The following is a 129,136-nucleotide window of genomic DNA, read 5'->3' on the forward strand; positions in this document are numbered from 1 at the left end:
TAATGTAATTATAAAAATGATTATTATCACCTATTTTGTACTTTGTATTTTTACTTTTTTAACTGCAGAAACATTTCCACCCATGTTACTTAGCACATTTGTTCCTCACAAAAACCTCATAACAGTTGTAAAATGAGAAAAACAAGGTTCAAAGAGGTTGGACTTTCTCTGGAATCATTCTACAAATGGGAGAAGGGGACAGAACTCCTGGTCAGGGCTGAGCTATCACTTTTTGGAAGGGCAGTCCATCTGCCCTCCACTGGAAGTTTCAGCCCTTCAGCTCTACCCATGTGACTCATCACCCATGGATCTAGACACCACCCCAACTTCATCTTTCCAGCCAAAGTTAAGGTTCTCTGAGAAATACAGATTCAAACCTTAAATGCTTTACCGATTCCTCACTCGCCTCTTCATGTTTCTATTTCTGCCCCTCTGATCAAAAGAACCGCCCTCCTGAACTCTGCTCCTACCTTTCCTTTCTTCCCCTCCATTTCATCCCAACAAGATGCCCAGGTTAATCTCCCTAAATCCTAGCTGGGAGACCTTGCCCTGTTTAGAAATCTTTAAAAATGGAGATGTTTTTGCCCTGCCCAGTTTGGCTCAGTGGATGGAGCTTTGGCCTGAGGACTGAAGGGTCCCAGGTTAAATTCCGATCAAGGGCATATGCCTTGGTTGCAATCTCCATCACTGGCCCCCGACAGGGTTAGTGCAGGAGGCAATCAATGTATCATTGCTCTTTCTCTCTCCCCATCAGTTCCACTCTCTAAAAAAATAAAATAAAATCAATCGATGGGAAAATATCCTCAGGTGAGGATTACTAACAATAAATTAGGTATTTCTTTGGTGCTCTGCTTGCAATACCAGGTGGTCACAAAGTGTTATTTAACAAGCTCATTGCACTTAGGAGACTGTAAGAAGCATTTACAAACATGAACTAATTTAATAGCCTCATTCTTTTATTCCCCCCAATTTCATGAGGAGATTGAAGCAGAGGTTAAGTGGCTCGCCCAAGGTCACATGCACAGAAACTGGTGGTATCGGGATCCAAACCTAGGTGGCATGACTCCACGTTTGACAACAATCGGCATGATTGCCTACGTGAGGAAAAGCCTGTTTGGACAGATAGATTGCAAGATGAAGTTTAGCAGAAAGGGTGGGACCTAGAATACCTGCTGGCAGCTTTGCTTCAGCGCCACTTGGACATGGAAATGAATACAGGTATTTCCTGTCTAGCATTAGCTATCCAGCCGTCTATTGAGAAGTTGGTAGGAAACATTAAGATAATCTTTTTCTGATTGTGGGGGAAAAGCTAACACTATACTGAGCCCCTACATTCCCAAGACATTATGTGGTAATGATACCAAGATGAGAGGTCAACACTGGGCTGGTCCTGGGGATAAACAGGATCCTGCCTTACTTCTGGCTCACTTCCAGGAAGTCTACAGGGGGTTGATGCTTTTGTGCAGGGGTTCCACTTCCGGTTGGGAATTTGGGCAATGTGGCCTTTCTGTTCCCAAGTTTTCCCATCTGAAACTGGGCTAGGTTAATACCCATTTCAGAGTTGTGAGGATTAATATATGCCAATACAACTAAGTATTGCAAATGCTACTAGTTTAAGCATATTCCCAAAAGTTGCTTTATCAGTTCAAAAAGCCAACAAGCCGTGCTCTCCATAAGTATGGCTTTAGGAAATTGTTCCCATTCCCAAATCTATCATCCTCTGGCCCTGAACACATTGGTGAAACCCCATTTGGACATTCCACTTTGGCCAAACCCACCACCCAAACCCCAAATACACACACCTCCTTAAATCGGACCCCAAAGTCTCCTTCATGGTTATCTGAACTCCACACACCAGGTTCGCCTCTACCTTCTAGATGGTCTCCATCCTTCAGGGCCTATTACACCCATCCCTACAAGGCTAGCAGTCTGTACCAGACAAAGCTTCCATTGTGACGCAACCCCACATCACTCATGGCAGTGGTCTTCCAGGTTTAAGGCCTTGCTACTTGGACACCTGTTTAGGTTTAACTAGCCTAACAGCAGTGGCACTTTAACAAAAATCTTGTAGTTGCTAATTTGTTAGTACTTTATGGGAAACTGAAGGATTGGTCTCATTGACAACTTAGAACACCTCTGCCCTGTAGACTACATAGCACTGGATAGTTCATTACAGGTAGGTGAAGCATTACCCATATTTCAAAATTTAAGCAGTTATCCAACTGCACAATGAAGATGGGATCTAACCAGGGAACTATGCAACTGGGAATGCTTCTTCCAGATGCCAAGTGTCAACATAAAGTTAAACACAAAGAGCCCAAGACAAAAACTTAGGGTCCTTTTAAAAAATTTAATAAATCTTTATTGTTCAGCCGAAACCGGTTTGGCTCAGTGGATAGAGCGTCAGCCTGCGAACTGGGGGTCCCGGGTTTGATTCTGGTCAGGGGCATGTATCTTGGTTGCGGGCACATCCCTGGTGGGGAGTGTGCAAGAGGCAGTTGATCAATGATTCTCTCTCATCGATGTTTCTAACTCTCTATCCCTCTCTATAAAAAATCAATAAAATATATATTTAAAAAATCTTTATTGTTCAGATTATTACAATTATTTCTCATTTTCCCCCCCTATAGCTCCCCTCCACCCGGTCCCCACCCCACCCTCTGCCCTTACCTCCCCACTGTTGTCCTCATCCATAGATTAATTTTTGTCTAGTCTCTTCCCGTACCCCCCCCCAGACACCCCTTTCCTCCTGAGAATTATCAATCCTCTCCCATTCTATGCCCCTGATTCTATTATATTTACCAGTTTATTCTGTTCCTCAGATTTTTAATTCACTTGACTTTTTAAAAAATATATATTTTATTGATTTTTCACAGAGAGGAAGGGAGAGGAATAGAGAGCTAGAAACATTGATGAGAGAGATATATCGACCAGTTGCCTCCTGCACACCCCCTAACAGGGATGTGCCTGCAACCAATGTACATGCCCTTGACCGGAATTGAACCCGGGACTCTTCAGTCCGCAGACCAACGCTCTATCCACTGAGCAAACCGGTTTCGGCAATTCACTTGACCTTTAGATTCACTTGTTGATAGATATGTATTTGTTGTTCATATTTTTTATCTTTACTTTTTTCTTTTTCCTCCTTTTAAAGAATACCTTTCAACATTTCATATAATACTGGTTTGGTGGTGGTGAACTCTTTTAGCTTTTTCTTATCTGTAAAGCTCTTTATCTGCCCTTCAATTCTGAAAACTTTGCTGGGTAATCTTGGTTGTAGGTTCTTGCTATTCATCACTTTAAATATTTCTTGCCTCTCCTGTCTGGCCTGCATAGTTTCTGTTGAAAAATCAGCTAATCGTATGGGTGCTCCCTTGTAGGTAACTTTTTCTCTTGCTGCTTATAAGATTCTCTCTTTGTCTTTTGCTCTCAGCATTTTAATTATGTGTCTTGGTGAGGTCCTCTTTGGATTCCTTTTGTTTGGGGTTCTCTGAACTTCCTGAATTTGTAAGTCTATTTCTTTCACCAAGTGGGGGAAGTTTTCAGTCATTATTTTTTCAAATAGGTTTTCAGTATCTTGCTCTCTTCTTCTGGCACCACCATAATTCTGATGTTGGTAAGTTTGAAGTTGTCCCAGAGGCTTCTTACATTATCTTCAACTTTCTGGATTCTCTTCTCTTCTTGCTTCTCCGGAGGAGTGTCCTTTGCCTCTTTGTATCCCAAATCTTTGACTTGATTCTTGCGTTCTTCTAGTCTGCTGTTGGGTCTCTGTATAATATTTTTTATTTGTCAGTGTATGTTTAATTTCTAGTTGATCCTTTTTCATATCCTCGAGGGTCTAGTAAAATTTATTGGCCTTTTCTAGGAATTTCTTGAAAAACATTATAATTGCCAAAGCCGGTTTGGCTCAGTGGTAGAGTGTCGGTCGGTCTGCAGACTGAAAGGTCCCAGGTTCAATTCTGGGCAAGGGCATGTGCCTTGGTTTCGGGCACATCCCCAGTAGGGGGTGTGCAAGAGGCAGTTGGTCGATGTTTTTCTCTCATTGATGTTTCTACTTCTCTATCCCTCTCTCCTTCTCTCTGTAAAAAATCAATAAAATATATTTTAAAAAAAAAAGAAAAAAATTATAATCAGGGTCTTGAACTCTATGTCCAGTCGTTTGTTCTCCTTCATTTCTTTAGTTTGTGATCTGTTTCTTTGTCTCCTTATTTTCGCTGCTTCCCTGAGTTGGTAGGGTAGCTTTGTGTGCTGGGTGCCCTATGTGGTTCAATGGGTCAGCCTCCCAGTTACCTGATGTGGACAATCTTGGTGCACCCCTTTGTGGGCTGTGTGTACAGCCTTGTTGTAGTTAAGTATTGATTGTTGTTGGTGTCACTGGGAGAAATTGACTTCCAGGCCAATTGGCTGTGAGGACCTGATATGTCTATAATGGAAGAATTGCTGTGCTGGAGACACATTTATGGGGCAGGACTTTTTCCAGTAGGGCTTTGTTGCCGAGTCTGCCTCTTGAATGTGTCCCTTATGAGAGTAGTTGAAACCTGATGCTGTCTCACACTGACCACTAGATACACTAGTTTATGGATCTCCAATGAGGTGCAGGTCAGCTTCTGTCTGAGGCCACCCAGCAGGAGCTATAGCAAAGAACTACAGTTTTCTCCTCTTTACTTGGGATTTGGCGGTTTTGGAGTAGTCTGACTGGAGCTGCAATTTATTTCATTCAGATGCCATAGCCATAGGGCAGGCCATTTATATGCAAAAGCCGCTGTGTGGAGCCTGAGAGGGTTTATAGAATGTGTGGGGCGGGGTCTTTGGGCATCACTAGACTGGGGTGTGGCAAACAGCAATGGCTGCCACCTAGTCTTCTCTGCCTTTCTGAGATTCCAAGTCCCGCATCCTGTGCTCCAGTGCAGTAAACGACGATTGCTGCTTGCACCTCTGCAAAAAATCACCCTCACTTTCCGACCCGAGGGCAGACAGACCAGCTTCTCCCCATAGGTGATTGGGTTCCCAGAAACTGGATTTCAAAGTGACCGGGAGTTTGTTTATTTTCAGGTTGAAAAAAAGCCACACGCCCAGTCGGCCGCCACCAGCCGGATTTGTGTGCCTCAGTACCTCAGCTTTTCAGCATTTGTGCTCCTTTCTCCTTCTTTCTACCATGTTTCCCCAAAAATAAGACATCCTCCGAAAATAAGACCTACAGGTTTCCTTCTGAGTGAAATATAAGGCATCCCCCAGAAAATAAGGCCCCCCTTGGCTAAACATGAGAGATTTGGTCCACTGATTCTGAAAGAAATGGAGTCACAAGAAATTCAGGAATTGGATTGTTATGATGATGTTCCAGAAGATGATGACATGATTGTCATTGAATAAATGAGTAAATTCTTGATACTGTAGGATTCACAGTTTGTCTGGTTTGTGTTGACAACTACCATACTACCGTACCGTATACAGGTAATAAATTTCCTTTATTTTCATTTAACAATAAATGTGTACCGTACTTTTTTTTTAAAATATATTTTATTGATTTTTGTTCAGAGAGGAAGGGAGAGAGAGAGTTAGAAACATCCATGAGAGAGAGTCATCGATCAGCTGCCTCTTGCACACCCCCTACTGGGGATATGCCCGCAACCAAGGTGCATGCCGTTGACCGGAATTGAACCTGGGACCCTTCAGTCCCAAAGCTGACGCTTTATCCATTGAGCCAAACCGGTCCCGGCAATAAGTGTGTACCGTATTCTTCATGGAAAAATAAGACATCCCCTGAAAATAAGACCTAGAGCATCTTTGGGAGCAAAAAGCAGTATAAGACACTGTCTTATTTCGGGGAAACAGGGTAGTTGTGAGACTTCCATTCAGCCAGCTTTCCCAAGGTTCTGGTTGATAGACTTTTGTCTTTTAGTTGTAGTTTTGAAATTGTTGTGCAAGGCGGCAGTTTAGTTGTTTACCTTTGCCATCTTGGTTTCTCTATAAAAGCTTAAAAGTCTTCAAGGTGCAGCTAATGGCTGGGTGCCTCCCCCTCCCCCTGCTGTGGCTCTGCCACACTCCCGTCCATTATGGAATACTATCTTTGGCTGTCACCATACTCCCATATGAAAAATAAAGAAATCACACTAGTAAGTATATAGTCACCTTTATTTTAATTCACAAATACAAAAAGGATTTTAAAAACGACTTGCACTGAAACCGGTTTGGCTCCGTGGATAGAGCGTCAACCTGCAGACTGAAGGGTCCTGGGTTCGATTCCGGTCAAGGACATATACCTTGGTTGCGGGCACATCCCCAGTAGGGGGTGTGCAAGAGGCAGCTGATCGATGATTCTCTCTCATTGAAGTTCTAGCTCTTTATCCCTCTCTCTTCCTCTCTGTAAAAAATCAATTAAATATATTTAAAAAATAAATAAATAAAATAATAAAAGAAAATAAAAAAAATAAATAAAAAAGACTTGCATGGGCTTCTGCTTTCTGTTTATTCAGCTATGCAGTTAGAAAACCAACTTTGAGGATAAAAAAAGTATCATCTTAGTTTCAATTTTTGGCATCACACATTCTGAAAAGTTTTCTGGGCCTTTTAGGTCCAAGGACCAATACTGTCTTAATAAAGCCGCCCGGCCCTAGCCAGTGTGGCTGTGAGGAGAGCACAGGCATGCAAACTGAAGGGTCTCATGTTCCATTCTGGTCAATGGCATGTACCTCAGTTGGCAACCAATAGATGTGTTTCACATGGATGTTTGTCTTCCCCTCTCACACTCTCTCTAAAAACCAGTGGGAGCCGAAACCGGTTTGGCTCAGTGAATGGAGCATTGGCCTGCGGACTGAAAAGTCCCGGGTTCGATTCCAGTCAAGGGCATGTGCCTTGGTTGCGGGCACATCCCTGGTGGGGAGTGTGAAGGAGGCAGCTGATCGATGTTTCTCTCTCATCGATGTTTCTAACTCGCTATTCCTCTCTCTTCCTCCCTGTAGAAAATCAGTAATATATATAAAAGTGGGAAAATATCCTGGGGGGAGGATAAAAAAACAAACAAAAAAACTGCCCACACTCAGTGCTTCTGTAATTACTTATAAATTTCAATGGGCCATGTGGCCCATGGAACATTCTATTAGTCTACCAGTTAATACAGATCTGAGAATGACAGAATTTGCATTTCTTTTTCCTTTTTCTCCAAAGGGAAGCTACTTATCTTCCAAACACAGCCATCACTTTAGAGGAACCCAAAAAGCATTGTTAACTGCTAAAAAGGTGAAGTGCCTCTTCTTTCCTAAATGAAAACGGAAAAAATGATTAGAATCACAGATTCTTAAATTCAAATATTCCTCATTTTAGCGTACTAGGTGTTTCCTGCATGGTTTGCCTCCTCAGTCATCGTCCACAGGACTCTGAGAAGTTGTAGGAATATGCAGGCGCAGACTCAAGGCCCGGCTTTCTCTCCAACGTTGTGGAAAGGGACTGTACATCATGGGGCAGAGCCCTACGCTCCCCTAGGCCATCTGGACAGAGCCTGGGAGAGTGACCTCCCGGGTTATCCACGTTGGGAGTGTCTGATTAATCAATCACAACAGTACAGTTAAACAGCATTACCTCTCAAGACCTTAGAGATTTCTCTTTATTACATACCAGAGGCCTGACGCACAAAATTCGTGCAAGGGTAGGCCTTCCTCCCTCCTGGCTGCCCTCGCTTCAGCATATTACACTTTTATTATTACAGATCACACTACATGTAGTTGTTGATTTAGTAACTGTTTTTTAAAAAAATATATATTTTATTGATTTTTTACAGAGAAGAAGGGAGAGAGATAGAGAGCTAGAAACGTCACTGAGAGAGAAACATCGACCAGTTGCCTCTTGCACACCCCCTACAGGGGATGTGCCCACAACCAATGTACATGCCCTTGACCGGAATCGAACCTGGGACCTTTCAGTCCGCAGACCGACGCTCTACCACTAGCCAAACCGGTTTCGGCTAGTAACTGGTTTTAATCAATTTCAAACAAGTCATTACTATGCACTATTTCATGATTTACTTCATAAGTTACTTCTTGTTGAAGGCGAATGCAGACAAATATGCCCAGCTTCAACTCCAGTATCATGAAAAGGGATTGCACGAGACCAAACCCCATCTCCTATGGATGGCTTTAAAGGGCAAAACGGATAAGCCAAAAGCAATTCAGATTTACTTACCCAAATCAAGTTACTTAGAATCTTGACTGAAGGCTGGTAAAAACAAGGTGAAGAGCTTAACCCAGCAGTACAGTAAAACTGAGTAAAGCCAAAAATTCACTTCTGATCAACCTATATCCAGACAGGAAGCTCTAGACTAGCAATTGCCAACCTTTTCCACTTCATGCTGCACACAAATGAATTACTAAAACTGCAGCACACAAAAAAACGTATTTCCCTGACCTGCCAAAACAGGTAGAATTTTTCAATACAAGTTTTTATTGATTTCAGAGAAGAAATAGAAACATCAATTATATAATGACATAAATTTCATTGGCCACATGGCCCATTAAAACATCAAGATAGAATTATGGATGGGCTGCCTCCTGCACTCCCCCCAATCGGCCATGTGCCCTGACCTCCTGGTTCATAGGTCAATGCTCAACCACTGATCCAGGCCAGGCCAAAGGTAGAATTTTAATTGATTCACACCAGTTACTGTGTTGGCTGTCAATTTTAAATTTGACAATCCAAGGAAAAGAGGTCAGTGCCCAAGTAAATCAGCAGATACTGCAAGTTTTCAATTTCTTGCAGCACATCGGTTGAAAATCGCCGTTTCCTGCATGGTTTGTCTCCTTAGTCATTGTCCACAGGACTCTGAGAAGTTGTAGGAATATGCAGGCAGACTCAAGGTCCAGCTGTTATGCCCAGATTTCAAGATCCCAAAGATCACCAGGGAGCTGAGTCCGATGCAAAAACAAAGAGCCTTTATTCAAGCTTGAGCCCGGTCTCTCCGCCTCTACCGACGCAGCGGCAGGATGCAAAGAGCCCGAGATCCCGAAGGACAGAAATTTTATAGGGCTTGGCGTCGGGTGGTGGGGTGATGCTAGGGCCATGACTTGGCTGATTCCGATTGGTTGGGTGAGGGCTAGGGTCCAGTTACGCAGGTGACAGGACGCGGTTAGCATACTTTGGACTTTGGTTATTTCCCCTTGCATTCCTGTTGGCCGATTTAAGGGTGGGTTGGGTAACTGACACATTCTGTGGTTTTTCTTGGAAAGGGGTCATGTCGGGGACATAGTTACACAAGATGGAGAACACAATACAAAATGGAGTCAGTCCTGCTCTGCCCTTTCATTCCCCCCCTTGTCTTGAAACTTACGGGCCCAATCATGGGACGGACTGCATTTCTACCTCCCCTTCCGCTCCCAGAGGCCTATACTGGGAGTACAGAACCATCATCTGAACTGCCCCTATGCGCTCTTTGTCAAAATGGACTAGCCTGTCGATAATTCAAGGGCCAAAGGACAACAGCATTAGTAGGATTATGAGGGGTCCGGGAGGGCGGAAATAAGAGTGGTTAACCACGGGGACCAGTTAAATAAAGATTCATACCAACACTGAGGCTGCTCCCTCTCTTATGAGGGCCGTGGATTCCTTAACAACTCCGAATGGTCCACATGAAAACAGCACTCCTCCCTGGGGCTGTGCACAGGCCTCCTTGGTGCATGAACAGGAAGTCTGATCCTCGTCTGTTCTGGAGCACTACTTCGGAGAAGGAAGGAAGGGATTCTTGCAGATGGGTAATGGATTTCTCAATTCCTTCTATGTCTAGGTCAGTGGCTGCTCTTAGGATTCCATAGTTCTCGCCTTGTATGACAAGCGAGGATATCCTGTTCCTGCCCCTGCTAGTCCCAGCCCTAAGAGCGCAGCCAGAGTTAGGGCTGTAACAGGTTCTCTCCTACTTTGGGGGTTTAGCAGAACCTAATCTGCTAAGTATTTCCTCCCCCGAATGGTACTATACTATACTATCTTGGGGATTAGCTGGCCGAGTATGCAAAAGCCTTCTTTTGAGGAGTTGAGGATTTGGGAGTGGACGCGGGGAGTGAGGCCGCTGGAACAGGCCCACCATGCATTTTTCGGAGGAGAGGGAGAGCAGATAAGCGGTCCCACTAGGGATTGATAGAGTTTCATTACAGAGATGTGATTGCTCATAGGGATACGCTGCCTATGCAAGTACCTTGCCCTATTACCGCCGGGAGGTTAGTCGTGCAGTGGCCTGCTGCCATCGGCAGGAGCTGGAATTGGAGGCCGTTGTATAATTGCCCCTAAGAGCAATACCTTCGTAATATGGTGGCCGGACATCTAGACAGAGCCAACAGGACTCGGTCAGGTCGGGTCGGGAAGTGTTCAAATCATGGTATGCTCCCAGGACCATGCTCCCTAGGGGGTCCGTGTCAGATGTTGAGGTGCGGGGCAGGGAGGGCAGAGGGCAGTGAGGCCGGGGGCGGGGTGCTCCTGGGCGGGGACGCCCGGGTAGGGGCAGGTCGGGGGCCCAGCACTTGGTCAGGCCCTACCCCTGCCACCGGGTCTGAGAGGGAGGTTCTCAGTAGCCTGACAGTGAACAGCCCTCCGTGATCTCGGTACCCGAACCTGGTCTTATCATAGAAACGAATTCCCCAAGTTTTGCCAGTGTCCCATCCTGCAGCCTCCTTCCCCTGGGCCGTGAAAGATATGCTCACGGGGTTACAGGGACCCTCAAGGCCGCAAGGCGGGGCGGCCGGCCGCTCTACGGCGATCAGATCACCGGTTTTCGGGGGAGTCCACCAGATGTGCCCAGTCGAGACACACGACCAGGAGGCGCAGAAGTAGCTCTCCGCTCCTCCGCATGGGTCCTGGGCGCCTCCCCCCGGGGCCCGCGCGTGCCCGGGGCAAACGTAGAAGTGACGGCTCCGGGCGAACGCAGGGTCGTACTGGACGGGGATGAGGGCCAGCAGGTCCACCCGGAGCTCCGGGAACCAAGCGTCTCCAGGCTGCGACCGGGAGGTCTGACTGAGGACAGCTCCGGAGCTGGGCTCCACGATCTGCCAGGTAAGATTGTACGGGGCGTGGGGACTCCCGGCAGCGTGGGTGGCAGCGAACAGAGTCAACAGAGTTACCAACGCCAGGCGGGTTGGGCGCGCCGTAGCTTGGGCGAGTTGTGCGGATTGTAATCGAGGCTCCATGGTGTGGTGAGGTCCTCCCGGGCTGCAGAGGGGTCTGCTGGGCGGACGTGGGTGTGATGGACCCAGGTGGCGATGCCGTCTACCTTGCGAGCGGTGGGTGTAGTCAGCACCACGACGTAGGGACCCTTCCAACGCAGCTCGGAGGTCTCCTGGCGGTGCCTTTGACAAAACCAGTCTCCCGGTCTGTACTGATGAGGCGGCGGGGTTGGCAGCCTCGCAGATGGCACAGAGGTCCTCGTGTGCCCTCTGGAGCCCTCTTAAGAGAAAAGATAGGTCTTGGCTTTCAAATTCAGCAAGAAGCTCGGCCTGAAGGCTAGGAATGAGAGGGGGTGGCCTGCCAAACATGATCTCACAGCGGGGAAAGCCCAGGGTGTAAGGAGAGTTCCGTACCCGGGAAAGGGCATACGGTAGGAGAGCCACCCAGTCCCCGCCAGTCTCCATGGGTCATTTGGTAAGGGTCTCTTTTAGGGTTCTGTTCATCCTTCCTACCTGCCCTGAGCTTTGGGGCCTGTAGGCACAATGCAATTTCCAGTCTGCCCCGGTAGCCCTGGCTATGCCTGTGTCGCCTGTGAAATAAAAGCTGGCCCATCGTCTGATCCTATCATCGCGGGAAATCCACACCTGGGTAGGACGTCTTCTAGCAGTTTCTTGGCTACCATCTGAGCTGTTTCGTGCTTGGTTGGGTATGCCTCTACCCATCCAGAAAAGGTGTCTATGAATACTAAAAGATATTTATAACCGTACTTCCTGGCTTAACTTTGGTGAAGTCGACTTCCCATTGTGCTCCCAACTTGGTTCCTCGGAGTCTGGTCCCTTTTTCACTCGTCCCAACCCTCGCATTCACAAGTTTGTCTCCTCAGTCATCGTCCACAGGACTCTGAGAAGTTGTAGGAATATGCAGGCGCAGACTCAAGGCCTGGCTTTCTCTCCAACGTTGTGGAAAGGGAGCAGAGCCCTACGCTCCCCTAGGCCACCTGGTCAGAGGCCGGGAGCGTGACCTCCCGGGGTATCCACGTTGGTCACCACACTTAGATTCAGACGACTGTGCTAGCAATCCCAATCCAGCCCACAGCGATTTCCCAGGGATACCCACGTCGGGGTGGAGCCTAAATTCCCCCAAAGTCGTCAAAACTGGAGTTCAAGACTGGCCAGAAGTCTTGTCAGTAACCTAAATTCACTTTCAGCTGGGCACCACACACACATCTAGAAACTACAATCCATTAGCACGCCCCCCAAGAAATGGCAAATACAGAGCCTTGAGACAGCAGTTAATCTTCATATCTTTAAACCGATCATCTTCAAGTTACCCTAACTGTTAAAACAAATTGGCAGCACTAAGAGGCCTCGGTTTTGAAATCAGGACGCAAACGCGGGAGGGGCCCCAGGAATAAAATGTCCTAAGTGCAACCCCACCGACGGCAACGCGACTCCTGGGAGGGAGGGTACTAACTGGGCACCGGGGTGGGTGGCTGCGTTTTCAGCGCCTTGGGGCTCGGGGTGCAGCTGGCGAGAGCGCCTTGGTGACGCCATCACTCGCGGATCCCAGACCGCCCCAGCCCCTCCGCACGAATGAACAAGGGCAGTTCCCACGGGTGCCGCAGAAACCAATCCTTCTAAATAGAAGCATTTCTTTAATTTTTATTTTATTGATTTTTTTACAGAGAGGAAAGGAGAGAAATAGAGTTCCATCAGCTGCCTCCAGCACACTTCCCACTGCAACCGAAGTACATGCCCTTGACCGGAATCGAACTTGGGACCCTTCAGTCTGCAGGCCGACACTCTAACCATTGAGCCAAACCGGTTTCAGCCTAAATACCGTGTTTCCCCGAAAATAAGACATCCTCCGAAAATAAGACCTAGCGCAAGGAAAAAAAAGACATCCCCTGAAAATAAGATCTAGCGCATCTTTGGGAGCAAAAGTTAATATAAGACACTGTCTTATTTTCGGGGAAACGGGGTAGAATCCTTTCTACAGGGAAGCCTGGCTGGCAGGATGGAGCACCAGAGGTGAAGCTGATAAACCCGGAGGATAAAAGTACTTACCAGGCGCCTGCAAGGCTCAGCGACGGTCTCCCCGTAAGAAGCCTGCGGAACACAAGGCATCCAGGTTCATACCGTTTCAAGAGACCGGATATGCCTACTGCGCCTGCGCCACGCCAGGGGCTGTCAGCCTATCGGAAACTCACCAAGTTAAGCCCCACCCCCACCGGGACCAGAGGATTCTCGCGATAGGAGAGCCTTCACGTGCAACTTTGCCGGGGAATGTGAATTACAGAAACTAGGTATGAAGGCGGATACGTTTCTTTTTTTTTTTTTCTTTTCCGTTTTAATTTATTTATTTATTTTTAGAATTTTAAAAGATTATTATTTATTATTTTTTAAAAATTTATTGACTAAGGTATCACATATTTATACGGATGCATTTCTTTTTTTTAATTTTTTTTAAATTGATTTTTGTACAGAGAGGAAGGGAGAGAGATAGAGCTAGAAACATCGATGAGAGAGAGTCATCGATCAGCTGCCTCCTGCACACCCCCCACCGGGGATACCCCCGCAACCAAGGCACATGCCCCCGACCGGAATCGAACCCGGGACTCTTCAGTCCCCAAGCCTACGCTCCATCCATTGAGCCAAACCGATCTTGGCTATACGGATACATTTCTAATAGCAAACGTACAGTTCACGCCGTCTGGGGAATGTGCTGTTAAACTCGTCAAAAATAACTTTGGTGTAATAAACATGCAAAATAGAAAAAGACATCTAGAAATGGGAGGATGAGGACAATTATGTGATACCATAATCAATAAAGAAATTTAAAAAAAGACATCTAGAGAAACGCGGAAAGTCTAAAAAGTGGTTGAATCTGCCCCCTCACAAGTGAAATAGACGTTTGATAAATGCGTCGCTAAAGAAGGCCTGGTTAAAGTTAAAAGCCTCCTGTGCACAACTGCGGGAATATCCTGTTAAACTGTACACTTACAAATGGTTAAAATGGTAACTTTTACGTTAAGTACATTTTAACACATACACTCCCAATATAACGAATTAGGCAAGTAAAGAATTCTGAAGATACATGTTGCTGTATAATGTTACAAATGGGATAGAATTTCTAAGATGATGTTAGGTGAATAATGTTATAGAGCTATCACAGCTGGACTATAACGAATAGAAATATTTGTGGTGTTCCTTCTGTAAGATGTTTGTGCTGAGTGGTTTACATACATTTACTGTCACAGCAATTCTAAGTCATTGGAATTATTACCCAAAATTTAAGATGCAAAACAGGACCAGAGCAGTGGTTCTCAAAGTGTAGTTGGTAGACCCTGGGGTCTCTGAGATTCTTTTGGGGTTCCATGAGGTCAAAACTATTTCATAATAATACTTCCTTTGCCTTTTCATCGTGTTGATGCCGCACTGATGTAAAATGAAATAGTGGGTAAACTTGGCTGGTGTCTCAGCTTTTCAGGGCCTTGTTATCAAACTGTACTGGTTTTTCATCATCAAAGATATACAGTATTTTATTTTTTTTAAATATATATTTAAAATATGTTTTATTGATTTTTTTACAGAAAGGAAAGGAGAGGGATAGTCAGAAACATCGATGAGAGAGAAACATCCATCAGCTGCCTCCTGCACACTCCCACTGGGGATGTGCCTGCAACTAAGATACATGCCCTTGACTGGAATCGAACCTGGGATCATTCAGTTTGCAGGCTGACGCTATATCCACTGAGCCAAACCAGTTAGTGCTTTTTAATATATTTTTATTGATTTCAGGGAGGAAGGGAGAGGGAGACAGAGATAGAAACCTGAGTTGTAGGTAAAGATTTCGAAGTTATTGGAATAACAGTGCTGCCTGAAGTCACCTTGGGAAAGTAGGAAGAGTGATGAGAGGACATGGAAACTCATGATTTAAATGGTGGTCAGGGAAGAACAGGGAAACATGATTGGAGGAGAATCAGGAGACGTGGGTGTCTGAGAAGCCAAGGAAGAAGTTTTGAGGGCAAGAAACATGGTCTAAAATGTTCATGTTGCAGAATAAATACATTAAGAGATGTAAACAGGCTTTTGATGTAGCAATTAAGAAATCACTGGTGACCTCAGGGAAAGTCATTTTTAAAAAAAAATCCTCACCTGATCATATTTTTTTCCATTAATTTTTAGGGAGGGTGGAAGAGAGAGAGAAAGACAGAGATTGGTTGCCTCCTGCATGAGCCCCCACCAGGCCCAGGCCCCGGCCCTGGGAGGAGCCTGCAGCCAAGGTATGTATGTGCCCTTGATAGAAATCGAACCTGGGACCCTTTGGTCTATCCACTGAGCCAAACTGGCTAGGGCAGCCATTTTTATTTTAAATTTAAATTCAGATTTTAATGAGTTGAATGAACATGGCTTTAGAAAGGAAAACGTGCATTTAGATCACAGGTCACAACCAATGTCGAGAAGCCTGCTCAGTTTACTTCCTCCTCTACTTGTTACTCATTTAGCTCAACTGCTTGGACTGTACAGAAATTTCAGTTGTTTAACATTAAAATAGGTTATGTGAAGGAAGTGTAGGAAAAGCAATAGGCTGCATATGATCAAAGGAAGATTTTTTTAGGGTAGGAAGAAGATAAACTTTAAAAATATATATATCTTATTAATTTTTTACAGAGAGGAAAAGAGAGGGATAGAGAGTTAGAAACATCGATGAGAGAGAATCATTGATCAGCTGCCTCCTGCACACCCCCCACTGGGGATGTGCCCGCAACCAAGGTACATGCCCTTGACCGGAATCGAACCTGGGACCCTTCAGTCCGCAGGCCGACGCTCTATCCACTGAGCCAATCAGGTTTTGGCAGAAGATAAACTTTAAACAAATTAATGGATGAATAAAGTGTGGGTGTATCCTCAGTAACAGATGAAGGGAAATTGAGGGCATTTGTTCCTGTCAGATGTTTTTAAAAAATATATATTTTATTGATTTTTTACAGAGAGGAAAAGAGAGGGATAGAGAGCTACAAACAGCAATGAGAGAGAATCATTGATCAGCCTCCTCCTGCATATCCCCCACCGGGGATGCACCCTTAACCAATGCACATGCCCCTGACCGGAATCGAACCTGGGACCCTCAGTCCGCAGGCCAACGCCCTATCCACTGAGCCAAACCGGTTTCGGCCTGTCAGATGTTTTATGAAGGAGTGGTATCCACAAAAGAGACAGATGGAGCAAGTGGTGGATCCAGGTTGCTGGTGGTTCCTGTTTTGCCCTCAGGCCTCCTGGAGCTGGAATTGAAACAGTGGTTGTTGTTTTGGTATCAGGGCTTAGCTTTTTGTTGTTGTACATTCTCATCTTTTATAAGTACACTTTCTATCTCATCCACTTCCACTTAATATCCACTAGACTCCTCCCCTGCTCGCTTTTTAAAAATATATATTTTGATTCCAGAAAGGGAGAGAGAGGGAGGAAGATATAGAAACATCAGTGATGAGAGACAATCATGGATTGGCTGCCTCTTGCACACCCCTTACTGGGGATGGAGCCGGCAACCTGGGCATGTGCCCTTGACTGGAAGCGAACCTGGGACCCTGCAGTTTGCAGGCTTACACTCTATCCACTGAGCCAAACCAGATAGGGTATGGACTTACCCTTTTTGATAGTGGTTTTCCAAACCTCTCACTCTACTACAGTCCTCCCTCTCTGGGGATATAGTAACCTAAATCCATAAGGACCCTAAATTCATTGTTTCAGCCAACACTGGGCAATGTGCACAGGCAACAATGCTTACCCTCAAAAGGGTAATGGCAACGGAGGCCTCTTTGGAGGACTAGAAGGAAAATCTGGGAGCAGGTGGAACCCAATGACATGAGTTCTGACTCATGGTTTCTTTAAATCCTGGGTAAAGGGTGGTGAACTAGCCAAGGCCAGGCTCTGAAGTGACAAGTAGAAGGTGAGTCACTGCTGAGGCCACCATGAATGAAACTGGGCTGCTAGCCAGAGAGAAGTATATGAGGTATGAACTGTCTTACTGTGGTGTCTGCCTGTGGTCTGATATGTGGTCCAAACAGAGTAATCCTTATAGGGATGATCGGGATGCAATTGCTTGTCCTTGAATATATGCAGAGTGGTCACACAACGTGCTTTGACCTTGGGGAAGTAACTTCATCTCTTAGGTTCTTTGATGGTAAAATGAGTCTATTTCTACTTACTTCCCAAACTATAGATGGGATAAATAGGATAAAGGACCAAGAGCAATACCTGGTACATACTATGGGGTTCACAGTTGGTTTTTATCTCTGCAGCCTATTCTTTTTCTATATGTGTGCAGTCATTCACAAACATGATTGAGTATCTCTGGCTACATTTAATGTTCTTTTTTAAAAAAATAAATCTTTATTGATTTCAAGAGAGGAAGGGGGGAGGATAGATAGAAACATCAATGATGAGAATCATTGATTGGCTGCCTCCTGCACGCCCCCTACTGGGGATTGAGCCCACAACCCAGGCATGTGCCCTTGGCTGGAATCAAACCTGGGACCCTTCAGTCTGCAGGCTGACATTCTACCCACTGCGCCAAACCGGCTAGGGCTACACTCAATGTTCTTACTATTATCTTTCCCTATTCATCTACTTCTCATTAAGGCTGTCTAGCAGTATTTTAGATATATTTTTTAAACAGACTTAAATCTTTTGGAATAAGGTAAATATAAAATAAATACTTCACACCAGAATAGTATAGTTTTTTTAAAATTCTAAAATACTTTAATAATTAATGTTGGTAGGAAGACTGATATACAATGCAATTATTTATTTTACAAGGAGATTCTGTACATCAGGGAAGCATTTTAAAGTACAATACATCAGACTTTTATTTATTCTATACACTATGACTGTGAATTTTTACTTACAAGGAAAGGACACAAAATCCTTTATATTTATATGTATATATATAAAAATCACCTGAAAAGACTTGACCCCCAAAGTATCTTGTTTCAAAAGAACAGGAATGAGATGAAAGATGAATTAGATTTCTTGGTGGCACATAGAAAGCAAAGAAGCAGCTCAGGAAGTCACATCCTATTTCAAGCTTGGCACATTAAGGGAAAGAAAGGCAGTAAAGGGTTTGACCATGTCATGTTAAGCCACAGAGAATTCTGACATAAGCCAGGTAATCTCCAAACCAACAAGACTGAAAAGTTAGAAGTCAAGTTAGCAGGTAATGTGCTCCCGCCTTATATACAGACCTCTGACAACATTGTGGAGTTGTCTCTTATCCTTTCCCCATGTTAACCAGTTTCAAGGAGATGTATATTTTCATAGCCCTAAAGCATTTGACAGTCACTGAGGAATCCAATACCTCCTATTACCCATACAGGGAGAGAACACTACTTCTAAGGTCACTTGAGCGTTATAATGATATTCTGACTCTTCACCAAATCTTACATGGACATAAAGGAGAAAAAAAGGAAAAACCTATTGAAAAATTACACATAGAACAATGGGGACTGCAGAAGAAATCTATAAAACAGCCATAATTTTAAGAACATTAGGAAGAAAAAGCTACATTCATTAGTTAACTAGAAACTATTTTTTTCTTCCATTAAGTGTGCATAGGAATTAGAGGGAAACAGTGAGGCTGTAAGGTTTTCAATAAAAATTCAGAGAAAGCAACTGAATCTTGTTCCAGGAAATCATATTAATATATATTACAACGAAGGGGGTGGAGGCAGAGCCAATGCCAGGCACCACTGCACTGGCTCCAGCGTGGAAGAGGAGGAGGAATGAGGTGGAAGCTGCCTGAGGGGCAGTGGGAGGACAGACATCTGTGGTGAGGAGGAGAGGTGCAGGTCATGATGGTGCCCCTCGTCATCGCTTTTCCAAAGACCTGATTTAGCACCCGACATCCCTAGGACTTGGCTGTGATTCTGGCTGCAAGTGTGGGGGCCAATTGCACACACTCCCACAGAGCTGCCCCAACTCTGCTTTACGGAGGAGGATGTACCTATTGGGCAAAATGATTTACAGTATCGTTTGGTGCAACAAACGTACAACAGCTTTTAACATTGAAGCCATGAGTCACTTTTCTGCCAAGTTAGCATTAACATAAAGGCTTTTTTTGGTTTTGTATACAGAAGACACATGCTTTTTTGCCTTTTCCCAACTTGGGAAAAGTGCAGGTCAGAGTGAACATACGTTTCCATGACTTCGAGACTAAAATAATAATAATTAAAAAAAGGAAGCACTCGATAGATCCTGAGCTGCTTTCAGGCTGGACTGCCTGCAGAGGACGGTATTGCTGTTCCAAGAGGTATAGTGCAAGGTGACATGCCAGCGTGGCAGAAAGCTTCCCCTGGAAGTGGGGGCCCCTTTGCTAGAAGGTGGGGCCCTCTCAGTTATCCCCACCACCAACTGGATTCAATGACTGGAATTTAGCGCCTACACAAGTGGGTCCCACAACCAGGACAGAGCAGGTAAGGCTGATGGTGCGAACTGTGCCTCAGCACAGGCAGTCACATTGGCGTGGTGCAGCCAATAAAACACGGAACCTGCAAGTGGCTCAGAACGTTTGTGGCTGGTGAGGGAATGCCCCCCAAGTAGGCTGCAATAGGAAAAGGTTCAAAGCACTGACAGAGTTCAGTTTTACTCAAGGCAGCACATGAGAATCCATTCCAGTGAAACGCTACATTCATACAAGCGCTGTTCACCCCAGAAGACTCAATTCCGGCTGTGCTGGTAAGCGCTGAAGTTCCCGCCATGTCATTCTGGAGACCAAAGCAGCAAAGCAGCCCTGTTGTGGGGGGCTGTTTAGTTCCTCTCAAACTTCAGCATCATGGACGATGGTAGCTAAAAAGGGTGATCAAAAAAGCTGAGTTACCAGATATTATAGATTTAAGTAAATAAATAAATAATAAATAAATAAATAAATAAACACATATATATTGTTATTCATATCAGAGAGGAAGGGAGAGGGAGAAATAGAAACGTCAGTGATGAGAGAGAATCACAGATTGGCTGCCTCCTGCATGCCCTTTACTGGAGATTGAGCCCGCAACCCAGGCATGTGCCCTTGATTGGAATTGAACCCAGGACTCTTCAGTCTGCAGGCCAACGCTCTATCCATTGAGCCAAATCAGCTAGGGCAGTGTGCTATCTTTAGACCTTGTTTCTCCTTGCACTCTAGGCTGAATATTCAACTATCTTCTAGGCATCTCCTCTGTCATGTGATAAAGGCTCATCAATCGTTTATTACCTGCCTTTCTCTTAGAAGCTTGTTAAGAGCAAGGACTTGATCTTGTTTCCTGCTATGTCCCGAGTGTAGAGCATTGTATCTATCATGTAGTAGCTGCTCAATAAATATTTTTATTTATTTATTTAAAAAATATATTATTGATTTTCCACAGAGAGGGAGAGGGATAGAGAGCTAGAAACATTGATGAGAGAGAAACATCGATCAGCTGCCTCCTGCACACCCCCTACTGGAGAATGTGCCCGCAACCAAGGTACATGCCCTTGATCAGAATCGAACCTGGGACCCTTCAGTCTGCAGGCCGACGCTCCATCCACCGAGCCAAACCGGTTTCAGCTCAATAAATATTTTACTGAAGAAATGTCCTAAACTGTTCAACTGTATTCCTTATTGATATTAGGGACCTCAGAAATCACAAGTTACAAGTCTGAGTCATTTTGACTACTTCCTTTGATTCATACCTGGAATCAACAGATTGCCAAGTGTCTTTCAGATCTCTCTCCCTTCCATTCTCACCATCACTTCCCTGCTTTGAGCACTAGTATGCTCACTACGGCTATTACAGTTACTTCCTAACTGCTTTCCTGCTGCTAGTCTCTCCACCCTCCCATTTCACCTTCCACACTTCCACCAGAGCTGGTTCTGAAATAAACAGAACACCAATGTTTCCGACATCCCAGCCTAACAGTCAAAGTTCTTCAAAGTACCTCATCTTGCTGGCCTCAACTTCACCACACTGTCCCCATACATCCTCTTCTCCAACTACACTTCCTGTTACCCACAAATACCTTTGTACTTGCCTACCTCCCACAGCCTTGCTAAAGCTGGTTACAATGTTCCTTTCTTTCTTCTTGTCCAAATAAATTATTTTACATACCGTATTTTCCGGCATATAAGACGACCCCCTAATTTTAGAGTTAAAACATAGGTTTAGGCCTATATTCGCCGTATAAGACTGCCCCCCACTTCCGAGGCAACACCAGTTCTTTTTTTAATAGACCGCCTCTCTGACTCTGGCCAATCTGAGCAGGCTTTTTATAGAACACAGTAATTGTCTTATATGCCGGAAAATACGGTACTTCAAGATCCAACCTAAATGTCACCTTCTCTATGACTCTTTCCTTTATTGTTGTCTACTATAGTACTTTCTTTAAAAAAAACACACACATGTTGTTATTGATTTCAGAGAGAAAAAGAGGGAGAGAGAGACAGAAACGTCAATGATGAGGGAGAACCACTGATTGGTTGCCTCCTGCAAGCCCCCTACTGGGGATTGAGCCTGAAAACCAGGCATATGCCCTGATCAGGAATTGAACTGTGACCTCCTGGTCATGGGTCAACACTCAACCACTGAATCACACCAGTTGGATGAGTATCCTTTTTTCTTTTTTTTAAAATATATTTTATTGATTTTTTACAGAGAGGAAGAGAGAGAAAGAGGGACAGAGAGCTAAAACATCTGTGAGAGAGAAACATTGACCAGCTGCCTCCTGCACACCCCCCACTGGGGATGTGCCTGCAACCAATGTACATGCCCTTGACCGGAATCGAACCTGGGACCTTCAGTCTGCAGACCGACGCTCTATCCACTGAGCCAAACCGGTTTCGGCAAGTATTCTTCTTTTAAACAATGTCATTTGAGTCTTTCCTATCTGAACAACTCTGGTGGTGTGTTTGCCTTTTTCAGAAATGGTTAGCTCACAGTATTTGGGTCTTTTGGCTCTTACCGTGTAAAATGTTTGCTCTCTTCATGAACTTCCATCTCCGAACTTTTAAATTCATTTAATTCTTTTCTTATGGCAGCCTGTGGAGTGAAAGTGAAATGTTTCAGCATTTTTTGTCTGCTACAGTATTTACCACTGGTCTCCATTGTACTTCACTCTGTGAGTCACTGTAACCCACAGCAGGCAATCCGAGGGAAGAAAGAAGCCCGGGCAACACATAGGGTGAAACACTGAGCCAATACCCACTGCCTTCCCTGACACCAGCATCTCATAATAAACTTACAATTTCCAGTGAAATCAAAACACTTGAAGAGCTTAAGAGATATTATAACTTTTATAGTTTCCACGCATGAAAAATGCTTTTCCTGTTTAAACGTGAAATATGTTAATTACTAACATATGATACCCAGACTCTCTCCAACCAACATAATCACCATTAAAAATATGTCTTTTTTCCTTCCAGATTTCTGTACTGGGATGTAACTTCTTCCAGTTTTGTTGTTGTTGGTGGCAACATTAATATCAAGTTTTGTATTTCGTATCTTCAATTAATGTGTATCTTAAATTTATTAATTAAAGATACAAATTTAACATTATTATTAAAAACAGAAATTTTGTTTATGTTTTCCTTTCCATTAGTGTTTTGCATAAAGAGAGAGACAGACCTTGTCGGCAGGGGTCAGTTTGGTCCAAGGTTTGTCAGCTCGCCGGTCATAATCTTGAGCGTCAGTTACCTCCACATATTCATTAAACCTCAGAATCTTCCTGGCAAGGAGTTCAGCCACAGTTGGCCTTTGACTTAGCTGGAAGAAATGGAGCCTGTTAGTTGACTATGCTGAGAATCAGGCATCAATCATGCATTCAAACCGCCTCTAATCCAGTGGTTTACCCTTCGCTGTATATTGGAGTCACATAGGGACCTTCAAACACTTCTGATGCCTGGGTCCATCCCTAGAGATTCTGGGTATTGATCGTGTTGTTGTTTTTAAATCCTCACCTGAGGATATTTTTCACTGATTTTTAGAGAGTGAAAGGGAAGGTATGAAACATCGATTGAGCGAAACACTGATGTGAGAGAGACGCATTGATTGATTGCCTCCCAAATGAACCCTGACCAGGGCCCGGATCGACCTGCAACTTAGGTACATGCCCTTGACTGGAACTGAACCCGGGACCCTTCAGTCTATGGGCTGATGCTCTATATCACATGTGTCAAACACAAGGCCCGCAGGCCAAATCCGTCCCGCCAGGCCTTGCAATGTGGCCCGTACCGCGCTGTCATCACTGCACTCCGCTGCGTTTCCATCACAATGACAGTTTATGACTGTTCAGTAAACCATTCGGCCCGCGATTTAGGCTGGATTTTAGATTTTGGCCCCTTCTCTGATTGAGTTCGACACCCCTACTCTATACACTGAGCCAAACAGGATAAGATGAGAGGTTTAAAAAAAAAAAAAAAATACTTTTTAGAACAGATTTTTGTGGATGACCTGTTGCTCTCCCACACTGCTGGCAGTCTTGGAATAAATGCTTATATATGATTCAAACCTGTCTTGGAATAAATGCTCATATATGATTCAAACCTGTCTCTGCTTAATTGGCTCAAGTAGTGACAGGCAGCATAGACCCATTGATTGTTCAGTTACAATACTGCTAATAAATAATTCAACCAAAATAAATAAAAAAATAAAAAATGGGAGAGATAGAGAATCACTGATCAGCTGTCTCCTGGGGATGAGGCTGAAACCTGGGCATGCCCCGATTGGGAATGGAACTGTGACCTTCTGGTTCATAGGTCAATGCTCAACCACTGAGCCATGCTGGCTGGGGGAGAGAGGTCAGCATGGCTCAATGGTTGAGAGGTGTTTTTTTTTAAAAGCTCCTGAATGCACAGCTAAGTTTGAAAACCATTGCTATAAACAAGTGTAAAGTATTACCAGTGCTTCTCAAACTTTAAATGCATACAAAACACCTGGGGGTCTGGTTAAAATGTAAATAAGCTAGTCTGGTAGATGCAATTCTGCATCTCTTACAAGGTCCTGGGTAAAGCCAATGCTGTTGGTCCATGGGCCAGGTTTGAGAAGCAAAAGGGTCAGGGCTATAAACTTACATATAATACATTAGAAAGCGAATACATTTAATATGAAAATAATATCTTGCCGAAGCCGGTTTGGCTTAGTGGCAGAGTGTTGGTCTGCGGACTGAAGGGTCCCGGGTTCAATTCCGGTCAAGGGCATGTACATTGGTTGCGGGTGCATCCCCGGTAGGGGGTGTGCAGGAGGCGGCTGGTCGATGTTTCTCTCTCATTGACGTTTCTAGCTCTCTATCCCTCTCCCTTTCTCTCTGTTAAAAATCAATAAAATATATTAAAAAAAAAAAAAGAAAAAAAAAGAAAATAATATCTAGTGGGTAACATTAAGGGTGAATTTATTTTCAACACGAACCATGTCCAGGACAGCAGATTCTGCAATACTTTATGATTTAAAATTGCACCATCAGTAACCTGCACAATCTGAAGGCAGCGAGTCCTGGCCTCTAGCTGTTCTTATTCTAGCAAAGATACTTCCTCTGATTCTGGGGGAGGGGAGAAATGAGGAAGAAAATGTCTAGATCCCCTCATTCTCTTGTGGATTATTATGTTTAAGAAATATCTAGAGCACTCAGACCAAAATAAATCTACAGGAAGCAATTACAAACCATTATGGTGAGAAGAAAAGGAAACAGGTACCGTATTTTCCGGCGTATAAGACGACTTTTGAAACGAAAAAGTCAACCGAGAATCGAAGGCAAAAGACCAAAATTGCACAAAAATTACCTGCAGATCTTGATGGCAAAGTAAGTCTTCTTTGAAGTGGGGGGTAGTCTTATACAGCGAATATAGGCCTAAACCTATGTTTTAATTGTAAAATTAGGGGGTCGTCTTATACGCCGGAAAATACGGACAGGTATTAATACTAGAGCTTTAGAGCTAATACACGTCTGGTACAGAAAAGATTCTACCCCAGCCGAAGCCGGTTTGGCTCAGTGGAAGAGGGTAGGCCTGGGGTCTGAAGGGTCCCGGGTTCGATTCCGGTCAAGGGCATGTACATTGGTTGCGGGCACATCCCCAGTGGGGGGTGTGCAGGAGGCAGCTGGTCAATGTTTCTCTCTCATCGACGTTTCTAACTCTCCATCCCTCTCAATTCCTCTCTGTGTAAAATCAATAAAATAGTGGTAGAGCGTCGGTCTGCGGACAGAAAGGTCCCAGGTTCGATTCCGGTCAAGGGCATATACACTGGTTGCGGGCACATCCCCGGTAGGGGGTGTGCAGGAGGCAGCTGGTCAATGTTTCTCTCTCATTGACGTTTCTGGCTCTCTATCTCTCTCCCTTCCTGTCTGTAAAAAATCAATAATAAATAAATAAATAAATAAATAAATAAATGGGAAAAAAAGAAAAAAAAGATTCTACCCTAACAGATCTGGGACCAAGGAAAGAAATCCTAGTTGGTTTTTCATGCTTTTCAGATATTAATAAGGGTCAGTTTATTCTTCCCCAGATTAGAAAATAACCAGTTTGCCTTACAGAATCGAATGTTTCACACTCCCATTACCATCTCTATATTTCAATAGGTTTTAATTTAGAGCCTGCATCAAAATCCCAGGTCTATCAAATAAAAGGTAAAATTTAATGTATTTACTGAGCACCTTCTTATGCCAGGCTTTCTTTAAATAGTAAAAGTGAAGGAAAAAAAAAGCTCTTGATAACATTGTGTTATTTTCTATATTTGCATCATGTATTCTATTTTCATAGCAACCTATGGCAATTCAAGTCAAGCGATTTTTTCCCCAATCAGTAAGGTCATTCAAATATAAGACATGCACTCGGGAGACAGACAGAAACCGACACTGGGCGATGTACCTTTCTAGTGAGCCGACGTTTAATCTCCCGCTTTTCTGCCTGACGATCAGCTTCATTTTTAGCTACAGTTGAGAGTCAGAAACAAAAAATGTTAATTCACAATGGCAATCTGCATATCAAGCTTTTCACTAATTACAGTGCAGGTGTTTCTTACAGATTTCAAGTCAGAATAAAACATGAATTTTGGGGATGGCTAACCAAAATGGCTAGTCAACTGGTAGTCTAATACTCAAGAGCAAGGGTAGCAAACTATGGTACAGAGTCCGGAATGTAGGCTACACACACACACGCACACACGCACACACACACACACACACACACACACACACACATTTATGTTGCAGTTAGATTTTATTATTTATTTATTTAATTAATTATTAAACTATTATCTGTGTACGTATCTTACCATCGACCCCCCCCAATACATACCCTCCCCCCCCAGAGTTTTGTGTCCATTGGTTGTACTTATATGTATGTATACAAGTCCTTCGGTTGATCTCTTATCTCCCCCAGATCTCCCTACATTCCCCGCTGTAATTTGACAGTCTGCTTGTTGCTTTACTGTCTCTATATCTATCTTTTGGTTCATCAGTTTATAATGTTCTTTATTATCCATAAATGAGTGAGGTCATGTGGTGTTTCTCTTTCATTGACTGGCTTATTTCACTCAGCATGATGTTCTCCAATTCCATCCAGGTTGCTGCAAATGATGAGAATTCCTTCTTTTTTATGACAGCATAGTATTCCATTGTATGTAGGCTATATTTTTTATTGCCCATGAGCTGAGACTAATTTTTACATATTTTTAAAAATATCTCCCCCCCCCACTGTGCTTTATTTTATTTTAAGGTTAACTTCTACCTCTGTGTTAAATATGTTTTTACTTGTTTTGAGAAAGAGAGGTGGAAAGAGGGAGAGACAGATACACTAATGAGAGAGAAACATCAATCAGTTGTCTCCTGCACACCCCCCCTACCGAGGATTAAGCCCACAACCCTGGCCTGTGCTGTGAGAATCAAACCCGTGACCTCTGGTGCATGGGTCGACGCTCAGCCATGGAGCCACACTGGCCGAGTTGGTTTTTTCGTTTTTAAATGATTACATTTGAATGGTTTGAAAGGTACCTAAATAATAGCTTCCTTTTATTTTGACCCTACAAAACTGAAAATATTTACTCTGTGTCCTTTAAAAAAACCCTTTGCAGCCCTGGTCAGTGTGGCTCTTTTGGTTGAGCCAATGAAAGGTTGCCTGTTTGAGTCCTGGTCGGGACACATGCCAGGCTTGTGGGCTCGATCACTGATAGGTGGCCACCAATGTTTTGCTCTCACAGTGATGTTTCTCTCTCTCTTTCCCCCACCCCTCTCCTTTCCTCTCTCTCTAAATATTGACAAAAAAAAACCCTTTTTTAAAAAATATATATATTTTATTGATTTTTTACAGAGAGGAAGGAAGAGAGATAGAGAGCTAGAAACGTCAATGAGAGAGAAACATCGACCAGTTGCCTCTTGCACATCCCCTACTGGGGACGTGCCCACAACCAAGGTACATGCCCCTGACCGGAATCGAACCCGGGACCTTTCAGTCCACAGACCGACGCTCTACCACTGAGCCAAACCGGCTTCGGCACAAAAAACCTTTTTTAAAAAAAATCTTAATAAACAACAAAAACCCCTTTTCAGGTTCATGCTCAAAGGTAACCACTTAGAAGGGAGATCACACTAAGTTTTGTGTGATAGGTTTGTAAAGACTCCCACACTTTAACATTTACTAAGTGATTAAGTTGCATATATCCAATCAACAATGAGAGAACAAGGCCAAACTGAGCATGCCCACAGTAACCCTATGAAGCCTAACCCTCTTCGGTGTGTGGAGGTTTTCAGGACCAAATTTTTTCACCCTGTAACATGGAAGAATAGATCTGACCTCGATTAGAATGCTATTTCAGGAAGTTAATTATGTACGGGGGGAGGGGGGGAGGAGAGGGGAATAAATACATGGTCCTTTTTTGTGACTAGAGATATGAAAGTCTTAAGAGATGAAAAAGGCAGCAAGTCGGCTGCACCAGCCCTAAGATTCCACCTGGATCAGGAGGGCCCTCCAACTGCACAGCCACTCTGCTTCCTTGAAGAAAGGGAAATGGGAGGCGTCTACCACACACTGTGAGATCCTCCCCCAGGCTCAGGGCAGGCTCAGGAGACTGTGAGAACAGGAAAACGTCCTGTCGCATCCCAGGACACTAAACAATACTGCAGTGTTATCTTGTAAATAAAGTTTGGGGAACTCTGTTCCTTCAGGGGAAAAGCTGTGAAAGTCCTTCCTTGGCTGGAATACCCTCTCCTCGGCCCTTGCAGAAAATCCTTCTCTTTTATATTACAGTGAGAAATGTATAAAGAAAATCTGTACAACTTTATAACCAGACTCACGTTGTAGTATATTTCGTTGTTCAAGTTCTTCTGGTGTTGGTCTTTGACTCAGTCGTCTAAAAAGAGAAATAAAAATATTATCTATGTTAAACCTCTCAATCCTGTTTATAAAGACCTGTTTTGTTCTTTGTTTTATATTAGTCCCAAACTGTTTTGATATTTCTTTTCTTTTTCTTTAATATATTTTATTGATTTTGTACAGAGAAGAAAAGAGAGAGATAGAGAGTTGGAAACATCAATGAGAGAGAGTCATCGATCAGCTGCCTCTTGCACACCCCATACTGGGGATGTGCCCGCAACCAAGGTACATGCCCTTGACCGGAATCGAACCTGGGACCTTTCAGTCCCCAAGCCGACGCTCTATCCATTGACCCAAACTGGTTTCGGCTGTTTTGATATTTCATTTGTTTACCTGATTCAGCAAACAAGTTTCACATTGAAAGTGTTCATACAGGTATTACAACATAAAAAAAGAATCCTATATAATAAAAACCTACTATGCTAAGTGTCTGGTTGACCAGTCAGCTGTTCAATAAATCAAAGCATAATATGTTAATGATATGCTAAGGTCTCTCAACTGCTTGCTATGACATGCACTGACCACTAGGGGGGCAGATGCTCCTATTGATAGGTTAGTTTGCTGCTGGGGTCTGGTACATCGGGACTGAGCAAGATGGGCCAGATACACCCTGGAGCCCTGCTGCAGTCCGTACCCGGCTGGCCAACCTCCTGCGTCTCTCCCTGGCCCCAATCGTGCACCGGTGCGGGTCCCTCAGGCTGGCCTGTGCCCTCTTGCAATCTGGGACCTCTCAGGGGATGTTGGAGAGCTGGTTTTGGCTTGATCCCACAGGCCAGGCCAAGGAACCCCACTGGTGCACAAATTTGTGCACTGGGCCTCTAGTTGTATGTCTGAACAGGAGGTCAGAATTCTAGTTCTAGCTCTGACATCAACAAGCCCTAACACTACAAAAAACTCAGTCAGACTCTGAATGTACTCATCTGTAAAAGGAATGTTTGGATTGGACTGGTGGCTCCTGAACATATTTGCTTCTTCAGCAAGTCTGTTAGTAACACAGATCCTTCAGGCATACTAAGAAAAATTTCTGACCGGAATCAAACTTGGGCCCTTTCAGTTCGCAGACTGACACTCAATCCACTGAGCCAAACCAGTTTCTGCTAAGGACTGAGATTTTAAAATAAGGTCCTCTCTATCAAATATTTGATGAAGTGAGGGGCAATGATATATATACAAAGATAATAATTTAATTAAAAATTAAAAAAAAATAAAAATAAAATAAAATAAAATGCAAAAAAATATATATATTTGATGAAGTTTCTCATCATCCACAGTTCTGAGATGTTACCAATGATGTGTCATTTTTGGAATCAGAAAATTACTCATTTCTTATATATATGTATATATATATGTATATATATATATATGTAATTTTCTAATTTTATATCTATTAGATATATATCTATATATCTATATATCTATATATCTATATATCCCTAATATGCAAATAGACCAAACGGCAGAACCACCGAAAAACTGAATAACCGGTTGCTATGATGTACGCAGACAGTTTTTGAAACACATGGTAATAACTATTTTTTTTTAAGTTTTTAAAAAAAATTTAATTAATTAATTTATTTTTTATTTCAGAGAGAGGAAGGGAGAGGAAGAGAGATAGAAACATCATTGGTGAGAGAGAATCATTGATTGGATGCCTCCTGCATATTGGGGATCAAGCATGCAACCCAGGCATATACCTGACCGGGAATTGAACCATGACCTCCTGGTTCCAAAGTCAACACTCACTACTGAGCCATGCAGCAGGGCAAAGATTCCCATCTTAAAAGAATTCCTAATTTTGATGGTCTTTTGCTGACAAACAGAGGGCCACAGTTTTGCATTAAGAGTGCCATCCTGGCCAACAGCACAACCAGGTAAGGAGAGGAGAATATATTTTAGTTAATGAACATTCTTAATTACTCTGTAAGTAATGTGTCACCAGTTCCATCTCCTCTTCCTCATTCTGTCAAGAGATACATCTGAGTTGGAAAAAACACCTGTCTGTATACCTGGGCTCAATGTGTAATATATTGTGCAGGTAATTGGCCTGCATTCAGTTTCTCTGTGCTTTGGGTTCCAGTTCACTTGAAAAATATAGTAACATAATGAAAAAATATGTATAGTAACATTTTGAAAGGAGGCAGTTACATGGAACATGTGTAAAGATATAATAAAAAGTGTGGGTGTGCTCTTTAAATGGGCTGGCATCTCATGCTTGAGCAACTGGATAAATGACAGAGGAGTCTGGGAACCACCTGGATTCTCTAAAACTTAAAACAACAACAAAACGTATCTTATGGTTTAATTTCCAAGTTTTTAGAGAATACTCAACTGGGTACAATAGGTTGTCTGTGTTTTTTAGAATATATTTTTATTGATTTCAGAGAGAGGAAAGGAGAGAGAGAGAAACATCAATGATGAGAGAGAATCATTGATCAGCTGCTTCCTGCACACCCCACCCTGGGGACTGAGCCCAAATCCAGGCATGTGCTCTGACTGGGAATCTATCCCTGACCTCTTGGTTCATAGGTTGACACTCAACCACTGAGCCATGCCGGCCAGGCCACAATAGGTATTTTTAAAATATTATACTATTTCTAAAATTAAAAAAAGTAACAAAATGATAAATGAATGTTTCACCACCAAATAAGTCTCCAACATACATACTATCCTAATCAAATCAATGCATTCTAACGAACGGCCTACCGGATCAGCGTGTTCCCAATCTGGTGCCGTATTTCGTTCCACTCCTCTTTGCTTTTGCGAGGCCAAGAATTCAAGTTCATCTCTGGTTCACTGGGTCTGTGATTCAACTTCATTGCCAGTGTGTCTTTCCTCTTCACTTTGTTGGCCAGAGCACCTTTGCACAAGAAAAGAAAAATGATGTTGAAGCTTAAGGCCCAACCTCACCTGCTTGAGCTTCAGGCAAGAGTCTGAACAAATAATATCCTATCTCCCAGCTTCCTACGTGGCCTCCATCGCCCAGCTAACACAGAGGTGGAGGTAAAGCTAAAAAGCATCCAAAAATCTCAGCCAGATAGCCTCAGATGGGCTAAAGATATTTTCTCCCTTCTACCAGCCCTCTCTACTGTCATACTTAGTAAGAATTGCTGTAGGAGAGAACCTAAGCATGGGAAAGCCCTCTGAGTTACCACAAAAAGTATTCACGCTAACACACCTCATAAAATTCCTATCTCAAGACTGATCTCTCACTTTCAGGATTCCACTATTAAAAACAGATAAAAAACTGAATGATGCAATCTCCTTAGCTCCCGCTCACTGGCTTGCTGTAACAAGGGCAATGTCAGAGACAAGAGTTCCTCATAGGCCAACATCAGGCAGTCAGATGACTGGATGGGAGAAAGTGCCTGTTTCCATTCATTTTTCACTTGCTAAGACCAGCCAGTAACTTTATCTATAAAACAATTTTCTCTTTTGCTTTCCCCATCCCTTTCTTACTGTTCTGGCTTTCATCGTCATCCTCTTCGTCTCGGTACTGAATGGGACCTTCTGAGTCTGAGTCGCTCTCCTTCTCCTCCTCTTCCTCCTGCAGACACTGCGGTAGTTTAGGAGAGACTGAGGTTGGAGGCAGGTCTTCACTGAATGCAGATGGGTGGGTTTGCTCCTCCTCTTCATCGTCTGAACTAAAAAATTAAAATAATTACGTAACCTTTCAGAAAGGTGAAGGGTCATACACTACTACAAACTAGTAAATAAGAGTAGAGCTGGCATTTGAACCCAGAGCTAGCTTATGCCAACATCCCTGCTCTTATGCATCAAAAAATATACAGGGGTTTCCATTTTAAAGAGTAAAAGTTGATTTTTTGTATCGTCATGAAACTGTCTGCTATGGAAACCATGTTACAGAAATCAGCAGAGTAAACAAAATTCAAATTCTAGAACATGTCTTATTTGTTGAGTTTGTTTTTTTTTTTACTTTAAATTTATTCATATTTTCTTTTTATAAGTAGAATTTTTTCCCCAAGAAGGACTAACTAGAAAAGGAAAGCAAAGGAGAGGAGACAAGAGGTAAGCTTTGAAGGCACTCACACTTTCAGCATTTCAATGGTGATGGGAAGTGACCTGGTACGGCCCAGAGTGTTGCTGTCCTCAGAGAAGTTGTCACTGTTCTCGAAGAGCAACGAGTGAGCTCTGTGAGAGCCCTCCAAGGAGGAAGAGATGGGAAGCGGGCTGGTCAGGGCCTGTTGGATTCGGATATGCAGTGGGAGGGGGGGCAGCCTAGAGGGTACATGGGGCTCCCCGAAGCTGTGGTCCAACATCCTCTTGGGCACTTCCTTCTTCTGGTCTTCCTGCTGGGGAACCTCCTGGGGTGGATCTAAAGAAGGTGCAAACTCAATCTCTGGCACAGCGTGAGAAGTCTTAGCAGGGAGTGCAGGGGACCACGGGGGGTCTGGGGGGGTGTGAGTGGGCAGAGGGGGGGATGGGGAGCGAGGCGGGAGAGGCTGTTCGGAGCCCACAGGGCACGTGCTCTTCTCTCTGTGATCACTTGGTGCTTTCGTGCTGGTGGCGGCGGCGGGCTCCGCGGTGGGTACCGAGGTTGATGGAATGCCTCTCTTCGGTGGTAAGGGTGGGGACGGTTTAGATAACAATGTTCCACTGTTTATTGCTGGAAAAAAAGAGAGCAACATCTCACTATAAGATGGCTTTACAATGCTCTGAAGGGCCAGCCCAGGGCATGGGATTAGAGCTGAGCGGTCTTAACCATTCAGGCAAAAAATTACATTTCATGGCTTTACCATTCTCTGGATAACTCATTTAAAACAAAATTACCCTTCAATATCTATAGACCTAATAAATGTTCCACTATCCTAATACTCTGATAAGAAAGTTTTAACAAAAATGTTTTACTTTTTTTAAAAGAAAACTTGGCAGCTTTTTAAAAAAGAAATGTATGAGAGAGAGAGAGACAGAGAGAGAGAGACAGAGAGAGAGAAACAGAGAGAGAGAGATCAACTTGTGATCAAACCCTGCAATCTGGGTATGTGTCCTAACTGGAAACTAAACCCACCACCACTTGGTGTATGAAATGAAGCCACACAGGCCAGAGCGGTAATCTGATGTTTTAGTGCCATTTATCGTAAGTGTGTGTGTATGTGTCTGGTGGCGGCGGCGACGGCAGACTCCGTGTGTGTGTGTGTGTGTGTGTGTGTGTGTGTGTGTGTGTAATGTATTTTTACAGATTTCAGAGAAAAAGGGAGAGGGAGAGACAGAAACATCAACGATGAGAATCACTGGTCAGCAGCCTCCCGCACAGCCCCCACCAGGGATTGAGTCTACAACCTGGGCATGTACCTGATCAGGAATCAAACCATGATCAGATTAATACTCAACTACTGAGCTATCTCGGCTGGGCTTATCAAAGTATATTTTTAAAAGGACTTTCTAGAAAAAGAGCGCATACACATTAAAAAAAGGATTCAGCCCTAGCCAGTTTGGCTCAGTGGTCAAAGTGTCAGCCCTCAGCCGAGACCGGTTTGGCTCAATGCATAGAGTGTCGGCTTGGGGACTGAAAGGTCCCGGGTTCAATTCCGGTCAAGGGCATGTACATGGGTTGCGGGCACATCCCCGGTAGGGGGTGTGCAGGAGGCAGCTGATCGATGATTCTAACTCTGTATCCCTCTCTCTTCCTCTCTGTAAAAAATCAATAAAATATATTAAAAAAAAAAAAAAAGTGTCAGCCCTCAAACTGAAGGGTTAAGGGTTCGATTTTAGTCAAGGGGATGTACCTTGGTTGTAGGCTCCATCCTGGGCCCTGGTTAAGGTGCATGCAGGAGGCAACCAATTGATGTGTCTCTCTCACATTGATGTTTCTCTCTGTCTCTCCCCCTCCCTTCCATTCCCTCTTAAAAAAAAAAAAAAAATCAATGGAAAAAGTATCCTCAGGTGAGGATTAACAAAAATAAAAATTAAAAAAAAGGATTCAGCCATGGCCTGTTTGGCTCAGTAGATAGAGCATGGGCTTATGGACTGAAGGGTCCCGGGTTTGATTCCCGTCAAGGGCACTTGCCTGAGTTGCGGGCTCGGTCCCCAGTAGGGGGCGTGCAAGAAGCAGCCTGTCAATGATTCTCTCGCATCTTTGATGTTTCTATCTCTCCCCCTCCCTTCCTCTCTGAACTCAATAAAAATGTATTTTTTAAAAAGGATTTAAAAAATGTAAACCTTAGGATCAATGAAAGAGATACTACTTTTGGGTAGACTGGGCTACTGCTGCCTCTCTGAAGACAGCAGCTGCTTGCCCTGAAGAGAGTATACTATGGTTTAGAGCAGTGGTTCTGGTCTCTGTATATGCAGCATCAGCGTCACCGGGAACTTTACAGAAATGCAAATTCTCAGGCCCTATTCCAGACTTACTGAACCAGGAACTTTAAGTGCAGGGCCCAGCAATCTGTATTTTAACAACCCCTCCAGGCGACTGTGATGAGAACACCTGTCTAGACAACCATTTGCAAACACAGGGGTATAGAACAGGTCTGTACTCAAGTGTTGAAAAACCTATGTTTGATTTCTATCTTTCACTAACTGCAACCTTGAATGAGTCACAATTTCTTCTTGTTCTGCTTGCCCTAATTATATAATAGATAAAATCAATTTCCTACTTCACAAGGAGCTTTGGAAAATGGGTATATGAATGCTTCTCAAGTTCCTCAGAGATAAGTCAATCTGAGGTGGTGATAATATGATAATAATAATAACCTTCATCCTGTTTTTATCAAGCCACTCCAACTTGTCATACAATAAATTCTAAGCCTGTTTTTCAAGGTTCTAGTCACTCCACACAACTTGATGGTTATTAGCCATTTAACAAGCATATATATATTTTAAATTCTCACCTGAGGACATACTTGGAGAGAGGAAGGGAGGGAAGGAGGGAGGAAATGAGGGAGAGAGGGAAAGGAAAAGAGAGAAAGAGAGGGAGGTAGGGAGGGAGAGAGAAAAGGAAAGAGGAAGAGAGGGAGGAAGGGAGAAACACCTTCTGCATGTGTCTCAACCGGGGATCAAACCCACCTCCCAGGTATAATATGTGCCCTGACCGGGAATCGAACCTGCAATCGTTCTGTGCACAGTACGGTACACTCTAGCGGGCCAACAAGCATATTTTTTATTCTTCCAATCATTAACAAAAATTTTAAGCAGTACTAAGCCTAGTATCATTTTCCTGAAAAACTATTTTCCTTCTCTCCTCCCTTTATTGAAAATTCCTCTAAGAAGGTATGCATTTATATAAAGAAAATAGACCTAAAAAGGACTTCAGGTAAATATAAAAAATTTACTAAAACCAATTATCCTCCCTTTCTCTCTTCCACCACTAATTTTACTAAAAGTAGCGTTTTAAAAAAAAAATACATTTTATTGATTTTTTTTTTTTAGAGAGGAAGAGAGAGGGATAGAGAGTTAGAAATATCAATGAGAGAATCATCGATCAGCTGCCTCTTGCACACCCCTTATTGGGGATGTGCCCATAACCAAGGTACATGCCCTTGACCGGAACTGAATCCGGGACCTTTCAGTCCGCAGGCCGATGCTCCATCCACTGAGCCAAACCGGTTTCGGCTAAAAGTAGCATTTTTAACTCTCAAGATAAAACGTGATTTTATCAGAACAATTTAAATAATTTCTTTTGCAGTTCCCCTTGAAGACGTTATGCCAGATTCTGAACCACAAATTACACTGGCATCTATACAAATCACCGATTCACCCACTGGGCTTACGCTGAAGGAGTGTACTGGCAGTTTAAAGTAGGTTAAAATAAATACTTTCTTTGTGCTGGTCAAACCTGTTGTGATCTTCCCACGCCCAGTAACCCAGCTATAGATAGTGTTTCAGAAACAGTTTTAGGGAAATAGATATGAATCCCCGCACCTGAGCCAAATTTTAGTGGTTTCTGACTTCCTGTTTCCACTCATAGTCATCTGCCTCATTTCCAAGACCTTTCTACAGCGTGCAAACGGACAAGATATGGAAACTCTCTCAAAGACCAAATCAATATTGGATAAGCTATCCTATAAAAAATCATCTAAAACCCAACCCAACCCAAAATGGCAACCTAAAGACTTACTTACCAACGACAGGGTTGCTGTTTCTGTGAGCTGGTTTGGGGGGAGGGACGGGGGGCTGCTTGGCAGAGACGGGATGAGGGAGGCTCGGGGTAGCAGTAGTGTTAGTGCTGGCGGCAGCAGCGGGAAGAGTCCTGGGCGCTGGGGTGGGGGGCACAGAGGCATTAACCACAGTGTTTGGTAGGTTTGTGGTGGCGGCAGTGGCGGCAGGTGCTGTGGTGGGGGCAGCGGTAGAGGTGGCGGACAGGGACCTTGCTGAGCTGCCAGAACAGATGGCATCCTTTGCTTGCCCTTCATTTGCTTCATGGGAAGAGGACACTGGTCTTTTGGGGGGAAGTAAAGGTTGTTTGGGTGCGTTCTCAGGAACCAACTCTGCTTCAGAATTAGGCCGGCTTCCGGTGGAGCCTGTGTGGTAACAGATACAATTTAAAAGGTAAGAGAGTAACAAGACAGACTAAAAGAGCTAACAATTTATAATCAACTTTACCCATTATTAATTTATAGATTAACTAGGGGCTTGGTGCATGAAATTCGTACACAAGGGGTGGGGGTGTTCCTCAGCCCAGCCTGCACCCTCTCCAATCTGGGAAATCCCTCTCACAATCTACGACTGCTGGCTCCCAACCACTCTCCTGCCTGGCTACCTGATTGCCCTTAACCACTTCTGCCTGCCAACCTGAACACCCCCTAACCACTCCCTTGCCAGGCTGACAGACACCTAACTGCTTCCATGCTGGCTTGATTGCCCCTAACAGCCCTTCCCTGCTGGGCCGACTGCCCCTAACTACCCTCCCTTGCAGGCCTGGTTCCTCCTAATTGTGCTCCCCTGTTGGCCATCTTGTGGTGGCCATCTTGTGTCCACATGGAAGCGGCCATCTTTGACCACATCTTATGTGTTCGAGTGATGGTCAATTTGCATATTACCTCTTTATTATATAGGAAGGATTGACAGGCAAGTTTCCCAACTGCAAAATACTTACGGTATATAATAACACTTTTTAAATTAATAAGTGATACTTATTATCTTAGTGATTTGTTATACAAGAGCCAGGAGGAGGGACATTAAATAGAATACCTTGGGTGGAGGAAGAAAAATGTGTATCTTAAAAATGTCCTACAGTTATCTGACATTTAACATCTTCCATCCTTGAGAATCACAAATATAGATACTTTGTGAATTAAAGAATAAGAGGGGGGAAATTTTACTTAAAGTTACAACTGGTTGGGGAATTGCTAGAGAGCAGAATTCCCTCTGGGTTTTGTTTCTCCCCTTGTTCTTGCAAATCCCTGAGGTAAATGAGAATGACTGACCCATGGGTCTTTTTAAAATTTTTACAGAGACAGGAAGGGAGAAGGAGAGATAAAGAGAAACATCGATGTACTGCTTCTACTGGAAATTGAATTCGCAACCTGGGCGTGTGTACTGACCAAGAATTGAACCAGTGACCTTTTGGTTCATGGATTGACACTCAACCACTGGCACAACAGCCAGCCTCTTTTTTTTATTTTAAATCCATGGTTCTTAAACTAAAAAATCCAGTTTCTTACCTAGTTGCTTCTTTGGATCCTCTTCTGGAACAGGTTTCCCAAGGCTTGTTATTCTTTCTGGTTCTTCTTCTATTGGGACTGGACTAGAAGATCTGGCATCCCCAATGGGGGTGGTGTGGCCATTCTTTAACACGGCATGGTTCAACTTCCCTGGATCCTCACCATCTGCAAGGTCCAAACGGAAAGGGCAAACTGATGAAACTGGCATGGTCATCTTATCCCATTTCCTCCTCTTCCTTTTTAGCTTATCATTTAGATCTTGGGGTGGGAATGGGGTTAGGAAAGCTTTACAGAAAGTGATAGCTAAACGTGGTCTTAAAGGAAGGATAGGAACATATTAGACTGATAATGAGATAGATTCTTTTTTTTTTTTAATATATTTTATTGATTTTTATAGAAGGGAAGAGAGAGGGATAGAGAGCTAGAAACATCGATGAGAGAGAACCATCAATCAGCTGCCTCTTGCACACCCCCTACTGGGGATGTGCCCGCAACCGAGGTACATGCCCCTGACCGGAATCGAACCTGGGACCCTTGAGTCCGCAGGCCGACACTCTATCCACTGAGCCAAACCGGTTTCGGCATGAGATAGATTCTTAAAGATGTGAAATTATTTGACATTTTTGGGAACTGGCAACTAGTAAGTCTGGTAGAAGAATAGGTACATATAAAGGAAAAGTTATGGATAGGACTGGAGAGGCAAGCAAGAGCCAGGCTATGAAAGATAACACACATCATGTAAAAGAGCCCGGACCGAATCCTGTAGGTAACAGGAAGCTAATGAATTAAAGTAGGAGAGAGATCTGATCTGACCTGCCTGTTAGAAGGTTAACTCAGAGCTGTGAGGATGGATTGCACAGTGATTGAACAGGAAAACCAATAATGAGCTACTGTTAGAATACATAGGTGAGAAGCAGCAGAGGGTGCCTGTCTGTATGGTGGGTCGAGAGTAAAGGGTAGAACTGATAGATGCATCAGAGATAAATATGAAATACAAACTAAACTGCAGGAATCATCACTAGGCTGAAGGCTTTGGGATAACTACTCATCACTATGAAAATTATAGGTAAGTTTCCTTCATGGAGCAATGAGACAAACATTCCCAGCTACTGCTGAGGTTTTACTATACTCCTTTGGAGAGAAAACTAAAATAAAAAACAAACCACACTTGAGGCTGGAGACTAAAAACTCCGTCTCAGCTCCTAGGGTGGGAATGGAACTGGATGCTCTTTAGATGGTGCCCTTTATTCAGACAGTGTCCTTCTTCACGCAGGCTAAATAAGAGGCGGAGCTGGGGCTAAGAGTAGGGAGCACTAAGGCAAATGAGCACTAAATAAAAATGTACTTCCAAAGCTGAGATTCTGACAACTACGTTATTTTTTTTTTAATGGGGAGGGGCAAGAGTACAACAATTATGCAAATGTAGTAAGTTACTACTTATGTTAATTCAGACCAGCATTAACAAAAACAGGTCTTTCTGGAATATAGAGCAATGAATCATCTCATTCAGTGCCAACAAAGAATGCTACTTTTTTTTTTTTTTTAATATATATTATTGATTTTTTTTTTTTACAGCGAGGAAGGGAGTGGGATAGAGAGCTAGAAACATCGATGAGAGAGAATCATCGACCAGCTGCCTCTTGCACACCCCCTACTGGGGATGTGCCCACAACCAATGCACATGCCCTTGACCGGAATCGAACCTGGGACCTTTCAGTCCACAGACTGATGCTCTATACACTGAGCCAAACCCGTCTCGGCTAGACTGCTACTTTTTTTTTTTTTTTTTTTTTAATATATTTTATTGATTTTTTTACAGAGAGGAAGGGAGAGGGATAGAGAGCTAGAAACGTCGATGAGAGAGAAACATCGACCAGCTGCCTCCTGCACACCCCCTACTGGGGACGTGCCCACAACCAATGTACATGCCCTTGACCGGAATCGAACCTGGGACCTTTCAGTCCGCAGACCAACGCTCTACCACTGAGCCAAACCGGTTTTGGCTAGACTGCTACTTTTGAAAACAATATAGTGAAAGGTTAAGATACATCATTCATTGGTTTCTACTCAGCACATATTAGTAAAATATATGTAAAAGCGATCAGTTCTCTCCCAAGTTACTTAATTGGGATTGCCTACTTTGAAGAAAAATTTCTTACATATATTTCTTAATACTCTGCAATGCTAGCAGAGTGGAGCAGAAGTATCTGGCTTTAATGCCTCTGAATGGCCTCCCTCTCAGAAAATCTAATAAGTATTTTAAAATATAGTAAAGTTAAAACCATAATCAAGTAAAAGTCATCTTCAAATATGAAAAGATCTTTAAGGTTCAAACACTGCTTTTGGCCTAAACTGGAAATATATGTCAGGCCCTGAGGGCCATCTCCGAGTTTGTTCTTACAGAATACAGCTTAGGTCCGTTTTTTGATTGGCATATTGGCATCTTGTCCAATGGCTGCAACTCATTTATCAATTGGGCCTTTGAGCTCCTAGGCAATAACAACCTTAAGCCAGAGCCAATAGGAAGCAGAGGGCAAAGAGACTGAATGAAGGTGAAAGCCTGGCTGGTGTAGATCAGCGGTTAGTGTCGCCACACACCGAAGGGTCTCGGGTTCGAGTCCTGATTCCAAGGGAGGCAACCAATTAATGTGTCTCTCTTATATCAATGTTTCGATGTTTCTCTCTCTCTTTCCTCTCCCTCTACTTCTCCCTTTCCCAAAACATGATCTTTATGATAGACAAACAGAAGATTAGGACAGCAATATGGGCATGAGACAAATTTGGTAAAAAAATGTAGGGGGGAGAGAGAGAGAGAGAGAGAGATATCTCAATGATTCTCTTTCATCATTGATGTTTCTGTCTCCATATAATATGCCATCAGTTTGGCTCCTTTCTCCTATTATCCAAAGGATATGGTATATTTTAAAAACTTGGAAGAAAGGAAGGAAGGAACAAAAGAAAGGAAGGAAGGAACAAAAGAAAGGAAAAAAGAAGTGACTAAGTACTGCAGCTGGCACAGAGAATGTGTGTTCCAACGATCCTTCACTCAATTTCAGAAGTCAAGATCAAAGCCAGATAATTCAGACATGGACTGAAAGGTAAACAATTGTCCTCTAACCCCCACCAGAAAATGAACTTTAATGAAAGAAATTAGGAGGTAATTATTAGAATAAAATAATTTTATACTTATACCCCTAATTTGACTTTTTGTCAAAACAAAAACATCACTTTGTTATTCTCACTAGTATGTTTTAATCTTTATTTATTAGATATTTTCATTCCCACAAAAATAAATGCCCTCCTTAAATAAATCAAAAATAGGTAAAATGGCATTAAATTCTATAAAAATATCTTATTAATATTTAATTTTTTATCACTAAGTATAACATCAGTAGAGAAAAATGCATAGGACATACATGTAAATTTCAATGACATACTATGAGGAGAAGTCTTGTATAATCATCATGGACATTAAGAAATGTTTCCAGACCCCAGAAAACTCCTTTTCTGCTTGGTAACATTCTTTTCCTTCTCCCACAAAGCAATCTCTCTCCTACCTCTGTGACAATACTTTCCTTCCTTTTTTTTTTTTTTTTTTTTTTTTTTAAATAAATTATAGTTTAACCAGTTAAGCGCACATCTCCAAAATCTGTATTTTTTTAAAAAAATATATTTTATTGACTTTGTTCAGAGAGGAAGTGAGAGAGATAGAGAGTTAGAAACATCGATGAGAGAGAGTCATCAATCAGCTGCCTCTTGCACACCCCCCACTGGGGATGTGCCCGCAACCAAGGCACATGCCCCTGACCGGAATCAAACCCGGGTCCCTTCAATCCCCAAGCCAACACTCTATCCATTGAGCCAAACCGGTCTCGGCAAAATCTGTATTTTTAATGTTGCCTATTTTTCCTTTACATTTACAGAGGTAATACAACATATTTTTTCATAACTGACTTAATTGCTCAGTATTACTTATGAGCTTGGTATTATAGCATGTAGATGTAGTTTATTTTCACTGCTGTGTAAGTATTTTATTTTATAAATGTATCACGTTATATTTTACTATTATAGGGTTGTTTCCAATTTTGCTCTATTGTTAGTAAATACTGCTGCTATAAGGATATTTGTACATATCTCGATACACATGCATACACATTTTTGTTGGATATATGCAAAGTTCTGGACATGTCTCACATAGGTTTATATATATCCAGCTTTCACAGATTCTTTAGTGAATTCAATGCTTTTGTAGACTTTCCTGTTGAGTTTTTTTATTTTTTAATAGACATTAAAAAAAATTCTAGATGTATAAATAGTTTTTGTTTTGTTTTTAAAGTTGATCTCCCACCACCATTAATGGCAAACGAATGAAAGAAAATTAAAATACCTAGTCAGAACCAAAAACCAAGTGTACAGACAGGCATATACCATCTGTGTGCAAACTCACCCTGTTCAGAGTCTTCCAACAGAACCCCTCGTTTAACCAGTTCTTCTCTTGGTTTGCGCATAGATATTTTTCGCTCTAAAACTGACATTAAATTGGAAAATAGCACTTAGAAATGTGGTAAATTTAACTTTAAGCATTCTTTCTAAATCCACAGGTAAAAGTATAAAGTGGTTCAATTTTCTAGTCTCTGGAAAGAAAAGAACAGGAAAACTCCCTTTAAATTAAAAAACTTAATTTCTTTCATATGCTGTGTTATTATGAAAATAGTTCTCCCAAAAAGGAACTATTCTTATATAATTTTATCTTTTTCAATTAAAATTTCAATAAGTTATTTATGAATATACTTTCTCTGGGAGGAAATGGCCAAAGTAGGAAAAAAGAAGCATCTAAGATTTGCTATAGTTTAGAAACTCTATTTACCACTTGATAAACTTTATTTTATTTTTTAAAAATATTTTATTGATTTTTACAGAGAGAAAGGGAAAGGGATAGAGAGTTAGAAACATCGATGGGAGAGAGACATCAATCAGCTGCCTCCTGCACACTCCTTACTGGGGATGTGCCCACAACCAAGGTATATGCTCTTTTCTTTTTAAATATATTTTATTGATTTTGTACAGAGAGGAAGAGAGAGAGATAGAGAGTTAGAAACATCGATGAGAGTCATCATCGATCAGCTGCCTCTTGCACACCACCTACTGGGGATATGCCCGCAACCAAGGTACATGCCCTTGACCGGAATCGAACCCGGGACCCTTCAGTCCCCAAGCCGATGCTCTATCCATTGAGCCAAACTGGTCTCAGCAAGGTATATGCTCTTGACTGGAATCGAACCTGGGACCCTTCAGTCCGTAGTCCGACACTCTATCCACTGAGCCAAACCGGGTAGGGTCCACTTAATAAACTTTAGCCCCATCAATATATCAACTTGGGGATGAGGCTTTATAGTAAATAAGGCTTAGTGAGTAACCATTGGTTTTTTAATTCTAAAAGATTCAATTCCCTCTTCAAAAGAGGGTTATCAAAGCCTGAGAGAGGAATGAAAGTTAGGTAACTTCCAAAATAAGGACTTCTTTAACTCAGAATATATATCTAAATCTTTATTTTTTCACTACACACACACACACACACACACACACACACATTTTTTATTTTTACAGAGAGGAAGGGAGAGGGATAGAGAGTTAGAAACATAGATGAGAGAGAAGCATCGACCAGCTGCCTCCTGCAAACCCCCTACTGGGGATGTGCCGCAACCAATGTGCATGCCCTTGACCAGAACTGAACCTGGGACCTTTCAGTCCACAGACCGACGCTCTACCCACTGAGCCAAACCGGTTTCGGCCACAATACATATTTTTATTGTTGATAGTATTACAGATGTCTCCCATTTCCCTCTTCCCTTTATCCCCTGTCCCTCATTCCCTCCCTCTTCCCCTGCAGGTCATCACTCCCCTATTGCCCATGTCCATGGGCTATACATATAAGTATGTAAATTTTAATATCTCACCTTCTGATGTCTCTTTGAATTTATCGCTACTTTTTTTTTTGCGCCATTTCCAGGGCTTGAAGATCTTGCCGAAGCCTGAGAACTTGCTCTTCCTTTTGGTGGGAGGCGTCAGGTCTCCACCTGCTTCCACGCTGTCCATGACCATGCCGGGGCCGGCGGTGGGCTGGCCTGCTGCTTCTGTCGCTGGTGAGGGGAGAGAAGAGCCAATTCGTTATTCCGGCACAACCTCAAAACGGCCCTGCCCCTCTCTTCCTGTTGTAGTTGGAAAGGATCACAGCAATGATAAACAATCATGCAGAGACATCATACAGACACCAAACATCAGAATCCATGACAGATAAGCTACTGAGGAGGAAAACAAACCCAACCAAGTTGACATCATTTTAGGATAAAAATTCAATGAGATGATTATAACCAGCTCAAAATCTCTTAAAGGCACACCAACAAATGAGGATGTCTTCCCACCATGCATGAGATCTTGGCCATGAAGCCTACTGTTGTCGCCCTTCTCATTCTGTGGCATGGGAAGGTCTTCCCCAGCTCACACTACTATCCCTGGCACTGAAGCAGGGAATCCCACCATTTGTGAGTGAACACTGCCCTCTCCCCATCCTCCTCTTATATCCTGAAAGAGGGTATAAGTAGTTCAGAGAGGGGGTAACACATTAAGTGTTAACACCTTACTTAATCTGTTTTTCAGATTATTTTCTGCCTTCACAAGACCCTAAGGAATTCTGGAGCGCTGTGAGGGGACTGAGTCGGGGAGCGGGGCACAGAAGGGTAGTGGTTTAAAAGCAGAGTTGAGATGAGATTCCAGTTTGCTTATCACAATATTGTTTTAGGGACAACTCTGATTTTAAGGATTTCGCAAGAAACATAACTGCCATGATAAATGTACAGGATTGAAATGTAAGGCCAGAAGTAAGTCCTTCGTAATGACTATACATGCAGGGTTTAGTTAGGTAGCTTTAGTGGCAGAGAAAGGAGCAGCCAAGACTGGGCCAAGAATAATACTTTAAAAAAGCAGGAAGGCAACAAAAAAAAGCAGGAAGGCAACACAATATAGTTTTGCACTCCACCTACTGTCCCAGGGTTCTCTGGAGAAGTCTAGAGGAGAAGAAAAAAAGAGAGTCACGTGGAATAACAGTCCTGAAATGAAAGTGGGACCTTTACTTTATACAATAGAAATACATCAAGGACCACCTACTGTATTATCACATGTTAACATGTTTATTGTAAAAAAAAGTTTCCACTGGAGTAAATAGCACTTTTTGGGGGGATAGAAAAGGACATAATAACATCACTAAAAATCATTTTTAATACTGTAGATATATTTTCATAAGAGAAAATATACAATCAAGATGCATTAACTTTTTTTTTTTAAAATATATTTTATTGATTTTGTACAGAGAGGAAGGGAGAGAGATAGAGAGCCAGAAACATCGATGAGAGAGAGTCATCAATCAGCTGCCTCCTGCACACCCCCTACTGGGGATATGCCCGCAACCAAGGTACATGCCCTTGACCGGAATCGAACCCGGGACCCTTCAGTCCCCAAGCCCACGCTCTATTCATTGAGCCAAACCGGTCTCGGCTGCATTAACTTTTTTAAAAACAATTTAAAAATCAATATTTATCTAATTAAAAATGTGAGTCTAGGGAAGTCCACTGATGAAGGTCAGATGTCCATAACGATAATTACAAGGTAATTATGACTGTAGCAATGGCTGCTGATGCTTTATTTTGGTGTATCCAGATGACAGGGCCAAAGGGTCCTGGTGACTGAAGTACAGCAGATCCAGAGGCCGGAGGACAGGGACTCTTTCCTTCCCAGTTGCAGGATTTAGTTACGGGAATCCTGGGTCTCAACTACTTTAACTCCCATATGAAATGCAATGGGATCTGATGGTGAAAGTGGACCATACTTTAAAAAGTGTAGCTGCCAGAGACATTAGAAGAACTCCTGTCATAACAATCCCCCCTCAATGGGACCCTGAGTGAACCCCCAAGAGCAAACACACGGTATTGCTTTTCAGTTAGTGCTTTAACTAAGACAATATTCCCCCAATTGTGGAATGTCCATCAGACATCAACCTATTGTAACATTTAACATATGTTAATGTGACCCTTTCAGAATGGAGCTAAGTAACATAAACTTATTCTCAAATTGTAACCTTACTTGCAGAGGGAAGGAGGGACTAAAATTTTAAATATCCTGCTAACTGAGTGAACTTCTAAAAGACACATAGGACAATGCTTGTTTACTTACGAGTAATGGGGTAGATTTAAAAAAAGACAACCCAACCACAAAACAAAACAAATAAAACCCAGACTAATAATACTTAAAAAAAAAAAAAAAGGTTATTAGTAGTATTTGATGCTTTTACAAAGAAAAAAAAAGGCTTTAGAAATGTTAGATGCTAATATTTTCACAGGAAAGGCCATCTGCAAAGTCCTTAACTGACATAGAGCCAATCTAGCCTGCTCCCACCGCCTTCTCAGACATCTAATCATTTCTAAAGTAGAACTTAGTTCAATCCCATTTAATAATTCATTATATTGAATACATTTATCTCTCCCCTTTCTCTTAAATATTAAAAACAATAAAATCATAATATCCTTTTAAATATATGCCTGCTAGCATATGAACTAAAAACAAGTGCTGTTTATATAAAAAAGTAAAGCATGTGTGGAAAATACCAACAGCTTATGATTTAAAAAATGCATGTGTCCACTATTACATCTATTGATAAGAAGAGCCCTCTTCTTCTTTATGAAAAGAAAGTTACTGAGCCCTAGCTGGTTTTGCTCAGTGGTAAGAACATCAGCCTGAGGACTGAAGGGTACCTGAAGGGTGCCGGGTTCAATTCTGGCCAAGGGCAAATACCCAGATTGCAGGCTCAATCCCCAGTGGGGGGCGTGTAGGTGACAACCAATCTATGATTCTCTCTCATCATTGATGTTTCTCTTTCTCTCCTCTCCCTTCCTCTCTGAAATCAATAAAAAATACATTTTTTAAAAAGTCACTGAATATAGTCAGTAAAAAGAGTATTTTTTCCTTTAATGCTTCATGCAAATGTACTTAATTTTAATGTTTATATAACTTTTAGAAGTGGATATGCCTCTTGCCTCATGTAGTGGGGTTCAGCTCGTACCCAACCCTGAACTAGTTATTAATCCAAATGTATTCATTCATATTCTTATATTCTCATATTCTTTCCATTCCACCTCCCTCTTCTCCCTATGAAAAACAGAACATTATTTCAGTGACTCCCAAATCTGTTCAAATACTTTGGAATCAGCCCAGTTGCCCTTTCAAAATACAGAATCTCCGGAAGGTGGGACTTAGAAATCTGTTTTCTTTTCTTTTAAATATATTTTTATTGCTTTCAGAGAGGAAGGGAGAGAGAGAGAGAGAGAGAAATATCAATGCTGAGAGAGAATCATTAACTGGCTGCCTCCTGCATGGCCCCTACTGGGGATCTAGCCCACAACCTGGGCATGTATTCTTGATGGGAATTGAACCCGGAGTCCTTCAGTCAGCAGGTTGATGCTCTATCTATCCACTGAGCCAAACCGGCCAGGACTAGAAATCTGTTTTTAAACATCTTCAAGGTGCCCCACGGGTGTGGCTCCTGTGCACCAAAAGGTAACCTGTTCCAGCCTGAGCTGCGGGTCTGATCCCCAGTAGGGGAGGGGATGCAGGAGGCAGCTGATTGATGTTTCTCTCTCACATAGATGTTTCTACCTCTCCCTCCCTCTTGCTAAAATCAATAAAACTTATTTTTAAAAATCTTCCCAAGTGAATCTTATGATCACACAGGTTTGTTAAACCCAATCCCAGATTGTTATCTAGAAACCCGATACATGTTAAAAGAGACAGAGACAAATATTCTCTGCATGCCTGTAACCTAATACATTGTTGAAGAAAAATGAACTAGAAAATCATGGCATAATTCTGGTGTTTCTTACTCATATACATTTACAATCCCTACAGAACTGTGAGGATCTCCCTGAGTTTCTTAGTTTCAGATGTATTTTAAGTTAAAATAAACAATACAGTCCTGGCTGGTGTGGCTCGGTTGGTTGGGTGTTGTCCCGTGTACCAAAGGTTTCTGACTGGATTCCTGGTGAGGGTACATGCCCAGATTTCCGGCTTGATCCCAGGTACAAGACAAGCAGGTTTCACTCTCACAACAATGTCTCTTTCTCTTCTCTCTCTCTTTCTCTCTCCCTTCCTTTCTCTCTAAATATCAATAAACACATGTTTAAAAAATCAACATAAAAGTTTGCAGTTATTTTAATATAGTATGTTCCATGTGCACTTAGAAAGAAAGTGTACTGTGCAATTACTGAGTGAGTGTTCTATCCATGCCAATTAGGTCAAGTTGGGTAATCATAGTGCATAAATCAATAACATCCTTCTGATGTGTTGTCAGTTACTGAGAGAAGTATGTTAACATCTCTACCAATGAAAGTGGATTTGTCTCTTCTTTATAGTTCTATTATTTTTTTTAATTTTTAATTTAATTTAATTTAATTTTTTTTAGGGCTAGTTGATTCGGCAGGTGAGTTGTTACACACTCCTTAGCGGATTCCGACTTCCATGGCCACCGTCCTGATAGTTCTCTTAATTTTTGCTTGATATACTTTAAAGCTATGTTATTAGGTATATACAAATTTATAGTTATATCTTCCTGTTGAATAGATCCATTTATCATGAAATGCCTCATATCACTCTAATAACACTTTTGCCTTGACTTTGTTTTTCTATTTAGTTTGATAATTGTTGTCTTTTAGAGAGTTTAATCCATTTATAGTTAATGAATTTACTGACACAGTTGGGCTTAAGTCTACCATTTTGCTCTATTTTCTATTTGTCTTGCTCTGTGCATTCATTGTTTTAAAAGTAATTTTAGAGAGAGGAAGGGGAGAGAAAGGAGTGGAGAGGGAAAGAGAGAACACTGATTTGTTGTTCCACTTATTTATAAATTCATTGGTTGCTTCTTTGAATATTGCTTCTTTGGACATTTTTTAAAAAAATATATTTTTATTGATTTCAGAAAGAAAGGGAGAGGGAGAGAGAGATAGAAATATCAATAACGAGAAAGAATCATTGATTGGCTGCCTCCTGCATGCCCCCTACTGGGGATCGAGCCTGCAATCCGGCCGGGCATGTGCCCTTGACAGGAATTGAGCCTGGGACCTTTCAGTCTGCAAACCAAACCAGCTAGAGTTAGACACTTATTTTTGTCAGTCCTCACCTGAGGGTACGTTTCCATTAATCTTTAGAGAGAGTGGAAGAGAGGAGGAGAGACACAAAGAGAACAACTATGTGAGAGTCCAGGGCCAAGGACTGAGTCTACAATTAGGAGAATGAAACCTGCTTGACCAGAATTGAACCCAGGACCCTTCAGTTTGAAGGCTGATACTCTATCAACTGAGCCAAACTAGCCAGGGCAACCTTGGCATATTGGGATGATGCTCTAATAAACTGATTTATTTGGCCAGGGACTCTTCATTCTTGACTTGTTACAATCTACTTTAAGAAAGTGTTTACTACTTATTGCAAGAATTTTACAACATTTCAACTCTATTTGCTCTTTGTGTAAATAGTCATGTTTTACTACATATACATAATATAACAGAAAACATTGTTGTTTTAACGAACAATATTATTTAATATTTGCTTTTTCAGATACTCTATTTCTTTCTGCAATTCTATATTTCCAACTAGGATAATTTCAGTTAACCATTTTGGAAGGATATTTGCACTGGGTATAGTGTTTTCAGTTGGGAGTTACGGTTTTTTTTAATTTAACTTTAGCACTTTATACTGTCATCTGGTTGCCCCCCCCCCCACCATTGGACTGCTTTTCTTTGTATGCTTCATTTTTTAGATGCTTTCTATTTGCACATAGCATAAGTGACATAAATGGGATGCAGATCTTTTTTAAAATAATATTTAAATGATTTTTTTTTTTACAGAGAGGAAGGGAGAGGGAGAGAGAGTTAGAAATATCAATGAGAAACATCAATCAGTTGCCTCCTGCACACCTCCTACTTAATGAAATGGGAAAGAAGTAAATAATCTTTTCTTTTCACCCTCAATTCATTATGCTGACACCAAAGGGAAATCACAAAAACTTGATTCTATCAAATGTCTTACATAGTAAGGTAGGACCTTCTAATAATTAAATGACAGTGGGGAGGCAGCCAGTCAAGCCTTACCTACTTAAATCCAAGAGTCTTTTCTTTTCTTTTCTTTTCTTTTCTCCTTCCTTCCTTCCTTCCTTCCTTCCTTCCTTCCTTCCTTCCTTCCTTCCTTCCTTCCTTCCTTCCTTCCTTCTTTCTTTTTTTAAAATATACTTTTATTGATTTTTTACAGAGAGGAAGGGAGAGATAGAGAGCCAGAAATGTCAATGAGAGAGAAACATCGACCAGCTGCCTCTTGCAAACCCCCTACCGGGGATGTGCCCGCAACCAATATACATGCCCTTGACCGGAATCGAACCTGGGACCTTTCAGTCCGCAGACCGACGCTCTGCCACTGAGCCAAACCGGTTTTGGCACCAAGAGTATTTTCAAGAAAGAATGGTAGCAGACTGAAAGTAGACTAATGGTAAAATTCATAGGAAAGATCTACTCAGCAGTCTGCTTAGATCCAACTTTGAAGAGTCTATGAAACAGGTATTGATCTCTCACTATCAAATTCCATTTGGGCATATATTGATTGTTATCTAACTAGGTATTATTTGTAACTTAGAATAGTGGCTAGGGTCATGTACATTCCCCCCCCCCCAAATTTTAATTTCAACTCAGTATAAATTATATGACTATTTTTTTTTTCTAATAAAAGCTTCTCAAAGATGTTATTCTGATAGTGCTACTTAGGGTGGCAAATCATTGGAAATGAGTTGAATGTACAATAGGTATATGAATAAACCGAACAATTTATATAAAACAGTCCTATATGGTGTGTCTCAGCGGTTAGATTGTTGACCTGAGCACTAGAGGGTCTTGGGTTTGATTCCCAGTCAAAGGCACATAGCTGAGTTACAGGTTCACTCCCTGGCTCTAGTTGGGGTGAGTTTGGGAGACAGCCAATTGAGTTTGGGAGACAGCCTATCTATGTTTCTCTCTCTCTCTCTCTCTCTTTTTTCCTCCTTCCTTCCCTCCCTATCACTCCCTTTAAAAGTCAATGGAAAAAATATTCTTGGTTAAGGAATAACCAAAAACAAAAAAAAGAGAAAAATTAATATAAAACAATCCTATATAATAAAAAGCTAATATGCTAATTAGACTGGACAGTGGAATGACCTTGCGGAACAACCTTCCACAACAATCTTATAAGCCGGAGCCGCAAGGCAGCTGGGGCTGTGAGGGCTGAGCCCCTTGCACGAATTTCGTGCATCAGGCTTCTAATACATAATCATTAAAATGATTTCTAGAGTAATAATCCTAGATTAAAAGTAAAATATAAATATATATGTAAATTATATATCACATTATTTAAACTATGATGCTAATTTTTGTTAAGAAGAAGACTGAAGTAACTAAACCAAAATGTAAATATATTATAATAGTAGGATTATGAGAGACTTGTATTTCTTCTTGCTAGCTTTCTATATATTTTTTTAAAACAATAAACATGTATGGCTTTTATAATTGGGAAAAAAAATTTACTTTTTACAATGGGAAGTGAGAGCTTTCAAACCCTCACAATGAAGTCCAACATACACATAAATACACAAAATAAAACAATCCTTTCTACATGTTAGGTTTCCAAAAAAAGAATTATTTACCACATAAAAATAAGTCTGGCCCTAACTGGGTTGGCTCAGTGGCTAGAGCATCAGCCTGAGGACTGAAAGGTCTCAAGTTCAATTCCGGTCAAGGGCATGTACCTTTGTTGCGGGCACATCCCGAGTAGAAGGTGTGCAGGAGGCAGCTGATGGATGTTTCTCTCTCATCAATGTTTCTAACTCTGTATCGTTCTCCCTTCCTCTCTGTAAAAAATCAATAAAATATATTTTTAAAAATCATAGTCTGAAACAGTAAGCAAATTAAACCACTCAAGGATATATTCTTTTGGTATTTAATGTAATGACAAGCAATGTTAAAGTGAGCAGATTTGGGGTACTCAAACGATACCTTCTAGTCCTGTATTCTTTAAGTATACCACTCTTGTTGTTGTTTTTAAAATATATTTTATTGACTTTTTACAGGAAGGAGGAGGGATAGGAAGTTAGAAACATGGGTGAGAGAGAAACATCGATCAGCTGCCTCCTGCACACTCCCCACTGGGGATGTAACCACAACGAAGGTACATGCCCTTGACCAGAATAAAATCTGGGATCCTTCAGTCCCTTGGTCGACAGGCCAGGACTATACTACCCTTGTTTGCCATGAGTAAAATCTTGTGCTAAAGGAGTTAGAAACCAAATTTAAAGGTGATCTAAATTCACCAGCTGTAAAACTTTCCAGCTGTAGCCGGGACTGGTTTGGCTCAGTGGATAGAGCGTCGGTCGGCCTGCGGACTGAAGGGTCCCGGGTTCGATTCCAGTCAAGGGCATGTATCTTGGTTGCGGGCACATCCCCATTGGGGGGTGTGCAAGAGGCAGCTGATCGATGATTCTCTCGCATCAATGTTTCTAACTCTCTATCCCTCTCTCTTCCTCTCTGTGAAAAATCAATAAAATATATATATATAAAAAAACAAAAAACTTTCCAGCTGTAGAATGAAGGGTTTGAGAGTACACATAAATCCTTGAGGGCAGGGGCTGGCTGACTATATCTAACTGAAGTCACTAATCTCTGGAGCATTCTTGGATCCATTAAAACTGGTACACTAGTTAGGTTTCTGACTATAAATTTTTGTCTGACAGGAAGAAAATTCAATTCCATCACTTAGAAAACTGCAATAGAAAGAGAAACTAACAAATAAATAAATTATACATCAAAAAATATATTCATATACCTAAAAATCATCCCTCTTTCTTATTTATTTATTTATTTTTTAATTTAAAAAATATATATTTTATTGATTTTTTACAGAAAGGAAGAGAGAGAGACAGAGAGCCAGAAACGTCGATGAGAGAGAAACATCGACCAGCCACCTCCTGCACATCCCCTACCGGGGATGTGCCCGCAGCCAACGTACTTGCCCTTGACCGGAATCGAACCCGGGACCTTTCAGTCCGCAGACCGACGCTCTACCACTGAGCCAAAACAGTTTCAGCCCTCTTTTTTATTTTTGATACAATTATACCTCAGATTTGTTATCCTATATAATAAAAGCCTAATATGCGAAGTGTCTGGTGGTCAGTTCAACCAATCAAAGCATAATATGCTAATGATATGCTAAGGCTGCTCAACCACTTGCTATGACATGCACTGATCACCAGGGGGCAGATACTCTGACCGGTAGGTTAGCTTGCTGCTGGGATTTGGCTTATCTGGACTGAGTGAGATGGGCTGGACATGCCCTGGAGCCCTCATGGGGCCCCTGCTCCTGGCTGGCCCCCACCTGTGTATGAATTAGTGCACTGGGCCTCTAGTATACTCATAAGAAGAGAGAAGTGAATTTGAAACTGTTCTTAAGCAAATTTGTACATCAAACACTTGTTCTCAATACTTCTGATTTTATGACCATCTCCCTCTCATTTCCAATTTGACAAGAAATACAGGCTTGGAGTCACATTTGGATATTCCATTATTTCTGTTTAAACTAATTATGAAGTTTAAAAATGGCTTTATGACCCCACTCTTTCCGTGAGAGCCAACGCAAGGTAGTTCCCCTCCAAGTTTCCTTTTGCTTGACAGAAAACAGGGTGTAGGATGCTGGCTTTAGTTTTATGATTGTGTGTTCCAAAGAAAACACCTTTTTCATTGAGTCATGCAGCTGCAGGCAACTAGGAAAGCAAGTTAGAGTTGGAGGTCTTGACTTTTCTGGAGGGGGCGGTGTTGGGAGAGGAAGATAACTAATCAAATCGGAGCTTGGAGTTTCCAGTTTTGAGTAATACCCTGAAACCATGCCCTGGTATTTAAAATATTTTACTCCCTCATTCAAGTTATAGCATCTCACATTTCATAGGCTTGTTTCTATATTATATTATGCAGAGTTTTAGTAGTTTCTTTTTTCAACTTCCAAGTTTTTATGGCAAACATTTAATTCAATTTTTTTAGTTTTAGTTGTTTCAGGTGAATTTCTAGAGTGATTTTAAAATAAATGTGAAGTCTTATTAAAATTTACTTAGCATTTTCCATCAATAAAGTTATCATTAATTATTTGCTATAGATACATTATTATACTGACTTTACCTTTTAGAGATAAGGGATAAAACAGAGTTCAACAATAAACCCTACATCAAAGATAGTACTCATTTTAGAATCCATATTACAACCAATTCTTTTTTTTTAATATATATTTTATTGATTTTTTACAGAGAGGAAGAGAGAGGGATAGACAGGTAGAAACATCGATGAGAGAGAAACATTGATCAGCTGCCTCTTGCACACCCCCACTGGGATGTGCCCGCAACCAAGGCACATGCCCTTGCCCGGAATCGAACCTGGGACCCTTCAGTCCACAGGCCGACGCTCTATCCACTGAGCCAAACCCGTTTCGGCTACAACCAATTCTTAATCAACCATGTTGGAAGGCAAGGTAAGGTACAGGCAATTGGAATCAATAGAAAACTTACTTTTTAACATAGCCTTCACTACCTTCTCCCTGTCACTAGGTTTGGTGATAAGCAACAAAATTACTGAGTCTTAGTTCTACCTCTATTTCTTATACCTTATTGGGTTTTTAAAAAAATCTAGATTTAAAGTGTATAAAGTCCCATTTTACCCATGAAACTTTTTAAAAAATATATATTTTATTGATTTTTTACAGAGAGGAAGGGAGAGGGATAGTTAGAAACATCCATCAGCTGCCTCCTGCACACCGCGCCCCCCGCGGACGTGCCTGCAATCAAGTACATGCCCTTGACCGGAATCAAACCTGGGACCCTACAGTCCACTGCTCTATCCACTGAGCCAAACCGGTTTCGACATCCATGAAACTTTTATTATAATCAGTTATTTGCCTAAAATTTAAAAATCTATAGTTTTTTTGTTTGTTTTTTGCAATAAGATACTTATTACATTGTCAAGAGGTGCCAATTTCTTTTTTTTTTCCTTTCAGTTTAAGGTGTACAGCATAATGATTTCACTTACATATATTGTGTTTCCTTCTATTTATAATCTAATATTCGATAGTTTGTCTGTTTATCTTTTATGCCCATCAAGCTTGTAACAAATCTTGCTTTTACACAAGCTTTTTAACAGCATCAGAACTTTGTAAATGGAGAAAATTTACAGTACTTACATTATTGTACTTATACCTTCTAAAAAAAGATTATTACTGAATTTAAATAACTGTTTTAGAAAAAGAATTAAAGCAAAAGCTGTCACTGATGAACAAAGCAGCTCTGTCCAGCGCAGGCCCATAGCTTTCCTTGGAAGTCCCGCACAGCTCTGACCTTTGGGAAACAGAACTGATAGTTAGGGAGCAGGGCTTTCTATGCAATGTTCTTGCAGGTACTATTAGTCCTGAGATTCAAACCCTGGGAAAACAGTTTTCTAACCATAATTGCATCAAGAAGTGATGCTGCTTTACCCTTGGCAACTTGACATATACACTTAAAAAAATTTTTTTTTATTGATTCTAGAGAGAAAGGGAGAGGGAAAAAGTGACAGAAACATCAATGATGAGAATCACTGATTGGCTGCCTCCTACACACACCCTACTAGGGATTGAGCCTGCAACCAGAGCATGTACCCAGAAACGAAATCAAACCTGGGACCCTTTAGTCTGCAGGCCAACGCTCTATCCCAGGGGTCTTCAAACTTCTCTCATTATGAGAATCACCTGGTGGAGTTGTTAAAACACAGATTCCCGGATCCCAACTCTAAGAAGTGCTATCAGGAATCTGTGTTTTAACACCTCCACCAGGTGATTCTCATAATGAGAGAAGTTTGAAGACCCCTGCGACTGAGCAGCAAATCCAGCTAAGGCGAGATATATACTTTTTTGACAAAAATTCCAAGTTAATAGTAAGGTGGTTTTGTTTTTTTTTCTTCTTCTCTTTTTAAATTGATTTTAGAGGCAGAGGAAGGAAAAGAGAGGGAGAGAGAAACATCAATGGGTTGCCTCCAGCTCGAGCCCCCACTTTGTAGGAAATTCACCTGGCAAGTTCTCAGGAGAAAACGCACCTGTAGAATCTAAGTCGCATTCAATCATGAGACCTTTGGGAGTGTTAACCTGTGTTCCCACTCTTTTATACTTTTCTTTAAGGTCACCCACAGTTTTCATTTTTGGTGGACAGGATGACAACCAACTGGCCACATTGGCCAGGGCGGGAATGAGTTTTTGTAGTGAGGTGCTAGAATATAATATACTTTCTCATTAAAAACAAAACAAAATAAAACAAAAAAACCCTTAAACTTTCCAAAGTTTTACCGGCAAGAAGAAAGGAGGATACATTCTTGTGACAATAGACTATTCAGAAAACCCAATGGGCAGAAAGAGCGGACAATAATTTTTATTGGTATTCCACATTCGAAAAGCAGAAAATTCTATTGTATAAGGAGTCCATGACAGACTCCTATACTGTCGCTGCCTCCTCATTCCTGGATTTTATACCATGACCTCCTGGTTCATAGGTCAACGCTCAACCACTGAGCCTACTGGCTGGGCTGAAAGTTTATCTGAGTAAATTTACAGACATTCTCCTATGAACATGTTTCACTGAAGGATAATTTTTAAAATATGAACTTCTGAGGATGACTACTTATTTCCTGAATAAACACTACAGCATAAATTCCTACTAGGCAGTCAAATACTCAATTAGTTCATCAGTTGTTAAAAAGATTCTATGGTAAAAAATTTAGTTGGGTATTGACATAACAGCTCATAAATTTGCATATGAGTCTCAGACAAAGGTTATTTGTTTGAAAGCAGACTCCTCTTGGTTAATATCTCTGGATATCCATCCTAAGTCAAGGGAGTCAACTAACTTAGAAAAAAAAAATGTTTATCTTAAACAAATTTATTAATATTTTGAATTTAATTTTTTAAATTCTCAACTAGATATGAGTTATACCTATACATGGTTTACTATTACATTCACAGTGCCTTAAAAATAATAAATCAATTCAATATATTCAGTAATTTATTTTACATCATTTGGTTTGCCCAAAACTAGTACTATCAATTTTAAAGTTCAAAACTTATTACCATATTACAGGCCTAGAAACATAAACAAATCATTTATGTCTTAATTTACTTTGGATGTGCATCCTTTTAAAGAATCTGATAAGATCTTTCAGACTCTTTTTTTTTTTTTTCAGACTCTTTACCCATTGAAATGCTTTTTGAATTTCATTAGCCTTTAAAACTGGTATAAGTCCCCAAAGTTGTCAATGTTAAACCTTCATGACCCAATCCTGATTTGCTCGAATAGAATACTAGTACATCCTAAATTTAAATAATATAAACAGAGTCTGTCCATGAAAATAGCTTATAGTCACCTAGAAATTATCTAGGGAATAGGAAATAAAATCCCCCAATTAAATCTAGAGAGAATATAAAAATTTTTGTTAGATATTTGAGTGATTTCTATTTCTTCTTTAGAAGTCTCTTATTAGGGATACTTGTAGTTAGAAAAATTTATGAATTTGATTCTCATTTTTCTTTAGAAGCATAAGAAATATCAAACTATCTACTCAAATGATTTTTTGTGTGTAGTATATACAAAATATAAGGTATAACTAAATGATAGGTGGTCATATATATGACCACCTATCATTAAGTTATACCTGCTTACCTATTTCTTGCTTTTCAAAGACTCTCATTTCCATCTCATAAATAAATGCCTAGCATTATTTAGGTCCTTATTATATTTGTTAATAAAGAACTAATCTTTGAAACCACAAGAGAATTTAGTGGCCCAAAACTATTCTCACCAAATTCCTTTTTAAAAAAAAATATATTTTAATAGATTTCAGAGAGGAAGGGAGAGGGAGAAATAGAAACATCAATGATGAGAGACAATCATTGATTGGTTGCCTCCTGTACATCCCACACTGGGGATTGAGCCCATAACCAGGGCATATGCCCTGACCAGGAATCAGACCATGACCTCCTGGTTCACAGATTGATGCTCAATAACTGAGCCACAACGGCTGGGCCTAATATCACCAAATTCTGGAGCGTGGTTACCTCTGAGAGCGAAGGCTCAAAATGTCATCATAAGCGGATGTGGACACAGAGCAAGGGGTAAGGCAGAATAGGACATGTCTCTGCTTTAGATTTCATTTATAGAGGACCAGAGGGTCCTGTATATTCTTTTCTACAACTTTCTCTATTTATGAAACTTTTTTGTGAGTTACTGCATTGATATGGACCTGGCCTGGTGATCAAGGAAGGTAAAGTGAGTCAAGCCCTGACATCAGTGTTAAAAATCTATTGCTAAATGACTCACTTTGCAATCCATGTGCCTCAGATTTAGTAAAACATGAAAAATACTTTGACGGAATTTCATCTGGCAAGTTCTCAGGAGAAAACTTACCTTTAGAAACTAAATCACATTAAATCATGAGACATTTGGGAGTGTTAACCTGTGTTCCCACTCTTTTATACTTTTTTTAAAGTCACCCACATTTTTCATTTTTGAAGGGGGGGAAAAAAAGGCAGCCTAGGACTGAACATGTTTTCTGTTACTTCCTAAGTGAGGGAAAAATAAAATAGTATACATCTTTTTAAAAAATAGATTAATGTTAACAACTGTTTAATGAACATCCATTTAAAATTATTTTTCCCTCCTTTCTATCTTCATCGTATACAAAACCACAGAAGTTTGGAAAAATAAGTCTTCAGTAACAATGGACTTCCACTTCACTTAAAAGCTTTGAAACTCTGAGCTACACTCACAATTATCAGACTGATCTCTAGCTACTTCTGAGATAATAACACTTCAAATGTGAAGTACTGACTTCAGAAATATTTATACAAAGTATTGTCTCATGAGAAATGGAAACACCAGCACAATGGAAAAAGCCTGAGACATATTTGGAAATTGTATAAATCAGTCTAAAAAATGAAATCAACTCTTTAAAATGGTCCTGTTTATAGAAGTCAACAGGTCTAGTTTTACACCGTGTCTATCTATCAATTGCCCAAGCCCTCAAAGTACTAGTAAAACACCACTGAATTCTAAAGGAGTTTCTGTAGCACTTATCTTTTGCAAAGTCAAAAAATTAATAGATGGTTTCCTAGCAATATTATATATAAAAAACAACAACTCCAAAGGGACCAAGTAAAACAAAACTACATGTGGTTGATTAATACAACTAAGTGAAAAATAATTGACATGTTTTCATTTATTCTTCACAAAGTTATAAATGTCCCAAGTTATAAGCATCAAATTCCTTACATGCAAATCCCTTTAAAATATTCAACTTCACCTGTAGATCTGCCTCGTCTGTCAAGATTTTATTTCTTTGCCTTTTATTACTCACCAATTGCATCTGGATTTACCGGTCTGGAGACATCAGCTTGCCCCATGATTATATTGTCTGATGTATCTCACGACAACAAACTGTCCCGGACCAACGCGAACTCTCCTTACAAGATAAATCCACATGGGAAGGGGCGCGCGCTCCTCTCAGTGTCACGGCCAGGCATCAGGAAAAGGCATGAGGTCAATGTGCCGGAGTCTCTCTGGCCCTGTGTCCCGCCCGGGCACTGGAGGCGCTTACAAAAACGTCTTCACGCCGGCTCTCTTCACACAGGAATGCCTGTCATTCCAGGGCGCACACTGTGAAGAGCAGAAGTGCAGGAAGAGGAGGAGACTGCCAACCACATTCTAGCTGCTGAGCGGCAAGCCCTACCGTCCACACCTACTTTTCCTGATCCTGAGCGTGGCTCCTGCCTCCAGACTTGAGACACAGAAGAAAGGGAGCTGACGCAAGAGCCTCCAAAGAACTTACACATTTAATCGCACAGAAAACATCAGGTTAAAGGGGGCAGGCATCCATTCAAAGGCATGTTTTAGACACAGGCTCGACCAAAAAGTGTAAGACTGTTCTCACATTCCCCTGCTTGCTCTAACATTGTATTTCTACCTCTGAGTGGCATATCCAAATCAGAGAGAGATCTACATACTGGGAATTAAAAACATTAGGAATGTTATTTTAGGATGGAATATACTTTTTCTAAAAATAAAAAGAAATGTCTCTGAAGACTTTACTTACTAAGATGGTAAACCAGATATAAATATTTGGAAGGTATTATACAATATTTTCTTTTTTTTTTTGCCACAGCTCAATAACCATATTTGATCTTGGGGAATACAAAGGAATAGTCCCACATTTTGGGTATAATACATGGAAAAATCAGCTAACCACATGCAGCAACCAAAAGTCCAGTTTACATACTGATATTTCATTTTCACAGATATAATTTATATATAGGCAGCATTAAGAATACAGCATGATGAATTTTTATTTACATACATGCCTGTGTATGCTAACACTACATTTTCTAAATTTATAAAAGCCACACATAACACAAACTTACCAGCGTTTGACCACAGCTCTGTATTATTTCACTAACACTTCAGGATAAAATGGGGACCTAACAATTTGAGCATTATATTAAGGGGTTTTACATAGGTTATTTCATTTCATCATCATCACAACTAACATGTGTTGTGAAGAATACATGATTTGTTCTATTATCAGATAAGAAACCTAAAGCTAGTAAGGTCAAATCCTGTGTCTTGTGTCACCAACTTTTTAAGTGCTGAAGCCCTAATATTCCTTCAACAAATAACAGCTACCTCAAACACGAAGCTTTGAGTTTAAATCCTTGTTCTCCAAACTGAGGTCACAGGAAGATTTCTATACCTGGGCTTCCTTGTGCCTTTTCTTAGGTAGCTTCTCCCCCGACCCCCATTGTCTTAACCCCATTATCTGCTTTGATACAGAAAAAAAAACAAAACAAAAAACAAAGGTAGCAAATAAGAAAATGACAATGCTAAGGCATCAGTAAGGAAACATAGTGAAGAAATACTCAGGCAACATTTAATTGTGAATACTGATAATAGTCAGAAAAACATGATATTGACCATTAAAATAGGAAAGAGAGTAAAAGGACAAATAAATTGAAAGAATGCTGCAATGTAAGAATTTCTAATATCTTCTAACACTGGCACTTATATTTATTAGCCTAAAAGTGTAACATATGCAATAGCAGTTTCTACTACTGTAAAATGGGGGAGGCAGAAGGGGCAAATAAATTGCCAGTACCCAGTAGGTACTTAAAATATTATAGCTATCACCACATCACCACCATCATCATGAAGATAATCCAGCATATTGCTTAAGAGGATGCACTCTGGAGGCAAATGAATTTTTAATTTCAAATATATTACTTGGTGGTAACACTAGGCAAATTACTTCACACCTCTCTGGAGCCTGTTTCTAATTTGTAAAATGGGCAATACAACACTAAACAGTACACGGCAGTTATAGGAATGAAATGATATGACCATTTTTAAAAAGCCCTTTGAGCCCTGGCTGGTTTGGCTCAGTGGGTAGAGTGTTGGCCTACAGACTGGAGGGTCCCAGGTTCGATTCCAGTCAAGGGCACATGCCTGGGTTGTGGGCTGGATCCCTGGTGGGGGGCATGCAGGAGGCAGCCGATCAATGATTCTCTCTCATCATTGATGTTTCTCTCTCTCCCTCCCTCTCCCTTCCTCTCTGAAATCAATAAAAATATATTTTTTAAAAAGCCTTTTGTAATGTTCCTGGCACATGAAAAGCTCCCAATAAATGCAAGCAATAATTATCACAGTTCTTATAGGAAAAAAAAAAAAAAAGTCAAGAAAGGAGAGGCCAGGTCAAGAGCAGCCAGATAATAGTACATGACAAAAAACTTAGTCATTACCAAGAGGTTAGTCAGAAACGGAAGATGACATTTCTGCATCATGAATCCAAAGAGCAAACTGGAAGACACAGGCCAAGGGGGAAGTGTGAACACAATGAGGGTTGGTGTACAGAAACATCAAGCAGATGAACAGTCTAGACAAAAATATTACCGTTAGTAAGTTGAAATCAGGTAAATTACACACACACACACACACACACACACACACACACCAGAAACAGCATTGGAAGATGTATGTTGACAGGCCACACAAGAGTAGAACAGATAGATCTATGGATCTTGATATAGCTGCTGTTTACCACCCACCAAATTTAACTGTCCATCTTGGCTTGGCTCGAGGTTGACTTTTAAGTTATTGTGAAGGTGGCAATAAAACTTAAAAAAAAAAAAAAGACAAGATGCTTAGTGGTCATTTGGCTCAATCTCCCACTCCTTACGAAAAAGAAAATTAATGGCCAAAGAGGCTAAATGCCTTGCTTACAGCCAGGGCTAAACACAAGTCTTTTGATTCTAACTTCTGGACTCACTCCAGCTCTTGTATAATTGGTCAAGGAAATATTTACTTCCTAAAGATATATTCATTTCCCAAGGAAGTCCATGTTTTACAACAAGATTTCTCTCAATACTGCTAATTCTGTTGCTTATGTAACCAAGCCAATAAATATTCCTTGACCAACAATATTTACTTTGTGCCAACTGGAAAAACAGACAAGCAGAGAGAGGGGAACATACTGGTCCATTGATGGCTTTAAAATTTAGCAAAGCTTTGAATTCATTCTAGTTTCCCATGCGTTACATACTATTCTTAATTGTCATCCAATAAAAGATACTCCTTTTAGAGTACTTTTCCTCCACAGCTCATGGCTTTAAGGAATGGAAGAGAGAGATAAAAACATTATGAATCTCTTCCTATTTTATAATATTTAGGGAAAGAGCAAGCAGGCCTTATACAAATAAAGGTTAACAGGTAAAGAAATTTAAGTATAGCTTAGATTAAGGCAGCACATGAAGCCCTCTAACCAGAGCCTCATTTTATTAAAAACTATTTGTAAACACTGCACGCAGACCATTCAGTGACATTCAGGACTTCAAACTTTCTGTTGGCAAGCCTATCATAACATCATCTAACATAAAAACATGCTTTATATTTTCAGTAAACAATTTACAAGATCAATCAGGGGAGTATTTTCATTTAAATGTGCTTTATGCTAAAGCCAACATAAATTGGATTACCTAGAAGAGTGAGCTTTTAGCTATTTTAATCACATCTCTCGTTTAATTCAGCATACTATTTCCTTATGACACGAGATGTCTCCAGGGGGGGAGCTCCAGTGGGAGGTTTGTGAAAAGTGACTTTCCTCTAGGAAAGGTTGACAAACAGAAATTATTAAAAGGTCACACAGGTTCATATTCAATAAGAGACTAATTTTCAACTTTTGCATTTATAATTGGAGGGAGGGGCAGTTTCCTATTCTGTACCCCATGATCTAACTCTAACTAAGCTAGTTGGCTCTGGATAGGTTAGGAGATATCTTACGACGAGTAACCTGTGTCTAAAAGTTCATGTGGAAAGCAGAAAGCCTTGCTAGTCATTTGTAAACTCTTTAGGTCTCATCTTTTTGTAGAAATTGTTTCCTTGGCCTGAAATTTCTTTCCCACATCCATCTAGGAAACACCTAAGCCTTTAAGAACTGGCTCAAATTCTGCTTCCTTCCTGCCTGCCTTCCTTTATTTATTTTAACAAATAAAGAATATTTATTTGTTTTTCACTACGACTTTATCTTAGCACATAAACTGTCACTACCCCCCACTCCACCTTGAAGAAGGGTTAGTACAGTGAGTGTTATAAAGCAGATATAAAGGATTGAAATTAACATTAACAGACAAAAACTTCCTTCTAAGTCATCATAACAATGTTTAAGTAAAAAGAGAGAGAGAAAGACACACACACACACACACACACACACACACACACACGAGTTCAGATTGAACAAGATCCTCACATTTCCTCTAACACTGTCAATCCTGGCTAGACTGCACGGAAGTGGAAACAGGATTACTATAATATAAAACTTCACTACAGACAGCTGTACACACCTGCCTCCAGGCCTCCCCACCCCCCAAAAGCTTCCAACACAACTATTTCCGTTGGGCCTATTGACGAAGGAGCCTTACAATCTTTGTTGTAAGGCTGGTATGTCTGGGTATCAGCTCGGTAAACAAGACAGCTGAGGTCTGCCAGATCATCAATAAAATCAAACAACTGGCTGATATCATATGTGACAGAGGGGCTGGAAAATGTACATTCTTCATACATTTTACAAACGCTTTCCATGCATTCATTCACTGACCCATAGTCAGCACAAGTTCTGCCTTCTGGTCTCGTTAGGCTGTGCCAGCAAAATGGTGTGAGACATTGCACCAAACTCTTTCCCTGCAGCTGCCGCCGCCACACACAAACTTAACCACGACGCTACCAACAGCCAACCCCCACGAAAGGATGCTTCCATTATTATAAGCCTTTCCTTAGTCACTCAAGCAGAATCCCAATAAAGACTTACTGATCACTAGTTATGTGCTCAGCAATGTGTTGGTGATAAAAACAACAGTTTTTGTCCTTAGAATCCAAGTAAATAGGATCTACTATGGAGTCTGATGAGTACTCAGGCACCACGCAAACACATATTGGGATGTGGATGCCTCTAACTTTGTCATCTGAGAGATCAGAGAAAATATCTTGTTTTTAATATATTTTATTGATTTTTTTTTTTTTTTTTTTTTTTTTTTTTTTTTTTTTTTTTTTTTTTTTACAGAGAGGAAGAGAGAGGGATAGAGAGCTAGAAACATCGCTGAGAGAGGAACATCGACCAGCTGCCTCCTGCACACACCCCACTGGGGATGTGCCCGCAACCAAGGTACATGCCCTTGACCAGAATCGAACCTGGGACCTTTCAGTCCTTAGGCCGACGCTCTATCTACTGAGCCAAACCGGTTTCGGAGAGAGAGAGAAAATATCTTGAAAGGAGTAAGATCTAAACTGAAAGTCAGTCACAGAAGGGATGACAGAGATGAGAAAACGGAACAAGCAGGGAGAGATAAGACTGCAGAGGTACAGAACTGGTCATGGCTGATTGGACTGGTTGGACAATGTACCCTGAATTACAGTGACCTTCAGACTTTTTTAGTGGGCTACAAACATCTCCTGGGCAGGGACCGGGATGCATTTATCCTTAATCTCTCTTAGCAAAACTTAATGCACGCACAGTGGACATGCAGCAAGTATTTATTAACCTCGAGTAGAAGGGAAGAAACAGCATTCTTCGATTTTAAGCTTTACTCAGAGAATCTAGTAGTAACAAAAGACAATTAAGGTGAAAAGTGCTACAGATGGAAGGAGGCTGGAGGAAATGTAGAGACCATGGACTAATCCTATCACTCATTCCAAACAATTCTGAGATTGCTGTGAGAGCTCACTTTTGTGGGGGAAATGGCATGCTCATGATCGTTTTTTGAGAATTTGTTTTGCAAGTAGTAACTTTCAAAGGAGACAAATTTGTCAGGTGAATAGTCACATCAAGCATGTCAAACTCAAAGGCTAACACGGGCCAAATAAACAAGGTTTAAGTTTATGTGGGCCACAAAAAAACCCAAAAGCTTCAATTTTCATAGAAATGTGGGTTTATTTCAATAGCGACAGGCTGAATACAAAGGGCTGAAATAAATGAGTAATTGTTAACATAAAATAATAGAACATTTTAATACAAATTAGTGTCTTTTTCTTGGACATTAACTTACCAGACACTGAATAACAGCACAAATTAATAAGTGTAACACAAATAAACCTATTTTTCTTGTTCTCTGAAAGCAAAATATTTCCTGTTGCAAACGCCAAATAAGTCAGTACAAGACTAATGAAGTGGCAACAGGCTGCTAAAATATTCGCTGCGGGTGTTAGTGGAGAGAAGTGGTGCGCCTGCGCATAAAGCGCGTAAGGGAAATGAAAGCAACACAATGATAGTAAGCAGTCATTAGCAAACACTGTAGATCGTTATTAATAATTATGTATAACAGGATATTATAAAAATTAAGTTACAAAAATTTTATTAAAACATTTTTTATATATTATATGGGCTGGGCCGCAAAAATATTCGTTGTGGGCTGCGAGCTGCACATGCTTGATTTACATAAAACCTCATGTAATCACTACCCAGCAGAAAGCATTGTACTTCATGTGAACTAGCCTGAAAGAGACGGAGCAGGTTGAGGTTGATGCAGGGTCAGTGGTATCACCAGATATTCATTCACTTATTCCAAATAATACTGGTTTCTTTCTGTGGCTAGCTCATTGGTGCAGGAAACAAAAAATACACCAGCCTCCTATTCTATATCAAATACTGTAACTCTGGTTTTCTTTCTAGTATGTTAGATGGTGATAAGTGCTATAGAGAAAAATCATTCAGGAAAGGGAGGCAGGGTGGCCGAGAGAGAGAGTGCTGTGTTATAAACCGCGCAGAAGGCCTTAGTGGAAGATGACTGTAGGTAAAGCCCTGAGCCCTGGCCGGCTTGGCTCCGTGGCTGGAGTGTCAGGCCGAGGAGTGAAGGGTTCTGGGTTTGATTCTTGGTTGCAGCCTCAATCCCGGGCCGGTCAGGGCTCATGCAGGAGGCAGCCAATTGATGTGTCTCTCTGACATTGTTTCTCTTTCCCTGTCTCCCCCCACTCATACACTCTGTTTAAAAATCAATGGAAAAAAGATCACTGGGTGAAGATTTTTTTTAAAAAAGGGGGGGGAGACCTGAAGTAAACAAATTCCTCAATTAACTTTCTCTGTCATCTTCCCAATACTTTCAGTTGTTTTTTAAAAATATTTTTTATTGCCCTGCTGGTGTGGCTCAGTGGTTGCACCTCAATCCATGAACCAGGAGGTCACTGTTTGATTCCTGGTCAGGGCACATGCTCGGGTTGCGGGCTCACTGGGTCCCCACTAGGTGATGTGCAGGAGGCAGCCTATCAGTGATTCTTTCTCATCATTGATGTTTATATCCCTCTCTCCCTCTTCCTCCCTCTCTCTGAAAATAAATTTAAAAAACACACACACATATTAAGACAGAGGGTCCTGGGTTTGATTCCAGTCAAGGGCACTTGCCTGGATTATGGGCTCTATCCCCAGTAGGGGGCATGCAGGAGGCAGCCAATCAATGATTGTCTCTCATTGATGTTTCTCTCTCCTTTCCTCTCCGAAATCAATAAAAAATATAATATATTTAAAAGGACATATTAAAATATTTTTATTGATTTTGACAGAGAGAGCGAGAAAGAGAGAGAGAGAGAGAGAGAGAGAGAGAGAGAGAGAGAGAGAGAGAGAGACAGACACAGACACATCGGGTATCGGTAGGCTACTTCTTGCACATCCCCCACCTGGGATCAAGCCTTCAATCTGGGCACATGCACTGACTGGGAATCAAACCGGCAACTCCATGGTGCACAGGCTGACACCCAATCAACTGAGCCACCCAGCCAGGGCAGTTCCTTCAGTTTTAACCGATACAAAAAAAACAAAAACACAACATTTCCAAATGCACTAAAGATAAATATTAATTACACTATAATATATTTTAATGACATAGTTATCAGATGTGCTGCTCAGTTCTCAACTATTTAAAGATGTTTATACTATGGTCAATACTGCCCAATACTATGATCACTAGCTACATATGATTGTTTACATTTACATTAATATTTAATATGTTTATATTAAAGTCAATGTGCAATTCAGTTTCTCCATTGTGCTAGCGACATTTCGGGTGCTCAATAGCCACACTGGACAGTGCAGATATAGAATATATCCATTACTGCAAAACCTTCTATTGGCATGCTGAACCCGAAGGAGTTCTAAAGCACACAGAAGTCTTTCAGTGATAAGAACGCAGTACTTCAAAGCACTAACTCCACGTTTCATCAGCATGTGGTATCCAGTTCCATGGCACCAACTTACTAACTATCAACTACTAAAGGCAGCATACTCTGAAGGAATCTTGACGGTTAAAAAAAAGTTTCCATTTATTCAGTACAAACTGTTGAGCTATTTACACTCTTTCTTTTTGTTTAAAAGGAAAGGCCAGAGTTTATAGTTTGGTTCAGCTGGGTCTTTCTTTATTGTACTTTTTCTTCAGTAACTGAACTACTACTTCTTTTTCTATTTTCAGTTCAAGTCTTTGACTATTAATAATAATTCAAAGCCTAAGAAAAAAAATAATGGTTTTATTTCAATTTACAGAACTACTGAAAATTATATCCATTTGTTACCAACCAAACAACCTCCATCTACTGGCCACTCATGTAATAATATTCTTTCTAGTCCAAATTGTACTTTGTCATGAGCCAAAGGTAGGTTTCATGTAGTTACAATGAAAATGACTGGATAATCTTATCTTAAAGGAAAACATGCTTTATAAAATCACAAGACATTCATAAAAACTAAATCCCAACTGGCCTCCATCAAGGACCAGAAGGTATCAATGATGTGTAGAAACTAACCAGTCAGAAATCAAGTAATGTTCCCGTAAAGTGGCATTCATTGCGGGTGACTCAGAGAGATGACTATTTGCCACTTCTCTCCTTCCTCCTCTCTCTTTCATAACTCTTTGAAACTCATCTGGCCCTTTATTTCACATTAAGTGACTGAGAAAGGAATATAAATATTACCAACACTCAGCCACATATCCAGTGAGAATACCAGAAATGTCTGAGGATAGCTATGTTTGTAAACATTATTCAGAAATTTCTAACATATGTGCAGGAGGATATAGCCATCTTCTACCAAATAAAAATTCTCAGTAATTAACACCTGGTTACACTATGAGCCAAAGTAATTCCTGCAAAAGAACCAAAGATAGGGTATTTCTATCAAACCTGCTTTAGCCAGCAATTTAAATGCACCTTATTTTTTGTTTTCCAAAGAAATATCCATCTCTTTTTGTACCATTCCCTTCCCTCAAAACCTCAGTCTTTCACATCTAGGAGATGAAGCACAGGGGGAAAAGAAGTTATGTATACAATCTCTAAGTTCAAAAAGAGATAATGTTTTGGATTATATATACCTTCCTAAATCTTTTAAAAATATATATATATTTTATTGATTTTTTACAAAGAGGAAAGGAGAGGGATAGAGAGCTAGAAACATCGATGAGAGAGAAACATAGATCAGCTGCCTCCTGCACACTTCCTACTGGGGATATGCCCGTAACCAAGGTACATGCCCTTGACCGGAATCGAACCTGAGATCTTTCAGTCCATGGGCCGACGCTCTATCCACTGAGCCAAACCGATTTCGGCCAAACAAAACCTTTTAGATGCTCCCTGGCTCAGTTGGTTGGAGCATAGTCCTGTGTACTAAAAGGTTGCAGGTTTGATTGCTGGACAGGGAACATATCGAGGTTGGGGGTTTGATCCCTGGTCGGGGCATGCATGGGATGCAACCAATTGATGTTTCTCTCTCTCCCTTCCCTCTCTAAAATCAATGAAAAATATCCTCAGGCGCTGAAACCGGTTTGGCTCAGTGGTAGAGCGTCGGTCTGCGGACTGAAAGGTCCCAGGTTCGATTCCGGTCAAGAGAATGTACATTGGTTGTGGGCACATCCCTGGTAGGGGGTGTGCAAGAGGCAGATGGTCGATGTTTCTCTCTCATCGACATTTCTAACTCTATCTCTCTCCCTTCCTCCTCTCTGTAAAATATCAATAAAATATATATATATTTTAAAATATCCCCAGGTGAGGATTAAATACACATACACACAAACTCCTTCAAGATGTAAATTTGATTGAGTTTTCAACGTGAAAATAATTTATTTTATTGAAAAAGCCCTAAATTAAACAGTATCCAATTAGCTATTAAACACTGTACCCATACTTGCCTTGTTTCCAGGCCTGAGCCCCGAAAGCCTTCAGAATATCTCCTATCCTAAAATCCAAGGAAGAGCTGACTGCCAGTTTGTTGAGTTGATTTCAAAAGAAAAATGAGCCCTGGTTAGTTTGGCTCAATGGATAGAGCGTGGGCCTGCAGACCGAAGAGTTCCAGGTTTGATTCCAGCCAAGGTCACATGCCTGGGTTATGGGCTCAATTCCAGTAAGGAGTGTGGAGGAGGCCGCTGATCAATGATTCTCTCTCATCACTGATATTTCTCTCTCTCCCTCTCCCTTTCACTCTGAAATCAACAAAAATATATTTAAAAACTTTTTTCTATCTTAAAAAACAAACCAACAAAACCACAAAAAACTTCTGGTTCTGACTTGATAGCCAATCAATGTCTCTCTTTTCCTCCCTTTCACTTGCTCTAAGAAAAAATAAAATAAAAAAATGGAAAAAATAGCACTGGGTGAGGATTAACAACAGAACAGATCTTGACCTCCATAAGTTTATGATAGCCTTATAAGATAACAGAAGATATTTCATATATGTTCATAACAATGCTGCATTAAATTTCTACTGAAAACCCAAGGAATAAGATAGAACTAACATCATTTTGGGCATTATTTAATTCCAGAGGCATTTATCTCCTACACCCCAAGGATCTCAAAACTAATTAAGTTCATACTTTGTCCTTCATTCTTAAAGAGAAGGGAGGGAAGGACTGCATCATTAGCACATTTTGAGCTTCAAATGGAAACAACATAACATCACAAAATTTTCCCCATAAGCTTTGAAGTGAAGTGCATGTATTAGCTTTGAGCATGGCTTCTTAACATATGTTCTTAACAGCTAGGAAAACACCCTTTATAATATAATATGATTTATAAATTCAGATACAGAGCAGGAAGGAAATTTGTTTTCATTTGTTTAGGATATAGCTTGTTTTCTACCTCAACAAATGCTCTCCTATTTCCTATTTCCTATGTGATATAAATTCTAACCTAAAGGAGAAACTACCTTGTAAATCTGTTTCCAGAACTCCACACATATGAATAACCTATTTTCAAATTCATATTAATAATCTACTCATTAAATTATTTCATCAAACATATACCCCAAAAAATTTTAAACAAATTGTGTTCACTTCTATAGAAAGAAGGGTATAACAGAAACTTAATGAAGTCAGAAGATTTAAGACATTTTGGGAAGGCTATTTAGTATACATACAGATCCTCTCCTGTATCAAAAAACCTTTGCCCAGGTGCCACCTCCCTGTCTCTTGAGCAGCACCCCCACCCAGCCTGCCTTTCCTTCTTTCCCTCTTTCTTCCCTCAAGCTGAGCCCTTTGCTGAGCCCTCCGCTCTGCTCACTGGCTCACTTCTTCCACAGCTCATTTCTTCATTAAAAAAAAACACCAAAAATTTGCCTGGCTGGCATGGCTCAGTGGTTGAGCATCAACCTATGAACCAGGAGGTTCATTTCCAGTCAGAATACATGCTGGTTTAGGGCGGGATTCCCAGTAGGGGGCATGCAGGAGGCAGCCGATCAACGATTCTCTCTCATCATCGATGTTTCTCTCTCTCTCTCTCTCTCTCTATCCTTGTCCCTTCCTCTCTGAAAATCAATAAAGGGGAAAAATTTAGAAAGAAAAAAAGAGAAAGACGTAAGATTTAGGAAACGAAAGAGGAAACACAGGAGAGAAGCAGAGTCGCCAGGGAACTAGGAATTTTGGGGTGACAGCTGTGTGGCACACCAGACTGAGGCAGACTACTCAGGCTGTCATCACCAAGATCTCTGTTGCCATTTATCCTCTTCTCAAGAATATAGTGCCGGGTGAGCCTTGACTGGTGAATTTCTTCTCAAAATACTCACTTGCCTAATGAGCTCAGAACACTCATTTCACTCCACAGAAGTGTTCTTTATGCTGCAGCTGTGGGTAGGTCACACTTAATTTAGGAAGTACCACAGAACTGCTCTGACCGTATTTCTGCCAATGTCCAACAAACTGTTCACTTCTGAAGAAGGGAGGGAACTACAGAAACTTAACGAAGTTGTCAGAAGCCTGGTCCTTCTCAATACAATTTCCAGGACTAAGTCTTATCTTTGTTCATGATTTTCACAGAAGAAACTTTATGAACCTCAGGAAGCTGAAGTGAGTATGGTCCATCAATCCCTGGGGATCGCTGAGATCCTTTCAGGAGACCGAGAGGTACAACTATATACTTAATAATACTAAAGAATTGTTTGCCTTTTTCACTGTGTTGACATTTGCACTGATGATCCAAAAGCAATGGTGAGCAAAAGTGCTGTTACCCTAACACAAATCAAGGTAGTACCACCAATTTGTAATAGGCCTCATATGCATCACCACTATCCTATCTAATAAAGAGGGAATATGCAAATTGACCATCGTGCCATCACAAAGATGGCGGCGCCCGGTCCCCTTAGTCCTGCCAGGGTCCCCCAGTCTTGGGGATCGCACCACTTGCCTGCCACTAGAGTCCCCCAGTCCTTTCACAGAAAATGGGTTGCCTCAAAAGTTGGTTAAGCTTCTTAGGACAAAAAGCATTCAAAATTTGAAAAGGGAATTCCAACATTTATAAAAGTGTCGACTAGACAATTCAAGGTTATTTCCACTACAACCTTCTATGATTTTGTGATATTAACATTCTGAATTCACATAGTACCAGCTATATTGTATGTAAGCAGATATTACTTAAAGGAATGGCCATTATTATTAAAACAACTCATAAAACCACACTGTTTGTATGTCAAGGACATTCTGTGTGATTTTCCTAACGGCTGGAGTTAATGCCCCTAAACTGGCAGTCAGACATCCCCCGAGGGATCCCATATTGGAGAGGGTGCAGGCTGGGGTGAAGGAACCCCTGGGCCCTAGTGCATGAATTTTGTGCACTGGGCCTCTAGTATAATTAAAGTTAAAAATAACTCCAGCTTTAAGAATGTCCTTGATAAAAATATAAAAATTATTAGTTTTAATAACTCTCAACCCTTTGGTACATGTCTTTTTTTATGTATGATGAAATGGTCAGAATGCATAAAGCATATACTTAAAGTGCAATGGTTACCTTCAGAAAAGGCACTACTTGCATGATTGAGTTGCAAGCTGAGCTAGCCAGTTTTTTTCATAAGATACCATTTTCAAAGGAAAGATTGAATGACAAATTGTTATTCATGCTTAAATATTTGACAGACATTTTCTCAAAAAAGAATAAAAACAAAACCAAACCTGATAGTATGCATTGTCAGTGATATTAAGTCAAACTTTCTAGAGAACATTTAAAATTTGGAAAACATATTCCCTAAAGTGAGCTTAATTTAAAGACTTTTCCAATGAGATCAGTAATGGTATTTACAAATGTTAATACTAACAAAATTAATGGATTTTAAGCTATAAATAAAATGTCTAAACATTTGTCTATGTAGGAAAGGTCCTAGAGGCCATAGGTCAGTCCCACTAGAACTTGATGGATAAAAATCCCTCATTTTATTTTTAAAATAGAAAACATAATTCTTTTTCAATACATCTACATAACTGTTAGCTAAACCAACTTAACAAAATTCTCACCCATATTATACAGACTCCATCTTCTTAGAAACAAACTCATTTTACATTCAGAATCTTTACTTTGTCAAATGGCATTGAGTGCACTATAACTCCATAAACCAAATTCTTATCATATGTATGTTTTGTAAGCAACTAAGAAAAAAAATCATACAATATTTGAAGAGGGGGTGGAGGAAACAGAGAATGAGGCTGGTTGTTAAATATGTAACTATGAATCATTTCCATTTTTTCTAAAATCCACAAATGAATGTATATGTTAATTTACAAATTCCAAGATTTAAAGTATTAGAGGAAAAAATTCACTAGCACAGAAGACAACTTTTTTCTTATATTAGTGATCAAAAGCACATTTCAATTTATGTTTCAATTGACTACTGGCCAACTTTAACTTCCATAGCAACTTTCACTATGTTATTCTCTAATAAATTTAAGTTATAATTAATTTAAGTTAAATTTAACTAGCTTAATGATAAATTTAATTACTTACATTAAATTAAATTTAAGTTATGCTTGAGTTAGGTGATGTAGAAGATCAGAGAGAAAAATAAGTTTCCAGTAAAAACCTTTGGAGTTATTGTATATTACTCTTATTGGCCATATAGACATGTTCTTTAGGATTTGTCACCAGACAATTACAATCAACTTGACTTACTAAGTTAAATTGTTCATAAATATCCTCTCAAGAATTACTAGTAACTTGGGCCCTAGCTGGTTTGGCTCAGTGGATAGAGCATCAGCCTGTAAACTGAAAGGTCCCAGGTTCCATTCCGATCAAGGGCACATGCCCGGGGTGTGGGCTCAGTCCCCAGTGGGAGACTTGCAGGAAGCAGCCAATCCATGATTCTCTCTCATCATAGATGTTTATATGTATCTCTCCCTCTTCCTCCCTCTCTGAAATCAATAAGTATATATTTTAAGAAAATCACAAATATATTATTTTTTAAAAAAAAGAATTAACTTGGTAATGAAACTATAAATTTATGAATAAAGTACTGACTGCCCTCTGGTGTTCTATATAAGGATTTCACTGATGAACTATATGTAAGTACCCTTTCTTCGGGGAGGGGGGTAGGAATCCTACAGAAGCCACTTAGGATCATTAAAATAAAGGTGACCAACCATGGTGGTTCAGGGGTTGATCACTGAACTATGAACCAAGAGGTCAGGGCACTTGCCTGGGTTGCAGGCCTGATCCCCAGTAGGGAGTGTACAGGTGGCTTATCTACTAATCTATGATTCTCTCTCCTCACTGATTTTTAAAAATATATATATTTTATTGGCTTTTTTATAGAGAGGAAGGGAGAGAGATAGAGAGTCAGAAACATCGATCAGCTGCCTCCTGCACAGCCCCTACTGGGGATGCACCCAAAACCAAGGTACATACCCTTGACCAGAATCAAACCTGGGACCTTTCAGTCCGCAGGCTGATGTTCTATCCACTGAGCCAAACCGGTTTCGGCTCATCACTGATATTTGTATTTCTCCCTTCCTCTCTTAAGTCAATAAAAAATATTTTTTTTAAATCAAAGGAGAAATTCAGATTTTGTAAGATTTTCAGGAACAGTCTTCTCACTGAACTGAGTGGCTCAGTCATCTGGGCACCATCCCATACACCAAAGGCTGTGGATTGATTCCCCTTCAGGGCACATATCTAGGTTGCAGTTTTCATCCGTGATCAGAGGCAATGTATGGGATGGAACTGATCAATGTTTCTCTCTCTCCTCCACACTTCCTCTCTCTCTAAAAAAGAAGAAGAAGGAAAAAGTCTTCTCAAAGCCTGGCTATTAATCTGAGCTATCTGATTACTTGTACAAGTAGGTCAAAGTGCCTAACTAACCACAGTCATCTGCAGTAACTGGACATGACAAGAATGTAAACTTGGTAACATCTTTACTATACTTCTTCAAGTTACACTGGCATCCCCCCCCCCCCCCCCCCCAATTTGGTAAAATATATTCAGCAATGATAAATCTAATAAGGGGTTACTTTCCAAAATATATAAGGTACTCATGTAGCTTAACAAAGGAAGACAAACAATCCAAATAAAAACTGGGCAAAGAACTTAAACAGACACTTTTCCAAAGTGGACATACAGATGGGCCAAGAGACATGTGAAAAAATGCTTCAGGTCACTGATTGTCAGAGAGATGTAAATTCAAACGACAACGAGGTATCACCTCACACCTGTCAGAATGGCTATCCTCAACACATCAACAAGTGACAAGTGCTGGCCAGGTTGTGGAGAAAAGTGAACCCTAGTACACTGCTGCTGGTGGGATGCAGACTGGTGCAGCCACTGTGGAAAACAGCATGGGGTTTCCTGAAAAATTAAAAATGGAGCTGCCATTTGATATAGTGATCCCACTTTTAGGAATATATTCTAAGAAACCCGAAACATCAATCAGAAAGAATATATGCATCCCTATGTTCATAGCAGCACAATTTACAATAGTTAAGATCTAGAGATAGCCCTAGTGCCCGTCAATAGATGAGTCGATAAAAAAGATGCAGTACATTTATACCATGGAATACCATGCAGCTGTAAAAAAGAAGGATCTCTGACCCTCTGAGACAGCATGGAGGGACTTGGGGAATATTATGTTAAGTGAAATAAGTCAGTCAGAGAAAGACAAGTATCACATGATCTTACTCATCTGTGAAATCTAATGAACAAAATAAACTAATGAACAAAATAGATCCAGAGACACAGAAGCATGGAACAGGCTGACGAACCTCAAAGGGAAGGCGGGGGTGGGTGGGGAGACATTAACCAGGGAACTTATAGGTATATACTGTATATGCATAACCCATGGACACAGATAATAGTGTGGTGAAGACCTGGGGAGGGGAGCGAGGGCAGGGTAGAGAGGGTCAATGGGGAGGAAAAAAGGGGAGACATCTATAATACTCATAACAATAAAGATGAATTTTTTAAAAATATAGATACTCACCCAATGGATCTTCCATGCCACTATTAACCAGTTTAGGGAAGTAGGGTATAGTTTCTAAAAAGAGAAAATAATAAATAAAATATTTAAAACATAAAATCCATCATGCTTTTTAAAAAAATATATACCCATTTCAGTATCAGTGATTATAATTTAAAACTGGAACATCATAGAAATGTACAACTTACTGAGAACATTGCTAACTGAGATTTATTTTCAAAGGGTTGAAATATATATTCATAATTTAAAAATATCATGAATATCTTGGAAGGAATTAGTTTGCCTAAAGAAAGTAGAAGTTATTTTTTATATAAAAGGATGGTTTAGTAAGTTATAAGTTTAGAATGATCAAATATGAAAATAAAGCAAAAAAAATGTTTTGAAAGAAATGTAACGAAGTATAGATATCCAACCTCCTTTACCCTTAATTAAGAGAAGGATCTAATCTGCCAATCTTGCTTCCTATCTCTTTCATGGTTTGGATCCCAAGGGAATTTCCTAATAAACAGTCTGAATTCTAAACTCCAATTCAGAGGGTTTTTTCAGAGAACAAGTACCTACTAATAGTTGGTGCCATAAGTGATCTGAGAAAATTGGAAATACAATGTAGTTTTGGAGTTGAATTGCTCACAGACTAGATGGCAATCAGGACTCCATATCTGGTGGTGGGCGTAACACAGACAATCCATGGCCCCAGGTGCTGGTCTGATTCTCACACTTTCTCCAGTGGTGGAGAGTGCTGTCTGTCTGTGGAAGGGAACACGCTAGTTGACCAGATGTATCAGGCACGTGGAAAGTCAGAGGAAACAGTTGACTATGACAATGAAATTGAATAGCTATTATTAAATTCAGTTGAAGCTCTAGAAAAAGCTAACAAAAAGCTAAGAGGGATTAACAGTCAAGTGAAAGTCAAAAATGAAACCCACAGGACCCGCCAGGTAAACACACAAACAGGCTTTTCTCTGTGGCGGCAGGAGGTCAGAAAACACTGAAGACCAGGCTCGTCAGAATAGCCCAGCTCCGAAGAAAGTTAACTCTCAGCCAGGGAAGTGTGCTATGTCAACATCCAGACCCTGATTAGGAGAAAGGGGCTCTAATCCATAAGATGGAGGCAAGAGCTGAAGCCTTCCCAAAATCTCAAATACCCAGATACTCCTTAACCCCTCCTGCCTACAAAGGTGGCCCTGTAAGAGCTAGCACTCTCTCCGCACTTGAAGGACTCCCCCAACTGCTTAATAAAACTGCCCCCTAAGGATCTGCCACCTCCATGCCCCCTGGCTCATAGGCCTTTAATCTACAGTAGGTCAGTACTGTGTCTGATAAGGTCAGAACTAGAACATCAGAGAGTGACGCAAGAAACTTAGCCAGCAGGTACCAGGGGAGTACAAATGTGACCGAATTCTGAGTGTGTCTGAACATGAGGACAGAACATCCATCCATCCATCTATAGGATGGTTTAGTAAGTTATAAGTATATGTGTGTACATATACATATACATATACATATACATATACACATACATATACATAATGCCAGCATTTGTAATGACCAGAACAACGGGTTGCTATGCTGCCCACTGTGATCAGCAAACTGGCCCGATCTGGGGTTGGGATTGGTGGCCAACCCCCTCACGGCCCTTCCCCTGGCTGGCCCCACTCCTGATCATGCTAAGATTGTGGGTTCAAACTCCAGTCAGGGCACATACAAAAATCAAACAATGAGTGTATAGCCCTAGATCAGTGGTCGGCAAACTGCGGCTCTCGAACCACATGTGGCTTGTGAGACATTGTTTACTGCTCTGTAGACTAATGAATTCGCCGATCACTGACCTAGACTCTCGATTCCAATAATTACAGGCTGTTGTTGTTCCTTGTGATTAAGCCCCTATCCCATTGGTCGGCAAACTCATTAGTCAACAGACTCGCAAGCCGCGCAGTTTGCCAATCCCTGCCCTAGACGGTCTGGCTCAGTGGACAGAGCATCGGCCTGAGGACTGAAGGGTCCCAAGTTAGATTACGGTCAAGGATGCATGCCCGGGTTGCCAGCTCGAACCTTAGTAGGAGATGTGCAGGCTGGCAACCAATCTATGATTCTTTCTCAGCATTGTTGCTTCTCTCTCTCTCTCTCTCTCTCTCTCTCTCTCTCTCTCTCTCTCCCCCTTTCCCTTTCCCTTCTCTGAAATCAATAAAAATATATTTTAATAAAACAAAAAATGAGTGTATAAATAAATGAAACAAATTGACATTTCTTTCCCTACCTCTCTTTAAAATCAATAAATAAAAATTTAAAAAGAATGTCCAAACCTGTAGAAAATTTTGAGTTTGAGTTAAAACGAATGGCAATGGCAAGGAAGCAAGACCTCAAATATTTCAGAGAATGACAGTTTGCTGCTCCTTTTATGCATTTGGAACTAAGAAAGAAATGTAAGGAAGATTACATGAAAGTGGGAGAAAGCCAGGCAGGAATTGGATCACAGGACAGTTAAGATTCTGTGCCCTCTTTCAGGAGTCTAGAAAAGAGAATTACTTCTGGCATTCCAAAGGTGTGCTAATCTATATGCACAGGAATAAACAGGCTTGCCCAGCAGGTGTTGCTCCGTGGCTGAGCATCGACCTATGAGCCAGGAGGTCACAGTTCAATTCCCAGTCAGGGCACATGCTGGATTTACAAATTTGATTCCCAGTGTGGGGCCTGCAGGAGTCAGCCAAATAATGATTCTCTCTCATCATTGATGTTTCTATCTCTCTCTCCCCTCTCCTCTAAAATTTTATATATATATATGTGTGTATATATACATATATATGTATATATACACATATATATGTATATATGTATATATGTATATATGTATATATACATATATATGTACACACACACACACACACACACACACACTAATAAGAACAACAACAAAAAGCTCACATGGCTTGCTTAAACCTTTTACTAAAGAAGTTACAGGCCTGGTGCGTAACTACCCACTATGACATGACCAGTTGGGAATTTATGATCAGATCACCCTATGAGGTTACTTTCTGTTAGATTTATTACAGTGCCCCTTTTTCATCTACAGTAACACTAAAATGAACCAAGGATAGATCAAGATGCTGAAGGCAGTCACCCCAACAAAAAAATCAGACCCCTATGCCCAGTTTCTGGACCTGAATCAATTTCCGATCCTGAACGCTCTGACTGAAGGAGTCCAGGTACCCAGGAGAAAGGAGCCAGTTAATATCAAAACAAATGTAATAATTCCCTAAGAAATCTATGGCTCCAAGACCTAATATGCTCCTCCACTTACAGTTTAATACTCTGCAGTTGCTGTCTTAAAATTCTTAATAATTTTATCTATAAATGTGTGTTCTGTAAGTGAAGTCTGATGGGGAAAATGAAACGTGCTGGGGGCTTAAAGCTCACACACATGATCTATCTCCTGCTTTCCCAGGAGGGGCCTCTTGACCACACCCTCTGGCCCCGCCTGGCCGTCCTTTCCTTGCCTGGGCTTGGGAGAACCACGGCACTTTTAGTGGGCAATTTCTCTTACTCGTTCTCAATCAGGAGTACTGGGCACACAAATAACGTAGTTGGTCCTGCTTAGGGCCATTCATTCAGGTAACTGTAAACTGTTTTGAGGACAGGTTGACATTGACATCTGGAGTCTGGAAGTGTCATCATGGACTTAACAGGACCAGAAAATAAATTGGGTCCTGGCCCAAGATCCAGCTCACGATGGGCCCACTGGGTCTTTGGACCCTTCTGGTAGTCATTTCCCAGGGCCCTGAGTATATAACTGAGATATATGTGGAAATTAGCACACCCCCATTTTTAAAAATTTTTGAGAGTACGTTTATTAAAGCTGGGGACAATGAAACAAGGAAGGGCCTAGGATAGAAAAGCAACTGGAGAGAGCCTGAGCCTACTCTGGCTCTCTTGAAACAACGTGGGCAAGCAGTGAGCTGTTAGCTTACTGGGAAGTCAGGGAGAAGGGGGCTTCGGAGGCAGATTCAGGAGGTTAGCCCAGGATGAGCTGCTGCTACCCACTGTTCTGGTTGCAAGTATCATGGAGACCCTTAGAGTTTAGGAGGAAGAAAATTCTCTTAAATAGGAGATTCGGTGGGTGTGCTCCAAGGAGGGTATGCCAGTGCAAACCCCATTTTGAATGCTTGGCATGTGGGATATTATCTAATATTTATAACTATTAAACTGGAAATATGTTTATTTTAAAATATAAACAAGAACTGTAAATTGTTAGTAGCACTGAATATTAGAGGACTGATGTTGACAATTTGGTAATGCCAATAAAGCAATATATAAATGTTCATGCCTACTAATTTCATATTAAAAGAAAAACAACACATTACAATAAAAAGGCCTACATGTGTCATTATTTGTAATAACTATTAACTATTTGTAATCTATAATAACAAAAGCATAATATGCTAATTAGACTGGACGGTCTTCCAACCTAATGTCCTTCCTTCCAGACAAAGTTGCAATGGCGGGCGGGGGGGGGGGGGGGGGGGGGGGGCATGAGAGCAAGGGCGGGGCCAATTTCATGCAACGGCCTCTAGTGGTTAAATAAACTGAGGCCAACCACACAGGAATCTTTAACTCAGCTTATCTGCACATACGGGTACTGTTTAGTTGGGAGTATGAAGAGATAAACTGCATATGAAAAAGTGCCTGTAGATATATAGACAAGATATGGATGAATAATTAATCCTTTATACCAATTTTTAAAAATGTTTTTATTGCCGAAACCAGTTTGGCTCAGTGGTAGAGCGTCGGTCTGCGGACTGAAAGGTCCCAGGTTCGATTCCGGTCAAAGGCATGTACATTGGTGGCGGGCACATCCCCAGTAGGGGGTGTGCAAGAGGCAGCTGGTTGATGTTTCTCTCTCATTGACATTTCTAGCTCTCTATCCCTCTCTCCTCCTCTCCGTAAAAAATCAATAAAATATATATATTTTAAATTTTTTTATTGATTTTTAGAGGAGGATGGAAACAGGAGAGGAAGAATGGGTTGAGGGAGAGGAGGAGGAGGGGGGAAAACATCAATCAGCTGCTTCTTGCAGGCCCCTTACTGGGGATCCAGCCCGCAACTCGCAACCTGCAACCCGGGCATGGGCTCTGACAGGGAATCCAACCGGTGACCCCTTGGTGCATGGGATGGCGCTCAGCAAACGGAGCCACACTGGCCAGGGCCTTTATACCAATTCTGACACTGTGTTGCCAAGCAAAGTCAAAGTAGAGAGTGAGCAGCTGCTAGGGGAAATCCAGTACACTGGTTATCACCAGATGGCATGTGCAGGGTAAAGTCTGGCTAGGGAGTCCTCTGTAACAGATTAAATGAGTTCTACCAGAATTAGCTATCCACAGGGAAAATAAACCAAGTAATGCACTGTTCTTTCAGACTGTCATAAAATTGTTATTTACCTTTAAACAAAATACAGTTGGCATCTTTCTAAAAAATAGTCCTGGAAAGTTGGCTGACAAGTACACATTTGAGACAATAAATGTATAATAGAAAATCTTTAACAATGGGATTTTTTAAGGCATAGATTTGATTCAAGATTAGAATCTGTTTTAAACGTATACCTGAAAAAACATTTGGCAACATCATATACTACATAATGAATCTCTAAACTCAGTGCACTGACAGTTCTCACCCCCTGAGAGGCTTCCTTTCCATAAAGTACTCCAAACTCAAAGGATGCCCTTTAAACTGGTTCTCCCTCCCTCACTTCCTCCCTCCTGCATCATGGATCATAGCGCGACCCCCTTTTCCTTTGCCTGAGAGAATAACTTCTCATACTTATTAAACAGTTTACAAAGACCTCTTACATCCATTATCTCATCTGATACATCTAAAGAAATTATTAGCCCTATTTTACAAATGAAGAAACTAAAGTATAAAGAGGTTAGTTGACTTGGACATTCACAACTAGGAATGTCCACGGTCTTCAGACTCTAAAGGTAGTAAATGCATTATGTACTGAGTAAATATGTCAGAATTTTCAAATTGTCAAACACCTGGTGCTTTACACAATAAAGAAGTTAAATTGAGCCCTAGCCAGTTTGGTTCAGTGGATAGAGCATCGGCCTTCAAACTATTATAAAAAGTCCCAGGTTCAATTCCGATCAAGGGCACATGCCTGATTGCGGTCTTAATCCCCAGTGGAGAGCATGCAGGAGGCAGCCAATCAGTGATTCTCTCTCATCATTGATGTTTCTCTCTCTCTCTCTCTCTCTCTCTCTCTCTCTCTCTCTCTCTCTCTCTCTCCCTCTCCCTCTCCCTCTCTCTCTCTCTCCCTCCCTCTCTCTCTCTCTCTCTCTTCCTCTGTTACTTACTCCTTGAAGTTGCACAATAAACAGGACAGATTTTATTTAGTAAGTCCTTACTTACTGTCTGACTCCTCTGTCTTTCACCCCACCCCTAATCAGTCTATAAGCTCCCAAAGGGAAAAGACTTCTCTTGTTTTCAATGCTCTATCCATAAAGTTGGTCTACAACAGTATTTAGAACTATTTCAGAAAGCCTACTGTATTCTAAATACTGAATGAATGAATTGCTTTGAAAATGAAGAAGACCAACAGCAAAAAACACAAAGGAAAAAGTTCCTTCCAGCACCGACTGGGTAGCTCAATTGATTAGAGCGTTGTTCCAGTGTGCTGAGGTTGCAGGTTCAATCCCTGGTCAGGGCACATACAAGAATCAACCAATGTCCATACTAACCAAAGCAATCTATAGATTCAATGTTTTCCCCATTAAAATACCAACGGCATACTCCACAGACCTAGAACAAGCTCTCCAAAAATTCATCTGGAATTAAAAAAGCCGCCGAATGGCTGCAGCAATCCTGAGAAAGAAGAACAAAGTAGGAGGGATCTCAATACCAGATAACAAGCTATATTACAAAGCCACTGTTCTCAAAACTGCCTGGTACTGGCACAAGAAGAGGCATACAGACCAATGGAATAGAATAGAGAACCCAGAAATCGACCCAAACCATTATGCTCAATTAATATTTGGCAAAGAAGGCAAGAACATACAATGGAGTAAAGACAATCTCTTCAATAAATGGTGTTGGGAAAATTGGACAGATACATGCAAAAAAATGAAACTTGACCACCGACTTACACCACACACAAAAATAAACTCAAGCCGGGACCGGTTTGGCTCAATGGATAGAGCGTCGGCTTGGGGACTGAAGGGTCCCAGGTTCGATTCCGGTCAAGGGCATGTACCTTGGTTGCGGGCACATCCCCAGTAGGGGGTGTGCAAGAGGCAGCTGATCGATGACTCTCTCTCATCGATGTTTCTAACTCTCTATCTCTCTCCCTTTCTCTCTGTACAAAATCAATAAAATATATAAAAAATAAAAAATAAACTCAAAATGGATAAAAGACTTAAACATAAGAAGGGAAACCATAAAAATATTAGAGGAATCCAAAGGCAGCAAAATCTCAGACACAGGCTAAAGCAGAATCTTCACTGATACAGCCCTAAGGCAATGGAAACTAAAGAGAATCAACCAATGAATGCATAAATAAGTGGAGTAATAAATCCATGTTTCTCTTGTTTCTCTTTCTCTCTCCCTTCCCCGCTCTAAAATTAATATTTTTTTTTTAATTCCTTCCATTAGGATGGCATAGTAAGAGAGTTGAAACAGGCTTCTACTAGTTAGAAAGGCTAGACTAATTTTACTGACTCAAGTCCATTGGCATGTTAGTACTTTACCTAAAAAGAATTTAAGTAAGGGAAGTGAAGGAGGTTTCTATTTCTGATGCCACATTCATGGCATGTTCTGACATAAAAACTGCAGGTTTAAAACTGATTAAAATTTTTACTAAAAGCAAAAACGACAGGTAACATTTTCTTGATTGTTGACTCTTTGGCTAGAAAAGTATCTAAATTTCATTTTTCCTTCAATGTTAGTTCCAGCAGCCAAAGTTGCTTTATATAATTTGTTCTCCAACATATTTCTCATAAACCTAGAAGCAAAGATTAGTTAAAACCTTTTAGTAAATAAACATTTTAGTAATAATTAGTGAAAACCTCAGCCTAAGAACTGACCACCCTTTCCCCCCCTAGGGATCCATAAAATTGCCATTCTGTCTTGGTACAAAGTAATCTAGCATACCATTAGACAAAGTAATGGCACCAACTTCCAGTATGACATTGTTTATAATTCTAGAAACTACAGTTCCTTAAAAATCAGTTTGCTCTGGCCGAAACTGGTTTGGCTCAGTGGATAGAGCGTCAGCCTGCAAACTGAAGGGTTCCAAGTTCGATTCCGGTCAAGAGCATGTACCTTGGTTGCGGGCACATCCCCAGTAGGGGGTGTCCAAGAGGCAGCTGATCGATGATTCTCTCTCATGGATGTTTCTAACTCTCTATCCCTCTCTCTTCCTCTAAAAAAAAAAAAAAAAAATCTATCTATCTATCTATCTATATATATGTGTGTGTGTGTGTGTGTGTGTGTGTGTGTATATATATATATATATGTGTGTGTGTGTGTGTGTATATATATAATTTTTTTTAATCAGTTTGCTCTGGTTGGAAAATATTTTCATTATTTTCTCCAATATTTAAATGTCAGTAAATAACAAGGTGTTGGATGTATGATGTGTAACTGAAATAGGTGTGAGATAATGGAAAGAACACTGGGCTTGAAGTATGGTTTGCTCTATTTTCTACCTAGTGAACTCTGTGACCTTGGGCAAGTCACAGAACATCTTAGAGGCTGCAGGTTTAACATTAGTCAGTCATAGCACGAAAGAACAACCACCTCACGGAATTATAGTGAAAATGGAATCACACAATGTACATGAGGCCCTATCCAGATAGCTCAAGAGTGTCCTCCCCATAAACCAAGGAAGGTTGCTGGTTCAATCCTGGTCAGAGCACATACAAGAATCAACCAATGAATACATAAATAAGTGGAACAATAAATTAATGTTTCTCTTTCTTCTCTCCCCCTTCCTCTTTCTCTCGAAAATCAATAAAATAATAATACATAAGCTGTTGTTGTTTTTTAAAAAATAACAGTACTGGCATGTTTGAAGAAATAGCCAACAGCTGTTCCTTAGACAGTTTTTAAACTACTAGAACAATTCTGTGGATGCTTCTTCAAAATATAGCCAGGAAAACACAACCATTCCCCACTCCTTGCTAGATTAAAAATTGAAGAACAACTGTATTATAGACTCTATCCCTGCCCTAGCCGGTTTTGCTCAGTGGATAGCGTATGAGCCTGCAGACTTTAGGGTTCCTGTTCCATTCCAGTCAAGGGCACGCATCTTGGTTGCAGGCACCTCCCCCGCGCCCGTCCCGCCCTGGTCCTGGGGTGCGTAGGAGGCAACCAATGGATTTGTTTCTCTCACATCCCAGCTCCTCTCTGACTTTCCCTCTCATCCCCTCCCCCTAAAAATCAATGGAAAAATACCCTCTGCTGAGGATTCACAACAGACCTCTATCCCTATACAATATTACTAACACAATCTGATTCTCAGAACAAATCACTTCCATCATGAGCTTTTACTATGAGATATGCAAATAATAAAGTGCAAAGGGCTTTGTTTGCCAACATGGCCAACGTGGGAATTTAACCTACACAACTTCAATAACCTTCCCTGGTTTGTGTCAAGCAGTCCTGCTTGTCCTCATTTCAGAGACTTGAAATTCCAAATCTTTTTCCAAACGGAATATCTGCGTTACAAAGCGTTGTCTTAAGCTGAATACCTGCAATTCAGTCTTCCAACGGGACAGACATAGTCACTATGATCTAGCAAAGTTTGGTCCGACCCACCAGATTCACGCGTTGCAGTAAGGACCATGGTATTACCTCTATTCTAGCAAACTGGCTTCATCCCTTTTACTTGGTGAAATAGCCCTTTTATTATTATTATTATTATTATTATTATTATTATTATTATTTGCTTTCTAGAAGCCACTAAGTTTGTTTTCTCTATAAAGCAGACCCTTCTGTGAATGGACGTTTTCTTTTGTCGTTTTAAGCAGAATCAGTAAGAAAAGATGTCGGGGGGCTCAAGTGCTGTAGCCTCTTTCAGCAGGCTATGAATGAACAGGCTGCTCGCCGCTACAAATCACTCTCTCTCCTCCGAGTTTCGAGAGGTGTGCGACCCTGGAGCCCATCCGCAATCCTGGAGCCCGTCCGCCGGGGTTCTCTGCTCCTCCGATCACAGCGGCGCCAACAGACATCGCGGCACATCCTGACCTTTCCGTCTCCCCGGGAGCGGGGCTCGCTTCTTTCCAAAGCACAATCCCCTGCCAACAACATGCCGGACCCAGCGCGTGCCCTCCGTCGCCCGGGGCTGACGGTTAAGAGCCGGACAGTATCCCCGAGTTCCCAACAGAAACTCCGTCCGCCGCCGCCTGCTCCCCGGGCTTCCGCCCTGCCCCGCCGGGACGCCGGGTCTGCAGCCCGGCCGGTTTGAAAAATGGACTTTGACCCGATCCGGTTCCCGTAACCGGATCCCCAGGGACCGGTCCCAGGCGGGGACGCTCCGGGGGCTCCCCGGGGAGGCAGCGCCAGGCGCGGGCACAAAGGGCCGGGAAGCACCCAGACAAAAGGGCCCCGCCAAGCCGCCCGGGGCGGAGGGCGAGCCGGCGCGGGAGCTCCGCGGGCGGGAAGGTCCCGCCGGCCGTGGTGGGAGGGCGCAGGGGGAGGAGGGCGCAGGGGGAGGCGGCCGCCCCGGCCCGTCCCGTCCGCCGCCCGCAGCCACCGCGGCCCGAGCCGTTTCCCTCCCCCCGGGCTGCGACCCCCCGGCGGAACCAAGAACGCGACCCCAGCCTGAGGAGCGGCCGCAGCCGGACCCGGGCACTTCCCGCTCCCTTTTCCTCGCTTGTGGAACTCACCGGGGTCGCCGCCGCCGCCTCCTCAGCCTCCACAGAAGTTTCCCCCGGAAATCCTACTTGGCCCACCGGCCGCCAGCGGCAGCCAGAGCCTTCGGCCCCCGGGCGGGGGGACAGGGAGCGGGCCGGACAGTGAGGGGCAGGAAGTGTCGCCGCGGGGGCTCACGGGACTTGTAGTCCCCCGTCCCGGCCAGCTCTGGTGGGGCCGACAAAATGGCGGAAACGGCTCGCTGTTTGCTCCCCGGGCGGTCGCCCCACGCGGCTGCCCCACACGGCCTCTCCGGGCATGCGCCGCCCACGGGAGCCCCGCGCGGAGGAGAGTTTGGGCACTTTTCCTGGCATTGAGGGGGACAAAGGTCTGTGGACTTGGAAGGGCAGAGTCCACTATACCGAGCTCCAGGCAGTGCCTAAGGTGGCAGCTGATGTAAGGGTTCTGTTTTAGAAAACTGCGGCCTGATGTCAAGTATAATCTCCCCAAAAGAAACACACACACACACACACACACACACACACACACAAAACTATTCACGGCCAATTTGAAGTGCAATAAATTTAGAAGCAAGTTCCCTCAGTTTTGTGCATAAGGAAGAAACTCGTTCTTAATGTCTTCAGCCCGTTAAATCCAGTTATTCTACATTGCAAATACCTCAGTTCCTTTCCATTTTCTCCACTGCCATCACTTGGAGGAAGTCACCAACATCTCTCTCCAAAACCCACTAGTGTCAGGCCTCCAGGGGAAGCAAGGTAGGGAAAACTGTTATTGGACTAGGGGATAGCTAACAAAGTTGTGTGCTCCCTCCTCTCTCTCTCTCTCTCTCTCTCTCTCTCCTCTTTCATTCATTATGAAGCATGGTGGTCCTTCCTTTGGAAAACTGCTGTTTGAACTACTCTGTTATTCTTAAAAAGTCTCTTATTCTGGAGGTCAACTCTTATTTTTAGATAGTCCCTTATTCTGAAAAGTAACTTCGTTTTTTAGTTTAGCTTAATTAATAGAAAAGATAAACCTAACTGTCTGACCTTGCAAGCTAGCCATCTAACGTAAAGGGCGGATACGCTGATACTGATAATACTCCCATGCCGAGTGTCTGTATAAATATGATATGTATTCAAGGTTACAGGTGTTTGTTAGATATGATATGTACTCAATGTTACAAATTGTCTATAAACATAATTTACACAAGGACCTAAATTCTGAACTCCTTTGGGTGTTCAGAATTTGACAGAGGTAACCTGCTCTGAACCTGTGCGCAATAAAGATGACTTCTAACTGATTGGCTCATTAAGGCATTTTGTCCAGCTCGCTGATTTGCGGATACAAGAATTGATTTTATACAAAGAGAAGAAAGGAGAGAAAAAACAAAACATCGATTAGTTGTTCCACTTATTTACGCATTGATTGCTTGCTTCTTATATGTGCCCTGACCAGAAATCAAACCCGAAATGTTGGGTGATCAGGAGGATGCTCTAACCAGCTGATCTATGTAGCCAGGGTCCGTGTGCTCTCTTGAAGGTGGTTATGCTTCCCAGGATCTGAAAAAGAGGCATTTCCGAAGTGTGTTAATCTTGATGCACAAAAACCATGGCCAGGACTTGCTGGATGCAAAGATAACCTTTTACTGGGGAAGTGATAGGCTTGAGGGTGACTACCCTTCATGACCTGCCCAGTTAGGAATTTATGATCAGATCATCCTGTGAGGTTACTATCAGATTTTTAAAAAATATATTTTATTGATTTTCCACAGAGAGGAAGGTAGAGGGACAGAGAGTCAGAAACATCAATCAGCTGCCTCCTGCACATCTCCCTCTGGGGATGTGCCTGCAACCAAGGTACATGCCCTTGACTGGAATTGAACCCGGGACCTTTCAGTCCACAGGCTGATGCTCTATCCACCGAGCCAAACCGGTTTCAGCTACTATCAGATTTATTACAGAGCCCTTTTTTCATTCACGTGGAAATACTCAGTTTCTGGAAACTCATCAGTGGGATATAAATATTTTTGTATACTTATCTATACTTTTCTGCATGTATCTTATACTCCCAATATAACTTATTGAATGGAAAGAGGCCTGGACCAGGCCTCTCTTGTCTTCTAGGAGGCCAATTCACAGTAAAGACTATTTCTAATCATTATTATTTCTGGATTTAGGGCTTATGGGCACTGTTGGAGCATAATGTAAAGAGCTGAGGCTTTGGCAACAAACCTGTTCTGCTGCTTCCTATCTGTGTGTCCTTGGCTAAGTTATTTAAACCCGTTGGGATTCAGTTTTCTCCTTGTACAATAGCAGACATAACAGTACCTGATATATAGGGTGGTGTGAGAATTAAATAAAGTTAATGCACATAAAGTGGCCAACACTATACCTGGTACACGTTAAAAGCTCAATAAATAATAACTGACTTATGGCGGGTAACATTAGTTTTCACCTTTTTTTGTTTAAGCTTCCAAGTTTTCAACAATGAACATAGGCACAGACTATAGGAATATGGATATTCATTGTAGCACTATTTGCAGATAATAATAATAATAATAATAATAATGTCCTAGCCAGTTTGGCTCAGTACATAGAGTGTTGGCCTGCGGACTGAAGGGTCCTGGGTTCCATTCCAGCCAAGGGCACATACCTCTGTTGCAGGCTCCAGAACAAGAGTGTAGGAGGCAATAAATCGATGTTTCTCTCATATCGATATTTCTCTCTGTTCTTTCCTCTCTCTTCCACTCTTTCTAAAAATCAAAGGAAAAATACCCTTGGGTGGCAATTAAAAAAAAAAATGTTGAAAAACAAACAGATAAAAAAATAAAATAACCTTAAAAATAATAATAAAGTCAGTCTACTGGAGATTGGGCAAATCAACTGTGATATATGCATACTAATAAAAAGGTAATATGCTAATTAAACTGGATAGACTAGACGTCTTCCGGGCATTATTATGGACATCCTTCCGAACAAAGCTGGGGCCAGGGCAGCGTCACCCGGGGTCCCAGGTGCCTGGGGCTGGCCAGAGGGAGGGAAGCTCGGTCCCGGCCAGAGGAGGAAAGCCTGGGTCCCTGGTGTGGGGGCCAGAGGTGTTTAGGAGTGACCAGGCGGGCAGGCAAGCAGTTAGGGGCCATCAGGCAGGCAGAGTGGTTAGGGGCAAGCAGGCAGGCAGGCAGTTAGGGGCCATCAGGCAGGCAGAGTGGTTAGGGGCAAGCAGGCAGGCAGGCAGGTGAGTGGTTAAGAGCCAGCGATCCGGATTGGAAGAGGGATGTCCGTCTGCCGATTTAGGCCTGATCCAGCAGTGGTCCCGGATTGTGAGAGGGTGCAGGCCAGGTTAAGGCCTCCCCCCCATGCAGAATTTTGTGCACTAGGCCTCTAGTTCATAATATAAAATACCACTACACAGTTAAAGTGAATAAACCAAAGCTACAGATATCCACATGGATAAAACAAAATGTTAGGAAAAGACAGCTTGATACTATGTATATAACATTTTTAAATATGACAGACGACCCTGTATACTATTTAAGGATTCATACATGCATAGGAACGCTTCATGAATTTGCGTGTCATCTTTGCACAGGGGCCATGGTAATCATCTCTGTATCATTCTAATTTTAGAATATGTGCTAATGAAGCGAACACCATCCATACACAGGACAATGCAATTCTGAGGAGAGAGGAACAGGAACGGGTGAAAAAAGGGATACATTGGGGCTTAAAACATATCTCTGGCCGGGACCGGTTTGGCTCAGTAGATAGAGCATCGGTCTGCAGACTGAAAGGTCCTGGGTTCAATTCCGGGCAAGGACATGTACCTTGGTTGCGGGCACATCCCCAGGAGGGGGTGTGCAAGAGGCAGCTGATCGATGATTCTCTCTCATGGATGTTTCTAGCTCTCTATCCCTCTCTCTTCCTCTCTGTGAAAAATCAATAAAATATATATTTTTAAAAACATATCTCTGATATTTTATTTCTTCAAAATGTTTGTAAGAAAATAAGGCAAAATATGAAGATTTGATAACATTGGTGAAAGGTGCTTACGTGTTTGTTATAAAAACAACTGTTTTTCTATATGATTGAAATAGTTCTCCATTTTAAAAAAAGAATGGAGCAGAACAATGTACAAATATGCTATCTTTTTTTTAAAATAAGGAAAAATGGTAATGTATTTATATCAACCACATCTGTTATGCCAACTGGAAATCAGTGGCTTTCACAATAGTAGCAGCGGTGTTGGAGGGGGAGTATAGGGTTTTTGTTTTTAAGCAAATGTTTTTTTACACACAGTGAATTTCATTCTTTTTGGTGTTCAGTTCTATGAGTTAAATGCATACACTTGTGTAACTACCACCATTATAATTTAAATTATCCTTTTACTCCAAATACTCCTTCATGCTATCTTTTATAGTCAAACTCTCTCCCAACCATGGCATGCACTGATCTATTTTCTGTTCCTGTAGTTTGTTTTTTTCCAGAAAGTCATACAAATGGAATAAAAAAGTATAGCTTGCCAAAACCGGTTTGGCTCAGTGGATAGAGTGTCAGCCTGCGGACTGAAAGGTCCCAAGTTCGATTCCAGTCAAGGGCATGTACATTGGTTGTGGGCACATCCCCAATAGAGGGTGTGCAGGAGGCAGCTGGTCGATGTTTCTTTCTAATTGATGTTTCTAGCTCTCTATACCTCTCCCTTCCTCACTGTTAAAAAATCAATAAAAATATATATATATTAAAAATATATAGCTTTTTGAATCTAACTACTTTCACTTAGAATAATGCATTTGAAATTCATCCACGTTGCATGTATCAATAGTTTGTTCCTTTTTACTGCACATCCATTCGTTGTGTGGATGTATCATAATTTGTTCCTTCATTCACTAGTTTAGGACATTGGGATTGTTTATAGTTTTCGTTGACTGTGAATGAAGCTATTATGAATATTTGTGTACAGGTTTTTGTATAAACATAAGTTTTTATTTCTCTTAGATAAACACTTAGGAGTAGAATTGCTGAGTTGTTTGGTAAATGTATATGTAATTATATATTTAAAAACCCAAACTCTTTCCAAAATGGCTACACCATTTAGAATTTTCATAGCAAGAATGAAAGCTCTACTTGCTCTATGTGCTTATCAGCATTTGATATTGTCATGTTTTGAAAGAATTGTTGTTTTTAGCCATTCCAATATGTATGTAGTGGTACCTTCATAAAGCCAACATTTCCTTACTAACTTAAGGATATTCAGCCTCTTTTCATGTGCTGATTTGCCATCTTTTTTTTTTTTTTTAATACATTTTACTGATTTTTTAAAGAGAGGAAGAGAGAGGGATAGAGAGCTAGAAACATTGATGAGAGAGAACCATCGATCAGCTGCCTCTTGCACACCCCCTACTGGGGATGTGCCCGCAACCAAGGTACATGCCCTTGACCGGAATCGAACCCAGGACCTTTCAGTCTGCAGGCCGACGCTCTATCCACTGAGTCAAACCAGTTTCGGCTGATTTGCCATCTTCATGTCTTCTTTAGTGAAGTATCTGTATTAGTCTTGTGCCCATTCATTTACAGGCTTGTTTCTTATTATTAATGAGTTGTGAGAATTATTTTTTTATTCTAGATATGAGGCCTTTATTAGATACTAGAGGCCTGGTGCACAAAATTCATGCACAGCCTAACCTGTGCCCTCTCCCAGTCTGGGAGCCCTAACTCCCCACATGGGCCTAAGCCGTTAGCCGGATATCCTTAGCGCTGCCTCGCAGGCAAGAGAGGTTCTTGCCACTGCCATTGCGCCCGCCAGCTGTGAGCCCGGCTTCTGGCAGAGCGGCACTGCCCTGTGGGAGCCCACTGACCACTGGAGGCAGCAATTGCATTGAGTGTCTGCCCCCTAGTGGTCAGTGCGCATCATAGCGACTGGTTTCGCTGATCAATTGATTTCCATATTAGTCTTTTATTATATAGGATGTGATTTGCAGATGTTTTCTCCTGGTCTGTGGTTTGTTGTAGCATCTTTCACAGAGCAGAGTTTTAAATTTTAATTAAGTTCGCCAAAACCGGTTTGGCTCAGTGGATACAGCGTCGGCCTGTGGACTGAAAGGTCCCACGTTCGATCCCAGTCAAGGGCATGTACATTGGTTGCGGGCACATCCCCAATAGGGGGTGTGCAAGAGGCGGCTGATTGATGTTTCTCTCTCTTTGATGTTTCTGACCTTCTATCCCTCTCCCTTCCTCTCTGTAAAAAATCAATAAAATATATATTTTTTAAATTTTTAATTAAATTCAATTTGTCTTTTTTCTCTTGTGAATCATGTTTTAACTAAGAAATCTTTGCTTAACTCAAGATCACAAAAATTTCCTCCTATCTTTTTTTTTTACTAATTGTTTTATAACCACAACAAATGAGTACAGAAAATGCCCTGTACAAACAACTCAATAAATGCCCTGGCTGGTGTGGCTCAGTTGTTCCATGCACCAAGAGGTCACCGGTTCAATTCCATGAGTTAGGGCACTTTCTGTTGCCTCCGTGTGAGAGAGAAACATCAATCAATTGCCTCCCATACGCAAACCCACAACTTGGTGCACAGGACAATGCCTAACCAACTGAACCACATTTGCCAGGGTTTACAGAGTTTGTAACATACTGGAGAAGTTTGGCTTGCTAAAAATAATAGGTTACTCACATTTTTCATTTTCTTTTGAAACCTCCATTTTGACAACACGCTAGCTCAGTGGTCGGCAAACTCATTAGTCAACAGAGCCAAATATCAACAGTACAACGATTGAAATTTCTTTTGAGAGCCAAATTTTTTAAACTTAAACTTCTTCTAATGCCACTTCTTCAAAATAGACTCGCCCAGGCCGTGGTATTTTGTGGAAGAGCCACACTCAAGGGGCCAAAGAGCCACACATGTGGCTTGCGAGCCACAATTTGCAGACCATGGCCTTAGCTGAGCTACATTTGGATAAATCATAATTCTGTCTGTACCTCAGTTTGCCACTCAAAAGATTATGTGAACATTCTGTTAAGATGCTTTGGACCCAACTGGTGTTGCTCAGTGCTTGAGGGTCAGCCCATGAACCAGGAGGTCACAGTTCTGTCCAGGTCAGGGCACACGCCTGGACTGTGGGCTCAATCTCCAGTAGGGGCATGCAGGAGGCATCCAATTGATGTTTCCCTGTCCCTCTCTCTCTAAAATCAATAAAAAACACTTAAAAAAAAAAAAAAAACAACTAACACAATAAAAGATTCAAGATCAAGGTGTTCCTTTAGGCAAGGCTAAAGATTTCAGTCTCTGGAATTTAGAATTCAGGCTGCAATCTTGTTTTTGGGTGGGTCACTGGGTGTGTGGGTACTATCCATGCTTTTAATCAGATATACACAGAAGAATGGCCACTGGCCCAGACAGAAGTAGATGAAGTGTTTGTGTCACGTAACTACCCAAGTGCCTTCCCACAATGCAGTGCCAGGTGGGGTTGTACTTCTGGTCAGATTCCTTCCTAACATGGGCCACAATGCCCTCTCTGTGTTGTACTTCAGTGCTTGAGTAGCACATTCCACGGAGTCCTGTTGCACCTCCTCCTACATATCAGCATTTTTGATCACTGCCTTTCGGTCACACATGGTCACAGTGGAGCAGGGCTGGCTGACTGCAACAGTCTCCTGAGGGAGGGGGCAGGCCTGGCTCAGATCCCGAGAAGCTTTCCCCTATATTTTCTTTTCTTTTCCTTTTAATAGAGGGATAGATTGTTAGAAACACCGATGAGAGAGAAACATCAATTAGCTGCCTCTTGCACACCCCCTACTGGAGATGTGCCCACAACCAAGGTACATGCCCTTGACGGGAATCGAACCTGGGACCTTTCAGTCCGCAGGCCGACGCTCCATCCACTGAGCCAAACCGGTTTGGGCTATATTTTCTTATAGAGGCTTAGTTTTAGGCTATCGCTTATTTCTTTATGATTTCTGCATATACTTTTATATTTGTGGTCTATGCCCAGAAGGATCCACACACAAGCTTTCCTCTGGGGTGGGAAAATTGTGTGACATGGGGTAAGCATGATATAGAGACTAGCTTAGCACTGTGGGCACTTTTGGGCTCTTGAATTTTTCCTTAAATGTGTATCTTACGGTACCTTAAAAACAACAGCAAACTAGGGAATTTTTTTTTTAAAGCTAAAAGCTCAATAAGTGTTGGGGGACTACTGAAACACGCTTCCAGCCAGTGTAGTTGAAAATTATCAGGATGATTATTGGACTGGAAAGCTTCACCATAGTTTCCAGTCCTCTGAGCTCTCTTCTGTCACAGCTAGCAGTTTGTACTGGGCTAAGAACCAAGTGCAATTAACTGGTAAATAATTAGTCGGGCCAATCAGAGAACAACATGCAAATGAGTGGATCTGACTGCTGTAAAGCTTCGTGGGGATAGCTGAACATGGCAGAGTTTAGAGACGTGGGGTTGCTGCCACCCGCAGGCCGCATCCCTCAATAACAAGTTCATGGAAATAGCTGAGGGAAGGGGCAGCATTCCTCTCAGAACCGAGTCCTCTGGGGGACTCTGGATTGGAGGAAGAGTGATTTATAAAAATTTCTCTTTTCCCCTTCAGCTCAAATCCACATTGGTCAGAAGGGTTCCTAAGAGTGGCAACTGAGGCATCAGATCATCGAGGTTTGAATGCTGTTCTTACCTTGGGTAAATCAGATAACCTATTCTATACCTGATCCTAACCTATAAAATGAGGATGAAAGCAGTAGCTGCTGGTATGTTGGGAAGATTGAATCAGATCATGTAAAGTGTGGAGCACAATGCCTGGCAGATGGTGAGCACACAAGACATAGCAGTTGTGCCAGAGCCGGTTTGGCTCAGTGGATAGAGCCTCAGCCTGCGGACCGAGAGGTCCTGGGTTCCATTCCGGTCAAGGGCATGTACCTTGGTTGTGGACACATCCCCAGTGGGGGTTGTGCAGGAGACAGCTGATCAATATTTCTCTCTCATCCATGTTTCTAGCTCTCTATCTCTCTCCCTTCCTCTCTGTAAAAAAATCAATAAAATATAATTTTTTTTTTTAAAAAAAAGAAAGAAATAGTAGTTGTTATTAGGCAGAACTTGAGAAAGCTTGGTCATTCTAAACGGAGAGACTGTACCTTTGATGCACAACAGTCCTTTGGAAAGGCCTTTAGCATCTAACTCCACCGCTTAAGGTTTGTAACTCGGAGCGAGAGTCTTAGCCTCTCTGAGCCTTCCCTCGCCTCAGGGGTGGTTTTGGATGTTACATGAAACCGTCCGTGTAAAGCACCCAGCACAGGGCCTGGCATGGAGTGGACAGGTAACAAGGGAGTGACGATTAACACAACAGTAGTTTCCAAATAGAGCCAAAGGTTGCAAACAGGCAGGCCACTGGCAGTGGCTAACCTACAGACATTTTGGTTCCGCTCTCAATATTCGCACATTTTAAATTACCTGCCATCATTAAAATAGAAATTTCACATTTAGGCCAGATTCTTAACTTCTCTTTTAAAATGTGAAGCTCTGCCCTGCCCGTGTGGCTCAGTTGGTTGAAGCGTTGTCCCATACACCAAACCGCCATGGGTTCAATTCCCCGTCAGGGCACATACCTACGTTTGGTCCCTGGTTAGTGCTATAGGCAACAGATATTTCTGATATTTCTCTCTCACATCAATGTTTCTCTCTCTCTCCCCCTTCCTCCTCCCCTCACTTTTCCCCTCTCTCTTTCTCTCCCTTTCTCTAAAACCAATGAACATATCCTTGCATGTTAGCATAACCAATGGACACAGAGACTAGGGTGGTGGGGGCTTGCCCAGTGTGGGAGTGGCTGGGGGATAGAGGGGTCAAGCAGGGGAAAAGGAGATATATGTAAAACTTTAGACAATAAATTTTAAAAAATGGAAAAAACAAAACAAAACACCATATCCTGGGGTGAGCTCTCTTTAAAAATAGAATAAAATGTGAAGCTCTGATAATGTACCACACCAGATCTGGAAGAAGGATGGCATATACTGTAACAGGGAAAACGAATTTCTGTCAAGGGAGCCAAGTAAGGCTCCCCAAAGAAGCTGAGACGTGAAGGTTGCGTAGGGGAAACAGAGCTGCAAGCAAAGGCCCTGAATCAGGAAGATCAGTGCCAGGGGGTCACTCCCTGTGGCTGGGTCACAGGGAGTGAGAACACGGCGGGAAGGGGATGTGGTTCCCGTCAGTCAGCACTTAAGGCTTATTTTGGACCAGCAGAAACCGGTTTGGCTCAGTGGATAGAGTGTTGGCCTGCAGATTGAAAGGTCCCAGGTTTGATTCTGGTCAAGGGCATGTACCTTGGTTTCTGGCACATGGGTTTGCAAGAGACAGCTGATCCGATGTTTCTAACTCTCTCTTCCTCTCTGTAAAAAATCAATTTTAAAAAAAGCCAAAACCGGTTTGGCTCAATGGATAGAGCGTTGGCTTGGGGACCCGATTCCGGTCAGGGGCATGTACCTTGGTTGTGGGCATATCCCCAGCGGAGAGTGTGCAGGAGACAGCTGATCGATGACTCTCTCTCATCGATGTTTCTATCTCTCTCCCTTCCTCTCTGTACAAAATCAATAAAATAAAAAAATCAATAAAAAAAATTTTTTTAAAGGATTTTGAACTTGATTGTGAGGACAAGTGTAGTTCAGGGCTGAAAGCTAGGAGATAGCCAATTGGTGCAAAAAAAAAAAAAAGGAGGGGCCAGATAGGATCAGAATGGAGAAGGGTCAGAAGTCAACAGTTAGCAGCTGAGAAAGCAGAGGAGTACTAGGCAGTATAGGATCTCGCTCTAGAAACTCTGGGCATACCCAGGAGAGCCTGTCAGGTGTGGTCTGGCAAAGGGCAGATTTTATTTTATTTTATTTTATTTTATTAAAAAAAGTACTTTTTATTGATTTCTGATAGAAGAAGGGAGAGGGAGAGAGATAGAAACATCAATGATGAGAGAGAATCATTGACCGGCTGCCTCCTGCACACCCCCTACTGGGCCCTGAGCCGACAACCTGAGCATGTGCCCTGACCGGGACTCAAACCGTAACCTCCTGGTTCATAGGTCGATGATCAACCACTGAGCAACACTGGCCAGGCCAAAAGGCAGACTTTCTCAGAACCAAGTTAAGTTGGACACCAGTGCGAATATTTTATGTCCATTTTAATAGTGGAAAGGTGAGAAGAATGAAGATTTGGCCAAGGATTATATGTAAAAAATGAGATAGAGAGCTAGATTCGCAATACCTACCTCTAATTTGTTGCTCCTCTAACTATATTAGTTTTCTCAAGGTGAGTAAACTCAGCACCAATACATGCTGTTCATAACAATCTGCACCTTCTATGGAGATCTTGCTAAGTTTAGCCTCTGTGTTTGTGTGCACTGTTACCTTATTATTTCACTCAGTTAATAGAGTTCACCCAATATACTATGCACCAAGGGACTGTTAGGCAGTGGGGACATAGGAATGAATGAAACAGTGGCCATTCCTGTCCCGTGGGAGTTCACAATCCAGAAAGGAAGTGAGTAATTATCAAGGGTAATTGGCAGGTACTATCGGGAAAGTGTATCAGCGAACCCAACCTACCATGGGCGGCAGGGAAGCTTTCTGAAAGAAGTGACTGCTCTCGCGATAACCTGTAAGGCAGATGCTGTGAATATACCCTTTTCATAGATGAGAAAACTGATGTTCTCAGAGATAAAGTAACTAACTAGGCAGAAGTAAGCCTAGATCTATATATACCTACACCAAAGCTCATTCTTTTCTTTCTTTCTTTTTTAAAAAAATATATTTTATTGATTTTTTACAGAGAGGAAGAGAGAGGGATAGAGAGTTAGAAACATCCATGAGAGAGAAACATCGATCAGCTGCCTCTTGCGCACCCCCCATTGGGGATGTGCTCGCAACCAAGGTACATGCCCTTGACCGGAATCGAACCCGGGACCTTTCAGTCCGCAGGGCGACGCTCTATCCACTGAGCCAAACCGGTTTCGGCGCTCATTCTTTTAGCTGCTAAGTTTTTTCTTAGCAGATATTTCCATTAGTTTGTCCTTCTCTTCGAAGGGTCATGTGAGTGGGAGGAACTATTACTCTAACAGATGTCTGCAACGCAGGAAGTTGAAATCATGGCTTACAAACTGTGCAAGCATGTCCGAGTCAGGGTTGCCTGTCGGTTTTGGAATGACAGCTATTTAGTGGTACAGCCCTTTTGCTAATGTTTGAAGAGGTGTTCAGTTCAATGGGAGATTACTCAACAGCTGTGCCTGCTGTGTATCAGGAATGGTGCTAAGCGCTGTCAGAGTTACAGTGATGATAAAACAAGTTGGTTCCTAAATCCTAGGCTAAAGATTGTCTTAATCGCTAACAGATAAAAAATATTTAAATAACAAAGCCATAATCCTGGCAGTTAGAAACTGTAGGTAACTTACTGTAATAGCTACCAGGTTTTGAGCATCAACCACGTGCCAAGCATTGCATGAGATAACTTAATGAAAATAAACATGATCATGATGATAATTAAAAACTAAAAGACACATACTGTAAGTCTGTGCTGAGCAGTTTACATTATTATTTGTTTTAACCCCATTTTCTTGATCCGTGTTCATTCTACAATGCTAATATCATAGTAGTAATGATTCTAATATTGCCCATTTCATAGATGAGAAAATTGAACTTCAGGGATTTTTGCCTGAGTTCCCAGAGCTAGTAAATAGAAGAGCGAGAATTCAAAGCCAGGTCTGTCTGACTCCAAAACTTGGGCTCTAGACCATTGCAACCACACTATATCTACAAGGAGAATTAGCTTGTAAAAACCAGGGGAATGTGGTATGATCTGTATAGGTACACATCTAGACAGAGAAACAAATACCAGTGTTTTTAAAACCCTCCAGGGAGCAAAGAAACAAGAGGGGAGGAGGACTCAACAATGGGTCTAGTAATTAGATACTACCGTGTTTCCCCGAAAATAAGACATCCTCCGAAAATAAGACCTAGTGAATGGAAAGATAAGACATCCCCTGAAAATAAGACCTAGCGCAACTTTGGGAGAAAAAATTAATATAAGACACTGTCTTATTTTCAGGGAAACAGGGTAGTTAAGTCTTTTTAATATATATATATATATATATATTTGATTTTTTACAGAGAGGAAGGGAGAGAGATAGAGAGTTAGAAACATCGATGTGAGAGAAACATAGATCAGCTGCCTCCTGTACACCCCCTACTGGGGATGTGCCCACAACCAAGGTACATGCCCTTGACCGGAATCGAACCCAGGACCTTTCAGTCCACAGGCTGACGCTATATCCACTGAGCCAAACCAGTTTCGGTTCTAGTTAAGTCTTAAAACAGAGTGTCTACTCAAAATATTTATACTATTTATATCACTCAATTCTGCTTAAATTGCCTCCTGAATTATCTTTAAATTTAATTCATAATGAAAGCTCGAAATTTTCTGTATTAAGATACACTTCCTGCCCTAGATGGTTTTGCTCAATGGATAGAGCATCAGCCTGCAGACTGAAGGCTCCCTGGTTCAATTGCAGTGAAGGGCATGTGCCCAGGTTTCTGCCTCCATGCCTAGTAGGGAGCGTGTAGGAGGTAGCCAATCAAAGATTCTCTCTCATCATTGTTGTTTCTATCTTTCTCTCCCTCTCTGAAATCAATAAAAAAATATTTTTTAAAAAAAGAGATACACTTCCTTCTGTTATTTATTTATTAAAATTGTAATATTCAAGACATGTTTTTATTGATTTTAGAGAAAGGACAGGAGAGGGAGAGAGAGAGAGAAAGAGAAACACTGATGTGAGAAAGAAACATCCATCAACTGCCTCCCATAAGCGCCCCAACCCAGGATCAAACTAGCAACCTAGTTATGTGTCCTGACTGGGAATTGAACCCACAACCTTTTGGGGCACGGGGTGATGCTCCAACCAACTGAGCCACCCAGCCAAAGCTAGATACACTTCCTTTAATTCTTGTTTCGTGTCTATGTGGAAAAGAAAAGAAACTACTATATAATAAAAGTCAATGTCAACACAGATAATAATTTAATTTAAAAAAAAGTAAAAAAAAAAAAAAAAAGTCAATGTAAAGCAAATAAGTGACCCTATTGAGGATGGGCTGCAGGCTGTGCTTAGTGAACAGGGAAGAAAAAGTTCCCTGAAGGAAGCAGCCATCAGCCACGGGCCAAAGGCACAACCTGTCACCGCGATTACTTGTGGCTGTGGGCAGGGAGGTACGCAGCCCCATCCAGATACTCAGATTGGCCAGACGTGAAGTCTGTGTAGCTAAGGAAATGCCCAGAATTTGTCTCTGTAACAGATGGACCAGGAAGATCACTGTTGGTTCAAACATGTGATGTGTGCATTTTCACCTGTTTATTTATCCTCTGTCTCAACATAAAAATGCAAGAAAAGGCCCTACTGGTGTGAGTCAGTGGTTGAGCGAACACCTACGAACCAGGAAGTTGAGGTTCGTTTCCTGGTGAGGGCACGTGCCCGGATGGTGGCAATCCCCAGTGGGGGGAATGCAGGAGGTAACTGATCAATGATTTTCTCTGATCATTGATGTTGTTTTTTAATCCTCACCTGAGGACATTTTTCCACTAATTTTTAGAGAGAGTGGAAGAGAGGGAAAGACAGAGAAATATTGATGTGAAAGAAACACATCGTTTGGTTGACTCCTGCACGGGCCCTGGTTAGGCCTGTAACTGAGGTAGGTGCCCTTGACCGGAATCGAGCCCGGGACCCTTAGGTCTGTAGGCTGATGTTCTTGTCCACTGAACCAAACTGGTTAGGGCTCATCATTGATGTTTCTATCTCTGTCTCCCTCTCCCTTCCTCCCTTAAATCAATAAAAATGTATTAAAAATATATATATATTTTTAATTTTTTAAAAGCTAAAAGCCATGAAATCCACTTAGATTAAAAAAAAAAAATAACCATAAACCTACCTCTGTAATACAACCACTATCATTATGGTGTGTTTTGCTTATCTTTCTTTAATATACAGTTTTGAAAATAGTGGTAATAGCATACAAATAACTTGTAACATGTTAACCTAACTTAATATATCTTAAACATATATATTTTTTTACTTCTTTTTAAAAAAAAATATATTTTATTGATTTTTTACAGAGAGGAAGGGAGAGAGATAGAGAGCTAGAAACGTACTGGGGATGTGCCTGCAACCAAGGTACATGCCCTTGACCGGAATCAAACCTGGGACCTTTCAGTCCGCAGGCCGACGCTCTAGGACTGAGCCAAACAGGTTTCAGCTTAAACATATTTTCATGTAGCTGTGGAGTCCTCATAATAATAATTTTAATGGATGTGCTAGAATTTACTTAACTACTAATATCGAATTCTCTTTTGCTGAATATTTAGGTTGTTTCAAGTTTCTTTATTTTTTTCTTAATTGAGGTATAATTGACATATAACATTGTATTAGTTTCAGTTATACAACATAATAATTCAATATTTGTATATATTGCAAAATGATCACCACAATAAGTTTACTTAACATCCATCACTGTACAGCTACAACATTTTTCTTGCAATGAGAACTTTTAAAATCTACTTTCTAAGCAACTTTTAAGTATGCAATATAAAATTATTGACTTCAAGTGTTTTATTATAAGGATTATGAAGCTTTTTCCATACTTTAGCCTATTTCCTCAGCCTAAATTACCAAATGGGGAATATTAGCCCAAAGGGTATAAGATTAAAAAAAAAGATTTGATGATTCTAGATATTTACTTATAAATTGCTTTTGAATAGGCTTTTACTAATTTATAATGACACTAGAAATATTAGAATACCCATTTGACTGCATTAAAAAAAGCACTTGGTATCACAATTATATATATATATATTTTTTAATTAATTTCAGAGGAAGAGAAAGGGAATGATAGAATCATTGATCAGCGGCCTCCTGCATGCCCCCTACTGGGGATTGAGCCTGCCTCCCAGGCATGTGCCCTGACCAGGAATAGAACCGTGACTTCCTGGTTCAAGGGTTCACTCTCAACCAGTGAGCCACACCATCCGGGCAGTATCACAATTTAATACATTAGGAGCCAGAAAAATATTTTATACCAACTGATTTTGAAGTCATTAGGTTTGACTTCCCTTTCCCCCTGCAAAATAAAATTTATTTGAACAAATGGTAAAATTTGTAAATAATATGTGAGTTTTCAAAAGAAGTACTTTGAAGGGAACCAGTTATTTAGATGTTTATCTTCTGATGTATTTGTTTGTGTTTTTAATTAATCCCATCACTTCGCATTCGCACCTCCAGAAAAAACACAGAAACAATTGTAGTCAACTTGACAAAAAATGCCAATGTGATGACTCACATCCTGTCTACCTCTGGAGCTCAGCCGTGGCTCCGTGTTGTTGGGCCCCGTGTTACTAAGAGCCCGTCACTGTCTAAGAGCATCCTGGGTGTGGGACTTCTCAACTCTGAAAGAGGTAGGATCACATTTAAAGTGAATTGAGAAGCTGACCCCTCCTTCACATTCTTGTACCAGCCACACTGGTTGAAAATCAGGGCACAGATAGGATGGGAAGTTCCAGAAACCTTTGCTTCCCTACCAAAGCAATAATCTTTTTTCTATTTTGTTTTTAGTTATTATTATTTTTATTTATTTATTTTTAAATTCTCCCCCCCCCCTCCATTGCTCTCCTCCACCAGGTTCCCACTCCACCCTCTGCCCTTTCCCCACCCCTCATTATCCTCATCCATAGGTGCATAGTTTATGTTCAGTCTCTTCCCACACCCCCCTCTACCCTTTTCCCCGAGAATTGTCAGCTCACTCCCCTTCCATACCTCTGATTCTATTATATTCAACAGTTAATATTGTTTACCAGATTTTTTTTAAATTTCCTTGGTTTTTAGATTCACTTGTTGATAGTTACGTATTGGTTGTTCATAGTTTTTATCTTTATTTACTTTCTCTTCTAAAAGAACCCCCTTCAGCAATTCATATAATTCTGGTTTGGTGGTGATGAACTCCTTTACCTTTTTTTTATTGGTGAAACTCTTTATCTGGCCTTTGATTCTGAGTGATAGCTTTGCTGGGTAGATTATTTTTGGCTGTAGGTTCTTACTATTCATCACCTTGAATATTTCTTGCCATTCCCGTCTGGCCTGCATGGTTTCTGTTGAGAAATCAGCTGACAATTGTATAGGTGCTCCTTTATAGGTAACTACCTTCTTTGCTCTTGCTGCTTTTAATATTCTCTCTTTGTCTTTTGCTCTTGGGATTTTAATTATGATGTGTCTTGGTGTGGTCCTCTTTGGATTCCTTTTGTTTGGGGTTCTGTGCGCTTCCTGGCCTTGTAAGTCTAATTCTTTCCCCAGGTAGGGGAAGTTTTCTGTCACTATTTCTTTCAGTATGTTTTTGATATCTTGCTCTCTTTCATCTTCTGGGACCCCCATAATTCTGATGTTGGTTCATTTGAAGTTGTCCCAGAGGTTTCTTACATTATCTTCAACTTTCTAGATTCTCTTGCCTTCTTGCTTCTGCGGAGGAGTATCTTCTGGCTCTTTATGTTCCAAATCTTTGACTTGATTCTTGCGATCTTCCATTCTATTTTTATTTTTTATTTCAGACAATGTATTCTTTATTTCTTGTTGATCCTTTCTTATTTCTTGTTGATCCCTTATTATTTCTAGTTGATCCCTTTTCATATCCTCATAGGTCTCGTTTATTTTATCGGCCTTTTCGAGGAGATACTTGAACAACCTTACAAGTGTGGTTTTGAACTCTATATCCAGTTGCTTTTTGTCCTCCATTTCTTTCATTTGTGATCTATTTTGTTGTCTCGGCATTTTTGCAGCTTCCCTGAGTTGGTAGCCTTAAAAGTCTCTGTGTTCTGCTTGGATGGGCGGAGTTTCAGGGTGGAGCCTGCAGCCTTGGCTTCTGTCAGCCACGCCCTATGCGGCTCCTGAGTCTCAGTGTTTCTCAGGGTCCTTCAGTACTCTCTGCAAGCACCTCTGAAAGAAAGGTGCCCTCAAGTTTCGCCTGCTACCAAACAGTCTAGTCTCTCCCCCAATGAGCCCGGAACTGGGGTTCAGTTCAGTTGGAAGTGGAATTGGAAGTGGGGTTCAGAGCAGTCTGGAGCTTTTGTCTCCTTCCCGCCAGGACAATCCTGCCGCACAGTCAATGTGCACACCTCCGGGACCTCCTTTTGCTGCTCCCCCGGGGTTCCGCCTTATAGCCCAGTCTTCCTCTGTATGAGCCTGGGTCCCCGGGATCTGGCCTAGATCTGGGGTTCAGCGCTGTCGGATCTGGGGTTCAGCACAGTCCGGAGCTTTTATCTCCTTCCCGCTAGGGAAAGCCAGCCAGGCACTCAGCCTCCCTCCTTTCCGGCTCCGTCCTCTCTGCGCGCCACGTGTCTCCGTACCTTAGACTTTTACAGCTCCTCCACACTTCCTTCTGGTTTTCTCCTTGCTTCTCATTGTAGAATTTCCAGTCAGTCGACTTTCCTGTAGTTCTGGGTAATGTCCATTTTATATTTTAGTTGTATTTTATTGAAATTGTTGTGTGCGGCTGCGGTTAGGTGTTTACCTGTGCAGCCATCTTGGATCTTTAGTTATTATTATTTTTAAGTTACGCAAGAAATATAGTCATTGCAAAAAAAAAAAAAAAAAGACAGGAAAAGCTGAAACCGGTTTAGCTCAGTGGATAGAGCGTCGGTCTGCGGACTGAGGGGTCCCAGGTTCGATTCTAGTCAAGGGCATGTACATTGGTTGCGGGCACATCCCCAGTGGGGGGTATGCAAGAGGCAGCTGGTCGATGTTATCTCTCTCATCGATGTTTCTAGCTCTCTATCCCTCTTCCTTCCTCTCTGTAAAAAATCAATAAAATATATTTAAAAAAACGGACAGGAAAAAACAAAAAGTACAGCATATTTCCAATACCAAGCAGTAACTATTAACATTTTGAAGTATTTACTTTTCTCACTATGTACATTTTTAAAATATATTTTTTATTTTTATTTATTTATTTGTTTGTTTTTAAAGAGTTAAGAGGGGCTGTGTAGGGTTTGGTCAAGGAGAGAGTCTTTTTAAAAAAATATATTTTATTGATTTTTTACAGAGAGGAAGAGAGAGGGATAGAGAGTTAGAAACATCGATGAGAGAGAAACATCGATCAGCTGCCTCTTGCACACCCCCTACTGGGGATGCTCCCGCAACCAACGTACATGCCCTTGACCGGAATCAAACCCAGGACCTTTCAGTCTGCAGGCCAATGCTTTATCCACAGAGCCAAACCGGTTTCGGTTAAATACATTTTTTTATGATTTCAGAGAGGAAAGAAGTTGGAGAGAGACAGGAATATCAATGATGAGAGAGAAGCATTGATTGGCTGCCTCCTGCACAACCCATACTGAGAATCAAGCTCGCAGCCTGGGCATGTGCCCTGATTGGGAATCAAACCAGTGACCTCCAGGTTCATAGTCTGACGCTCAACCACAGAGTCACGCCAGCTGGGCTCTAAGTAAGTGTTTTATTAAAAAAATAGCATAACATACACATGGTTTTGAAACTTTGTTTTTCACATAATAATTACAGCTTATCCTACATAATAAAAGAGTAATATGCAAATTAACCATCATTCCACTGCACCCTCCAACCACCAGCCAGTCAGAGCGAGTATGCAAATTAACCCAAACCAAGATGGCTGCGGCCACAGAGAGCAGGAGAGAGGCTTGGGCTTCCCAGGCAATAGAGGAAGCCAAGCTTCTGCAGCCCTGGCCTAGGCCTCCACTCAAGGCTACAAAGTTTCAATTATATAATAGAAGGCAAACAAATCCAAACAGAAATGTCGGCAGCCACGGAGTGAGCAGGAGGCATGGCTCTGCTCCAGGCTACAAAATTTCAATTGTAGAAGGTAAATAAATTCGATATCAGGGCCCCCACTTGGGTCACCGGAGGGTTGTGGCTGGCCTGCAAACCTCCACAGGCCCCTCACCCAGGACCCCATGTCCCAAGGGAACCCCCACTCTGATTTGGGACACCATTCAGGGCAAACCAGCTGGCCCTCACCTGTGCACCAGGCTTCTATCCTAAATAATAAAAGAGTAATATGCAAATTGACCATCACCCCAACACACAAGATGGCTGCCCCCATGTGGACACAAGAGGGCCACCACAAGATGGCCAGCAGGGGAGGGTAGTTGGGAGGCACCAGGCCTGCAAGGGAGGGCAGTTGGAGGTGATCAACTCCGCAGGGGAGGGCAATTAGGGGTGACCAAGCCAGCAGAAGAGGAAAGCTGCGGGCAAACAGGCTGGCAGGGGAGCACTTAGACATCAATCAGGCTGGCATGGGAGTGGTTAGGAGGTGATCAGGCTGGCAGGCAGAAGTGGTTAGGGGCAATCAGGAAGGCAGGCAGGCAAGCAGTTGGGAGCCAGCAGTCCTGGATTGTGCCCGTTTAGACCTGATCCCTCAATGGGTCCCAGATTGGAGAGGGTGCAGGCTGGGCTGAGGGACACACACTCCTGCCCGCCCACCTTCCCTACCCCCCGTGCACCAATTTCATGCACTGGCCTCTAGTATCTATATAATGTTTACCATGGGCCAGGTAGGCTAAATGCCCTCAAAAACAGCTGCATCCATTTTTATTTCCTCCAAAAAGTTGTTCCTTTCTCCATATTCTCCATGACCTCAAATGTTTTAAATTTTAACACTTTTGCCTGCAGCAGCTTTTAAAACATTAATTTTACCAGCTTTGATAAATAAATTAGAGCAGTAAAAGAAGCCACGCTATAAAAAGTCCCCTTTTCATAATCTTCTCCAGCTTTTTGCAGATGCTGAATCTCATGGCTCACACTCTAACTCATCCCAGAGGAATGAGGAGTGTTAACCTGGGACAAACCAGCTTACACAGGCAAGATTCTTGTGGTAGGCAACTCAGCATTCACTAATTCACTCACTCATTCGTTCACTAAATATTTGAAAGATTATTATATGAGCACTTAGGTAGGCAAGGGTTATGGGGTTCACAGAAATAAAATATTTAGAGCAATGTTAAATAAAATATTTAGCGCATTACCTGGCACCTAAGAATCAATTTATAAATCAGTATTTATGCCAGGCACTGTGGTAAATGTTAAATGAGTGAATTATCTCAATAGAACGCTCTAGGAGCTGGGTTCTGTTTTCCTCCCCATTTTGAAAGTTAAAAAAACTAAGGCCTAGAAAGGTCTACCCAGCTTGAGCAACCTACTTGTAGTTGAGTTCAGTTTGAACTCAAGACTCCAATGTCTTGAGTTAGTTACAGTACTACAAAAACACAATTCCTTTCCTTAAGAAGCATACAGTCTCATTAGTAATACTAAAATTGAAACTGGCTAAGTATTAGGCATTTATGTGTTAAGCAGTCTGTTAGGTCTTTATTTATATTGATCATTTACTTCATATGACCACTCTATAGCACAGGTATCATAATTATCATTTTAAAAAACTATATTTTTATTAATGTCAGAGAAGAAGGGAGAGGGAGAGATAGAAACATCCATGATGAGGATCAGTGATTGGCTGCCTCCTGCATGCCCCCTACTGGGGATCAATCTCCCAACCCTGCTTGTGCCCTTGACCGGAATTGAATAGTCCGCAGGATGATGCTCTTATCCACAGGGCCAAACCAGCTAGGACTATGTTTGCTTTACAGGTGAGAAAATAGACATTCTGAGAGTTTAAATAATTTGTCCAAGACATAAACAGCTATTAAATGGTAGCACTAGAAGCCAAAACACAAAGAATTACTGTATAGGGAACATGATGAAATGTGAAACAAGTAATGCTACTTAGCTGCCATCAAATATCAGAAGTCAGAAGAAAGACACTTTGTGACCCAGGAATAATCACAGAAGGACAGAAAGGGAAAACCCTGGCGACTTGTCAGGCATGTGTTGAAAGCCTTCACATATGTTAGTTCACTGTATCCTCTATGTGATGAAGGTATCATTATTCTCAATTTGACTGATGAGGAAATGGATTCTTTGGGAGGTAACGCAATGTGTCCGAGGTCACATAGCTGGTCAATGATATGGGTAGAATTGGAACCTATTTGTCTCTCAAACCTGAGCCCTTAACCTCTATGTTTATGCTTCCCATAGTTGGATCTTGCTTTTTGGTTGTGTAGGAGTCGCATAGGCCGATCTGAGTGGAAGAGGCAAAGGTGAAAGGGCATAAGCAAGAGTACTGAGGTCTATTCAAGGAAAGGGAAGCAGACCTGCTTGGACAGTGTTAAATATTTATTTGCTTTGGGAAGGAGCCTTTGTTCACACAGCTTTTATGACTATACGGATTGTATAAATGTCTGTTTCTGCCATAATAATGGGCACTATTAAGGACAAGAACTGTATCTCAGCCATTGCTATAACCCAGCATCTCACACAGTGCTTACATTAGAGTTCCAGGAAGAGGCTGGACAAATAGGGAGTAGCCACATTGCATATATCTCTGGATGGCAATTAAGGTAGTCCACAATGCAAATATCCTAAACAAAATAATAGGTACTCAAATCCAACAGTGTACTTAAGAGATAATATCATGATGCATAGGAATTATCCCAGGAGTACAATAGCCCAACAGCAGAACATCTTTTGAAATAATTTACCACATTAATGGACCAAAGGATTAAAAAAATCACATGATTTTTTCATTCTTAATAGAGAAACGATGCAATAGCATTGAGATTAGGACTACGTTATGGATGCTCATTATTATCACCATTGTTATCTAGAGTATTTGAAAGTCTGCTCAATTCTTTTTGTTTGTTTTTTCTGTTAATCCTCACAGAGAATATTTTTTCCATTGATTTTTAGAGAGAGTAGAAGGGAGGGGGAGAGACAGAGAGAGAGAGAAACATTGATGTGAGAGAGACACATAGACTGATTGTTTCCTCCATATACTTGACTGGGGCCAGGAATTGAGCCTGCAACTGAGATACATGCCCTTGACCAGAATTGAACCTGAGACCCTTCAGTCCACAGGCTGCTGCTCTACGCACTGAGCCAAACAGCTAGGGTTGCCCATTATTTTAGACAAGAAATGGTGAGAGAGATATGTACTCTTTCTGCTTGCCACGCTTGCCCGTGATATGGTAGTCTATATGGAAAACATCAGCAGCAGACAAACTAACAGAACTATAGAAGAGTTAATTTTTTTTAATGTATTTTATTGATTTTTTACAGAGAGGAAGGGAGAGGGATAAAGAGTTAGAAATCATCCATGAGCTGCCTCCTGCACACCCCCTACTGGGGATGTGCCCACAACCAAGGTATAGGCCCTTGACCAGAACCAAACCTGGGACCCTTGCATCCGCAGGCCAACGCTCTATCCACTGAGCCAAACTGGTTAGGGCTATGGAAGAGTTATTAATCACATTTTTAAGAATAGAAATCATCTTACAAAAACTAAAAGTGTTCTTCTAAGCCAGAAATAACTATCTTAAGTGAAAGGAAACTATAACACAATCAATAATAGCAACTAAATGATCTATAAAGAGCAGCAAACTTTTTCTCTGAAGGGCCAGACAGTAGTTTCCACATGGTCTTTGTTGCAGCCACTCAACTCTGTCATTGTAGTACAGAGAAGCCATCCACAACCTGACCGGCGTGACTCAGTGGTTGAGCGTTAACCTATGAACTAGGAGGTCACAGTTCGATTCCCGGTCAGGGCACATGCCCAGGTTGCAGGATCTCCAGTGGGAGGCATGCAAGAAGCAGCCGATCAATGATTCTCTCTCATCATTGATGTTTCTATCTCTCCCTCTCTGAAATCAATAAAAATATATTTTCTTAAAAAGCCATACACCATATTTAAATGAATGCATGTGGATGTTCCAATAAATCTTTACAAAAAACAGCAGGCTTGCCGAAACCGGTTTGGCTCAGTGGATAGAGCATCGGCCTGCAGACTGAAAGGTCCCAGGTTTGATTCTGGTCAAGGGCATGTGCATTGGTTGTGGGCACATCCCTGGTGGGGGGTGTGTAGGGCAGCTGGTCGATGTTTCTCTCTCATCAGTGTTTCTGGATTTCTGTCCTTCTCTCTTCCTCTCTGTAAAAAATCAATAAAATATATTAAAAACAAACAAAAACCAGCAGACTTACAGGTATAATTTGCCAACTCCTGCTCTAAAGTAATTGGCCCAAAAGCAATGTCCAAGAAATTTATCAAGAAAAAATTTAACCAAAACAGGTTTGGCTAAGTGGATAGAGCATCCGCCTGCAGACTGAAGGGTCCAAGGTTCGATTCCAGTCAAGGTCATGTACCTTGGTTGCGGGCACATCCCCAGTAGGGGTGTGCAAGATGCAGCTGATTGATGTTTCTCTCTCATCGATGTTTCTAATTCTCTGTCCCTCTCCCATCCTCTCTGTAAAAGAGAAAAATCAATAAAATATATTAAAAATTTCTAAACTCCATTAAGGGACATAAAAAGACCAGAATATATGTCACAATTAGGATAATCTCAGTACTGTAAAGGATTTATTAATTTTTAAACAAATATTCAGAGTGACTACCATAGGATAGGCATTGTTTTGGGTGGTAGGGATACAGCAGAGAACAAATTGCCTATCATCATGAATCTCACATTCTGATAGAAAAGCAGTGAATAAATAATCTAAAGTCATTTAGTGGCAAAAGCTATAAACAAGATCAAATAAGATAAAGAAAGAGTGATGGGGAGTGAGTGTAGTACTTAATTTAAGATGACCAGGGAAGGCCTCTCTGACATGTTAGCAGAGACCTGAAAGAGATGAAGCAAGCCTACCATGCTGAATTCTGGGAAGGCGTGTTCCAGTCAGAGATGCCAGTTCTCCCCCAAGTTAATCTATACCGTCATAATAAAATTCCAATAATAATGTTGAGAAACTAAAACTGACTCTACGATGAATGTGAAAGAATAAAAGGCCTATGAAAGCCAGGTCTGTTTTGAGGGGAAAACAAAAGTAGGGATACCTGTCCTACTGGCAGAACTGGCTCTACCACAAAGCCACAGTAATCAAAACATTTATGTTGCTGGCACTGACACAAAGAAAAAGACCAGTGGAATAGATTGGAGAGCTTAGAAATTAAGTACAGACATTGATAAAAGTGGCATCACAAAGCACTGAAAAAATTGTTTTTCAGAGGTGATAGAAAAAGGAATTCACCATATGGGGAAAATAGCTGGATTTTTACTCAAAATCATGTTACAGGTAGACTCCAGGTGGATTAAGTACCAAAATGTGAAAGTTAAATAAAGCTAATATAGGAACATATATATTACTTAGGAGTAAATATAGACTTCCTAAACAAGACCCTAAACTATAAGGCCAAACTTTAGGACATCTGCTTAATTAATGACATCACAAAGTTAACATTAAGGAAGGTGACATAAGGAAGGGAGACAGTATTTGCAATATTTAATATAAACACAGAATAATGTCTAGAAAATACACAATTCCTGCAAACCAACCAGGCAGACAATCAAACAGAAAAAAAATAGGCAAGGACATAAATAGATACTGGGAGGAAGTATTTGCATTGTTTAAAATTAACAAAGGATTAATGTCTAGAATATACCAAGGATTACTACAAATCAAGATAAGAAAGCAAAAAAAAAAAAAAAAAAAGCAAAGGTTATAGATATCTTAGTTTCACATACTAAGTAGTCTATACAATTTCATGTTAAAAAAAGTACAGGAAAAAAGGCTCTAATTTCATTGTAATCAGAGAAATGCAAATCAAACAACCAAGAGCTTTAGGGTGGTTGAAATGGATGAAGGGGATCAGAGGTACAAACTTCCAGTTCAAAATAAATAAATCACATGGATATAATATACCACTATAGTCAATAACATTATATTATTAACTTCGTATAATGACAGAGGGTAACTAGACCTATGGTATGATCACTGTGCAATGTATAGAAATATCAAATCATGATGTTGTACTCCAGAAACCAATATAATGTTGTATGTCAATTATCTTGTATAATAAAAGGCTAATATGCAAATCAACCGAATGGCAGAACAGCTGGTCGCTGTGATGCGCACTGACCAACAGGGGACAGACACTCAGTGCAGGGCTGTCCCCTGGTGGTCAGTGTGCTCCCACAGGGGGAGCACTGCTCATACAGAGGCTGGGCTCGCAGCAGGGCTAAGGACCCTTCGGGGGATGTCCGACTGCCAGTTTAGGCTCGCTCTCCAGGGACATCCCCCCTGAGGGGTCCCAGACTGTGAGAAGGTACAGCCGGACTAAGGGACCCCCCTGCCCAGTACACAGATGTCATGCACCAGGCCTCTCGTACTTTAATAAAACACAAAAAAATAAAAACATGAAAGCCAAAAATAAGATATACCACTTTCCATCCATCAAACTGACAAAAATGAGGAGGATGAATAACACCAAAGATTGGTGAGGATGTTGATACGAGTTCTTGTGCACTGGCAATAATCTATAATAATAAAAGCATAATATGCTAATTAGATTGGACAGCCGAACAACCTTCCAGACGTCAACCTTCCAAACGAAGCCGTGGCAGAGGTGATTAGGGGCGATCAGGCAGGCAAGCAGGCAGGCAGGCAGGCGAGTGGTTAGGAGCCAGCGGTCCCCGATTGTGAGAGGGATGTGACTGCTGGTTTAGGTCCAACCCTACCAGCAGTCAGACATCCCCCAAGGGGTCCCAGATTGTGAGAGGTGGCAGGCCGGGCTGAGAATCTCCCATCTTCCATGCATGGTTTTTTTTTGCACTGGGCCTCTATTAGTACAACTATTCTTAAAAGTAATCTGGCAATATTTGGCAAAAATTAAACATGGCCATAGATATATGGCTCAGGGGAATAATCACACAACTATAAATTTGCAATTTTAGCATTTTTTTATGGTAATAGAGGTGAAGATAATCTGGTTTCTATCTTCAAGGGACTAAAACATGTTGAACCCATAGTGGTTATGTTCCTGAATTCTGGAGTGAGGCTGCCTGAGTTGAAATTCAGGCTCCACCACTTATTAGTTCTGACTTTGAATAATGGAAGTAGATAATTTTATTAACCATGTCACCACAATACAATAAAAAAATGGAAGTAGAAAATTTAAGTAACCTCTGTGTCTCACTCTCATCTATAAAATGAGAGTAATTATCTACCTAATATGGTGGTGAGAAATATATGAGTTAAAACATTTAAAGCACCTGCCATCGTGGCAAACTGAGGGATAAGCAGAATTATAATTTATCCATATGTAGCTCAGCTGGGGGATTGTCTAAACGGAGGTCCCAAAAGAAAATAAAAAATTTGAGTAACCTACTGTTTTTAGCAAACCAAACTCTCTCCAGTGTATTAAAAACTCTGTAAGTCCTGGCCTATGTGGCTCAGTTGGTTGAGTACTGTCCAGCGCACTGGTTCAATACCTAGTCAGGGCACATATACCCAGACTTCAAGTTTGTGTACAGGAGGCACCCGATCAATGTCTCTCTCTCAGAGGCAACCAATAGTTTCTCACATCGATGTTTCTCTCTCTCTCAAATCAATAAAAACATATTTTACAAAAACAACTGTAGGTATTAAAATGATCAACATTTATCCAACTAAGATGTTACCCTAAAAGAATCCATTAAAAGTCCAATAAGTTGGGTAAAAATTACATAAAATATTTTTACAAATTAATAAAGATGAGCAATGAAGAAAAGGGAATTTACCTAAGAAAAAAATGCCCAGTAAAGATAAAAATGTAAACCTCACTGATGAATACTTTGAAAATTATAATATGATTTCATAGCCACACCCAGTTTTGCCAGCAGTGTTGGAAACCTCATTTACAGCTGGTAGGAGTGGAAACCCGGACATTTCTGGAAAGTATTTGGCAATGCATGGCAGAAGTCTTAAAATAGTGCACTTAGCCTAGCCAGTGTGGTTCAGTGGTTGAGCATCAACTTATGGATCAGGAGGTCACAGTTGGATTCCTGGGCAGGGCACATGCCCGGGTTGCAGGCTCAATCCTTTTTTTTTTTTTTTAAATAGTGCATGTTGTGCATACTCTTTGACTCAGCAGTTCCCTAGAATTTAAAGAATAATCATAGATGGCAACAAAGATTTAATTAAAAGCACTAGCATTGCAGGACTGTTTAGAAAAGCAAAGCATTGGGATCAAGCTAAAAATCCCAAAGTAGGGGAATTAATATAGTTATGGAAAAACCATGTGATGGGATATGAATAGCATCTGCTCTGCTGATTAGTATCTGTATAGCTCAGGGAAAGCTAGTTAATCTCTTTGCACTTCAGTTTCCCTGTTTACAAAATAAGTCTAATGTGAAGATTAATTAACATACATAAAACACTTAGGATAGCGCTGACATATATAAGAACTCAATAAATGAGCTTTGTGTTTGTTTTTATAGAAAGACACTGTAGCCTAATATCCTAGAAAGATGTTAATAATTAAACAAAAAAGGTTACAAGCCACTATGTACAGAGTATTCTTATAAAATAAATGTATCTCATATACATAAATTTACAAAAATAAAAACTAGGAAGATATAGTATACCAAAATAGAAATAGTACATTTCTTTGAATAATAAGATTACAGGTTATTTTTCTTATTTTTATATTTAAAATTTTTTCAACAGCAAAGACATGCTTTTATGAGAGGTAAAAATAACCATCTATACCAAAATTAAAACTTAAAACTGTCAGTTTTTTAACTCCAAATAGTAATGGATCCGTCCCAAACTAGCAGAGTAATTGGGTAGAGTCAGAAATACAGACATTTCCCTCCATAGCCTTTCTTACCACATAATCTGAGCTCAGTCTTATTTTACAAACCTTACACACAAATGGCAAAAACAATTAAGAGATTTTCCTTTCTGGAAGTTAATTCATTCTCATTTCCTCTCTTTATGTAGAAGGATTAAATAGATTCTCCATGTTTTCCTGAGCCTTTCATTTAGAATGGCTGTCACCAAAGTGAGCTTGAGGAAAACAGAAAGAACCAATTAAGTTTTTACTGTCCTCCTTCCTGAGGGAAGAGTGCCTGGCTGGCAGTAGTGAAATGGGACCATTAAAATGTCTTTTTTTGTAACAGGGGAAGATAGGCCCCAATGGTGGACAGATTGTCTTAGTCACATGAGCCGTTTGGGGTCGATTTTCTCTAGGTGAACCAGAGGTTTTAGCTGCTCTGCAAAGTTCCTCATGTCATCAGAGACCATGTCCTGCCCGGCTGGTGCAACAACACTCAGTTCCACAAGGTAGGAGAGTGACAAGGCCTCCGTGCTGTCTGTGCTTCCGGGCACCAGGATGCGGAAGATCTTATACACCATAATCTTCATGATGCCCTTCCGGAACAGGTGTCCCTTGGCGACAAACTCGTGGTCCATGCGGAAGCCCATCTCCATCAGGAAGTCAGTGAGGTTCTCAGAGGTTGCAATGTCCACGCAGTTCCTCACCAGGGCATGGCGGTTTTTGTCTCCCACTTCAGGCTGTCCCAGGTAGCGGAGATGCCAGGGTGCGCCCGCCCTGTCCATAGAGCGCCGGGCCCTTAGCACAAACGGACTGGCCTGCTGGCCTTTGAGGAGGAACACCATCTCATGGTCCAGGAAAGTCTCGGGTTCCATGTTGTCACACAAACCACGAAGGCGATGGATAAGGCTTTCCAAGCTGTGATCTAAAACACTTCCTTAAGAAGGAAAAAGCACTACTGAGTCCCATCTTTCATTTTGGGCAATGGAATTAGTAAAAGATTAAAAAAACATAAATGAAACAGTTTAGTGCAGTGTTTTGTAAAGCATAGGCCTAATGTATAAGATTTTATAAGGATCATGCTGCCAAAGTATTGCATAACATAAAAAAAGTTAATCCGCCGAAACCGGTTTGGCTCAGTGGTAGAGCGTCGGTCTGCGGACTGAAAGGTCCCAGGTTCGATTCCGGTCAGGGGCATGTACGTTGGTTGCGGGAACATCCCGGTGGTGGGTGTGCAAGAGGCAGCTGGTTGATGTTTCTCTCTCATCGACGTTTCTAGCTCTCTATCTCTCTCCCTTCCTCTCTATAAAAAATCAATAAAATATATTTTAAAAATTAAAAAAAAAAAAAAAAGTTAATCCCTTGTCAGTGTTTGGCCTTGTCTTGTTGGGTACTAGAAAGTCTTCAGGCCTTCTCTGACATTGCTAATCGCCAGCAGGCTTGGGGTACAAAATCTCTGTCTCCAGATCTAGAAGATGGAGCTGATAACAGTATCATAGAATGACCATATAATCAAGTAAGCTCACTTCTAGGTATATATCCAAAAGAATTCATAGCAGGATCTTGATGAGGTATTTGCATACCCATGTTGACTGCAGCATCATTCACAATAACCAAGAAGTGGAAACATCCCAAATGTACACCAACAGATGAATGGATAAAAAAATGTGGTATGTACATAAAATCATTCAGCCTTTTTTTTTTTTTTTTTTAAATATATTTTATTGATTTTTCACAGAGAGGAAGAGAGAGGGATAGAGAGAATCATCGACCAGCTGCCTCTTGCACACTGGGGATGTGCCCACTACCAAGGTACATGCCCTTGACTGGAATCGAACCCGTTGCCCTTCAGTCCGCAGGCCGACGCTCTATCCACTGAGCCAAACCGGTGCCGGCAAAAATCATTCAGCCTTAAATGGATGAACCTCTATTACATTATATTAAGTGAAATAAGCCAGTCAAAAAAAGGCAAAAACTATATGATTCCACTCATCTATGGTATCTATCTAAAGTGTCAAAATCAGCCGGGACTGGTTTGGCTCAATGGATAGAGCGTTGGCTTGGGGACTGAAGGATCCTGGGTTCGATTCCGGTCAAGGGCATGTACCTTGGATGCAGGGGTCTGCAAGAGGCAGCTGATCGATGACTCTCTCTCATCGATGTTTCTAACTCTCTATCTCTCTCCTTTCCTCTCTGTACAAAATCAATAAAATATAAATAAATAAATAAATAAATAAAGTGTCAAAATCAGAAACAGAAAGTAGAGAGGTTGTCCTGGGGTAAAGACGAAGGGAAATGAGTGTTTAATGGGTAATAGTTTCAGTTTTGCAAGATGAAAAAGGTCTAGAGATCAGCTGTACAATGTAAATATACTTAACACTACTTAAAAGTGTTTATGATGGGCCGAAACCGGTTTGGCTCAATGGATAGAGCATTGGTCTGCGGACTGAAGGGCAATGGGTTCGATTCCAGTCAAGGGCATGTACCTTGGTTGCGGGCACATCCCCGGTGGGGTGTGTGCAAGAGGCAGCTGATCGATGATTCTCTCTCATCGATGTTTCTAGCCCTCTCTCTTCCTCTCTGTAAAAAAAAAATCAATTAAAAAATATTTTTAAAGTGTTTATGATGGTAAACTTAATTTTATGTGTTTGTGACCATAATTAAGAGTGAAAAATAATTTGTCTATTGGGATGCAGACACTATGCAGGCTGCCTCTGTAAAGCTGAATAGAAGAGGGGGAACTGGTAATCCAAGCTCCCTGCTTCACTTACCCTGCAGCAGGTACTCCATCATGTTAATGGTGCCCCCAGTAACAGGCATCATGGTGACCGGGGGTGCCTCCATGGTGTCTGACTCCGGTGAAGAACTTAGACTGGATTTGGTTTCCCCAATCAATTAAAGCACAGGATACACCTGGAGAAGTTACACTTGTTAACACATCAGAGATATGGAGGCACCAGATGTGCTTATGTCATTGACCTTGACATAAAAAGTAAAAACAAGGATTCATCATCCATTTAGAACTTTTTGAGTAACTGCTACAGGCCAGTTGTAGGAACCGGCGATACAGAAATATACCAAGGAGACCTGTTCCTGGAGCCACAGCATAATCTTCTAGTCTCAATCTTCTGTAAAAGTTTTCTGTGTCATCTTAAGGAAGTCATTAAACCTCTCCCTCAATGTCTTCCTTATAAAATGGGGCCAACGATATTTAACCCCCCCCGCCCCCTCCCCCGGGCTTTGTTGCTCAGGTAACACAGTGAGCATGCAATAACATTCAGAAGAACTGAATGGGGACACAGAAGGGACTTGTTCAACTTACAGGTGAGGCTACTGAGAGTCAGAGGGAACGAGAGCACACAGAACTCGGTGGCATTGGCTGCACTAGAGGACCATCCAGGCCTCCCGCCACTCGGAAAACACCCTTTCGGGCGCCGGGCGGAAGCGTGTGGTCCCTGCAGAACGGGTTAGGAGCTCCTAGGCCGGCACCGTGTCCGCGGACGCCGCCTCCCGCAGAGCGAGGAGCTAAACCCGCCCAAGCGTCTCGGAGCTTCCGAGACGCAATTCGCCCCAGCCCTAAAGTTAAAGCCCCCCGTGCAGGGCAACACTTCCTCCTCCTAGTTCTGCTTCCGCCCCAAAGCCGACGTCGCGCCAACCTCCGCACGGCGGCCGGAGACGTAAGGGTGCCGAGAGGGCTTAAAAGTCGCTCTTCCGCCCTCCCGCCCGCCCGGCAAGCGGAAGCGCATGCGCGGAATTCGATGCCGCAGGAAAGATGGCGGCCTCCTTAGAAGCGTAACGCCTGTGGGGCGGGAGGGGGCGGGATGGCGTCATAGACTCGCCTCCCGGAAAATATTTATTTTTCCCCTCCTCCCCCCCACGGAGATGTTTTTTTCTAGGAAATCTCTTGGAACTGATGGGGAAAAGAGAGCCTGGGGCAGGAAACTGCAGACAAAGGACAAGACTTAAAATACTTCTTGTTGGGTGAAGGTGAAAATTAAAGACCCCCTGTACTGCTTAGCGTAATGGTATGAACAGTTAGAGAGCTCGGCAATATACGTAATATTTGTGTGGCTGTGTATTTTAGGAACGCAGGGAGGCAAGTAAATTCAGGGAATATTTATTGAAGGAAGTTTGTCTGTAAAGGGGGCGCTAGAGTTCGGTGAATGAGGCACTCTCCTACATAGAACACTGTAAGGGGACGCCAGGAATCTCAGTAACCAAGAGAAATAATATTTTAATGCAATATCTTGCTGATTTAATACAAAAGAATCCTTAATAAACAAAATATCAAAGATTTAAAATTGATCTTCACAACAGCCTGATGAGCCAAGCGTAGTTATGACTATAATTTTACAGATGGGGAAACTTAGGCAAGAGAGAGAATTTAATAGCAGGGAGGGAGTGGAGAGCCAGGGATACAGATAGAAGCTGATGACTTCAGAGCCCACCTTTTAATTATACAATCTGCCATGTCTAGCCCTGACCAGTGTGGCTCAGTTGATTGGGTAGATCCCCAGTAAGGGGTGTGCAGGAAGCAGCCCATCATGTTTCCCTCTCACATCCATGTTTCCCTTTTTCTCTCTCTAAAAATCAATTTTTAAAAATCTTTAAAAACAGTAACAACAACAACAACAAAACCCTGCCACTTCTAGTTCTAGTTCCCCCACTGTAACCTGTACTACTTTTCATTGGTGTGTTTTTAAAATTATTTTTATTGATTTCAGAGAGGAAGAGAGAGAGATAGAAACATCAAGGATGAGAGAGAATCATGGATCAGCTGCCTCCTGAATGCCTCACACTGGGGATTGACCCCACAACACGAGCATGTGCCCTAGACTGGGAATCAAACCATGACCTCCTGGTTCATAAGTCGAAGCTCAACCACTGAGCCACAGTGGCTGGCTCATTTTTTGTTTTTTTTTAATTGAATATTTCTTAAAAGTCTAGTGTGCTTTAGCTATTGACTTCATCTCTGCCCTCAAAAGAGTTTATTAAACAAAGACAGTACCATGTGATTGATTCAATGGGACATAAACAGTTCAACTGTTTCAGAAGCAACTTGTGGGCACTTCTGTTCTCTACCACTTCCCAGTAAAAGTAATTAATGCCCAAAGTAACTTCAAGAAACAATAGTGTCAGCCAGATAAAGGAGGAAAGGGACTTCCAGGTAATGGGAACAACATTTACAAAGGTAATTGAATTAAGTAAAATTAGGACATAGAATTTGAGGTTGGGAGGGGTACGAAATGTCTGGAGAAGGGGTCAGGTCCAGATCCTGGAGGACTTTACATGTCAGATTAAAGCAGAGATGTGAACTTTAAAAGGATCACTTTGGTGCTCCCATGGAACGTTCAGTTGGTTGAGCATCGTCCTATTCAAGGTTGCCCATTTGATTTCCCATCAGGGCAGGTTCCATCCCCCAAGTGGCAGTGTCCAGCCAGGGCCGGGGCCAGCCAGGAGAGAGAGAGCTGGGCTAGAGGTAGAGATTTCGTAGTCAGAGCTTCATAAATGGTAGCTGAAGGCATGAGAATAAATGAGATCATCCTGAAAAAAAAAGTGCAGAATAGGAAGAAAAGATTGCTAAGAGCTGGGCTTTGCAAAACTCTGACAGTTATTAGAGCTGCATATACCCTGGGCTCAGGATATGTCCACTGGTCAGTTTGGTGATTCACAATATTGGGCAGACTAACAAGCTTGCAGTGCAGTAATTAGTGGTTAAAGGAAGCTCTAAAATTGCTGGGCTCTCTTTTCCTATTCAGACACTCACTTCAGAGTAGAAAACTCAGTGAATTATGGGTCTTTAGAGGCATCATAGTATTATTCAAATTTTAGCTGGCATTATGAAGTAGGGTTAAATTTTTTAAAAAGGTAAGAAATGGGTGAACAATATAGTAAAATTTGGACAAGACCTATAAGGATGTGAGGTCTGGAGCTTAGGATGGGCTCACTTCTTTTTCTACCACTACCCAGCTATGCAGCCTTGGGCAATTCACTTCCCCTCTCTGAGTCTCAGCTTCCTTTTTTGTAAAATAGAGATTTTAAAAACTTTCTAAGGCGGAGGTTGCAAAAATGAGATGTTTATGAAACACTTAGCATAGTGTCTGGCTTATTGTAAGCAATAAATAAATGGTAGCTATCCTCTATAATAAAAGGCTAATATGCAAATCGAATGTCGGAATGACCGGTTGCTTTGATGTGCACTGACCACATGGGGGCAGATGCTCAGTGCAAGAGCTGCCCCCTGGTGATCAGTGTGCTCCCACAGGGGGAGCACCGCTCAGCCAGAAGCCGGGCTCACTGCTGGCAAGCACAGACTCCCAGCCAGCCTAAGCCGTAAGGTGGACATGCCTTGAGGGCTCCTGGGCTGCGAGAGGGTGCAGGCTGGACTGAGGGATCCCTCCCCTGGGTGCACAAATTTCGTGCACCGGGCCTCTGGTTATTATTATAATACTAGAGGCCTGGTGCACAAATCCGTACGTGGGTGGAGTCCTGCTGGCTTGGCCCCGATTGGGGCAGATCGGGGCCAGGCCTGTTGGGAGGAGGATACAGTGAGAGGTTGGCTGGCCAGACTTCCCCAAACAGGATCCAATCAGGACCAGGCCGGCTGGGAGGAGTGGCTGAGGGTAATTGGCTGGTGGGCCCTGCCCCCAATTGGTGTGGGGAGGGCCTGTCAGGGATGGAGCTGTCTGGGGATGAGTACTGGCCAATTGAGGTGGGGTTTGATTAGGGGTGTCTTCAGCCTGACCTAAGGCACACATACATAGTTCCTTCATCAGCTTTCTAGAATAGCCTTATGGGTAATAAGATCTACCCCTATTATTATGCACAACTAGAGGCCCGTTGCATGAAATTCATGTACGGAGGGGGGGTGTCTTTCAGCTCGACCTGCATCCTCTCCAATCCAAGAGCCCTCAGGGAATGTCCTACTGACAGCTTAGGCCCGCTCCCCATGGTTCTCTGCCCTCTGCAGGGCCTGCCTGCTCCACAGCATGGCAATGGCAAGCGGGCCCTGCTGGGTGCTGTCTGTGGGCCCATTTGCCTGCTCGCAGGTCACCATGGCTTCTGCCAAGCAGGCCCTCCTATCTGCTATTAAGCTGCATGGCTGCCCTCACCTCCTGGGGCTGGCAATGGTCCTGGGAGCCTGTGGGCTTGGTGTCCGTCCCTGAACCCCGGGACGCTTGACGCTATCCTGCCCCCATCACTTGGCGACTGCATATGCAAATTGACCCGCCATCTTTGTTGGGTTAATTTGCATACTCCTGATTGGCTGGTGGTCCTCACGGAGATGCAGTCAATTTGCATCTTTCTCTTTTATTGGTGTAGATGCTAGGTTCTCAACTTTAGTGTTGCAAACTAATATTTCCCCAGGCATGAGGTGACATGTATTGAGTGCTTCCTATATGCATAGCCCTATGTGAAAGGTATAACTTGCTTTTCAACCTAATTTATCTCCAGCAATCCTCCACTCGGAATTCTCATTATGCCTACATGATCTGCCCCCATCACCTGTTTTCTCTTTGGCCATATTCTTACCATCCCCACCTGTGCTTGCTTACTCCCTACCAGGCGTCTTCAAACTACGGCCCGCAGGCCACATGCGGCCCGCAGAGGAGTCTGATCCGGCCCGCCAGGTTTTTTGGGCAGTGAGCGCAGCCGAGGTGTTACAGTAGGAATTAGTAGTTCATATAGTCCGGCCCTCCAGCTCTCTGAGGGACCGTGATCTGGCCCCCACTTTAAAAAGTTTGAGGACGCCTGCTACCCACTCACCTCTAGCCACTCTGTTCTCATGGCCCCTGTTTGAACAAGTCAAGGATGCTCCATTTTAAGTGTTTTGTACTTAATTGTACAATCTGCCTGGAACTCTCCCTTTTCACTGAACTGCAACATTCATTCCCGTGCTTCCTTATGGTCTTTGCTCAAATCTTTATTAGAGAGGCCTTCCCTGGCCACCTCTTGCAAATTGTGGCCCACTACATGCCCTGCTCCGACCCTCACACTCTGCTGTGTTTTGACGAGGTGACACAATGCCTGGATGACAAGTAAACTTCCTTCCAGTGGAAATATTAAAGCAGAGATTATGGTAGGAATAATTCTTTCCCAGACTGGGAAACTGAACTATTACCTTGTCTCAGTTCTTACCAGTAGATACTCTCCACTCTAAGTCACAGCATTTACTTAATAACAGAGTTCCGGGCAGTTGAGAAACACCTCCATAGACATGTACATACGTATTATAAGACAAGGCCTAATAAACATGGACACAAAGTACACGTTAGAGTTGAAAAAAAATACTGTAGTTGAACATTATGATTTCATAATTCATAGAAACACCTCGTTTAGTAATTCTTCACCTTTGGACTTTTTCCAATTAGGAAAATGACAGCATCATTATTAATAGTAACTCCTAAGAGCAAACACCCAATGACAAATAAGTGATACAGTTCTTGCTTTGAAGGAGTCTGGTTTGCTGAGAGACAGGTAAGACATGCCAGGTAATTTCGCGCCCAGTAGTCTTCATTGGCTGCTGACTCGAGAGTTCCCTCCCTACCCGGTACAACAGGCAGCATCAGCCATTTCACCCTTTTATTCATCTCAAGGCAGGCGCCGATGAAAGCCTGTTGTAGAAAGGTAATTGACCTATTTAGTTGCTCTTTTCCACTTAGCCCAGCCAGCCCAACCCAGCCTCTGGCTGACCAGGTGTTGAGGTGCCTCCAGGGGGATAGGCTATAATAGTTAATGTATTACACATATCCATAAAAGATTAACGATTAGCTCTGCTTTAGCTGAACTGTAACTGTCTGTTTGGGTTTCTCCCCTCCCAGGTCTGTCTGGGGAAGTCAGTGTTGTTTTCTGTCTAAAGATAATTAACCCACTGGTTCTTGAGTTTCCTAGATGGAGGCCCTTTGGATAGCTCCCCTTTTAGTGCGTGCTTTTTGGGAACCATAACAGCTCTGGGGCAAGCACTTTCTGTGAATCTGGATCACTCATTTACTTCTCAAACCAGCCTTCGGAAGCACGTGGTGTTTCCCAGGCTCAGAGCTGCAAGAATTGTGTCTGACATGCAGTATGTTTGGCAGTGGAAGGATTTGTTTCTGGTCCCTTTCATCATCCCTGGGACAGAATGGCTCCTTTCATCATCCTATACCATCATCTATTCTGTCAGCTCAAACAGTTCCTGGGAGACTCTTTGTACAGTACAGAGGAGACGAAGGAGGCCAAGAAGACTGCATGGAGAAGCAGAGGGCATGGGTTCGCATGCTGGTGTGTAGTGTTTAAGATGGGCCATGGCGTCAGGCTGACTGGATTAATATTTCTACCGCTGGCTAGCCATGTAAGCTTGGGCAAGTTACTTTGCCTCTGCGAACCTCATATTCTCAGCTCTCCAATATGGAGAATACTACTACTTCCCTCTAGAATTTGGATTTGACGTGTTACATGTGGCACAGAGCAAATATCCTTAAAAACTCAAACTATTCCCAATATTGTGGGATTTGGACTCTATAAAACGTGGGTTAAAAACAAACAAACATGGGCCATGCCTAGACTCAGCTACATGCTGGTGTGTGGCCTTGACCTAGTCACTTAATTTCTCAGAGTCTGTTTCTTAATCTGTAAAACAGGAAGATTTTCTACTTAACAGGAACGCTGTGAAGAGTATAGATGATTTATACAACATGTTTAGCATATAACAGGTGTTGTTGTTTTCATTTTATTTATTTATTTTTGTTATCCTCACCCGAGAATATTTTTCCATTGATTTTTAGAGAGAGTGGGAGAAACAGAGAGGAACATCGATGTGAGAGAGAAACATCAATTGGTTGCCTCCCATATACACCCTGACCAGGGCTGAGATGGAGCCTGCAACTGAGGTATATGCCCTTCACTGAAATCAAATCTGGGACCCTTCAGTCTGAGGGCCAGTGCTGTAGTCACTGAACCAGACTGGCTACAACTGTAATAGGTGTTTTTAGACACTGCCTTCAAGTTGCTTGGCTGGAGAGGCAGGATATAAACATTAGAGAAAGAACTAATGGAAAATGTTAAGGAGAATTGGCATGTCTCTATATGGACATAGCCAGGCAATCTGTAGAATACAATTCAGTCAACACTTATGTGCCCTTTGTAGGCCTGGCATTATTCTGGGCTCTTGAACTATGAGAATAATAATGACAGCCCTGGCTGGGTAGCTTGGTGGGTTAGAGTGTCATACCAATAGGCCAAGGTTTCAGGTTTGATCTCCAATCAGGGCACATATAAGAATCAACCAATGAATGTATAAATAAGTGAAACAACAAATCGATGTTTCTCTCTTTTTCTAAGATCAAGGCGGGGGGAAAATCATGACAGCCTAAATTCTTCCCTTGATAGAGCCTACATTTTAGTAATAAAATATTAGTATTGAAAATGGTTACAAAAGAAATATGTGGAAAATGCTTACAATGTCAACTAAACAAGCCAATTACAAAGTCATATGTGCAATGTGATTTTAACTATAGAGTCTCCAAAACATCTGAGCATAGAGGAAAGAAACAAAACATCCTAATGCTAACAATATTGTCTTTGTTTAGTTCATGAGGCAAGAGATTATTTTTCCTCCACTTGTCACTGTTTTCCAAATTTTTGATGAGTATGTGTTACTTAAAAAAGAACAACCACAAAATTTAAAACAGCCCAGCCAGTGTGGCTCAGTAATTGAGCGTCAAACCAAGAGGTCACTGAACATGTCCTGGTTTGGGGCTCAGTCCCCAGTAAGAGGCATGCAGGAGGGAGCTGTTGATGTTTCTCATCTATGTTTCTATCTTTCTATCCTTCTTCCTTCCTCTCTTTCTCAAATCAATAAAAACATTTTTAAACCCTTAAAACAATTGTCCATTTACAGGTTCATGGATAAACAAATTATAATAATCCATACAATGGAATGTTATTGAGCAATAAAAAAGAACAAACTAATATGTGCAACATGATAGGTTAATGTTACATCCTAAGTGAAAGAAGCCAGATACAAAATAATATATAGTTTGTGATTCCATTTATATGATGTTCTAAAGCAGATAAAACTAGCCTATAGTGAAAGCAATTAGATTTCTGCTTACCTGGAGTGAGAAATGGGAAGGACTGATTGCAAAGAGACACAGGAAACTTTTTGGAAAATGAAAATATTCTATATTTTTATTGTGGTGGTGATTACTCAGATATGTATACTTGTCAAAACTCATCAAGGTGACCATTTAAATTGGTATTAATAAAATTGATTGAAGTCATAAAAAAATACAGTTATTTTCTGGTTACAAAAGTCTTACATGCTCAGTGTAATAAATAATAACATTTTATTTTTTACTTAAAAAAATTTTTTTTTTTCAGAGAGAGAAAGGGAGAGGGAGAGAGGGTTAGGAACATCAATGGTGAGAGAGAATCATTGATCAGTTGCCTTCTGCACGACCCCTATTGGGGACTGAAACAGAAACCAGGGCATTTGCCCTGACCAGGAATCTAACCATGACTTCTTGGTTCATGGGTTGACGCTCAAGCACTGAGCCACACCAACTGGGTAGAAATTATGTGTTAGAAAAAATTTTAATATTTAGAACAAAATTACTTCCTACATTTTGAAAAATTGGAAAGTCACTCTAAGCACAGGGTTGGTACACAATAAGAATTGATAACTAATAAAACAGAGTAAGAGAGATAATTAACTCCATTAGGAAGCAGAGAAGAGTGAATAGAGTGGAACACCCAGTAAAATCTGTAAATCAAAGTGAAACCCTGCTGGAGGATGAGGATGTCAGGGATGATAGGACATGTGTGACCTCTGTAAGACCCTAACAGGTTTGGAAAGAAGGGAGAAAAAAGGTCAGAACAAGGGGACTGATTAGGAATTGTGTTTGATTGGCTTTTTCATTTGTTCTTAGGGTTTTCTCTTCCCATTTCATTGGGGAAAGAATGAGGATGTGGCCATGGTAAAAATCATAATGGCAGAGAAAAGCTTAGTATAAGCGAAGGAGGAAATGGACACAGTGGTATGTTCTGCAACTGGATTGCTGGTATTATAGTCACCCAATTTTATGGATGTGAACCTGGGTCAATGCAAGTCATGAAAAAATTGTAAGCCAAACCCGACACTTCCTGAAAAATCTCCAAGTCAGAAGAACTCTTCATCAGTGTTTTCTGCTCTTCAACAAGAAGAAACAAGAATGAGCTGTGTAGGGAATAGAGACCATATCTAATGGGTGATTTAGGGAAAGACCTTATAATATGAGATCAAAAGATTATTAACTTAAAAATGAGCTTTCAGCCTCTCAGTCTAGCTCCCTCTCCTCCACCCTAAAGAACACAGCGGGAAACCAAGGTCCAAGGAGTCATTGCCTAAATGACTAAGCATAGAATGGCAAGGCCTGAGCAGAATTTTTCTTGCTATTTCCTTCTGTACCCTCGCTCTTTAGTCATACAGACTTGGGGTTGGTTCTTGACCCTGCGTTAACGAGTTATGTGAATATGACATCTCTGATGCCCAGTATGTGCATTTGTAAAATAAATAATAGCATCTACCTCGTTGGTTTGTGGTAAAAGCTAAATTACACTAGTTGTACCAGTTAATGTGGATTTTTTTCAATAGATGGAGTTACACATATGTTGATATATATATGCAATTTGTTATATATGCTATTTTGTTGTATTGACAGCAAGCTTCAAAACTTCATATGTCCAATTTTTTGAAGGTGTTAACATCATTAGATATTTTTACACTTAAAAATGTCTAATTTCATGCCAAAAAGCCTTTGTGGGAAGTTTTGATTCATTACTTTATTTGAAGAAAAGTGCTGCTGAACGTTATTGTATACTTCGGGAAGCTTATGGTGAACATGCTCCATCTCAAGATGCTTGTGAACGCTGGTTTAAATGTTTTAAAAGTGATGATTTCATTATGAAAAGACAAAGAACATCCAGGTCAACCAAAAAAGTTTGAAGACCAACAATTACTACAATAGTGTATGTAAAGTGCACAATAACTTAAATATGTATACCTTT

The 129,136-nt window shown here is 41.5% G+C and overlaps 3 protein-coding genes, 1 long non-coding RNA gene, 2 other non-coding genes and 1 pseudogene across 16 annotated transcripts; all 7 read right to left on the reverse strand.

Moving 5' to 3' along the window:
* Nucleotides 1–7,031: 7,031 nt before the first annotated feature.
* On the reverse strand, nt 7,032–12,125 carry LOC123652741 (MLV-related proviral Env polyprotein-like). Of its 4 annotated transcripts, none has more exons than XM_045584956.1 (3): nt 10,677–12,125; nt 8,176–8,208; nt 7,032–7,255 (listed from the first exon to the last, which is right to left on the reverse strand). In XM_045584956.1, exons 1-3 carry the CDS (start codon nt 11,598–11,600, stop codon nt 7,229–7,231), a joined length of 984 nt encoding a protein of 327 aa, XP_045440912.1. In that variant the 5' UTR covers nt 11,601–12,125; the 3' UTR covers nt 7,032–7,228. The 4 variants fall into 4 exon arrangements, 3 of the variants coding, with proteins under 3 accessions (XP_045440912.1, XP_045440910.1, XP_045440911.1); XR_006742230.1 differs by lacking the exon at nt 7,032–7,255 and adding an exon at nt 7,515–7,733 and having other exon boundaries at nt 7,965–8,208; XM_045584954.1 differs by lacking the exon at nt 7,032–7,255 and having other exon boundaries at nt 7,959–8,208.
* LOC118725061 lies at nt 7,327–7,529 on the reverse strand. The gene has a single exon (XR_004989812.1). It is a non-coding gene; the product is annotated as a small nucleolar RNA SNORA73 family (small nucleolar RNA).
* On the reverse strand, nt 11,996–12,178 carry LOC118725064 (annotated as a pseudogene).
* Nucleotides 12,179–17,882: 5,704 nt separating this feature from the next.
* PHACTR4 (phosphatase and actin regulator 4) lies at nt 17,883–87,635 on the reverse strand. 7 transcript variants are annotated; one of them, XM_045584951.1, is made up of 16 exons: nt 87,403–87,635; nt 76,529–76,582; nt 59,651–59,949; nt 45,167–45,190; nt 44,084–44,260; nt 42,574–42,654; nt 38,127–38,300; nt 36,585–36,983; nt 32,554–33,130; nt 31,963–32,147; nt 31,210–31,363; nt 28,428–28,483; nt 26,005–26,066; nt 22,772–22,909; nt 22,110–22,186; nt 17,883–19,979 (listed from the first exon to the last, which is right to left on the reverse strand). In XM_045584951.1, the coding sequence occupies exons 3-16, from the start codon at nt 59,694–59,696 to the stop codon at nt 19,964–19,966; spliced, it is 2,166 nt and encodes a 721-aa protein (XP_045440907.1). In that variant the 5' UTR covers nt 59,697–59,949; nt 76,529–76,582; nt 87,403–87,635; the 3' UTR covers nt 17,883–19,963. The 7 variants fall into 7 exon arrangements, with proteins under 7 accessions (XP_045440907.1, XP_045440908.1, XP_036300716.2 ...); XM_045584952.1 differs by having other exon boundaries at nt 45,163–45,190; XM_036444823.2 differs by having other exon boundaries at nt 38,127–38,291; nt 87,403–87,633.
* Nucleotides 87,636–90,913: 3,278 nt separating this feature from the next.
* LOC118725020 lies at nt 90,914–91,020 on the reverse strand. The gene has a single exon (XR_004989786.1). It is a non-coding gene; the product is annotated as a U6 spliceosomal RNA (small nuclear RNA).
* A 2,639-nt stretch (nt 91,021–93,659) lies between these two features.
* LOC118722833 lies at nt 93,660–97,372 on the reverse strand. The gene is made up of 3 exons (XR_004989140.2): nt 97,359–97,372; nt 94,601–95,016; nt 93,660–93,797 (listed from the first exon to the last, which is right to left on the reverse strand). It is a non-coding gene; the product is annotated as an uncharacterized LOC118722833 (long non-coding RNA).
* An 18,465-nt stretch (nt 97,373–115,837) lies between these two features.
* On the reverse strand, nt 115,838–119,763 carry MED18 (mediator complex subunit 18). Of its 2 annotated transcripts, none has more exons than XM_045584958.1 (3): nt 119,646–119,763; nt 118,882–119,023; nt 115,838–117,047 (listed from the first exon to the last, which is right to left on the reverse strand). In XM_045584958.1, the coding sequence occupies exons 2-3, from the start codon at nt 118,952–118,954 to the stop codon at nt 116,494–116,496; spliced, it is 627 nt and encodes a 208-aa protein (XP_045440914.1). In that variant the 5' UTR covers nt 118,955–119,023; nt 119,646–119,763; the 3' UTR covers nt 115,838–116,493. The 2 variants fall into 2 exon arrangements, with proteins under 2 accessions (XP_045440914.1, XP_045440913.1); XM_045584957.1 differs by having other exon boundaries at nt 119,433–119,751.
* Nucleotides 119,764–129,136: the final 9,373 nt, after the last annotated feature.

Source organism: Pipistrellus kuhlii, unplaced genomic scaffold (genome assembly GCF_014108245.1).
Source record: "Pipistrellus kuhlii isolate mPipKuh1 unplaced genomic scaffold, mPipKuh1.p scaffold_m20_p_2, whole genome shotgun sequence".
Taxonomy (NCBI): domain Eukaryota; kingdom Metazoa; phylum Chordata; class Mammalia; order Chiroptera; family Vespertilionidae; genus Pipistrellus; species Pipistrellus kuhlii.

What these genes read in the sequence shown, in the direction of transcription:
- PHACTR4 (XM_045584951.1), bottom strand. Translation starts at nt 59,696, where the DNA reads ATGGGGCAAGCTGATGTCTCCAGACCGGTAAATCCAGATGCAATTG. An exon ending in TGACGATGAAAGCCAGAACA is followed by an intron (nt 31,364 to 31,962) that starts GTAAGAAAGGGA and finishes TCTTGTGCAAAG; the next exon opens with GTGCTCTGGCCAACAAAGTG. An exon ending in AACGTCGGCTCACTAGAAAG is followed by an intron (nt 22,910 to 26,004) that starts GTACATCGCCCA and finishes CATTTCTTCCAG; the next exon opens with CTAAGTCAAAGGCCAACTGT.
- LOC123652741 (XM_045584954.1), bottom strand. Translation starts at nt 11,600, where the DNA reads ATGGAGACTGGCGGGGACTGGGTGGCTCTCCTACCGTATGCCCTTTCC. An exon ending in TTGAGGGTCCCTGTAACCCC is followed by an intron (nt 8,209 to 10,676) that starts GTGAGCATATCT and finishes TGTTTTTACCAG; the next exon opens with CCTTCAGTCAAGATTCTAAG.
- MED18 (XM_045584958.1), bottom strand. Translation starts at nt 118,954, where the DNA reads ATGGAGGCACCCCCGGTCACCATGATGCCTGTTACTGGGGGCACCATT. An exon ending in GATGGAGTACCTGCTGCAGG is followed by an intron (nt 117,048 to 118,881) that starts GTAAGTGAAGCA and finishes TTCCTTCTTAAG; the next exon opens with GAAGTGTTTTAGATCACAGC.